The sequence below is a fragment of the Helianthus annuus genome, chromosome 13 (assembly GCF_002127325.2).
Source record: "Helianthus annuus cultivar XRQ/B chromosome 13, HanXRQr2.0-SUNRISE, whole genome shotgun sequence".
Classification (NCBI taxonomy): Eukaryota; Viridiplantae; Streptophyta; class Magnoliopsida; order Asterales; family Asteraceae; genus Helianthus; species Helianthus annuus.
Genome location: NC_035445.2, coordinates 36,104,488 through 36,248,666, shown reverse-complemented (window position 1 = coordinate 36,248,666; position 144,179 = coordinate 36,104,488). Strand labels below are relative to the sequence as shown.

The 144,179-nt window shown below is 39.9% G+C and overlaps 1 protein-coding gene and 1 pseudogene across 2 annotated transcripts; both read right to left on the bottom strand.

Annotated features, from left to right (window-relative positions):
- Nucleotides 1-18,858: 18,858 nt before the first annotated feature.
- LOC110940558 (BTB/POZ domain and ankyrin repeat-containing protein NOOT1) lies at nt 18,859-21,482 on the bottom strand. Of its 2 annotated transcripts, none has more exons than XM_022182105.2 (2): nt 20,775-21,482; nt 18,859-20,048 (listed from the first exon to the last, which is right to left on the bottom strand). In XM_022182105.2, exons 1-2 carry the CDS (start codon nt 21,261-21,263, stop codon nt 19,035-19,037), a joined length of 1,503 nt encoding a protein of 500 aa, XP_022037797.1. In that variant the 5' UTR covers nt 21,264-21,482; the 3' UTR covers nt 18,859-19,034. The 2 variants fall into 2 exon arrangements, with proteins under 2 accessions (XP_022037797.1, XP_022037796.1); XM_022182104.2 differs by having other exon boundaries at nt 18,881-20,051; nt 20,775-21,481.
- A 36,910-nt stretch (nt 21,483-58,392) lies between these two features.
- LOC118485737 lies at nt 58,393-140,895 on the bottom strand (annotated as a pseudogene).
- Nucleotides 140,896-144,179: the final 3,284 nt, after the last annotated feature.

Genomic DNA, 144,179 nt, shown 5'->3' with positions numbered 1-144,179 from the left:
AAACCAATATAAAATAAAAAAATACCTTTCTAGTTCAATTACATTTTAAAGCCACTCAAAAATCAAAGCCGATGAACCAAACCTATATCATACAATTTTACTTTAAAGAAGATTAGAACAAAAGTAGAAGATGCAATAATGTAACAATTACGATTTAACCTAAAACCAACCAAATATTACCGTAGTTCAGAACTTTGGCGTAGGAATTCTGTTGCTGTATGGATCAATTCAAGAAAAGCTTTGGACGATTTTGGTTAGGAGTATGAAACGGCAATTGATGTCTTTATGGTATCATCTAAATAGTGTTAGATTGCAACACATGAAAGAACCATGTACAAGGATATGAAACTTGTATTGAAATGTTATATTATGATCTCTAAAAACTTACGATATTTCTCATTTAAAACTTGTACATTATCAAATGTTATTTTTCCTTTTTTTCCAACTACACGTGTCCAATTTCCTACTATGTTATTTTTCCTTTTTTTTTCCAACTACACGTGTCCAATTTCCTACTCATAAGCTTTTCATTTCCTTTATTTATAGTTTTCAAAATATAATTTCTTATAACTATCTGAATATATTGTTTTGACTTAATATTTTTATTTACGTTTCAATGTAAGTGTTATCAAAACGGAGTTGCGCATTGCATAAATCATCTAAACAATTATGTATCCGTTGTTGAAGAAGTATGCATATTTGACCTCATTTTTTTCACGATTTGATGCTCGCTGAGGCGTGAGCTTGTTTACTTAAAGGTTTTGATTTTATTTTATAAGGTTTCTCAGGACATTATTTTTTTATTTATTATTATTTTTTTTACGGTTTAGCATATCCCAACACTCAGAGGTTTAATACTCATTTTCCTACAAATGTTTCTAAGTTTTTAAGCGGGGGATAATTTCTACTTAGATTATTACATCATTAACATACTTCAAACTAATTGTTTTATATATATATGTGTTGATGCAACAAATACAAGACCAATGGTAGCAGCTGGGTTGGTTAGGCAAAAGGGTTGAAGGGTTTAATTTTGCCTAACGCAGGTCGTGGGGTCCCCCCCCCCACGTTTGCAAGACGTGGAAGGAGGTTTACTAGTTTATTGTTGTTATTTGCTGAAGATCCTTCTCTGAAATGTACTCAGATTCGGAAGTGGTAGCAAATGGAATGTGTGTGGTGGATGTGAAAAGGAGTGACTTGTATGTAAGCAAGTACTCCACATGAATGACCAGAGATTAGAGAATCAGAGCTGGCTAGGAGATGTTTTCTGAAGTAAATGAAGTGTCAATTTATAAGAGAAGACATCTCCCGAAGTAGAATGTATTAGACTAGTAACCTTGCTTGTAGTGGAGGGTTTTCCCCTTTCGGGGGTTAAAGGCTTTTGACCCCTGGATAATAGCGTGCATTGTGCAGACCTGCTTTGCTTTTGCGGCTATGGGTTGGTTAAGCGATCTCCGGATGTGACTGGCCACTGTTTCCGCCTCGCTTTTCCCATCTCACAGCTTTTCAACCATTGAACCGTTTAACCATTTGAGCATTTATATATTTAGTCATTTTATTTAGTCATAGGCTACCCCCGTCATCAGCCCCCCAAGTCAGAGGTTTTTGGGTAATGAGCTCAAAGACTTCTGACTTTTATGCATGTATTTTATTGCCTGAAGGTTTCGAGGGTTCGTTGCTTGAAGGCTTGAAAGGTTGAAGGCAGTTAATATTTGAATTTGAATTTTAAATAACTGACAATTGATTTGATTGATGTATGGCAGTTGATAGGGTGGCGGTTTTACAGAAGTTACTGTTTGCCATTATTACCCCTATTGTAGGTTTACATTTATTTTATATTTGCAAATCCTATCCATTTTATTCATAATTTTTCCAAGTTTCTGCCATTTCCTTCCTTCTCTAAGGTTAGTTTCGGTTTCCTTTACACCTTGCATTCTTCATTTTCTGTTTTTCAAAAATGGGTGCTCGTAAGGACTTAGCAAAATCTTTTTCTCGGTTAACACAAGAGGAGGTAGATTTATTTTGTATGGAATATGGTATTGATAGAAAATTTAACCCAATTGCTCATGCTTGTGATGTTCCTGTTGATAAACCGATCCCCGGTTCGATTGCCCTTTACTGCCGTCATTTTCAATTTTCGAATCTTCGTTATCCCTTTTCGCTTTTTGTTTTGAACTTGTTGGAGTATTATCGGGTTTCTTTTGGGCAAGTTCATCCGAAGGGGATGGCTAAGGTTTTGCATTTTGAGGTTTTGTGTCGTGCTCTTGGATATGATCCTTCCTTGTTGCTCTTTCGGCGGTTTTTCCGTTTGGCCAAGAATGGCGACTAGTTCACCTTTGAAACATCAAAGGTTGATTCTTGCCTCATCTCGTCTATGGTTACAACACTTGGGACCTGGAAGGATCGCTTTTTCTGGGTTTCCGAGTCTATTATTCCTTTCAAGATGGTGTGGAGGCATCCGGATGCTATTCTCAATGATCCGGAGCCCTCTGAATCTGAATTGAATGATGCTTTTCTTACAGCCATCCGGGGGTGCCCTTCGGGGGTTCGTCCCTTCCCTGAACATTTGTTAGTTCTTTTAGGGGTTAGTAACATTTGGGGTAAAGCCGATCGGGATCCGGTACTAATGAGAAATGGCGTGGGTATGCATTTTCCCTTTTTGCCCTTTTTGCATTTTTTCTGACTTATGACTTATTTGCTTTTGTTTTGTTTTTTGTAGTCATGTCTGCTTTGGATTTTATCAAAAGTGATGATACTTCTGATGTTGTATTTGGGGATGCTCCGTCTGTTCCTAGCGAGAATGTTGTGGTTAGAACTGTTGAGCAAAGGTTTGAGGGCACAGGTTATGTTAGTGTTGCCAATGTCAAGGGTTTTTCTAAGTCCAACGCTCCCAAGTCTTCGACCCGCCGATCTTCTCGTCGGTTGTTGAAAGCTGGTCCTCAATCCACTTCTACTGAACCAGTGTACTTGAGTGATGATATTGAAGTTTCGGAAGATCAAGGTGGTGAAGCAGGTGCTGAGAAGGATAAAGAATTAGTTGTTCATGGTAAAAAGGTTCCAGGCAAGAAGGTTGTTGTTACCCCTGTTCAGGAATCTTCAAGCAGGGACGTTGAAGGGTTAGATCCGGAAGGGATTTATGTGCCTACTTAGTTGGTGAAGAATGATGACAGCTTCAAAGATGCTGCTGTTTGTGAGGATGCTCTTAGTCACATTGCTCCTCCTTCAGTGCACAAGACCATTGCCGGGATGGATGATGACTTGATGTTGTCTCGGATGTTTTTGAGTACTTGTAACCTTGCTGCTATGCTTCCTCAAGGTATTGCCCGTTTTCGTCAAAGGATGCAGGAATATGAAGAATTTTCCAAGAAGAAGGATAACATGAAATCCTCCATGGCCTCGATGAAAAAGGAGATAGATGGTTTTGCCGAGAAAGAAGCAGCATGGGAAAAGAAGGTTAGTGACTTGAAGAAGATGCATGAGATTGAGATGGGTGATTGGAAAAAGAGTTTTGAGGCTAACTTATTGAAGTTAAAAGCTGACCGGGAGACTTTGGCTGTTCAGCAACAGGCTTTTCGTGAGGAGAAAGAGGGGTTGAAGGCTTCAGTTGTTCGTTCTACCGCTGACAATCAGGGGTTACTTGAGCAAGGTTTCCAGCAGGTTGTTACTTATCTTTTACATTCCAAGGAGTTCAATTCTGCCCTTGGCGATGTTTATACTAAGCTTCTCAACCTGGGGAAACACCAAGGCCTCATTGCTGGTTATAAGCTTCATGAATCCGGCCATCCTTTGGAGAAGTCACCTCTATTTCGTCCTGAGGCTTCTGACGTTTTTAAAGGCTCCGTTGAGCAAATGGAGAAACTGACCTATCCTTACATCCATCAAGTTTCTGCTTGTTTTGGTAAGCCTCTTACTGTGTTGCAGGACTTGAAACCGGAGGGCCCAAATGAAAAAGTTTGTGCCGAAATCTTGGGTTCTCTTTCAAGGAAGAGATCTTATTCGGGGGATAGTGATCATACCCTTTCAGGTCAGCCAGATATTCCTAAGGATGCAAGCTTGGAGGCTTCAGCGGTGGGGGGTGATGGAAGTTTAAAGACTAAGAAGCTGAAGAAAACAAAGAAGACCAAGGGCGAAGGTTCTGGAGTTTCCAAGTCTGTTGATTCTTAATTCGTAGCTTTCTTAGCACTAAAAACAATTTATGGTTTGTAACCCTTAAACAATATTAGGTTTTCAGGGACCCTTAAGGTTCCTGTTGGTTGTGTTGAAGGCCTGTGTGGCCGTTTGAACAATGGTTAGATTTGCAAGTTACTAGGACTTGCCTTAACTTATGTTTGGAAGTCTTTTAGGGCTTTCTTTGACATGGTATGATGTCTTAACTTTCTTATTTATGTTATGTTTTTAGACTTGTGTCTGTTTTTGTTAAGACAGTCTGTTTGGCTTTAACCTTCCAAGCCTTTTGGCTGTCTGTTAGTAGGTTGAAGCCTTTAGGGTTTCGAGTTGTTCCTCGGGTGGCTTGAAGCCTTGAAGGCTTCTTAGACTTGTGGCCTGACTTGGTTTGTATCTTTGTGATTTTTGTCCAAGTGATTTTGTTCTTTTAGATTCTCTTTGTCCTTTTGTAACTTTGTCTTTGTCCAGTTTGTGCTGCCCTTATGTTTGTCACACCTAAAAGGGTTCAGTGCTGCAGACACTTAGCCTTGGTATTTTTAACAAGAAGATCTAGCACCTATCCTTTTTATTATTTCTTTGGTTTTCACTTGAATTTTTCAAGCCTTTTTGTTGATTATAATTTTAAGGCTTAGGGAACATTTGGTGTAGGCTGTTCACACCCATCTATGAGACAATTTTAGGTTTTCTTAACAAGTCTCATGGAGTTGTATTGATTTAGGAAATCACCCCTTATATAGGTTCATTCAACCCTTGAACCTATTGAGCGATGTGGCCTGGGAGCTCATCCCCTTACATGGCCCTTGCCATGGAGTTTTTTGCTAGGTTCTCAACCTGATCTTAGGATAGAAAGACAAGTTTGATAAAGCAACTTCATTCATTTCAGAAATACTTGCTTTTTACAAAAGACATTCATAATTCTGCTTGAGATACATTTTGATACAAACCAAACTTTCCTGTTTAAACATGGAACCTTTTCAGGGTTTTGCCGTTCTAATGCCTTGGAAGCCTTTTGCCTTCTGAGTCAGTCAGCTTGTAGGATCCACCTTTGTGTGCTTCAAGGATGGTGTATGGGCCTTCCCATTTTGGGCCAAGCTTTCCTTGATTTTCTTTCTTGCTGGCTTCGTTGTTTCTGAGGACCAGGTCCCTGGCTTGAAACGTTCGTTCTTGACTTTTTTGTTGTAGTAAGCTTTCATCTGTTGCTTGTATTTGGCCTCTTGAATTGCGGCTTGATCTCTTGCTTCCTCTAGGAGTTGTAAATTCAACATGATCTCTTTTTGGTTTGTTTCGGGATTCATGTTGACAATTGTTTGGGTTACAACTCCTATCTTAGCGGGGATCACAGCTTCGGATCCGAATACCAAGCTATAAGGTGTTTTCTTATGGCTTGTTTTTTCGGTTGTTCTAATTGCCCATAGGACACTAGGCAATTCTTCAAGCCAGTTGCTTTCGTATCTTCCCAATCTTGTCTTGTTGACTTCTACTATACTTCTATTTGCTCTTTCCACCTGACCGTTTGATTGCGGATAAGCCACTGAGCTAAAAACCTGATCGATTTTGTATTCCTTGCACCAAGTGCTGAAAGGCTTCTCTGCAAATTGTCTTCCGTTGTCAGTGACAAGTACTCCCGGCAATCCATAACGGCAAATGATGTTTTCCCAAACAAAGTCAATGACCGGTTTTCCCGTGATTCTGGCAAGTGGTTTGACTTCGGGCCATTTGGTGAAATAATCTACTGCCACCAGTAAGAATTTTACTCCCCCTTTGCTTGGGGGAAATGGGCCAACAATGTCCATCCCCCATTTGTGGAATGACCATGCCGAGGTTATTGGGACTAAGTCATGCTTGGGACTTCTTGGAATTGGTGCATGAATTTGACAAGCATCACATTTCCTCAATTCTTCGGTTGTATCGCGGTGCATTGATGGCCAGAAATATCCAAGGTTCATGAGCTTTGCAACCACCGACCTAGCTCCAAAGTGAGCTCCGCACACACCTTCATGAATTTCTTTGATCAAGTACTTGCTTTGCTCCGGACCGACACATCTTAACAAGGGAGCAAGGTAACTCTTTTTGTAAAGGATTTCTCCTTGTAGTACGTATTGCCTTGCCTTGATCTCAACCCTTTTAGCTTCTACTTGATCATTTGGCAATTCACCATTTTTAAGGAACTTTTTGATGGGAGTCATCCAGTTTGGATCTTCTTCGGTAACTACATCTTGAATTTCCAATTCATCGATTGATGAGGCCTTCAACACTTCTACCAGCACCTTCTTGGTAAGGTGGGCGAAAGTGAGAGATGCAAGCTTACTTAGGGCATCAGCCTTTTTGTTTTGAGATCTGGGGATCTGTTTGATGTTGCATGCCTGGAAGGTACTCATCAGTTCCTTAGATTTTTCTCTGTATTTTTTCATGTTGGGTTCCTTAGCTATGTAGCTATCATTCACTTGGCTTGAGACCAGCAACGAATCTGTGAACACTTCAAGCTTTTCGATCTTCATCTCTTTAGCTAGCCTTAGGCCAGCTATTAGTGCCTCGTATTCAGCTTCGTTATTGGTGGTCTGAAAATTAAAACGGAGAGCATATGTGAATTCCAGCCCTTCTAGGTTGATCAAAATTAGCCCAGCCCCTGACCCTTCAACGCTTGAAGCCCCGTTGGTAAAAAGCTTCTAGGCTTCAGGGTTGGAGGGTTCAGTAGTGGTAGCGTTTACTTCAGTGATTGCCTGGTTTGGGACTTCCACAATGAAATCGGCCAAGACTTGTGCCTTGATAGCTTTTCTTGGGACATAGGTGATGTTATGCTCACCCAGTTCTATGGCCCATTTGGCTAATCGCCCCGAGTTTTCAGGTTTTTCAAACACACTCTTAATAGGTTGGTCGGTGACCACTTGTATGGGGTGTGCTTGGAAATACCTTCGAAGCCTTCTAGCTGTTTGAACTAGGGCTAGGGCAAGTTTTTCAAGGGGAGGGTATTTTATTTCAGCTAATTTTAAAGTTTTGCTGAAAAAATAAACGGGTACCTGGGCCTTGTCTCGCTCAATGGTGAGGACTACACTGATGGCCTCGTCAGCAATTGAGAGGTACACCGATATTAACTCCCCAGTTTTTGGTGCCGCGATATCTGGTAGGGAAGCTAAATGTTGCTTCATCTGGTTGAAAGCTTCTTCAGCTTCTTTAGTCCATTTGTAATCCTTCTTGTCTGAGCAGTTCTTGAGCGTTTTGTAGAAGGGCAGAGATCTTTCGGCCAACTTTGAGGTAAAACGCTTCAAGGCTGCAAGCTTCCCGTTTAAGCTTTCAACCTCCTTCTTCGTTTTTGGTGGTTTGGCTTTGAGGACGGCTTTCACTTTGTTAGGGTTGGCTTTGATGCTTTGCTTTCCAACAATGTGACCCAAGAATTTTCCCTCCTCGAATCCAAATGAGCATTTTTCCAGATTAAGCTTCATGTTAACCTTTCTGAGGTTCTTGAAAGTCTCTTGAATATCGTCAAGCATTTGATATTCCATCTTGCTTTTAATCACCAAGTCGTCAACATACGCCTCCATGTTTTTGCCAATTTGGCTTTCGAAGGTTTTGTCAACGAGTCGTTGATAGGTAGCTCCTGCATTTTTGAGGCCGAAAGGCATCTTTTGATAACAAAAGATCCCTTTGTCCGTGTGAAAGGCTGTTTTTTCCTCATCCTCTTTCTTCATGAGGATTTGGTGATAACCTTTGTATGCATCAAGAAAGCATTTGAACGAGTAACCTGTGAGGGAGTCAACCTTGAGATCAATTTCCGGTAGTGGGTAGCAATCTTTAGGACAAGCCTTGTTAAGATCCTTGAAATCTATGCACATCCTCCAAGAGTTGTCAGGTTTCTTGACCATAACCGGGTTTGCAACCCATGATTGGTACTTGACTTCTCGGAGAATACCGGCCGACACAAGCTTTTCAACCTCTTGGCAGGCTGCCAGACTTCTCTCGGGTGCCAGGCTTCTTTTCTTTTGGACCACCGGCTTCACATCCGGTGGTATTCGTAATTCATGCTCGGCAATGTTCCGAGGGATCCCGGTCATATCTTCTGGACACCAAGCGAATACATCACTGTAATGTGTTAGCAATTTTTCAAGGTACGAAAGGGTCTCTTGAGAAAGGTTTGGATTGACCCTTATTCGTTGTTCAGGGTACCTAGGGTTTATGACCAATCTTTGCCTGTCTTCTTCGCTATTTGAGTTTTCACCTTCAATCATGTAAGCTTCCTGAGAGGGTTGAAGGGTTGCTATGCCCCTCTCGGTAGGAAATTTAACCGTGCCATGGCCAACAGACCCTGCCATGTAAAATGCACACTGTCCTGGTCTTCCGATGATCACGTCATAGCTTGAGGGGATGTTGATAACCACAAAGGTTAATGGTTGGGTTCTTTCTTTTAAACCTTCGCTGAAACGAACATTAAGGGTCGCTGTCCTAAGGGCTTGAGGGGTATGTCAGCGATACCTTTTATAGAGGTTCCAGAAGGTTGAAGCCTTGAACGTTCTTCATTACTCAAACGGTTGAAGAATTTTTCGAACATGATCTCAGTGGCTGCCCCAGTATCTATGTATGCCTTACATGTTTGCAGCGTTCCCACGGTAGCTTCTACCACAAGAGGGCTAGAAAGAGGGTCTTTCTCCGTAGGGGGGAAGCAGACACACTGAAGCTCCCAAGCTTCCAACCGCTGTCTTTTATGAGGAACTTTTCCATCGAAATTCACCATATTGACGTCCTTACCCTTTCCTTGAGCCATTTTGTCCCGGACTCCCTTTACCAAATGAGCGAGTTCTCCGGACTTGACAGCCTCTTCTATTCTTTTCTTGAGTTGGAAGCAATCATTGGTGTGGTGACCTTTTTCTTCGTGGAACTCACAGTATTGGGTGGAGTTCTCGTTTTTCCTGCTTTTGGGGAGAGGCCTAGGAGGCCGAAAGTTTTGTTTAACTTCTTCTGTTGCAAGGATTTCTTGAGGGGTCTTTGTGAGGGGTGTGAAACTTATGCCTTTTTCCCTACTTGAAGGGTTCCGGCCTTCAGACCTTCGAGGGTCTGAACCCTTTGGCCGCCTGTCATAGGAGTTGAAGTTCCCCCCTTTTCTAGCTGGGCTATTGCTTCGCCAGCCGGATCCTCTTTTCCTTTGTTCTTTAATGTCTACAGCCTCCTCTCCCCGGATGTGAGCTTCGGCCCTTTCAAGAGCCTCTTCCAGGGTCTTGGGCAGGGATTTGTTGAAATCTCTTGTGAGATATTTAGAGGTGATGGCATTCATGAAACCAGCCACTCTCATTTTCTCGTCCGCCCCTACATAAGTCAGACCTTCCTTTTTGTATCGTTCAATGAACGCACGAAGACTTTCATCATCACGTTGTTTTATCTGGAAGATCACTGTTGCGTCTTTGACATATCACCTTTGTTGGGAGAAATTGGCCAGAAAACCCTTGCTTAGGTCGTCAAAGCTTCGAATGCTTTGAGCAGGTAGGTCGTTGAACCAGATTCTTGCGGATCCAACAAGAGTTTGCATGAACATCAGGCAACATTCAGCGTTTGACCATTTCTCTATCCGGGCTGCACCAGTGAAGATCTGAAGATGGTCCTCAGGATCTTCAGTCCCGTCGTACGTTCTGATGTGGGACTGCATCTTAATCTTTGATTGGAAATCATAATCGGCTATCTGCCTTGAAAAGCATGAAAGGTTACTTGGCTTGTAAGGTTTAGCCAAGTCTTCTTCAGCCCTTGCATCCACATTATTGCCATTGCCGTAATTCCCCTGAGTGGCTAGCACCTGATTAATGAAGTGTTGCCATGGGAAGTTGGCCATCATCTGGGTCATCATATTGGGCATGAGGTTGAAGCCTTGAAGGCTTCCTGGACCAACCGAGCAGTTTATTCCGAGAGGGGTGTTCATAACAGCGCTTCATGCTAAAGGGAGCATGGACAGAGCTTGCTCCCACATGGTTGTTACAGATGCTGGATAACTTGTTACTGGGGACTGTAGGAGCTGGTCAAGTGTTAGCTCATGTCCCAAAGGAGCACCACTAGTAATCGGATGGGAAGAGAAGATAGGATGCACCGAAGGATTTGTCATAGAGGACAGATAAGGGTGAGGGTTTGAAGGATTACTGGGACCAGCCTCACTTCTTGTAGTAAAAGGAGGTAGAGGTGGTCCGGGAGACAGTGTTGGTTCAGGTTCATCATAGTCTAAACGAATCCTCACTCCTTTTTCTCTTTCTTTACTCACATGCTGGTTGAGAAGTGACCTTAATTCGAGGAAATTGTTTGCAACCCCCTCGGGGGTAAGTTCAACACGTGCTGGGGTGCCAGAGACACCGATATTGGGAGATGGGACCCCGGATCTGGACGGAGTTGGTGTGTTGAAGGTGAGGAACTCGGGTGTGCTCCCCGGAGTTGAGAAAGATGTTGGTATAGCCACGTGAGCTTGGCTACTACCCGGAGTAGAAGTGTTTGGAATCTGATTTACTTCTCCCGGAGATCCACTTTCTGACATGGTAATTTTAAGTGAAGAGAGCTACACTATTAGGTCTTTTTTGAGAAGAAATAGCGGCGTAGCCCCACGGTGGGCGCCAACTTGTTGATGCAACAAATACAAGACCAACGGTAGTAGCTGGGTTGGTTAGGCAAAAGGGTTGAAGGGTTCAACTTTGCCTAACGCAGGTCGTGGGGTCCCCCCACGTTTGCAAGACGTGGAAGGAGGTTTACTAGTTTATTGTTGTTATTTGCTGAAGATCCTTCTCTGAAAGGTACTCAGATTCGGAAGTGGTAGCAAATAGAATGTGTGTGATGGACGTGAAAAGGAGTGACTTGTATGTAAGCAAGTACTCCACATGAATGACCAGAGATTAGAGAATTAGAACTGGCCAGGAGATGTTTTCTGAAGTAAATGAAGTGTCAATTTATAAGAGAAGACATCTTCCGAAGTAGAATGTATTAGACTAGTAACCTTGCTTGAAGTGGAGGGTTTCCCCTTTCGGGGGTTAAAGGCTTTTGAACCCTGGATAATAGCGTGCATTGTGCAGACCTGCTTTGCTTTTGCGGCTATGGGTTGGTGAAGCGATCTCCGGATGTGACTGGCCACTGTTTCCGCCTCGCTTTTCCTATCTCACAGCTTTTCAACCATTGAACCGTTTAACCATTTGAGCATTTACATATTTAGTCATTTTATTTAGTCTTGGACTACCCCCGTCATCAATATGCTTTAAGTATTTTCTCTTATTATAAAATGATATATGTTTAAAAGTACACAAAACTAAGTTAAGTGGTGTATAAATCAATAACAATTTTAAGTATAAAAATCATAATCATATACATATATAATATTTATTGATGTAGTAACAGACTCATGGCGTCTCTGAACTAGTTCTGCACACATTGATAACTCATACCACACAAAGAAGCACTTTTAATTGTGGCTGTCTTTTTTTCATCTTGAGTCACATCTATGCGTGCGTGTGTTGAGATGGGTCTATTGTACTATCAGTTTTGACTGACTTAAATTTCACACTGAAAATTACATATCATCATAAAAGCAAAAAACTGTAAAGTTTAAACTATAAAGAAATATTGATGTTGAAAGGATGAAATAACAAGAGAAAAGTGATGTGATAGACATACACGTTACACATTGTGTAATTATACTTGTTTCAGTCTCGTTTTTACACATTGTTTTATAATTAAAGATTCAAACAATTGGAATCTATGAACCTGCACAGATTTGTGCTTGAAAAACTGAAGAATTTGCATCACTCATAAACCCACAAATTATTTTTCAAGATTTAAGTCGTCAACATCTAGTTCGGCTTGTTGCGTATCTTGTGATGATAAGAAAGAACCAAGGCCAAGCGTTTAGTTTACATATACCTTATGTTGTAATGAAGATGTACTACAACGAATCGATATTCTACACACCTTTTAGGTCATAATCACACACTTAATTATCGATATGAACCATGACAAATTGCTTGTAAGCATATATATTAGTAAATGTGGATAATCCAGTTAAATGTGACATAAAGTTATTACTATATATGAATTTGAAAGTGTGAGCAAAATGTACTTTTTATAGTGAGAACTTTTAACTAATTAGGTTAAGACCAAGTGTATATGTATCTCTCTCAACTAACTTATAAAATTAAGACACTTTAGGTATTATAATATGTATTTACTGGATCTCAACCACCCCCCCCCCCCCCCCCCCCCCCCAATTAACCCACATTCTCTTCCTCCTAATATGAAAAACCCTACATATACTTATAAATTCTAGGAGCCCATCATAGATTTAAAATTGTACATAAAAAATGTGTATGATACAGTTAAAAACAAGATAAATAATTATACTTAGTTTCGTAATTTAGTAAATAATTTATAATTATGTTACTTGGATCAGTTGCAAAAGAGTTAAAAGGAAACAGTTAGAAGTGAAAGCACTTACTTTTACTGCAGAAAGCTGTTATAATTATGGCGATTTAACTGAGTTATAGACCATGAGACAAGACACTCTTTTTATCAGCGGCTTCGTACATACAAAACCTTAAACTAAGTTAAACCTGTTTACATAGGAAGCATACAACTGAAAGTGAACACTTAAAGAAGCCACTGTATATCAATCAAACCTTGTTATAGGAATTCTTGCATCAGCAACTTGTAACATATGCATCTCATATGGTACCTTATAGTGCTATTGCTGAAAAGAAAACCTTAGACAGATATCGACAAAGGAGTCTTATGGGAAATGAAATAGTAGATTGATGGAAAAAACATAGAGAATTAGTGATTGCGTATAAAAATATTTTTAAAATATTTTTTTTTGTTGTAGCATAGTATAGTTTTCACAAAAACATACACTAAAGTTTGTTAGGATGACAAATTTTATTAAATGAATATTTATATACAAATTTTAAAAACATAAATCACTATTTCTATTTAAAGTCTCAATTGGTGGCAATTCATGATACAACATGAAAACCCGGCAAAAAAATAGGTTGGCTTGGAGCAAAACAAGGATATATCATAGACAAGCGAACACTCTAAACCGTTTAATGAATGAGACCACTTCTCAAACCCCTTCCCAATGTTTTTATAAACTGTTTACAACCTCTTATCCGTCACCAACCCATTTAACTTGTCATCTCATTGGTCGTGTTTGGTTACAATATACTAGTTAGAGTTTTACCTTTTCAACAATGATTAAGAAATCAGTTTTTTTTTTTTTTTTTTTTTTTTTTTTTGTTATTGGATTTTAATAATTCTAAGTTTTATTTGTTGGTCGATAATAATCTCATCTCTAAAAATTCCCTCCAACGATCCTAATTTATAAAAAATTGGCCCCTATTGACCTTTTTAAACTGCAGGTGCAGTTAATTCAATTAGGGAGACTGCAGGTGCACTTTAATCTATTGAGAATGCCAAATTCTTACAAGTTGGGATTGTTGGAAAGAATTTTTAAAGTTGAGATTATTATCGGCTATCAGGTGAAATTTAGAATTATTAAAATGTAATAACCCTTTTTTTTCAATTATACGAACCTGCAACAAATTACCACATATATTATTTGGAGCAAGTTATTATTTTCTTGAATCTGATTTTATTTGTTATGTATTTGGAATCTTCTAAAATAAAAATACAACGTTTAACATATTAATATAAAAATACAATGTTTAATATATTAATCTAATTGCAAAAACATGACATTTACTCCATTTCTTGTACGTTTGAATGTTGGTAACTTGGTATCATGTGCATTTGGAACTCTAGGAATTCTAAGATTTTTTCCTAACAGTAGAGGTGTTTGGGTTGATATCTTTGAAGAGGTCAAGTCTTTATGTTTCTTTTGGTTAAAGAATAGATCCTTGTATAGGGACTTAGATTGAAAAGAATGGTGTAAGTATCCGATGTATACGTTGTAGTTGTTCCGTGGTGCGGTCCTGTTTTTTGCCAGACCGGCCGTTTAATGAAGTATACCTTTCAAAAAAAATGTACGATTGAATAAATCTTTAGGTTATACACTTTCTGAAGGCATAAAGAAACTACGCATTCTATCAGCAATGAGAGAGAAACCACAAACCAATTAAAGTCTTTGTAAGCCAGATACTAATAAAGACTAGACCTACGAGTAAATAGTTATCAAATTATTATTGAGATGTATGAATTTATTCACTAATAAAATATAATGAAAATCCATAGATCAAACTAATTAACACTACTAATATTTTTATATTAACACTAATGAACTTTTAGAATCAAGTAAACCGATACAACATAAAACCTCTTCAGTATAAGAGCATCCTTCTTTCTGTCCCAAAACAATTATCTTAATTAATTAGCATATAATTAAACACATGCATATGAGTTTACAGATTATCAAGGGTTTAAGCTTTATGAAAGATGATGTAGTACTGCAATAAAGGAGGCACAGAAGGGACATGAGACAAGATTATATGGAGGGAATCCAGATATTAGATATCGCACAAATTAAATATTAACCCTGCTGTGTTGTCACACTCACTTGTTTTCATTCATGCAAGACAACCAATCAATCTATCCATTCAGCTATTTACCCATTTCATGTCCTTTTTTTCTATAAATATTTATTTTATGATTTCCTACTTTTTATCATGTCATAACAAAATTAAAACCCAATATACAACACAAACATCAATTTCCTCATTAAAAATAAACCTGAATATAATAATAATAATCCCATTTGAATATTATAGTCCAATTTCATGTCCTTTCTCCTATATACATTTATTAACTGAAAATGTTCTTGCTGCATATCAAGTTGACAATTATTTTTTAAACAATGATTAATGAAAAGTATAATCAATGATCATGATTCAGTGTATTGGTGAATCAAATATTTATTAATTTTCCATTGCTTGCCAAAACGTGTATCGTACAAAATGACTTAACGTACGAAGTTTACGCTATGACAAGTTTGCATGTTATAACCACAGAAAGCAAATCTCGCATGTTGAAAAAAAACTAAAGACGGCATGATAAAAAAAAATTCGCAAGTTAAAAAAAATCGTATGTTGATACTGCATCTCGTACGCAGCGTACGTTAAGTCAATTTGTATAATAACCGGCCTCTGTGTATATATATCTGGAGTGTTTAGCATATTGTTTTCTCAATGTTAAGATTGATAGAATTTATTTAGGCCGGAGGGTGTGGAGGCACCACCCAGGCCATGTCACCATCTATAGCGCCCCTAGGCGGTATACCTCCACACCAACCAAGTTAAGAAGAGGTTAGCCAGGGCTCCATGGTGGGAGGAAATTGAGGGGATCGAGGTGTGTTGGTCAAATTTAGCCGTTGCCAAACGTTCTATTAAAAAAAAAAACACACACACCAATCACAACTCAAACACACACCAATCACCACTAAAAATGTCATCCGATTCTTCGAGCTCTTCATCCGACGGTGTTCTTGACGATATGGTTATCGCAATTACGCAGCAGGCGATTAATTATATGCGAGAAAAAGCCAATCCTCTACATCGCGTACCTGACAACCGGCCCTTGAACGAGATCGGTTAGGTGCTCATGAACGTCTAGTACAAGATTATTGTTGTGAAAATCCGTTGTACGATGATGGTCAGTTTAAGCGTAGGATTCGTATGAGTCGTCGTCTTTTCGTGAAAATTTCTAATGATCTAGCGGGCGAATTCCCTTTTTTCACGCAAAGATAAAGGGCAAGTTACAAAGTTGGTTTCTCTGGAATACAAAAGTGTACAGCAGCAATTAGGCAACTAGCGTACAACACAACGAGTGATGCGTGTGATGAATATTTAAGGATGTCGTCAAGAATGTGTCATGATTTTCTTAAAAATTTATGTGAAGGTAATTTTTATTAACACTATTCTTTATTCTTATTGTTATTGTTATTATTTTTATTTACATTGTTACTATTTTTTATTAACACTATTCTTTATTGTTATTGTTATTATTTTTATTTACATTGTTATTATTTTTTTATTAACACTATTTTATTAGGTGTTATCTCTCTGTACGGGAGACGATATTTGAGGATGCCAAACGTCGCCGACGTTCCACTTCTATACGAGGCCCATCAGCGCATACACGGGTTTCCTGGGATGTTGGGTAGTCTTGATTGCACGCACTGGGATTGGGCGGCATATCCAACCGCTTGGAAAGGGCAACATCATCGTGGTGACCACGATGGTCCTACCGTAATATTACAAGCGGTCGCTTCTCAAGATTTATGGATTTGGTATGCGTACTTTGGCATGGCCGGTGCGAACAATGACAATGCAGTTTTAATGCCCTCGAATATTTTCGACGATGTCATAGACGGTGTTGCACCTGATACTTCATTCTATGCAAACGACGTGGAGTATAACTATGGGTACTATCTCACAGATGATATTTATCCCGAGTGGGCGACGTTGGTAAAATCTCTTTCGTGTCCAGATGACGGAAAAAGATTGTATTTCAAGAAAAAAAGAGTCAACAAGAAAAGATATCGAGCGGGCTTTCGGTGTGTTAAAAAAGATGGTCTATCATAGCCTAGCCGTCGAGGATACTTGAAAAAAGTAAAATGAGAAACATCATGTATACGTGCATCATTTCGCATAACATGATATTGGAGGACTCGGGTAAAGCGTTTTGTGGAGAAAGTTATGTTGAAAGTAACCAACCGACGAACCCAATACTAACATACGCTGAAAAATAAGCTATCCGATCGAAGGTACGAGCCAGGAACACAAACCATAACCTTCGAGCCGATCTGACCGAGCACCTATATTTTATCGTGAACAAGGAGGAGTCGACGAAGACGACAAGTGACTTTATATTTTTTTTATTTTAATTATGACATTGTATTTATATTATTTAAATTATGGCATTTTATTTATATTTAAATTATGAGTTATAAATTAATATATGAAAATTAAATAATTCTTAAATTTAAAAAAAATAGGTAATGATGATGGGACTCGATCCCACACTCTGCAAGTTAAAGGTGAGCATGATAAAGCCCCTTGGCTGACGTGAATCCTAGATGACGCTGATGTGTCCTGATAAAGCCTCTAGAGGCTCTATCCCACACCCTCCAACCTGATGACCGATGACCAGAATACAAAAGTAATCTGGTACATTTTTCAAGTTGTATATTTGTTAAATATTACAGTTTAACTTTAAAGAAAAGTGAAAATCAACTACCAGAGTTAATTTCAATCTAAAGTAGTTGTTAGTGAAAACAATTTTTCTTTTTCATATCAAATATATCTTTTATTTAGCCACACTATAAAGATAATAAATAAAAGTTATTTACCCATTGAAAAACTGAGCCTTTAAAGGAGGACAAAATTGCAACTTTTTTTGGTTGGATTCAGTATATATAATTATAAAAACTGCAAGTAGCTGGGACCTATCCATCTTAAATTAACTATATAGTATAATATTTATATCAGGTAAAGTAGATGATGCTTCTGGTTGAGGAGCAAGAAGATAATAATTGGCCAAAAAGTTATAAATACGATCACTATTAAAATCCAAGAACAAAACAAAAATATATTTAAAGAGTTGACCGATAGTTTTATAGAAAGATTGATCACCATCTCTCCACACAAAAGAAGAGAGCAAAAACTTTGATATCAAGATTCTCCATGTCCCATCCATCTCATGAGTGATCTTTAAAAAAACCCACCTTCGATGGTCTCACCACTGCCAATTATCATCATAAAACCAACAATGATCAAGAATCCGCACCATAAGCCTTTTTTTAACCCAACAACATATATCTAACAAAAAGTTATCTTAATTTTTATGGGTGTTTACACTTTAGGTAAATTTAATCGTTTTTACAAAAAGTTATCATAAATGTTAGGGGTGTTTAAACTTTAGGTAAATTTATCTTAAATTTTAGGGGTGTTTACACTTACGGTAAAATTAATTGTTTTTACAAAAAGTTATCATAAATGTTAGGGGTGTTTACACTTTACGGTAGATTTAATCGTTTTTACAAAAAGTTATCATAAATGTTAGGGGTGTTTAAACTTTAGTGTTTATCATTTTTTAGGTTAAACCATGAGCCATAACATTTAATGGTTTTTGACCCTTATAAACCAAAATCAAACGTTCAAAATTACATCCAAACATCTACTACTAACGGTTTGGCTTCTGTTTCGTTTCACCGTGAAGGCTTCTTGGACCTCTTATAATAAATAAACACAAAATTACGATATTATAAAATGAAGCAACAAGATATTAGATATTGTTAAACAAAGCACAATAATGTGTATAGTTAAGCTTAAAATAATTAAAGGATGACACAAAATGTAAAAAGTTAGTCCAAAGTCATAGAGTCTGGGCTCTGGTTATTCCAACCGGTTCGAATCATAAACCAAATTGTTCGCTATGGTTATTCCAACTGTTTTTTTGCATGATTCCACAGTTTAAAATCAAAATATATATGAAGTTTCAATCTTTTCACTAAAGATAGTTTCATATCGATTATTACAATAAACAACTCAAAGGGACAAGCGTCAGTTTCACTTTGACAACACAGTTTAAAATAAGTGATTTAAGAACTAAAAAGATAAACAATTTCATTAATAAGTGTGATGTTGAACTTCCTAAGTTTAATTGGATAAAAAAATACCCATCAAACATCATCAAGAACCAATAAGAAACTAAGATTAATTAGAGAACACACAAAAGAGGAGATGAAAAAGGTGACCAAATATAGAGCAAAAATTATACCAATACGTACCAATAAATAGGTTCTTTTGGCTGAAATATTTGTGCTTAATCAAATCCCACTTCATGGGTGAATATATATAGTGATTAATTCTAGATAAAGGAAAAGAAAGAGAGATAAACATATAAAGATAGTTGACCTAATACTCATGATGAGGATGGTGGTACATTGATGTGTCACAACCACCTTGTGAATTAGAACCATGTCTTTGATGGTGTTGATGATGATCTTCTCTTCCTCCACTTACATCCATCTTGTTGCATCCCATTTGTGCTGCTCCAAGATTCAGATAAACTAATCTTGAATCAAGATTCAAGTTCCCAATATTCCCACTACTATTTGAACTGCTGCTATGAGTATGTGTTTGATCATCATTCATTTGTGGATAATTTTGGGTTGAATTTGAAGCTGCATTGGCTGCAGCATTGCCTTCTTCTCTGGAGATCACCAACGCAGCTGATTGAACAAGCTCTAGGCAAAGCCTGAGCTTGTTTGGTTCGATATGGGTTAATCCCGGAACCGCCCCTTTGAATAGGAAATCTGAGGTTAAGGTTCTAAGGATATCAAGTGGTGTGATTCCTTCAATGGTTCTAACATTAGGGTCCGCATGATGGTCTAGTAACACCGCAACCATGTCGGGGGACACCATCTCTGAGGCGATATGAAGCGGTGTTTTCCCAACTGGTCCCGCCGGATAATTCACATCGGCAGCACCTAATTCAAGCAACGCTTTCACCACTTCACGGCTGCAATTCTCAACTGCATAATGTAATGCTAATGCCTCATCAAGATTTAGTCCTTCTCCCATGACCATAAGCTTAACAAGCTCCACATCTGATGAATCAAGTGCGCGCCTCATTCGTCGAATTTTTTGGTCCTCGAGGTCCGCTGCGACCGAAAGGTCATGGTGGTGGTTCGGGTGGTGGTGTGGCATGATCGAGCGGCGAGCGAGGGATGATTTGAGTCGAAGTTCTTCGATTTTCGCCACGATATCAATCGGAAGATGTTTTGCTAAGACTTCTGGTGGGAGACCAGATTTTGCTACCAAGTGAGAACAAGTTGTCCATAATTGATGCATGTCTTGTTTTCTTGAAGCTAAAAGAACCTTCATCACATCTTCAATTGAGGCTTTTTCCACCATGATAGCTAATTGCTTCTACAAATTAAAATAATTGAAAAGATCAGGATTATAATAAATAATAGTGTTCATACTTTACCAAAAAAGATTATATATTTTAATCATAAAGATTAGTTGCATTATTTGTGTTAGAGGAGGAAGATTTTGCTGATGATGTATGGCATTAAATATTTCTTTTTGTGCATTATTAATGGGACTGTGTCTCTACAACCAAACAAAACCACAAATGAGGAAAGTAAAGGGTTAGGGGGGAAAATGATGGGTGTGTAATAACTGCTGAAGACAAGACTAGAGAAGGATAAAAAAACATCTAAATTTAGAAAGCTGGTAGTGTGGAACATAAAGAAAGAAGAACCCAATTCAAGAAATGAACAATGTTCATGAAATCAATATAACACATTTAAGTTCTAACACTTCACTTTCATAAAGTCATTTTTGGAAATATTCTGTCCATTTTTAACAAAAGATTATTGCAATTCATCATCTCTTTGTTTAACCTTCCTATATGAAAAGTTTTTAATATTATTCAGGTGCCTACTTGGCTACTTAGACCAAACACTGCACAAAAAGAAAATAAACGAAAAAGGAACAAGAAACAAGAAAAAGAATCATCAAGATTAGTTTTTTTCATGAAAAGATTCATACCCACAAAAATTTAGAAACAACCCAGAAAGATCTTACTAACCATTTTGGTTATTTTTCTTCACAAATGATACAAGTTTAGAGAGAGAAACAAGAGACCTGAGTAAGCAAAACAAGCTGCTCAACCCCAAATGATCTAGCGGCTGCAAGTGTATCAAGAGCAAGATCAACGGCAGATGTGCAATGTGTATGCCAACACCCTCTCTCACCACAATTAGGTCTGGGTTCATGTTTTTGAGGTACAATAGAGACCTGACCACTGTACAAGAACTGCAACATAAGCAAGAACACCTCGTACCCTACAGAATTCACAGGTATAACCACTTGTGAACAACTTGTTGAGTTTCTTGGAGAAGCGGGTCCCATCCTGGACCCTAACGGGTCGGATCCAAACCCGGTTGGAGAGTCAGTGCCACCGGAGCAAAAGAACTTCCGGAAGAACAAACTTCTAGCTGCCAAGATGCAACGGTGAGCATGAACAATTCTACCCTCTACACTGAAAGTTACATCACTGAAAGCTTGACCGTTGATCAGTAGGTTTAGATAGTCTAGTGAAAGAGATCTTAATGAATCCTCTAGAGATGACATAGTTGTATGTGACAAGACAAAGTTGCTTGATTTTGGTATGCTTTTTGTATGTTTTTTGAGAGGATTTGGAGTTAGAAGTTGTGGAAGTGAAGAGGGTTGGGTTGTGTGTTGTTCTTCAACTTCATGCTTCTGTAGTTTCTTCCTGAATATGATGAGAGAGAGAAGAGAGAGATTACTGTGATTTCTTGTGGGAGATATTTTTTTTAGAAAGAGAAGAGAAATTAGGTGGCTGGACGGCTGGGGCTATTTAAAAGGGTGAAAAATTGAAAATGTATTAATATTGAAAAACAGCGACACTTTTGATAATATAATATTAATCTCTTTCTAACAAAAATACCACCTTTGAATTGGCCAATTATATGAAAGATTTGGGACATAAACAAATAAAAGAATTCTAACTACTATTAATATATACAACAAATTGCTTTAGACTAAAAGGCATGTAAAGACATGGCATGTTTTACCGTGTCTAATATTGTAATGTATATCTTATTAGCTATTTTGATTTTGTTTTATCTTCATGTGCTTGGTTTGTTTTTTCTATTACATTCAAATAGAAGATTATAAGACTTAAGGGTGTGGAAGATTTGAAACGGAAAAGGGTCGTGGTGCGGAGGTGGAGATCCCTCAGACGGAGAACACCCCTCCTCATCACGGTTGCATCTTCGATACTTATGGGAAAAATCTCTCATTGTTCCTGATGATTTGTTGTGTGTTGTTATGATGATTTGGAGTGTGATAATTGCAGGGCAAGGGAAAGGGGGACAACCCCCCCCCCCCTAAGGGATGAAGAAGATGGTGTGAGGTGGACATGGTGTGGCGAAGGGGGGTGGTCAGGGAGGAGGAGAACCACACCCCACATCCTAATAACTGATATTCTTCTTTGTCATGTCGATGTTTTCTTTAATTTCTAGTCCCATACTTTCTAATTAGTTAAATTATGAAGAAATTAGTTTTCGGGAAATTATATATATGTCAAATATGATAAGTTTACCAATGTTTATAGTAAAACAAGTGAATATCAACATCAATAAAAAAAAAAAATACATGTTTAAATGTGAAATATTTCAAAATTGATATCTGTTACTTGAAAAATAATATTTATTTATTTTTTAATATGATAGCCATAAGAATTATGTTATATTTTTTTAAGTCAAATTCGGCCTGAGTTGACCAACTAGATCCAATTCTAGCTAAGGTTACTCATGTTAATCAATTTCGAGTAATTAGACGGAGTTGAATAAAATCGTCTGGACAACCTACCTTGTGTTGTTATGATGATTTGGAGTGTTATGATTGGAGGGGAAGGGGAATATCACCCCCTCCCTTTTGAAGGGATGGAGAAGGTGGTGTGAGGTGGAGGTGATGTGGCGGAGGGGTTGGTAGGGGAGGAGGACAACCGCACCCCACATCCTAATAACTGATATTTTTCTTTGTCCTGTTAAAGGGGTGGGGGTGCTCCACTAGCCATCACTCACCACACGCAATCATCAAACGCCACGTCATCGAGCTTGGTTCCATCACTAGTGATGGATTTTAGTGGGGGTGCACATCACTAGTGATGATTTTTTTTATTTTTTTAAATAATAAATTAACAATAATAATTTCATTTAAATAAAAAACAATATTTCTAGACATATTTGTGGTTACATCTTATAAAAATATAAAAATAAAAAGATACATAAAGAAAGCCTACTACTCGTCCGATTCCGGAAATCCAAACCTAAAGAACCTACAAGTTCAATTAAATCATATCTCAACCGAAAGTGAAATATTCATTGCGCAAGTCTTGTTGGACATTTTCGGGAAGAGGAGTTTGTGTGGGAGGATCTGGCACCCAATCTGAACATATTGAACATATTGCACGCCCATCTTCTTTTATTAGCATATTGTGCAATATGATACATGCATATACTATGCTATGGATTGTTTTTTATTCATTGCACGAACTGGTCGGCTTAGTATGCCCCATCTACCCTTTAAAACACCAAAAGCCCTCTCAACATCTTTTCTTGCCGATTTTTGCAACTTCTTGAACGCCTTTTCTTTAACCTTGACAGGAAATGAAAGAGCTTTCACCAAAAACAGACCATGATAGGTAAATACCTTCCACAAGAAGATAGCCTCGTCTGTAATATCTTCCGTTAACCATAAATGGACAGAAGGGTGAGGTACCATCTGTTATGCTTTGAAACAACGACGATGTGTACAAAACATTGATGTCGTTGTAACGTTCTTGAAACCATTCTTCGCTTGCTTCGATGTCTCCTACAATCGTTAAAAATAAATCTTTTGGTAAATGAAACCGATTCCTAAACGTGTCGGCATTGTAGACCGGATTCTCCACAAAATAATCATTCATTAACACTTCGTTGGCATGTAGACGATCACGATCCACCATTTCTTCTTTGGTCAGCTCAAACCTTCAAGTTTGTTATATGCCATCACGAAAAATTCAAGTGTGTCATTGTCGGAAGATGAAGAGCTATCAGTGTCTAGCGGAAACGAACCGTTTGGAAATTCCATTTATGTAGAGTATAGAGATGGTATTTTTTTTGTGGGGTTAAATGGTTAAAATATATAGTTTATATATAGTGTTTAAGTTCTTTTTTTTAATTTTAAAATGCAACGGTCCCTCACCCCAACGGTCACATTCCCAACGGTAACCTCTATTCTTCACGCGTGATCCGAACGATGCGTTTTGGCCACCACGCGTGGTCACCGGCCACAACGGTCCACCATGGAGCGCCCCACTCCCATAATGCTTTCTTCAATTTCTTGTCCCATAATTTCTTATTAGTTAAATTATAAATAAATTATTTTCCAGAAAATTATATATATGTCAAATATGATAAGTTTATTAATATTTATAACAAAATACATGTTCAAATGGTAAAATATTTCAAAACTGATATTCATTCCTTGAAAAATAATATTTATCTCTTTAATATGATAATTGTAAGAATTATGTTTTATTTTTAAGTCAAACTCGGGCTGGATTGACCAACTAGATCCGATTCTAGTCGAGGTTAACCACGTTTGATCAATTTCAAGTACTTAGGTGGAGTTGAAGAAAATCTTCACGGCAACCTACCTTGTACAGATTACCCTTCGACTACTCGACCTTGTAGACCTTGTTTTACAACATTGGTTATGGTAGCTAAAAATGTAATACTGTTGTTATGGGTGAAATTCTGAGCCATATCCTGGAAAATATCTTGATATATATCTTGTTTATATTATATCTGTTTACATCCGGGATGCTAGTTCAGGATATTGGTAACATCATGAATGGTATCCTCGGGATTACTAATGGATTATGTGCAGGCACGTGGGTTAAAAGCTAGCAACGTTAACAAGACTTATTCCACGGAAGACTCGGTCCAAGTCGTTCAAGTGAAGACGTTGAAGCCGTATTACTTGGTCCATAACGTTCATAATGGAATATTCGGAGTAGCCCATATTTGTAGGGATTATTGTTTATAACTCATTACTATAAATAGGTGGGTATATCAGATCAACTAGGACATCACAATCACTTCCGCTACACTCTAACACTTGCTCTCTAGCAATTTTCACTTTCACACAAATTCGTTGTAACACTTAGCGATCTGATCTATATCCTGCACTGTATCCTGAAGTTTAAAGCAATAAGAAGAACAAGGCAGCTGCGATTGTCAGCTCCCGAGGTTTTGTGCCGGCGATCTAGATTGATCAAGGGCTTTCCTCGTACATCTCGTGTCATTTATTTTACTTTCTTGCTCATTGTTTGATCGTAGATACAACTCAATATCCTGGGCCGTATCCTGAACACTGTTTTTCCAAACAACATAACCAGCATATTTTCAACACGTTTTTTAGCACACTACCTCACTTAACTAATTTGATCACTTAATTGCTTCGGTAATTTTTGACCAAAACACTTTGGCGCCCACCGTGGGGCAAGTGGTGCTCTCTTTACTAAAAATCTTTGTGAAATTGTTAATCGGTTTTCTGTTTTCAAAACTTTTTGCCACATTTTTTACAATGGCCTCAAGATCAAACATGAGCTCTTCTACTGTGTCTGCTACAACTTCTGCAACAGTTGGTTCGGTGCTTCCACCACATCCTCCAAGGATGCCGGCCTCTACACAATCTCAAGATGTCATCCCTACTCGGAGTGTCCAGGGATCTGCTCCTGTTTTAGCTTCTAACGATGAAATTCTAACCTTATTTGGAAGTGTGCAGGAACAAATGAGGCAGCAACAGCAAATGCTTTTAAGGGAAATACAACTCCTGAAGTCTGGCTCGAGCAGATCTGCTGAGGATAATGTCACTCCATTACACCCCAGAGCGTTGAACTTTAGTTCAGCTGTGTATACTGAGGATAACAGGGGGAATATTGTGCCCAGCCTTCCTCATAACTATACTCCTGAAATACCCTCTTCAGTCAGGATATCAACCATGAGGAGCTCAGGATATGCTTCAGGATATGGGCAAAATCCTCTAACGGGTAACGTATCAAATAATAATAATAATGCTATTACCACTAACAGTGTTGGATCTTTGCAGGATACAACTGTAACGTCAGAATTATCCAGGGAGCTTCAGAAATTAAAGGATATGATATCCAGTGTACCTGGGGTGGTGCAGCCAATTCCTGAAGTATCCCAGGATAGCCACAGGATATCTCGGTTCGTGCATCCTATATGTGATGCTGAAATCCCAAAAAGATTTCAGACTCCGAACATGAAGCTTTACGACGGAACCACGGATCCTGAAGAGCATATTGCCCAGTATAGGGAAAGGATGGAGATCAACCCTATCCCTCCAGATCTCAAGGAAGCGTGCTTGTGCAAGGGTTTTGGTTCAACCTTGACAGGATCGGCTTTGAAATGGCTCCTGAATGTTCCTCCACATTCGATTACATCTTTTGCTCACTTAGTAAATTTATTTAATAGTCAGTTTTCTTGTAGTAGAAGCTTTGAAAAATTAACAAGTGATCTCTACAGGATAACACAAGGGCCTCAGGAATCCCTTAGGGATTATGTGAACAAGTTCAGCCGGGAATCACTAGACATTCCCCATCTTGATGTGGCAACAGCTGTGCAAGCTTTCAAGATGGGGCTGCAAAAGGATTCTCAATTTTATCAAGACCTTGTAATGAACCCATGCAGGAACCTAGATGAAGCCCGGAACAGGGCCCTAAGATATATTCGGTTGGAGGATGACAGAAAGATGCAAGAAAGAATGAACTCATCCAACACTTATGAGTCAACTAACAGGAAGTCAGAATCCTCATTCAAGTCATATCGGCCTAAGCCATATGGCAGAAATGAGTGCAAGAGAGTGAATGCTGTCGAAGATGAGGATCCTGAAGAGTATCCTGAATTATCTGAATATTGCTTTTCTGTTAACATTCCTGAATTGATGTATGCCATGCAGGGTTATCTGAATATTGCTTTTCTGTTAACATTCCTGAATTGATGTATGCCATGCAGGGTCTAGGGGACAAGGCAAGATGGCCTCGAAAGAATCAACAAAAAGCAGATTGGAAAGACAAATCGAAATGGTGTGCTTTCCATGAAGATTTTGGACATATGACTGAGGATTGCATCGCTTTGAGGAAAGAAATAAGCTATCTTCTAAGCAAGGGATATTTGAAAGATCTCTTAGGAAGAAAGAAGAATAAGGGTCAGGATACTGAGAAGGAGGATCCGACATTTGTGGAACTTCGTATTCAGCAGCAAAGAGACATGCAAAGGAAGCTAAGGCCGAAAGGGGAGACAAACCTGTCAGGATGACTACCCTCACAACTGACAAAGTGATCACTTTTGATGCAGATGACATGGATACTGTCCAGGATCCTCACCATGATGCTCTGGTAATAACGTTATATGTGGCTAACCATTTTGTACGCAGGATACTGGTTGATAATGGCAGCTCCGTCAACATAATACAACTGGAGACTCTAAAGAGAATGAATGTGTCTCCGATGGATATCACTTCGAAGTCCACTGTGCTCGTTGGTTTCAGTGGAGAAGCTAGGAACACAGTGGGAGAGATAAAGCTGCCCGTATATGTCGAAGGAGTCAGCAAGATGCAACGTTTCTGTGTGCTGGATTCTCTATCCTGCTATAACATCATCCTAGGAAGACCATGGATCCACGATATGAAGGCCGTACCATCGACATATCACCAATGCATCAAGATCCCTACCCCTTGGGGGGTTGTCAAGATCGACAGTGATCAGCAAGAGGCAAAAGAATGTTATTCATCCTCAATGAAATCCTCGACCAAACCGAGTGCAGCATAGCAATTAAAGATGCGGGCCCAGGATATCGTGGAGAATCCGGAGCAGGATGTGAAGAAAGTTATCCTGGATCAGGATAATCCTGATATCTCGGTGCTCGTAGGGACCAATATCCCTCAGGATATTGAAGAGCAATTAACTAACTTTCTGAAATGCAGGATGTCAACATTCGCATGGAAGCATGAGGACATAACAGGTATATCTAAAGACATTATTACTCACAAGCTTGGAATTGACAGGTCATTCAAGCCTATACAACAAAAGAGAAGGAAATTCGCCCCTGAGCGGAATGCAATTGTCCAAGAGGAAGTTGAAAGATTATTGAAGTCCAGGATGATCAGAGAAGTCAAATTCCCTAGATGGCTAGCAAATGTGGTAGTGGTTCAAAAGAAGAATGGGAAGTGGAGAGTCTGTGTAGACTACACAGACCTAAACAAAGCTTGTCCAAAAGACCCATTCCCTCTGCCTCATATAGACTCGATGGTGGATGCCACTGCCGGCCATGAAATGTTGACCTTCATGGATGCATCCTCAAGATTCCAGCAGATTCAAATGGAACCTTCGGGCCAGGAGGATACTGCTTTCATGACACCAACATGTATTTACTGTTATACTGCTATGCCTTTCGGTTTGAAAAATGCAGGTGCAACGTACCAGAGATTGGTGAACATGATGTTTAAAGACAAACTGGGGGACACCATGGAGGTGTACATTGACGATATGGTGGTCAAATCCAAGAAAGCTGAGGATCATCTTCAGGATATTAAAGGAGCATTCGATATCCTGGACCAGTATAATATGAAACTTAATCCTGCAAAGTGCCATTTTGGAGTGGGGGCAGGAAAGTTTTTAGGATACATGGTAACAAAAAGAGGGATAGAGGCAAGCCCGGAGCAGATCAAAGCTATCTTGGATATAAAGTCACCCTCGAATATGAAGGATGTTCAACGGTTAACAGGGCGAGTGGCAGCCTTGAATAGGTTTATTTCAAGATCCTCGGAAAAGTGTAAAGAATTCTATGATATCCTGAAAAAGAATAAGAAATTTGAATGGGGCGAGAAGCATGAAGCAGCCCTGCAGGATTTGAAGCAGTATCTCTCAACCGCGCCTCTATTGATGAAGCCTGAGGATGGTGAACCATTATCCCTGTATCTGGCAGTATCAGGGAATGCAGTAAGTGCAGTACTCGTAAAGGATCACGAAGGTTAGCAGTATCCTGTTTATTATGTTAGCAAAAGTTTGTTAAATGCTGAAACTAGATATTCTCACCTAGAAAAACTAATACTGGCTCTAGTAATGGCATCAACAAAGCTTAGACATTATTTTGAAACACATAGGATTCATGTTAAAACTAATTATCCTGTTAAGAATGTGCTTAGAAAACCGGAGATGTCGGGTAGAATGGCAAAGTGGTCAGTAAAATTAAGTGCCTATGATTTAGTATATAAACCTAGAAATGCAATAAAGTCACAGGCTCTAGCAGACTTTGTGGCTGATTTCAGTAGTGATATTCAAAATGAAGTAGACCTAGAAGTACAACAATTAGGAGAAAACTTAGAATCCTGGATATTATATACTGATGGTGCATCTAATGTAAGGGGTGTAGGTTTAGGTATACTACTAAAATCGCCACAGGGGGACATAATACCCCAGGCTGTTAGATGTGAATTCCCTGCTACTAATAATGAGGCAGAATACGAAGCTTTAATCACAGGATTAGAATTGGCTAAGAATATGAATATCAAGAATTTGCAAGTATATGTTGATTCCTTGTTAATTACTAATCATTTTAATGGATCTTATGCAGTCAAGGGTGAGAAACTAATTGAATACCTCGGTATTCTTAAAAAAATTAGCAGGATATTTCGATGTTTTTACACTTGAACAGGTACCAAGAGAGGATAACGCTGAAGCAGACGCATTGGCAAATTTGGGATCATCAATCAGGATATCAGAAGGAATCCCAATACTGATATTACATATCCTGTATCCTGCAACGGATCCTCAGCATAAGGAAGTAGCAAGTATTCAAGATCCTGAAGTGGTGTATCCTGAAGAGGATCCTAAATCCTGGACAACTCCAATTATGAGATATCTCAAGGAAGGACATATCCCCGAAGACGAAAATCCTAAGGCATTTAGGATGAAGGTATCACGATTCACTATTATAAATAATATTTTATACAAGAAATCTTTTGCAGGACCATACTTGAGATGCTTGGAGGATCCTGAAGCCAAAGAAGTACTTCAGGATATACATGAAGGGGATTGTGGTAACCATACTGGGGGCAGGTCACTATTTTCAAAAGTGCTAAGGACAGGTTATTATTGGCCAACAATGAGAAAAGATGCTGCAGAATATGCTCGAAGATGTGATGCATGTCAGAGGCATAGTAACATATTGCATCAACCAGCTGAACCACTATATCCTGTAGCATCCCCTTGGCCGTTCATGAAATGGGGGATGGATATAGTAGGGAAGTTGCCAAAAGCTCCGGGAGGAAAAGTCTTTATGCTGGCAATGACGGATTATTTCTCTAAGTGGGTTGAAGCTGAAGCATTTGTTCAAGTTAGAGACCAAGAAGTAGTATCCTTCATAAAGAGGAATATCCTGACCAGGTTTGGAGTACCAGCTGAAATCATTTGTGATAATGGGTCCCAGTTTATAAGCAGAAGGACTACCGACTTTTGCAAGAGTTGGGGAATCAAAATGATAACGTCTACTCCGGTACATCCTCAAGCGAATGGACAAGCTGAATCTTCAAACAAGATAATAGTGAATAACTTAAGGAAGAGACTTGGAGCCAAAAAAGGAAGATGGGCAGAGGAATTACCCTTTGTGTTATGGGCTGACAGGACAACGGTAAAAAATGCAACCGGCCAAACCCCATTCTCCTTAGTATTCGGAGCAGAAGCAGTAATTCCAACGGAAATGGCGATACCTACCGCAAGATCTATCCTACAGAATCCTGAGCAGAATCCTGAAACCTTATGTCAAGACTTGGATACCATAAACGAAAAAAGAGACGCAGCAAGGCTAAGGATGGCAGCATATCAACAAAGAATATCCAGAGCATATAACAAGAACATAAGGACTAGGAGATTTCAAGTTGGTGATTGGGTGCTAAGAAAGGCTTTTCAGAATACTACTAATCCTGCTGATGGCAAGTTAGCTCCAAAATGGGAAGGACCATATGAAGTTGAATCAGAAGCAGGGAAAGGAGCATACAGACTCAAGAATATGGAAGGGGATATGCTACCAAGGTCTTGGAATGCTATACACTTAAAGCTCTATTTCAAGTAAGAATAGAAATTAATTTCTATCCCAGAATGGTATGTATTCTACCTCTTTTAAATATATTTGTTTATTATCTTGAACCCAATACTGACTTAGGCATCGGAGGGGTGTTAGCCAAGCTAACACCCACCTTAGTTTACAATTGTTTTGCAGCATATGCTCCAGGATATAGCTCCAGGATGTGTACTCAGGATAGCTCGAGAGATTAGAGGATTGGCCCCCTCTCTCACGTTTAAGGGATACTGATCCCTTCACAGGTTTAAAGGTATTCACCTTTCTTCCGAATTGGGTTTAAACACCTCGCCTGGAGCGCAAGTTATTCAGGGATAGTTCAAGGTGGCGGGACCAGTCCATGTAAAAGTGGCTGACAATTTCGTTACTATTGGCTATATCCTGAATCCTAAAGGTATATGAGGATTGATCACCCTCTCTCACGAAAGGGTATTTTCATACTCTCTAAGGTTTAAAGGTTATCACCCTTCTAAGGTTTTGAGTTTATACACTCTCGCCTGCAGCGCATGAAACTTAGGGTTTATCCCCAGGATATTAAGGGTTTATCCCCAGTATACTAAGGGTTCATTTCAGGATATTAAGGGTTTTGCCCTGGGGTATTTGGAATTCATTCGAGTCAAAATATGAATACATTTGTGTTTCTGTGTCAAGCACAGGGGACATACATTACAAGGATGGATCCAAGTTTATAAGTATGCACTGGGGACAAGCTTATAATGAAGAATCGAAAATGATTCTCTAAGAATCTCTGGTATAATCTTTCCTTTTTATCTAGACAACTAATAGGTTGTATTTTATCCTTATCAATATCTTTCAGGATATTTACCGGGATACGTTTACAATATATTCTCAAAAATGTTCAAACAAAACAATTTTCACAAGTGAAATTTATTATCAACAGCAACAATAATAAAGTCAAAAGAGGAGTTATATTATTAATATACCAAAAGATGTGCTCTTAGTTTCACCTAAAAACAAGGCCCATCCACTAAGAGCACTAATAGTCCATTACCATATTTACCCAACAGTTGAAGGCTTCATCTCAAACCGAGACCCATCCACCTCCAACTGTTGTATTGTTCAAAAACCATGCAGGAAATGTAAATTGTTCAGGTGCAGAAAAGTAAAGTGCAGAAAAGTAAATTGTTTAGGGATTACAGACCAACACCAAATCTAAAAAAAGTGGGCTCCGGCCTAAGCATCAACATCCATCATCGCCCACTCGGATGCCCTCGCACAACGGCATCCTCTCCAGCCTTCCCTGGCTTCTCAGCACCAGCATCCTCACCAGCATCCTGCCCAGCATCCTCACCAGCATCCGCTCCAGCATCCTTCTTGTCTCCAGCCTGATCCACCACCTCTGCTGACTTAGAAGACTCACCGGCTTCAGCTGGAAATGGCACAGCTTTGCCTCCGAGCTCCTTCAACTTGGCCACCCAGGATTCAATTGGCCAAGAAGGACAAACAAGACCCGTCTCCTTGGCCTCGTAGGCCATCTTGATGCGTGCTTGTAACAGGGAGACGATAGCAGAAGTCTTGATTCCCTCCCGGAAATTGATCATGGCTTGATCATGATCCATTTGAACGTTGGCAAGTTTGACCTCAGCTTCTTGGGTGACCTTCTTCAGCAGACTTTCGTAGTGCCGGCTCTTCGCTTCAGCAATGGCACCTTGGTCAGCAACGGTGCTTTCAAGCTGTTTGATCCTGGCTTCATGGAGTGCAACAGTACCACATGCATCATTATACAAGTGGAGCAAATGCTAGAGGCCCTGCACATCAATAACAGGTACAAGTTAGAATATATATATAATGACTAAGATATCCTATCAGGATATCCTGTTAGGATATACATGCAGGATATATGTGCAGGATATACACGAAGGATATGCGTCAGGATATTACCTTGTTAAGGAAGGATGTCATTGGCTCTAAGGAATCAGTGAAGCTGAGTTCGTCATAGGAGAACCCTTCTGAGCTTGGAGCACTGACTTCAAGACCCTTTCTCTTTTTTGCTGTGGAAGCGCGGGTCCTTGGGTTGGCCTTGGGAGCTGGGAGTGGCTTGGAGCTAGTAGCAGCAGGAGCCTCCTTCTTGACTATGGTTAGAGTTGGGTAACTGTCAAGTTCATCGAGATCTAGATAGACTGGAACTTTGCTGGAATCTGCACACAGGGAGTAAAATTCTAAACCTCTCCTAAAAATATCAAATAAAAACATGTGTGTACAGGATATCTTACAGGATCCTTACCAGACATGTTTGCGCTTGAAAGAGGGCTTGGAGTTGGTGGAGATGGGTTGAAACTTCTCTCTGCCTCTGGAAGGAGTCTGATGGCGTCTATTCTTTTTTAAGAATCAACAAGGGGAGGTGCAATTTTTCTGAAATCAGCTGCATACACAACAGAGGAAGTTGGTCAGTTCAGGATATAAAGTAGGATAACAGGCAGGATCATCTTTAAACCCTAAATCCTACCCTTCTTCAACCATCTCATCGGATAATCCGTTCCACCAGGGATTGAATCCCTTTTTACAAAGAAATATTTGGATTGCCAACCATCCTCGTTCCTGGTGGCACGAAGTATTAATGGGTCACCAAAAGTAGAATAAAACAGAAACCTGCATGATCCGTGACATCTAAGTTTGTAAGCTAGGAGCAGATCATGGATAGAAAGGTCAGGAATGTGGTTTCTCTTGATTTGGTCAAGAACAGATAAAACACGCCAGAGCATTGGCATGGTTTGACTGAAAGAGATTTTGGTGATATTAAAGAATTCGGAGATGAAATCCGGAAAGGGGAATTGTAGCCCTAGGGTAAAAGGGAAAGCATTAAAGCATATCCACTCGCTGGAGACCATATCCGACCGGATTTCCCGGTCAAATGGTCTGAACACGGTCCCTTCCGGGAAGATGCCGGAGGATTTCAAGGCTGACAGGTGAGCACTATCGAAGGTACATGCTTCCTTCTCCGGTTCTCGGAGAAGGTTCTGTTGGATGAATGTGGGAGCTGAGTCACCTGAACTGGACCTTGTTTGCCTGGGCATTTGGTCGCCTGAATTGTCGCCGGAGAAAGATGATAAAGATGAATATGAAAATGAGGGAGAGAATATTACCTTTTCCTTGACGATTGTAGTTAAAAAAGAGATGGGGATGAGAAGATATAGGGCATGATGAGTAAATATAGGTCGGGTGGTTGAAAGCTGTCACATCAATAGTCTTATCTCTTAATTGCCTCGGCCACTGTGAAAAAATGTAACCGTTAGGATATCAAACGGTAACATTTTTGGGGACAATTGTTATGGGTGAAATTCTGAGCCCATATCCTGGAAAATATCTTGATATATATCTTGTTTATATTATATCTGTTTACATCCGGGATGCTAATTCAGGATATTGGTAACATCCTGAATGGTATCCTCGGGATTACTAATGGATTATGTGCAGGCACGTGGGTTAAAAGCTAGCAACGTTAACAAGACTTATTCCACGGAAGACTCGGTCCAAGTCGTTCAAGTGAAGACGTTGAAGCCGTATTACTTGGTCCATAACGTTCATAATGGAATATTCGGAGTAGCCCATATTTGTAGGGATTATTGTTTATAATTCATTACTATAAATAGGTGGGTATATCAGATCAACTAGGACATCACAATCACTTCCGCTACACTCTAACACTTGCTCTCTAGCAATTTTCACTTTCACACAAATTCGTTGTAACACTTAGCGATCTGATCTATATCCTGCACTGTATCCTGAAGTTTAAAGCAATAAGAAGAACAAGGCAGCTGCGATTGTCAGCTCCCGAGGTTTTGTGCCGGCGATCTAGATTGATCAAGGGCTTTCCTCGTACATCTCGTGTCATTTACTTTACTTTCTTGCTCATTGTTTGATCGTAGATACAGCTCAATATCCTGGGCCGTATCCTGAACACTATTTTTCCAAACAACATAACCAGCATATTTTCAACACATTTTTCAGCACACTACCTCACTTAACTAATTTGATCACTTATTTGCTTCGGTAATTTTTGACCAAAACAACTGTCACACCCCGAATTTCCACACAAATCCCGGTGGGCCCGAGTGGGGAGTATCGTGATGTAAGATTGGTATCATCATAGTCAAATAATCACAGATAGCACAGTGGAAGTCTTGGAGTTAAAATATTATTAAAAACCAAAATGTCCAAATGTTCAAATAATATACAAATGGCTCGTAATAATAAGGATCCACAGGCGGATCATAAACTGTATAAAAGGGAGAACATCAGACTACTAGGCTTCATGCAAAGGAGTTGCAAATTCCTCTTCTAGCATTACCGAGCCACTTCCAGCCTATTTATGTATTTGCACCTGTCACATAGTATTTTCAAATTACGTCAGTTTACACTCGTAAATACAATCAATCGACACATTTTGAAAACATTTTCAAAATTGATTTAAGTGCACAAGGCACATGTTTTTATAAATAACTTGGGACAATTCAAAATGATCTTGTATACAGTTTTACATGTCTGTCAATACATATGAGGCCCAGTACTAAACACCGAGACATGATTAACCGACACGCCACTTAAACCCACGGAGGGGTATCCCCACGTAGTGGGTAAGAAAACGTTTTTATATTAGCATTAAGCCTCTGCCAGGTTTATGCCTACACCCCGAGCTTGGTCATGGTCATTAGTAACTTAAATGAGCCGAGGATATCCAGGACATGGTCGCGTTAACCCCCAATGTTTTAGTTATCAGACAAAAAATATTAAAACGGATTATGAAGATTTGTAGCCACAATCCGGCATATGATCCCACACCCGACCAAGCGGTAATAATTTACTGTATCCCAAGCCCGTATAGGAAAAATAGGTTAAGAGTATTTACCTGAGCTAATACTCGTCTTATAATGCAAGATTTATAAATAACTCAGCCGTATTCAATTAAGTAAGTGTAGGTAGCAATTTACTGGAAGCCTCTAGTCTGGAATGATGGTATAAATAACCAATTAGAATGCTAGCAGGTCCTATTTAAGTCATAGACTTGGACCGGTTACCTTATAATATTGAAAACGATACGATACGCTTGATTAAGCTATGACCGGAATGTCGTTTAAACCCAACAAGTACTATGACTTGTATAACATGGGAAAAAAATAACATTCGGGAATTTGAAGTAAAAATGATAAGGTTAAACATGTTTTGGTAAACTTATGTAAACTAGTTACATAAGCCTAATCGTACGCGTATAAGCGATAACAGGTAACCGGATGAGTCATGGACAAGTTCTATATGCCAATATAATTTAAACAAGTTATAATATTAGTAGGATATCAACTTTTATGCCTGTTAAGGTTTTAAAATTAAACTATGCCCCAAAAGGGCGTTTTAGTCATTTAACGACATATAAAAAGAACTTGCTTATAAACTGATGTTATAAACATAATCATTCTTCAAAAAGTAGGATATCAAACATGTGTGAGTTTTATGGTTTAAGACCAAACTATGCACCGTAGGGGTATTTTGGTTATTTCACATATAGTTTGAGAACTTAATTGGGAATTTGAGTTATGAACATATACCTACTGTAAAAACATTTTAAATAGGTTATAAAATCAGCAGGTAACAAGTCTTGATTGATAGTTATGGTTAAAAACCATACTGTTATGGGCCATTTTCTGAGCCTATATATCCTGACTAATATCTTGCTTTTGACTGTTTGCTTGTGATCAGGATACTGGATCGGGATATTGGTAACATCCCGGGCGATATCCTGGTGTTAACTTAATAAATCACGTGCAGCTAAGAGGCTGCAAGTCATTAATGGTCAGATGGACTTCTTCTCCTAGAGACTCGGGCAAATCAGTTGTTTAAGAGACGTTGAACCTGAAAGACCAGGTCTACAACGTTCAAGTGGGGAATATCCGCCGGATCCCGGTTTAATAGGATAGTTTGTTCAATTTCTTTTACTATAAATAGATGGGGCGGATCAGATTAGGGCACATAATTTTTACACTCACACTCTTTCGTACACTTTAGCTCTCTAGCTTCTAGCAAACACTTGTACTCAAATTACATTGTAACACCTAGTTGATCCGCACTACATCCTGCACTGTATCCTGACGTTTGAAGTAATAGAAGAACAAGGCAGCTGCGATTGTCAGCTCCCGAGGTTTTGTGCCGGCGATCTAGATTGATCAAGGGCTTTCCTCGTACATCACGTGTCAACCTTTACTTTTTTGCTCATTGTTTGATCACAGATACAGCTCTATATCCTGAGTCGTACCCTGAAACTGTTTTTGCAAACAACTTAATTAACATATTTTTGAACATATTCTCTTAGCACACTACCTCACTTAACTAATTTGATCACTAAATTGCTTAGGTAATTTTTGACCAAAACAATTTGGCGCCCACCGTGGGGAAGTGGTGCTATTTTTGCTAAAAACTTTAGTAAAATCATTACTCGGTTTTCTATTGTCAAAACTTTTTGCTACTCTGTTTTCAATGGCCTCGAGATCAAACATGAGCTCTTCCACCATGTCTGCTACAACCTCTGCAACAGTTGGTTCAGTGCTCCCACCTCCTCCTCCAAGAATGCAAGCTTCTTCACACGGAACTGAGAGTCATGTGGCTCGAGATGTTATCCCCGCTCCCAGTACCCAGGGATCTGGTCCTGTTTTGGCTTCTAATGATGAAATTCTGAACTTGTTTGGTAGTGTACAGGAACAGATGAGGCACCAGCAGGAAACTAATCGGATGCTGATGAGAGAGATACAACTCTTGAAGTATGGCCCAAGTAGACCTGCTGAAGAGACTGCCACTCCTTTGCAGCCTAGAGCTTTGAACTTCAGTTCCGCAGTTTTCTTACAGCCGGAGTTTTGAGAAACTAACTAGTGATCTTTACAGGATAACTTAAGGACCTCAGGAATCCTTGAGGGATTACGTGAATAAGTTTAGTCGGGAATCCTTGGATATCCAACATCTTGATGTTGCAACAGCTGTGCAGGCTTTTAAGATGGGATTACAAAAGGACTCTCAGTTTTATCAGGATCTTGTAATGAATCCCTGCATGAATCTTGACGAAGCTCGTCACAGGGCCCTGAGATACATTCTCTTGGAAGATGACAAAAAGATGCAAGAGAGAATGAATTCTACCTCAACCTATGAATCGACCAACAGGAAATCAGAATCCTCGTATAAACCATATCGCTCTAAGCCATATGGCAGGAATGACAACAAGAAAGTGAATGCTGTTGAAGACGAGGATCTTGAAGAATATCCTGAATTATCTGAATATTGCTTTTTTGTTAACATACCTGAGTTAATGTATGCTATGCAGGGTTTAGGAAACAAAGCTAGGTGGCCTCGGAAGAATCAACAAAAAGCTTATTGGAAGGATAAATCCAAATGGTGTGCCTTCCATGAAGATTTCGGACATGTGACCGAGGATTGCATTTCTCTAAGGAAAGAAATAAGCTACCTATTGAGCAAGGGGTATCTGAAGGTTTTGCTGGGAAGAAAGAAGAATAAAGGGCAGGATCCTGAGAATGAGCAACATCAACACCAGCAGATGCCAAAATAATTAACTTTATTTCAGGAGGATCTAACATTTGTGGGACTTCATATTCTGCGGCCAAGAGACATGCAAAGGAGGCTAAGACTGAAAGGGGAGACAAACCAGCCAGGATGACTACCCTTACGACTGACAAAGTGATCACTTTCGACAGTGATGACAGGGATACTGTGCAGGATCCTCACCATGATGCTCTCGTAATAACATTATATGTTGCTAACCATTTTTATACGCAGGATATTAGTGGATAATGGCAGCTCTATCAACATAATTCAGCTGGAAACATTGAAGAGGATGAATGTATCTCCGATGGACATTACTTCGAAATCCACTGTGCTCATTGGCTTCAGTGGGGAAGCTAGGAATACCGTAGGGGAGATAAAGTTGCTAGTATATGTTGAAGGGGTCAACTCGATAAAACGTTTCTGTGTGATGGACTCCCTATCCTGCTATAACATCATACTAGGCAGGCCATGGATCCATGATATGAAGGCTGTGCCATCGACTTATCATCAGTGTATCAAGATCCCTACCCCGTGGGGATTGTCAAGGTTGATAGTGATCAGCAGGAGGCGAAGGAATGCTACTCATCCTCAATGAAATCCTCAACCAAACCTAATGCAACATAGCAATTAAAGATGCAGACCCAGGATATCGTGGAAGCTTCGGAGCAGGATGTAAAGAAAATAATCCTGCATTAGGATAATCCGGATATCTCGGTGCTCGTAGGAACCAATATCCCTCAGGATATTGAAAATCAACTAACTAATTTTTTGAAAAGCAGGATGTCGACGTTCGCGTGGAAGCACGAGGATATGACAGGTATTTCCAAGGATATTATAACACATAAGCTTGGTATTGACATGTCATTCAAGCCTGTCCAACAAAAGAGAAGGAAATTTGCTCCGGAACGAAATGTGATCATCCAAGAGGAAGTTGAAAGGCTTCTAAAGAGCAAGATGATTAGGGAAGTGAAGTTTACCAAATGGCTGGCTAATGTGGTTGCGGTGCAAAAAAAGAACGGGAAATGGAGAGTATGTGTGGATTACACCGACTTGAATAAAGCTTGTCCCAAAGACCCGTTTCCTCTACCTCATATTGATTCAATGGTGGATGCTACCGCTGCCCACGAGATGTTGACCTTCATGGATGCATCCTCAAGATTTCAACAAATCCAAATGGAACCCTCTGATCAGGAGGATACTGCTTTCATGACACCCACGGGTATTTATTGTTATACTGCTATGCCCTTTGGTTTGAAAAATGTAGGTGCAACATATCAGAGGTTGGTAAACATGATGTTTAAAGACAAACTGGGGGACACCATGGAGGTGTATATCGACGATATGGTGGTAAAGTCCAAAAAGGCTGAGGATCATCTTCAGGATATTAAGGGAGCGTTTGACATCCTGGATCAATATAACATGAAACTAAATCCTACTAAGTGCCATTTCAGAGTGGGGGCAGGAAAATTTCTAGGATATATGGTGACCAAAAGAGGAATAGAGGCAAGCCCGGAGCAGATCAAAGCTATTCTGGATATAAAATCACCTTCAAATATGAAAGATGTTCAACGATTAACAGGTCGAGTAGCAGCGTTAAACAGATTTATTTCAAGATCTTCGGAAAAATGCAAGGAATTTTACGATATCCTCAAGAAGAATAAGAAGTTCGAATGGGGAGCAAAGCATGAAGCAGCCTTGCAGGATTTGAAGCAGCATCTCTTAACCGCGCCGCTACTAATGAAACCTGAGGATGGTGAACCATTATCACTGTATCTTGCAGTATCAGGGAATGCAGTAAGTGCTGTCCTTGTAAAGGATCATGAAGGTCAGCAGTATCCTGTCCATTATGTTAGCAAAAATTTATTAGATGCTGAGACTAGATACTCTCATTTAGAAAAATTAATATTAGCCTTAGTTATGGCATCAACAAAGCTTAGACATTACTTTGAAACACATAGGATTCATGTTAAAACAAATTATCCTGTTAAAAATGTGCTTAGGAACCCGAGATGTCAGGTAGAATGGCTAAGTGGTCAGTGAAATTAAGTGCTTATGACTTAGTGTATGAACCTAGAAATGCCATAAAGTCTCAGACTTTAGCTGACTTTGTGGCTGATTTCAGTAGTGACATTCAAAATGAAGTAGACTTAGAAGTTCAACAGCTAGGAGAATCCTTAGAATGCTGGACATTGTATACTAATGGTGCATCTAATGTAAGAAGTGTCAGTCTAGGTATACTACTAAAATCGCCACAGGGGGACATATTACCCCAGGCTATTAGGTGTGAATTTCCTGCTACTAATAATGAGGCAGAATATGAAGCTTTGATTGCAGGATTAGAATTGGCTAAACGTATGAGTATCAAGAATTTGCAGGTATATGTTGACTCTTTGTTAATCACTAATAATTTTAATGGAACCTATGCAGTTAAAGGAGAGAAGTTAATCGAGTACCTCGATATTCTCAAAAAATTAGCAGGATATTTCGATATTTTTACACTTGAACAGGTACCAAGAGAGGAAAATGCTGAAGCTGATGCCTTGGCAAATCTGTGATCATTGGTGAGGATACCGGAAGGAACCCGAATACCTGTATTACATATCCTGTATCCTGCGATGAATCCTCAAGATAAGGAAGTGATTAGTATTCAGGATCCTGATGATGGGTATCCCGAGCAGGATTATAAGTCCTGGACGGCACCAATCATGAGATATCTCAAGGAAGGACACATCCCAAAGAGTGAGAATCCTAAGGCCTTTAGAATGAAGGTATCACGATTCACTATTATAAACGACGTTTTGTATAAGAAATCTCTTGCAGGACCATATCTGAGGTGCTTAGAGGATCCCGAAACCAAAGAAGTGCTTCAGGATATACACGAAGGGGATTGTGGTAATCATACTGGGGGCAGGTCATTATTTTCAAAAGTATTAAGGACATGATATTATTGGCCGACGGTGAGAAAAGATGCCAAAGAATATGCTTGAAGATGTGACGCGTGTCAAAGACATAGTAACATATTACATCAGCCTGCTGAACCGCTGTATCCTATTGTTTCCCCTTGGCCATTCATGAAATAGGGTATGGACATAGTGGGAAAGCTTCCAAAGGCTCCAGGAGGAAAGGTTTTCATGTTGGCAATGACGGATTATTTCTCCAAATGGGTTGAAGCAGAAGCATTTGTCCAGGTTAGAGATCAAGAAATGGTATCTTTCATAAAAAGGAATATCCTGACTAGGTTTGGAGTACCAGCTGAGATAATTTATGACAATGGATCTCAATTTATAAGTAAAAGGACTACTGACTTTTGCAAGAGTTGGGGAATCAAGATGATCACATCTACACCAGTACATCCTCAAGCAAATGGACAAGCAGAATCCTCGAACAAAATAATTGTCAACAACTTAAAAAAGAGACTAGGGGCTAAGAAAGGAAGATGGGCAGAAGAATTACCCTTTGTTTTGTGGGCTGATAGGACAACGGTGAAGAGTGCAACTGGCCAAACCCCGTTTTCCTTGGTGTTTGGAGCAGAAGCGGTGATCCCGACAAAAATGGTGATACCTACAGCAAGATCCAACCTCAGGGATCCTGAGCAGAATGCTGAAGTCCTATGCCAGGAACTGGATACTATTGATGAGACAAGAGACGTGATGCGTGTGTAGTGTAATATATTTTTGATGTATAATTTAAGCCCTTTTTACACTTTTAGCCAAGTTTTAAATTTATAAAACATGATATTTACTAACACTAAACACACATATGGGCAAGTGCACCCATCGTGGACGTAGCATAGTGTTGGTAAGATACCGAGGTCGTCCAAGGACACAAGAGCTTTTAGTACCGGTTTATCCTCAACGTCTAATGAAATCAAAAAGTTAGAAAAGATTTTTAAACTAAGAAAATGAAAACTAACTAAATGCTGAAAAAAATAAAATAAAAATAAAAACAGATAGACAAGATGAATCACTTGGATCCGACTCGTGTATTAGTATAACCTTTGATTATTTTCGCACTTTTGCACTTGTTTAAGAGATTATCTTAGTTATTGTAGTAGGCCCCTCTTTTGAAGGCGACGTTACCCTCAACCCAGTAGTTTGAGTCAGCAAGGATACAATCCTAAAGGGTTGGATTATTGGAAGATAATGAATTAAGTTATTAGTGCAAATTATGGTAGGCCCCGCTTTTGGCGGTGACGTTTCCCTCGACTAAGTAGTTTGAGTCAGCAGGGATACAGTCCTAAATAGCCGGGTTATAGTATTAATAGTAGTTAACTTATGAGGGGGTTAAAGAGTTTGGATCCCCGCCATCGAATACCTATGGGCATTGAAGGAGATCCTACTAAATTTGACCCAGGTCCCTTGCAGGACCTCTAAACGCTGAACAAGGGCAAGACCCTTACCAAACCGTTCCCTTAACCCCCGACCAGGTAGCCAACATACCTCCATATAGACCATGGAGATATGAATGGTGAAAATCTTTTATTTTATATAGACAGTAAAATAATGCCAAGACACCACGGACAAACGATAAGGAAAGATCACCTTCAACATAAGCAACTAGTTATTAAAGTCATTAATACAAAACCAAATAAAAAGTGCAAAAGATTAAAAATAAAAAGTATTATACTAAACACTTGTCTTCACCAAGTGATGTAAGAGACTTAGGCAAACATGGCCTTGATTGTCAAGAACTCTTACGATCAATCTTGGATCCCGAGACGACTCACACACTCTATGATGGACAATGGATGATGGTGGTGGATGATGGTGTTATGGTGGTGGTGGGTGGTGGATGAAGTGTGAGAGAGGTGGTGTGCCAAGGGATGAGTTGCAATGAAACCAAGCACTCCTATTTATAGGCTGAACAGAAGGCTGGGCACGGTCCCGTGTCCGCTGGGCACGACCTCATGCCTGTCTGACACTCTCTCTCTTCATTAATTGTAATTCACAATTACAATTAACGCGCCTGCTGTACTTTCGCCACGCCCCCGTGTCCGCTGGATACGGCCCCGTGGTGGGCAATAGAAGCTTCTATAGGTTTGTCTTTTCTGCTGCTTCTTGGGCACGGCCCCGTGCTGGCTGAGCACGGGGCGTGTTCAGTCTTCTGCCTTCTCTATTTTGCTTGGGAGGATGCTGTTGAGAGGTCGGGCAATCCACTTATGTTCCTTTTCTTGTATTTATGTTAGATTTAGCTGTCTTTTTGCTTCTTTTGTGAATTTGAGCTCATTTAATCCTGAAAATACAAAAGGAAGACAAAAACACTCTTTTTCCAACATTAGTACTTAAAAAGGGTTAGTTTTATGCGTCATTTGATGTAATTTATATGTTGCATTTTACACACATCAAGACGCTGCAAGGCTAAGGATGGCAGCATATCAACAGAGGATATCTAGAGCATATAACAAGAATATAAGGACTAGAAGATTTCAAGTTGGAGATTGGGTCTTGAGAAAGGCTTTTCAGAATACTACTAATCCTGCTGATGGAAAGTTGGCTCCAAAATGGGAAGGACCCTATGAGGTTGAATCAGAATCAGGAAAAGGGGCATACCGGCTCAAGAATATGGAGGGGGATATGCTACCAAGATCCTGGAATGCTATACATCTAAAACTATATTTCAAGTGAGTATGAATTTAAATTCTAACTCGGGATGGTATGGATTCTCTCTTTTATTAAATTTTGATATTATTTATTGTTTTAAACCCATTATTAACTTAAGCATCGGAGGGGTGTTAGCCAGGCTAACACCCACCTTAGTTTACTGATGTTTTGCAGTATATGCTTTGGGATATAGCTCCAGGATATACATTCAGGATACTTCGAAAGATTAGAGGATTGGCCCCCTCTCTCACGTTTAAGGGATCCTGATCCCTTCACAGGTTTAAAGGTATTCACCTTTCTTCCGAATTGGTTTTAAACACCCCGCCTGGAGCGCAAGTTATTCGGGGATAGTTCAAGGTAGCGGGACCAGTTCATGTAAAAGTGGCTGACAATTTCGTTACTATTGGCTATACCCTGAATCCTAAAGGTATATGAGGATTGATAACCCTCTCTCACGAAAGGGTATTTTCATACTCTCTAAGGTTTAAAGGTTTTCACCTTTCTAAGTCTTGGAGTTTATACGCTCCCGCCTGTAGCGAATGAAAATTTGGGATTTTCCCCAGAATACTAAGGATTTATCTCCAATGTATTTTTGGGTTTTACCCTTGTAACTCAAGAATCGTCTATACAGTTGGAACTAATGTTCAATAATTTTCCAAGTATTCGAGGACATTATGGACATGGGACATTCCTTCTAAAGCAATTGTGTGAAGTTCAAAAGATCAAAAGAAGGGCTAAGTGTCTCGGAATGGGGACATCTTGGAAGGAGAAGTTGCAAAAGGGGTTGGTGTTTAATACTAGGGTTACACTCAATTCCTGGTATGATCTTTCCTTTGTGAATCTTACATGAATCGTTTAACTCTTATTGAGACTCAAGATATCCTGATAAGGATATATCCTTAAGATATGTCTTTAGAATGTGTTTTTGGGATACGTTTTGGGATATTTGATTGGAGTATTTGGGAAATGATACTTGGTTTGAAAATAAATACTCTGATCAAACAAATGTTATCAAAACAGATTTTGGAAAATAGACTATCTTTAGAAATTTTCTGGAATTCTATTTGATAAAAATCTTCATAAAATATCACCAAGTATATTGATCAGGATATTTTGAAAAGATAGCTGCACAAATTTTGCAAAACTAAAACCTAAGCTAAAAGATGCATGACAGAAATTAAAGAGCAATAACAGATAAGTCAAAAGATGGTTATATTATTAACGGGTCAAAAGTTGTGCTTTTGGTTTCACCTCAAACCGAGACCCATCCGCCAAAAGCACAGTTAGTTTTTATCATATTTACGCAACGGTTGAAGGTTTCATCTCAAAACGAGACCCATCCACCTCCAACCGTTGCATCTTTCAAAATAAATTATACTAACTGATGACCAAGGGCTTCGTCTTTAAACCCAGGCCACATCCACCTTTGGTCATCATATTTTTATAGTGCAGGAAATATAAATTGTTCGAAGACAGGAAATGTAAATTGTTTAAACAAGCCACAACCATGAAATTTAAAAAAAAAAGTGGGCTCCGGCCTCGGCAACAATATCCATCATTGCCCACTTCGCTGCTTTCAAGGAGCAGCACCTTCTTCACCAGCAGCATCTCCTCCAGTATCACCGCCAGCATTCCTCTCAGCATGATCAGCAGCATCCTCTCCACCAGCATTCCCTCCAGCATCACCGCCAGCATCCTTTGGAGCACTAGCGTCAGGCACCTTAGCAGGTTCTTCCACAGTAGATTTGGCAGGAGGCTCCACAGGATTTCCCCCAAGATCTCTCAGCTTCGCCTCCCAAGCCTTGATGTCCCAAGAGGGGCATTGAAAGTCCAAGGCCATAGCCTCATAAGCCATTTTCAGTCTAGCCCGGAGAAGGGAAATGACAACAGAGTTCTTGAGACTCTCCCGGTATGAAGCCATAGCTTGTTCATACTGGACTTGGGTGGCGTCAATCCTGGCTTGAGCTTCTTGGGTGACCTTTTGGATGGTGGACTGCTGCTCTTGGGCCATGGCCTTGTATTTAGCCTCGTAATGCTCTAATTTGGCGGTGGCAATCGCTGCCTGGTCTGCGATAGTGGCTTTGGCCTTTTTTAGTTGACTTTTAAGTATGACGTTCGAACCACATGCATCCTCGTAAAGGAAAACCAAACGTTCGAGACCCTGCAAAATAAAGAGACAGGTACTAACTTTAATTTAAATTAGTAACCAGCATGAGTTGCAGGATATGGAACAGGATATTTACCTGGTTGAGGAAGCCGGTCATAAATTTGCTAGACTCCGCAAACCCATGATTTTCAAATGGGAATAGATTGGAGGTGGCAGGAGGCTCTGCTTCTTTTCTCTTTCGGGAGCTAGAGGCCCGGGTCCTGGATGCTGGAGGAGCTTTGGGAGCAGTAATGGTCTTTGAACTGGTAGGCTTCAGTGTGACAGATGATTTCGGGTTGGATTCTTGCTTGACGGGTGCGAGGCTTGAGTAGTTGTCCAACTCATCGAGTTAGAAGCCTTCGAGATTGATAACTGGCACTGTATAAGGGAAGATGCGATTGATCTTGTTACACTTTTGAAATATAATCAGTTTGATAGATAAGTGTACTTGCCAGACATGCTGGAACTTGATCTTTGACTTGAACTTGTAGATAGCAGGGTGAAGGTCCTCTCACTTTCTGGAAGCTTGTAGATCTCCTTTATCCTTTCTACCGACTCAGCGCTGGGAGGAGCTAGTTCCTTGAAATTTGCTGCAAAAGATAAACATATCAGGATATCAGTTTAGGATATAGTTTCGGGATATGATTGGGGATATTCCTAAAGCCCTAAATCCTACCAAAAGTTAGCCATCTCTTAGGAAGGTCAAAACCCCTATCGATGGAGTCCCTTTTTACGAAGAAGAAATTTCTTGTCCATTTATCCTCATTCTTAGTAGCTTTAAGAATGAGGGGATTTTTGGAGATAGAGAATAAAAGGAACCGGCTAGATCCGTGGGATCTTAAACGATAGGCCATCGGAAGGTCTTCGATGCATAGGTCCGGCATGTGACGAGCCTTAATCTGCTCTAGGGTAGATAGGACGCGCGCCAAACCATGGGCATGGTTTGGGCGAAGCTAAGGCCGGTCAACTCGAAGAATTGAGAGATGAAGGGTGAAAACGGATATTGAAGACCAATGGAGAAGGGATAAGCAAAGAAGCACACCCACTTGTCAGAACAGAAATCCGATCGGACCTCTCGGTCAAATGGACGGAAGACTGTGCCGGCGGGAAAGGCACTAGAAGCTCATAAAGCCGCGATATCAGCATTATCGAATGAGCATACTTCTCTTGAAGGTTCCTTGAGCAGGTTTTGTCTATCGAAGAGGGAGACTGAATCTGCCGATTGTGATCTAGTGCGGGTAGCCATGAAAGGTTATAACAGAGCTAAACGAAGTAAACAGGGAGGATAGAGAGGGAGAGTACCTGAAATTCGCTTGAAGATAGAGATAATGAAGAATCCCTTGATTAATATAGGCTGAATACAGGGGGGTAAAGAGTAAATAGTGCATTGGAAGTTGCACATTGTCACTTTAAGGGTCCCGTCATATTAATTGCCTTGATTTACGAGATAGAATTTTTAAAATATATACGTTAGATTGGTATACCAACAGATATACTTGGGGACAATTGTTATGGGCCATTTTCTGAGCCTATATATCCTGACTAATATCTTGCTTTTGACTGTTTGCTTGTGATCAGGATACTGGATCGGGATATGGTAACATCCCGGGCGATATCCTGGTGTTAACTTAATAATTCACGTGCAGGTAAGAGGCTGCAAGTCACTAACGGTCAGATGGACTTCATCTCCTAGAGACTCGGGCAAATCAGTTGTTTGAGAGACGTTGGACTCGAAAGACCAGGTCTACAACGTTTAAGTGGGGAATATCCACCGGATCCCGGTTTAATAGGATAGTTTGTTCAATTTCCTTTACTATAAATAGATGGGGCGGATCAGATTAAGGCACACAATTTTTACACTCACACTCTGTTGTACACTTTAGCTCTCTACCTTCTAGCAAACACTTGTACTCAAATTACATTGTAACACCTAGTTGATCCGCACTACATCCTGCACTGTATCCTGACGTTTGAAGTAATAGAAGAACAAGGCAGCTGTGATTGTCAGCTCCAGAGGTTTTGTGCCGGCGATCTAGATTGATCAAGGGCTTTCCTCGTACATCACGTGTCAACCTTTACTTTTTTGCTCATTGTTTGATCACAGATACAACTCTATATCCTGAGCCGTATCCTGAAGCTATTTTTGCAAACAACTTAATTAACATATTTTTGAACACATTCTCTTAGCACACTACCTCACTTAACTAATTTGATCACTAAATTGCTTAGGTAATTTTTGACCAAAACACATACTATGCGCTAAAAGGGCGTTTTATCGTTATATGACGTAATTTGCGATCTTATATTAAAACAGAAGTTATGATCAGGTTCAGACTGTTAAAATATATTATTTAATATATCATAACAGTAAGTAATTGGTTTTGTATAAAAATTATAGTTTAAGACCATGTTATGTGTCAAAAGGGCATTTACGTCATATTAGGACATAATTCAAGAACTTGTACATAAACTCAGGTTATAAACTGATTTGATATCCCAAAGTATTTTAAATATGACATTATATTAGTAGGTAATGAGTTTGATAAGAGAAATATTCTAAGTGCCAAAAGGGCAATTTGGTCATTTTAAAACATTACGATCTTATACGAAAACTCGGTTTATGATCAGTTTAATAACATCAACATATGTTCATTACATTAACATATCAATGGGTAAACCATTTGCAAGTTCGTTATCCATTAAAACCTTATTATGATAAAAGGGCATTTTAGTCAAATTATGGCATATTAACGAAACTTGAATAAAAACTCAGAATATGATTATGATCGTGTAGTATAACCTCAGAGTGTTATGCTACATTAAATTACGATCATAATGGAACCTTAGATCAGTAGCAAACTAATCTAAATTGGGTCAGAATCAAAAGTCAAAGTAGAAGTCAACCTTTACGACTTTCGGTTGTGAACTGACCCTTAAACTGGAATTGACGAGCCGAACATGTTTACACACATTCTAATAATTATTACCAAGTTGTTTGAGTGTTAAGACATATTTTAGAACCTATATAAACTCAGATTATAATATTTACAAAATCTGAGCCATTAACTTTTTTAAACAATAAACTTTGACCCGTCAATTGACTAAGCAATCGCAATTTTCAGGAGGTGCCCTTTTGAGGGATTAACACCTACCTAATTCCGATCACGTAGCCATGTTCGTCTCGAACAATGGCTGGACCATTAAGGTCTAAACCAAAAGTCAAAGCATTTATCGAAAATGTTTCACTTTTGGCTTTAAAAGCCTAATAAATGAAATGCAAGATGAAAGGATCACTTACCAGTGAACCTTGCACGAAATATGACTAAAATGGAAACTCCCTTCAGTTGGGAATCTCCAGAAGTGAGTGGAAGTGATAAAACAAGAAGAGGTGCAAGTTTGCAAATGAAACAAGGCCTCTATTTATAGTTGTGGAGGATTGACGTAACACCCCAACCTGAACAGGCTGACGTGTCACTCATACAGATATCAAAACTAAAACCAATCCACAACATTAAATGAAAGATCCTAATTACATTTTCTTACTTTACTAAAATGAAACAAAACTTGATCTTCAAAGCACTCCTCACTTATTTCCCCAACTTTCCCACATTACCTGTCAACCAAATAAGACAAACACAAAAAGAAAAATACGGCTGAGCCAAAAAGTTGCTTAGTAACGGAGAAATCAACAGTACATGTAAAGACGAACAAATGGGAACGAAACACCACATAACGGAAGCTGAACCGAGACTGACATTGAACCACATTTGAAACTAAAACAATTTCTCTTCTTTCAAATAGTTTTGCTCGTAATATAACATTGTTTAAAAAATCTCAATTCCTTTAAAACAAGAAAAATATCGAAATTACTATATTATGAACAAACATTTAGGTTTAGATCAAAATCCAATGATAACTCGAATTTCTTAGCAAAACATTATCTAATCAAAACAACTATATTTCTAAATTGAAAGTATATATATTTAATCAACAAAATAGTTTATATAACCTGAGTTTTGAAAACATAGTAATCTAATACTTGTAAAGATTATGCAACCCAACACTTGAACAAACAGTTTTAAAACAAATACTGAGGAGAACACTGGACAAATGCTGAAAACAGAGACTGAAATCCAGGCACTAAAACAAATACTTTTATAACTTGAATCTCAAACCTTATAATGAACAGATAACATATACTGAACATAATCTGATGCATATAAACATATCCAACATATCATAACAGAGACAAGACATACGTGACAACATATAAAAGTAAAACAAGTCACGTAATATAGAAGCACCCACGAGCCTAAACAGAGGCATGCATGGCTATAGTCCATGCGCCGAGATGGTGCATGTAGGCGTACACACATTATTCCATCTCAACAGGAGTCAGGAGTCAGGAGTCAGGAGTCAGAGCTAAGATTGATCTATTCGCCTCTAGGGGCCAGGTGCTACACAAGCACAAGCTAGAGACGCCGTGAACTTTAGTTACGTACCGTCACGATGAGTGCCATGTCGTTGACGCCCCAACGACAAGTAACTTATAATTGCTCGGGTGACAGAGTACTAAGCCGTATAAAAATAAAAGTATCTTGACATTAGTCTAAAGGGAACATGCAATAATGAGCACAAGGTATAAGGTCTATTGCATGCTACAATATATATACTAATTAGGAAACGGAAACAACTAGCGAAAACATCCGTACTACAAAGTAACGGACTTGAATAATAATACTATGATGAAAAGAAAACAGAATCCATACCAACGAGTGACGAAAATAAAATTATACTATGATGTAAAAGAAACAGAATCCGTACCAACGAGTGACGAAAATAAAATTATACTATGATGTAAAAGAAACAGAATCCGTACCTTAATTTAGCAACCAAGCAACACAAAAATCACGCCGTTCCGAAAAGTACGCAAACCTATATTTTCATTATTAAATTACCAATATTACTTCAACTGTATGATTCGTTGGTTCATCAATTGTTTGGCGACGGAGACCTTTAAGACTCATGACTAGTTACCATACTAGATTAAATAGGTTCATCGTTTTGTTAAATTACCTATTCATTCTAAAAGAAGTGTGGGAATGTTGAATTAATTAAGAAAATATCATTCAAAAACTATAAAATATGTAAGCCATGCATAATCTTTTCAATTACTAATTAATGTGAAAACATATCAATATGGACATCAAAATTGATACTGTGTACACCAAATTATTATTTCGATAATTATTTAAAACTAACTATCTAATTTAATGGTATTTATATAACTATAAAACTTCATTAAATCAATCATATAAATACATAAAAGCTTAAAAGCTTATGAGGTGAACTTTTCTTCTTTGAATAGAAATCACTGACATAGAAAATGGGTTTTCTAATTCATTAAGGCTACCCACTGTATAAAAACAATATTACAGTACTATAAAATTCTTTAATTTGATTGGGAAGTTAAAGTTACAAGGTTCCATATGGTGGTGGCTTCTACATTAATCACGTGTGTGCACATAAGTTCCTGATTGTCAAGCAAAACAGAAGGGACCAACATGTATTATTCTATACTAACCAAATTTGTGATTATTAAGGTCTTGGTCGCCGAAACAAAATCGAACTCTAAGAGTTACCTTCTAACAGAAGGTACGCGCACACACGAAACACATAAATATCAAAAGAGGAGCAAAAGTTTGTCACCTCAGAAGTCGAGCAGATGCGAGGGAACGAGAGCGGCAGATGTATGACGGTATAACGGCTGATCGTGGGCATAGAACTAATGGCGACGACCATGAAACTACAACGAAGTAGCAAAGTAGCGGTGTGATGACAGATGATTGCGGTGGCACAACTGATTCGTGGCGGCCGATGGTGGTGCTACGGAGGCGAACAACTCTTGGCGGTAAGGTTGTGCGGCGATGCGGTCACGGCGTAGTGTTATAGAGGTGTCGCGGCGGTTGCAGTGCGGATGTTTGTGGCAGCGAGTGGTTCACACAGAAGCAAGATGAAGGTACGGTGACGGCGATTCTATTGGAAGCATTGAAGGTGATTAGAAGGGTTTAAATTAAACGATGATTCAACTATCGAAACCTACAACTTCGGCCGCTTCGTTGAAAAGGAAAAGTGATAAGAACTATTGCCGCAAATTATGGAAGTTGGAAACAAGATTTGAAAATGCTTTCCCTTTTCTTTTGTTTTTTTCTTTTCCTTCACGTAACCAAAAAGATCAAAAAAAACATGCACATAAATAGATATAATAATAATAGACATAAATTAAAGATTTTTATCTAATATTACTATTATTAATCGATTTATATAGTTATGTATATTACAATTCTACTCTCCTAAAAAAAATTTTGTCCTCAAAATTGCTAAATACGGATCCGAACAATATCACACATAACGGACATGGAATAGACTTTACACATAGCAAACCTTTAGACATCATACAAACTAAGGTACGAAGTTTCTGAGACGACAAATAAACGGATACCAAATCAAATCAAAACAAGTATCCCTAAAAGGAGCAGATACAACTAGAGGATAGTCTAAAGCAGCGGACAAGATCGTCAAATACTTAGCAAATAAAAATGATAAAACATACATACACACTTAGTTATCACAAGTTTAGACAAATAATCTAAGAACTGATCATCAAATTCTATATAGAATTTTTATTCGTTTTATTATAAAAAAAATATAACATTAATTTTCGAATATTACAATTTTACCCATAAAAAAAAATTCGTCCTCAAATTGTTAAAGTATGGATGATGAGCAAATTTAGATATAACAGTTACGAAATGAATTTTAAACATCGTATACTTATACATGAAACATACTAAAGTGTGGAGTTCTGAGATGGTCAATAGACGCATACTAAAAAAATTCAAATTCAAAAATAACAAAACAAGTGAGATTTAGAATGGTAAGACATAACAAATTCGGGTACATAGTAATCTACACAATAGGAGTCCAAAAGTACACATATGTACCTGTAATTCACGATTATGTTCGCGACCATAATTGTTAATTACCTTACATAAGTGTCCTAACGGTCCTCTTATCATGCATCTCAATAACCTATTAAAATTGTAAAGAAAGCTAGTGTGGCTATAAACAAATCATAGTTAGCAATAGTTCTAAGAACAAATACTAAAGCGAACACCAGAACAAATGTTGAAAGACAACAAACTAACTCGTACGAAAATTGATTAGAAGTTGAAATCCTAACCCAATGTCTACCCAAAACCTAACAGGTTTAGTTTTTAAGGTTTAAGTTTTCTACAGGAAAGAGCCTTTGCTCTAATACCATAATTGTAACACCCCAACCTGAACAGGCTGACGTGTCACTCATACAGATATCAAAACTAAAACCAATCCATAACATTAAATGAAAGATCCTAATTACATTTTCTTACTTTACTGAAATGAAACAAAACTCGATCTTCAAAGCACTCCTCACTTATTTCCCCAACTTTCCCACATTACCTGTCAACCAAATAAGACAAACACAAAAAGAAAAATACGGCTAAGCCAAAAAGTTGCTCAGTAACGGAGAAATCAACAGTACATGTAAAGACGAACAAATGGGAACGAAACACCACATAACGGAAGCTGAACCGAGACTGACATTGAACCACATTTGAAACTAAAACAATTTCTCTTCTTTCAAATAGTTTTGCTCGTAATATAACATTGTTTAAAAAATCTCAATTCCTTTAAAACAAGAAAAATATCGAAATTACTATATTATGAACAAACATTTAGGTTTAGATCAAAATCCAATGATAACTCGAATTTCTTAGCAAAACATTATCTAATCAAAACAACTATATTTCTAAATTGAAAGTATATATATTTAATCAACAAAATAGTTTATATAACCTGAGTTCTGAAAACATAGTAATCTAATACTTGTAAAGATTATGCAACCCAACACTTGAACAAACAGTTTTAAAACAAATACTGAGGAGAACACTAGACAAATGCTGAAAACAGAGACTGAAATCCAGGCACTGAAACAAATACTTTTATAACTTGAATCCCAAACCTTATACTGAACAGATAACATATACTGAACATAATCTGATGCATATAAACATATCCAACATATCATAACAGAGACAAGACATACGTGACAACATATAACAGTAAAACAAGTCACGTAATATAGAAGCACCCACGAGCCTAAACAGAGGCATGCATGGCTATAGTCCATGCGCCGAGATGGTGCATGTAGGCGTACACACATTATTCCATCTCAACATGAGTCAGGAGTCAGGAGTCAGGAGTCAGAGCTAAGATCGATCTATTCGCCTCTAGGGGCCAGGTGCTACACAAGCACAAGCTAGAGACTCCGTGAACTTTAGTTACACACCGTCACGTTGAGTGCCATGTCGTTGACGCCCCAACGACATGTAAATTATAATTGCTCGGGTGACAGAGTACAAAGCCGTATAAAAATAAAAGTATCTTGGCATTAGTCTAAAGGGAACACGCAATAATGAGCACAAGGTATAAGGTCTATTGCATGCTACAATATATATACTAATTAGAAAACAGAAACAACTAGCGAAAACATCCGTACTACAAAGTAACGGACTTGAATAATAATACTATGATGAAAGAAAACAGAATCCGTACCAACCAGTGACGAAAATAAAATTATACTATGATGTAAAAGAAACAGAATCCGTACCAACGAGTGACGAAAATAAAATTATACTATGATGTAAAAGAAACAGAATCCGTACCTTAATTTAGCAACCAAGCAACACAAAAATCACGCCGTTCCGAAAATTACGCAATTGTTTGGCGACGGAGACCTTTAAGACTCATGACTAGTTACCATACTAGATTAAATAGGTTCATCGTTTTGTTAAATTACCTATTCATTCTAAAAGAAGTGTAGGAATGTTGAATTAATTAAGAAAATATCATTCAAAAACTATAAAATATGTTAGCCATGCATAATCTTTTCAATTACTAATACATGTGAAAACATATCAATATGGACATCAAAGTTGATACTGTGTACACCAAGTTATTATTTCGATTATTATTTAAAACTAACTATCTAATTTAATGGTATTTATATAACTATAAAACTTCATTAAATCAATCATATAAATACATAAAAGCTTAAAAGCTTATGACGTGAACTTTTCTTCTTTGAATAGAAATCAATGACATAGAAAATGGGTTTTCTAATTCATTAAGGCTACCCACTGTATAAAAACAATATTACAGTACTATAAAATTCTTTAATTTGATTGGGAAGTTAAAGTTACAAGGTTCCATATGGTGGTGGCTTCTACATTAATCACGTGTGTGCACATAAGTTCCTGATTGTCAAGCAAAACAGAAGGGACCAACATGTATTATTCTATACTAACCAAATTCGTGATTATTAAGGTCTTGGTCGCCGAAACAAAATCGAACTCTAAGAGTTACCTTCTAACAGAAGATATGAGCACACACGAAATACATAAATATCAAAAGAGGAGCAAAAGTTTGGCACCTCAAAAGTCGAGCAGATGCGAGGGAACGAGAGCGGCAGATGTATGACGGTATAGCGGCTGATCGTGAGCACAGAACTAATGGCGACGACCATGAAACTACAACGAAGTAGCAAAGTAGCGGTGTGATGACAGATGATTGCGGTGGCACAACTGATTCGCGGCGGCCGATGGTGGTGCTACGGAGGCGAACAACTCTTGGCGGTAAGGTTGTGCGGCGATGCGGTCACGGCGGAGTGTTACAGAGGTGTCGCGGCGGTTGCAGTGCGGATGTTTGTGGCAGCGAGTGGTTCACACAGAAGCAAGATGAAGGTACGGTGACGGGGATTCTATTGGAAGTATTGAAGGTGAATAGAAGGGTTTAAATTAAACAATGATTCAACTATCGAAACCTACAACTTCGGCCGCTTCGTTGAAAAGGAAAAGTGATAAGAACTATTGACGCAAATTATGGAAGTTGGAAACAAGATTTGAAAATGCTTTCCCTTTTCTTTTGTTTTTTTCTTTTCCTTCACGTAACCAAAAAGATCAAAGAAAACATGCACATAAATAAATATAATAATAATAGACATAAATTAAAGATTTTTATCTAATATTACTATTATTAATCGATTTATATAGTTATGTATATTACAATTGAGGAGGAGGTTATAGGTGTTATGGGGGCTTAGGGGGAGAGTACAAGTGTCCTTGTACGTGGCATAGCAGCTAGGAAAGCCCATGGGTTCGAATATGGGGTTTTGGCAGTTTGTATCGGCTGCAAGCCAATTTTTTCGCCGCTGTGCATGCTTTGGCGGCCCGTGATGGCCTGGCCCAACCTTTACGCGGCCCGCGGCGTCCCACTAACTAACTTTGAAACTTGTCAAATTTAACCCCTCAACCTCCAAACTCTTATATGTTATCAATAATAGCATACATAGCCCTTCATGGCCAATGTTTGGCACACCCGAGAGTATGACCGAACATCATCAAGCTCCCGGTTCGTTAAAGAGTCACTCAGAGGTATAAATTAACATGTTGACGCCTTCATCCTCCAAATATCAAACTTCCATATAAATTCACAAATGGTCCCTCTCATCCAACAAGTGGATCATTTGACAGTACAAACATCGTAAAAGGTCACTAAGAGGCATAGTTTCACCATGTTGACACTTTTAGTCCTTCCACATTCATACTTTCATCAATTGGCAAAATTAGTCCCTCCTAGCCAACATTAGGCATAATTAGGAATAGGGACACGTGTCAATACATTACTAGAGACGATTTTACGAGGTGTTATAAATATGGTTGTATATTTAAACACCATCTTTTTTAACCTTAAATTACAAAAACCATTTTGGTGAACTGGGATGGATAAGAGCTCACGTGACAACCATAGTTACATGGTTCGCTGGTGTATGTACGATTTTCATTTTGGATCACACGTACCAAAACACGGTGTTGGATCTGAGAGTGTGTGTAGTGTGTGTTTTTCTAAAAAATCAATTAATCATATTAATATAATCAAACGGTAAAAAACAAACACATCAATCTAACTCAACTGGATTTGGGTATGATTTCAAAATGATTTCATTGAATTAATATGATACAATAGAATCACAAGATACAATATGTACTCCCCCTCACCAGGTGAACACCCTCTCACATAGTTCTTATGCACTCAGAATCTAAGTGTTAACGATTACAATGTACAAGAAGACCTATATATAGCAGGGGTGAACTTCTTGCTACGTCACCATGAAAGCGACCCTTTACAGCTCATTAAATGATGTAACTACCAGTAGTTAGCAAAACTGTTGGATAGTTACACTGTTGCATTGAACTGTTGCTTCTGATGTAAGATGGAATGAACTGCTTGTTGAGAACCAGCACTTCTGGAAATCTAGAACTTCTGTCTTTGACTTGTTGACTTGGTCTTCTAGTCTTCAATCTTTAACTTTGGTTAACTTGACTATTGACTTGTTGACCAACACTTTTACAATCTAACACTTTGTTCTTCTATACCGTAGTCTTTGAAGGCACTAGTTTAATGTAGTAGTAGTTTGGGCGGCTGTTTTGGGAAGCCTTCAAGGGGGGATAAACTGCTGGATTTGTGACTGTATTTTAACTTAATTTTTTCAGGAAGGGATGATGGTTCCTTTGGGTTTTAGCTTTCATCATCTGCAGATCTTACATAACCCAACAAGGTAGATCTTTATGTTCTTCATGATCTTTGGATTGTAGAAGAAGATTTCTTGGGGGTTTGAATGGAACAACAACAAACTCCTTTTTTCAGCAAGGTAGATCTCTTAGTTCTCCCAGTTTGGCCTTGGTGGGAATTTTTCAGGACTTTTTTTTTTCGTGCATCAAGATAATTCATGAATTCTTTTGGCACACTTGTATCTTTCCACCTTATTATTGAACTTCTTGCAGCCCATTCAACTTGTATTAATTCTTGCGTCCTCTTAATGATTTTTGCTACCTCTTTAGGTTTTAGGTGTCTTTTACTGCCAAGCTTTCAATTTGAAGGGGTGATCTTCATGGTTGGGTCTTCTAACATCTTCTTTACCCTGGCCACCTCTCCTAGTTCTTCACATGAAAAGGGGCATTCTTCTTGAGCCACTCAATATTTTCTTGTTTTGAAACATTGGATACAGACTTATGCTTGAATGGTGGAATCTTGGAGAGCTTCAGTGATTCTTGAAACATGTGTTATTCATAGTTTCTGATATCGCTTATCCTCCTATCCACAGTGTATTGAGCTTTTCTGTAGGTTATCTTCCCTTGAACCTCTCTAAACTCCTTGACAACTTCCTCTTCCATATTCTTTATGTTTTCTTCATAGTTTAATGTTTCATCAATTTTAGTAGTGGTAGCTTTTGAAGTGAAGCAATTAATCTTGGGGAAGGAGGAGACTATTCAGAAAATAGCCATGTGAAAACTATTGTAGTCACAGGATCAATTGTTGTTGCTAGTTCATCTTCTGGGTCATGTTGCAAGACTAACTTCCTTTTCTTTGAAGGTTGGGCAGTTGTTTCTTTAGGAACTTTTGGTTTACTAGTAACTACTGCTTTTGGTAAAACTGCTTGCTTTTTACCAGGTAATTTAAAAGTAGTTTTGACAATAGCTGGTTTAGCGACTGGGCATTTGATGTTGATCTGGTAGTTGGTGGAGTAGAAAGTGATTCAAAATGAACAATTTTGCTTGGTCCAGTTGTTTGAGTCTGCACTCTAGCTGTTTGAGCTGGACCAGATGTTTGTCCTTTGGGACTAGCTGTTTGTCCTTTAGCAACTACTGGTTGAACTTGGGGAGCTTGTCTTCTTTTGGCTTCTAGCTTTTCAATAGTTTTAGCCTTTTGGATCACAGTTATTTGAACTTCTTGATTCTTTCTTCATGATATGCATCTCCAACATCAAGTGCTTTATGTTTTTCAATCATACCTCTTTCTTTAGCTTCATCAGCTCGTTTCTTTGCTCTTATCTCACCTGCTTCAATCATGTCAGCTTCAACATCAGCAGTTTCCTGCGTTTACATGAAATGATGTAACCAGGGTCTGGGGGTAGAAGTTCCAAAAAATTTGGCATCAAAGGTGTTCAAATACACCTTGAATATCGGTTCTAGGATGTCTTTAAAGGCATTTTTGAGCCCCATTGCTCGCGATAATGAGGTGGCTAAAACCTCACCAGAAGTTTAGCTTTATGTAGCTGGTGGCTGTTGAGGAAGAGAGTTCAGTATTTGGGTGAGCTCCTTATGTGAGGAGGCCAACTTTTTGGTGTATTCTAATTTAAGATGGACTTTAGCATGGGGCATTTTAGTGACCAACTCCATGAGTTTGGAAACTGCAACACCCAATTGTTCCGTCAATTCATAAATTGATGGTTTTTGGGCATTATCCAAATTAATAGACTCATTTTCTCCCCCACTAGAGGTGGTTATATCAGTAGGTGTTTGTCGCTTTTCAGTCACAAAAAGACTTCCTCATGTCCATTTTTCTCGGTACTGGGGACTTCCAATAGTTTAGTCATCCAACACTTTAGCAGTATGGAGGAACTCAGTTGTTGTTGCATGCAGGGTGGTCTTTGCTATGTTTCCATTTTATTCTCAAAAACCAGTGAAAACTAGCCAAAAGTTTTGAAGATCCAAGCATTCATCAAGGGGGAGTATGTTAATGCACTAAATTGAAGAAGTTTTTTTTTTTTTTTTTTTTTTTTTTTTTTTTTTTGTATTTGACAACTCTTGAATTTATAATGGTCTAAAATATAATTTTGATCTTATTTGTGTTTTGTGTAAATTTGACTAACTATTGGATGTGTCCGGGTTTTTTTGTGTAACTTGGAATAAGTGTGTTTTAGGTTAATGCTTTCCGGGTTATTGTAAGTTTAGTGGTTTGTTCCCCTGTAATTGTTCCATTGTATAAGGTTAGAAGTCGGGAACTTATGGACGTCCTGGACTATAGCTTTTGTCCTATATATATATATGGACTTGGTAAAATATTTTGTAAGACATTAGAGATTTAGGAGAACTTGTAAACTGTGAACTATGTGTTTAAAGAGTGTTTAATACAAGTCCAGTTTTGGTAAATTCTATGTGTTTCTACTCCATTCTGCTTATTGTCTACAGTGTGTTCATGCTTCATGATGGATTTTGCACATCATGATGTATCTTGTTGTTGATTCGATCTGTGTATTTTAGTTGAGTGTTTGGTGACCTTACACTTAGCTATGTTTCCATTGTCTTCTTGAAAACCAGTAGGTTTATTAAGAATAATAGAAGCCACCACTACAATCACCTCATTAAGATTTACTTATGAGGAATGAATATCTACCTCATGTGGGTAAGGAATAGATTCCATATGTACCAGGGTTTATTCTATAGCTCCATCTCTGTGATTTATGGTTGAGATGTGCCCTTTTGTTGGTACATAAGAAGATCTGACTTCATGAGCTTTTTCCTAAAAGTGTTGGTTGGGCTGGTTTAGCTAGTTGGGGGCACTAGAGACCGTAGTGAAGAAGTAACTACAGTATCTAGCTGAGTTTGTGTTTTAGCTAGACTCTCAGGACCTCAACTTCCTGAGTAGTCTTTGTTTTGTTTTTTTTGAGGGGGTGGCAGAAGACTTCTTCCTCTTTTTGGTGTTTGTTGTTGCGGGTTCCTTAGGGATGTGTTGTTGTTTTTGGTCAGCAAGAAAGCAGTGGGCTCAAATGGTTGTTGTGACTCAACTACTGGTTGTGCAGGGTCATTACCTTGCACAGACTCAGCCTCTTCATCAATTAATTTAGACTTGTTTTTAACTTTTCCCATCCTTGTAAATGTTTGAGCCAAAAATGATTTGATAGAAAGGATCACACCCGTTGTAGATCTTATCAGAAAATTCTATTTCTAGTATTGCCATAATAAGTCTAGGGTGTATAAAATTTTTTGAGGTTGAGTTAACGTTAGAAACTAGTTCTTTAAAATTTTGATTACCTTGGCTGTGGTCCAAAAGTCATTTAAGGTGGTTTTTGTAGATGGTTGGTTTCATTGTGAGTGCATGATGGAATGGAGATTTCTCAATGAGGTCTATTATGTGGTGGTCTTCAGGGTGGTCCTTCTCCTTAGTTGGATAAGGAAGAAGGTTTTGACTCGGTCGAAGAGGAAGGCTTGCCATGATCAAGATGATGAGAATTTTAGGTAAGTGAAGAAATTGAAGCTTAGGGTTTACAATTGATCATTAGATATGTGTGACATAGCAAAAAGTATCCCAATATGATCTAGAAGCTTATTTATAGGGAATTGATAATGGTCAAAAGAAACGACTAAATTTTTAGCAAACTGCTGGGTTGAGCTAGCAGTTTTGTGAAATATGTACAAAAATTGATGAAAACCAGTAGTTTTTTATCTCAAGGAACTCATCATTGATAGGTCTTTGGAACCCATGCCTTGTGACTTGGTAGCCTGGTACATTAGAACTTAATTGGTCACTTTGACCACTATTTTAACCCATTGAAAGATTTTGTACCATTCTAATCAACTCATTTTGGTTCTCTTCCTGTGCTTTTAGTTCAACACTTTGATCAAGCCTCATTTGCTTATACTGATTAGAGGTAGAATGGGAATTCTTTTGTTTTGGCTAGATGTTTGCAGGAGGTGCATCAGTAACTTGTACTGGGCAGGTGAATTTTCTATTATTCAGGGCCAGTATGTCAGGCGTTTCAAAAATTTTAAAGATCTCAAAAGAACTAGTGGATTCACAATAGCTGGAATCACCACATGGATATAATATTGGCTTTTCATGAAAGTTTTCCAAATTAGGAATCTTGCTTTTCTCATTATTTAAGACCATGCAACAATCCTTGGTATAGTGGTTGATTTTCTCATATACTGTGCAAAATAATGTACCTCTAGTGCTCTTACCCGGACTTTAATTTGGTTTTGAAGTTTTGACTAGGGCCAGTAGTTTTGGATGAAACTGCCGGAGGATTTGCAAATGGTGTTATATCATAAGTCACAAAGGTCATCGGTTTAAAATTCTTGTCAACACATGTTTCATCATACCATTGAGTGTTGTGTTAATCAAGAAATTTGTGAGAAGAACCACAATTAGTGTTTATGGCATCCTTTCGAATTGAGGAATTGGATTCAGTGTCATAGACTTGAATTTAGTGTAATCACTTGGTCCTTGTGTGTTAGAGTACCCTAGACCAAAATTTCACTTTGCTTTTAGATTGTCGATTGAACAACATTTCAAAACCTTTGCATGACTCAACCCATTTTTGACAATGTACTTATGTTGATTCAAGTTGTTCCTGACATGATTGATATTTTGAAAGAAGCGAGTCTAATAATGCCGAATGATTTGAGGCTTCATGCTTAAAATCAGAAATGATTTGGTCTTTTTCTTTAAGCACTTGTTTATTAGTCTAATAGTTTGTGCCAGAAGTTTCTTAGAATTTTCAGATTTTTCAAAAAACATGATATAATTTTTCAGAAAAAAGTTCTGATAGAATTTCTAGGGATATATCAACATGCTAAGATGGTACAACATTTGTGTATCCAACTAGTGGAATAATGCACAAACCAGTCGTTTCACTAGTGCTATAATATGATGTATCACTTAATGATTCTAGAGCAACTTGTGCAATATTTTGGTGACCATGATTAAGTGCAAGCATTCTAAAGTATTTATCATTCAAATCCTCAGGAAGACTACTCCAATCTACAAACCTTTGAGTGAAAATGCTTTGTTGAGTAGTTTATGGTACAGGGGAACCAATAATCTTTCAAACTACTGGTAAATGAACCTAGGATTAAGTTTGTGCATGTGAAGGTGTTTGAACATGTTCTTGTGACATATTAGCATGTGGTTTTTTATACTGAGAAGGACCATTCACAGATGGGTATGAGTTTTGAGCTGGTCCATATGCAAAATATGATGTAGACTGAGTGTTAGGACCATGGGTATTTTAGGAAAAATTTTGATGTGTTTTTTAAAAAACTTGAGTACTGCCTAGTAGTTGTTTGATTCATTTGATTAGAACAAGTCACACTTGGTACTGAGGTTTGTGCAAGATTTATGCACTCCCTTACAAAGTGTCCTAACCTATGACACTAATAACCCTCGACCCTGAATTTATCCTTCTTAAATTTACTTCTACCCTCCATTCCACGAAATTTCCTACTAGTTTTGTTATAAAAATTGATTTGACTTAATACTCAATAATGCAAGTTGGTAAAGGAGGGCAAACTCTTCCTGGTCAACAAGGTCCATTGGTTTATAATCATGCATCATTAAAGCGTAATTATGGTTTCCAACATGTGATGTGTCATATTGAGAATTAAAACTAGTAGTTATATCAACAAACTAATCATAACTCTGTTCATTTACTTTATTGGATGATGACGACTCATCTTGACTCATCAGGGCTGTGTTACCATATGTGTAATCGTCAGTAGTTTTACCTGATGACATCAGCTTTTGTTTCTAGTCATGCTCTCTCTCATAAGTGAGGAGTTTGCCATGAAGTTGTGTCAGAGTCGTCTCTATAAAACCAATACAGTTTTTCAATACATAAGTTGTTGTATCAGGAAGAGATATCAGGAATCTGTTACTCAAAGCATAATTTGTATAAAATTAATATCCAAGCCTTAGTTAACTGATTAGGCAATTAAAACGCTCAAACTGTTGAGTCAGAGATCCTCCCTTGATATGGGCAAATGTTTCATAATGTTGATTTAGGTTCTTTATATTATTCTCTTGAACCTCATCTCTACCATTGAATTGTTCGTTCAAAGCATCCCACAACTCCTTGGCATTCTTACAATGGAGCAATCCATCATATATTTCCTAGGGTTAGGCCATGGCTAGTATCCCGAATGCCTGAGCGTTCAGCTCCAACTTTTGGAAATCCTGCTCATAGTAATAAGTGGTTTTCTTAGGAACCACAACATCTGTGTTTCGATACTCAAAACAGATGGAATATCAGGGTCATATACCATTGATCTTCAGCAACGAGTGTTCTGCTGTGACAAGTGGTAACCATTCTTTGTTGCTATATCTTGAATTAATGGCAAACGAGCATCGGAGGCTTGTTTGTCGATAGTGTATTGTGAGGATCATGAATGATTGAAATATCTTTGGGTTCTATTGAACTTAATTCGAAAAACAGAGTATCAGAAACAATTTAATGATCGGATTGGTCTAATTCTTCTCAATGTCCTTTAATCACTCAATCAATTATCAACTGGTAATCAATGGTGAAGTCAGTTCAGTGAAACCCTCTCTAATACTAATTATTGAGTCTGAGAGTTTATGTAATTTGTGTTTTTCTAATAAAACAGTTAATCAAATTAGAAATTCAATAAAACAGTAATAAACAAACACAACAATTTGTACTCCCCCTCACCAGGTGAACACTCTCTCACTTAGTTCTTATGCACTCAGAATATATGTGTTAACGATTACAATATATAAGAACTATATATAGGAAGAGTGATGTGACAACTATCACTTTTTCGTACATTTCGTACACTAAATGAACAGTAATCTGTGCTTTAATAACTGTGCATGATCTAGTTTACAAGACAAATGAATTTCTGATTACTGTTATATACATACAATAGAATTTGATGTTACAAGACTTTATTCATTGCTACATGCAACACGATATAGTTCTAATAATGCGCAGAATAGAATTGGCACCATTACCAGACAAACTAAAAATGCTGACGAAGTTCAGTACATAGACAAACAGTGTTTTGTGGCCCAGTATGAGCCAGAGACCAAGTGATACATTAGTATAGTGTGTAGGAAAGTAAGGATTACCAAACTGCTTATCTAAGTGATAGATAAAGTGCCAGAAAGTGCCTAAAACTCACATAAAGTGCAAAATTCTGCATATTTCAGCAAAATTCAGCTTTTTAACAAGCTAGTAATGTGCAAAAATATGACAAACTGGTCCTGTATGCTTTCCTAAGTGTCGGGAATTAAAAGTGTTACAAAAGGGTACTTAAAGAACACTAAACGGAATAACTTGACACTTTAACGGACCGGTATCTAACCGAACAACTGGACATTACCCGGAACACCAAAATATTGCTAGAAGCATTGTTTTACTTTTTCTGAGCTAGTTATTGTTCCCGAACACTTTAACATACTACATAATGCAAGTTACACATAAAACACTAGCTTTTACACTTAACCTCCAATTAATTACCTACTTACCATCTAAAGTTACACATAACCCCCCCCCCATATATGAGTGGACGGTCACCATGGCCCCACCAAGATCACCACAATCTTCCTTTGATTTCCCTAAATCACATTGGATCTTTCCTTGGGATTTAGTGAGATTATGTGTGTACTTAGGGGACATGAAACCCAATGGACAATAAGATTAGTGGATATAAGAACCATCTTCATCAACAATTCACAAACACCACAACTCTCTAACCCTCTCCCTCCCTCACGGCCAAAGGTAACCATCACCACCACCCTTACTTTCATTTCAAGTCCAACCATTTCAAGGTTATCTCTAGGTGTCCAATGGTGATTGACGAAGCTAGGAGCTTGCGGCCAAAGGTCCCAAACTCCCCACCCCTAGTCCGAATTTTGTAGAGGAAGCCCTCCAAGGTCCGACTTTTATGATATAGTCCCCACCTTGGTCCGAGTTTCATGGCTAGGATGTTTTGTCCGACCTTTAAAATGTTAAGCAAAGGTCCAACCTTTTTACTTGTGATATAGTGTCCGAACTCTCATGTCTTGATGCTTTGTTTAAGTGTTATTCTTTGATGATAATTAGAATTGCATATGTTATGTACAATCAGAGCCTTACAAAGTGATGTATGAAGCAAGTTACTTGTAAACACCAGTATAGAGCCTATTGTATGTTACGTATGTTCTGTACATTACAGCATGCCACCGTATGTTACCGTATATGATTATGTGATACTATAGATAGGAACAACCTTTATCATATCATCCTGTACACAGTGAACACACATAACGCAGTTGCTAGAGTATCAAAGACTAGCAAACCCTAATTGAATTTATATACTTACGTCAAGTATGTGCAATGTATCCTAGGTCGTGTGTAACGGACTTAGACAGTCAATTAACCCTAGAAGCAATAACATACCGAGCAAACCAAGGTGAGTTCACACTCTTACTAAGGCATGGGATTCCCAGGGCTTGGGAATGGGATTGAAGAAATAAGGTTGAATAGATTCGTACTGACACTAATACTAGACTACCATACCATTGTCCTCGGTTGTGCAGGACACATACTTATGCTACTCACTGTCCTCGGTTGTACAGGACACATACTTATGCTACTCACTGTCCTCGGTTGTGCAGGACACATACTTATGCTACTCACTGTCCTCGGTTGTGCAGGACACATACTTATGCTACTCACTGTCCTCGGTTGTGCAGGACACATACTTATGATATACGTATACTTATACTTACTACTATTCTCAGTTGTGAAGGATACTTACGTAATACCTACGTAAAACTTGTACGTACTACTGTTCCCGGTTGTGAAGAACACTTATGGTTATGAACAGTCTAGTGGATATACAACATGGGAAGCCCCCACCAATAGAACATACTATCGGCCCAGTAGAGCCACATGTTACAAACGAACTTAGTATTACACATTTACTTTCTGTGAACTCGCTCAACTAGTTGTTGATCCTCTGTTACATGCCTTGCAGGTCGTTAGATACATGGAGCTTGCACAGGGAGGAGCTGGTCGTTGTGGGCTTGGATCATGATCGTTTGTGAAACACTTTGTGACATTTGATACTTTATTATGACGGGTTTTATTTATACGCTTCCGCTAAACAGTGATAACTTACTGATGTTTTGGAAAACCTTTCATATGGATTTGGTTTGGTTTAATGGCAATTACTTTTACTATATATATTGTTCTATATGATTGGTGGCTTGATCCTGGTCAGTCACGCTCCCAAGCGGTGATACTCCGCAGGTGGATTTTGGGGGTGTGACAGATTGGTATCAGAGCCATTGGTTATAGAGAACTTGGTTTTAATATGGGAAAACGTTTTTATTAAAACCAGACTATAACCAGAACAGTGCTCTCAACGGTCCACAACGACGCTTCGCTCCACGTGCAAGACTCAACATCCTAGGTAATAAGGTTTATGTTTATTGCCTACATGCTAGATATGCATCGAACTTTGCTCGTAGTATGCTTAGATTACACTGCTCATTACTTGTTATTGCTTGAGAACACCCATGTGCTTACACTCTTCTGTCATCGCACTATTCGCGAACCTTTCTCACTTATGCTGCCTTTGATGTGAAGATCAATGGCCGGACAAATTAACATGACACAAGCCCAGTTGACGGCTCTCATTAACGAACGAATTGCTGCGGCACTTGCAGCCATACAAGCAGGAGGTCAACACGCCCAGTCACCTGTTTACACCTTAAAAAATCTCAAGGATTGCCAACCTAGTACCTTCAGTGGAACTGAGGGAGTTGAAGGCCTCCTCCAATGGTTCGAGAGGCTCGAAACCGATTTTGAGGTGCATGATTGCCCTGAGTCCTGTAGAGTGAAGTTTGCTACTGGAACACTTGAAGGTGCTGCATTAACCTGGTGGGAAGCACAGGTTCAGATGTTAGGGCTAGCAGCTGCTAATGCCACCCCCTGGAACGAGTTCAAGGACCTAATTAAGGAAGAGTTTTGCAGTCGTGAAGACATCCACAAACTAGAGGTAGAGTTCCTCAACCTACAGATGGTGGGGTCGGAAATTGAAGCTTATACAAAGAGATCGAATGAATTAGCCACATTTTGTCCCACTATGGTATACCCTTCCACCAAACGCATCGAACTGTATCTCAAGGGTCTGGTGCCCGAAATTCAGAGTCATGTAACCGCAGCTAATCTTGGCACTATCCAGCAAGTCACTCGACTTGCTCATCGTCTCACAGACCAGGCTGAAGAACAAAACAAACTACCGAAACGTGTTAAAACTGATACTGCATGTGCTTCTAGTGATAACAAACGCAAGTGGGATGAAAACCTGAGCAAGGGATTAATTTTGGTCCAGCCTCTGACACAGCAGCAAGAGATAGATGACTACCAGAGCCCCAGACAGCAGTTTTCTAGTAGTCATGGGCAGAAAAGATATCGAGGAATTCACCCATGGTGCAACAATTGTAACAGGCACCACGGTGGCCAGTGCAACAAGGGTTGTTGCCAGCAGTGTCCCAAGATTGGTCATGAAGCTAAGGATTGTCGAAACTCACGTCCTGTAACTCAAGAACAACAACGACCGCCTCAACCTCTGCAGAATCAGCAGCAATGACAGAGTTTTAAAGGATGTTTTCAGTGTGATGCTAAAGATCACTACAAGAGACATTGTCCGCATATAAACCAGGACCAGACTCAGAACCACGACCATGGAAACAGGGACGACAATGGGGATAACGTTGGGGGAAACAATGGAAACAATGACGCCGAGGCCACATGTACGTGATTGGTCAGGGTGACGCAAGGAACGATCCAAACGTAATAATGGGTAAGTTTCTTCTCGACGACTTTTATGTTACTGTCTTGTTTGATTTGGGTGTAGATACCAGTTATATGTTCTTGAAAGATAGCCAAATGTTAAAACATGCACCAACTCCCCTAAATACCAAACCTGTCGTAGGGTTAGCTTATGGTACAAGTCTAGGGGCCACACATAGTTCAGGGTTGTAATCTTATCCTCGTTGGGCAGACGTTCCCTATCGACTTCATTCCTATAGTTCTGGACAGCACCTATAGCTCACGCACTATATCGCTTAGCTCTATCAGAATTGGAAGAACTATCGACGCAGCTACAAGAACTCTTGGATGAGGGATTCATCCGGCCCATCTTTTCGCCTTGGGGAGCTCCAGTACTATTCGTGAAGAAGAAGGATGGCACTTTCAGAATGTGCATCGATTACCGCGAACTGAACAAGGTCACAGTGAAGAACCGCTATCCTCTTCCACGCATTGATGACTTATTCGACCAGTTGCAAGGGTCGAGTTACTACTCCAAGATTGATCTAAGGTCCGGTTACCATCAGCTGAGAGTCCGGGATGAGGATGTCTCCAAAACAGCATTCAGAACTCGCTACGGCCATTACGAGTTTCTAGTCATGCCATTCGGGCTAACGAACGCGCCTGCCGTTTTCATGGATCTTATGAACAGGGTGTGCAAACCCTATCTTGATAAGTTCGTCATTGTATTCATCGACGACATTCTGATCTACTCCAAGAGTCAGGAGGAACACGAGCAGCACCTGCGTCTTATCTTGGAACTTCTTCGAAAGGAACAACTGTACGTCAAGTTTTCAAATGCGACTTCTGGCTTCGTGAAGTCCACTTTCTAGGACATGTGGTGAACAGGGATGGGATTCATGTCGATCCATCCAAGGTAGATTCGATACGGAACTTGCCTGCACCGCGTACACCAACGGAAATACGCCAATTCTTGGTTTGGCGGGGTATTACAGACGATTCATTAAAGACTTTTTGAAGATCGCACAGCCGCTTAAAGGATAGGCTTTGCAGCGCACCTATTCTCTCACTGCCAGAGGGCACAGATGATTTTGTGGTCTATTGTGACGCATCGATACAGGGGCATGGTTGTGTATTGATGCAGCGGGATAAAATTATTGCCTACGCTTCGCGGCAACTCAAAGTTCATGAACGGAATTACACGACGCACGATTTAGAGCTGGGAGCTGTTGCTTTCGCGCTTAAGATATGGCGACACTACCTGTACGGTACCAAGTGCACTATTTACACCGATCACAGGAGTCTCGAGCATGTCTTCAAGCTGAAGGATTAAACATGCGTCAACGACGATGGGTCGAGTTACTTAATAATTACGAATGCGCCATCAAGTACCATCCAGGCAAAGTCAATGATGTGGCTGACGCTCTCAGTCGGAAAGACACTCTACCTAGGCGTGTACGAGCTCTGCAGCTCACTATTCAGTCAGATCTTCCTGCACAGATACGAAATGCTCAGGTTGAAGCATTGAAACCAGAAAACGTCAGGGCTGAAGCCTTACGCGGCTCAAGGCAACGATTAGAGCAGAAGGAAGACGACGCCTACTATGTAACAGGGCATATTTGGGTACCACTATACGACGGTTTACGAGAACTTGTGATGAATGAAGCTCATAAGTCTCGCTACTCGGTACATCCAGGTTCGGATAAAATGTACCACGATCTTAGAACTACATACTGGTGGCCCAGCATGAAGGCCCACATTGCAACTTACGTCGGCAAATGTTTGACTTGTGCGAGAGTCAAGACAGAGTACCAGAAACCCTCAAGCCTACTTCAGCAACCCAGGATACCACAGTGGAAATGGGAAGAAATTTCCATGGATTTTGTTACAGGCCTGCCTAGATCCCAACGTGGGAATGATACTATTTGGGTGAATGTTGATCGACTCACGAAGTCTGCTCATTTCTTGGCTATTAAAGAAACGGATAAGTTCTCTACATTAGCAGACATCTACTTGAAAGAAGTTGTCTCGTGGCACGGGGTGCCCACCTCTATTATTTCGGAGCACGATGCACGATTCACATCAGAACTATGGCAAGCAATGCACAAAGCGTTTGGCTCTCGTTTAGACATGAGCACAGCATATCACCCTCAGACGGATGGGCCGTCTGAGCGCACGATTCAAACTCTAGAAGACATGCTTCGGGCGTGTGTTATCGATTTCGGCAATAGCTGGGAAAAGCACCTCCCTTTAGTGGAGTTTTCGTACAATAACAGTTACCACACCAGCATACAAGTCGCTCCATTCGAGGCATTGTACGGACGTAAATGCAGGTCACCTCTCTGTTGGGCAGAGGTGGGGGATAGTCAGATTACAGGTCCAGAAATGGTAGTTGACACTACTGAACGAATAGCACAGACACGACAACGCATGGCGGCAGCTCGTGATCGCCAGAAAAGCTACGCTGATTTACGCAGAAAACCGCTCGAGTTCCAAGTTGGGGATCAAGTGCTACTCAAAGTCTCACCTTGGAAGGGTGTGGTTCGATTTGGTAAACGAGGCAAGCTCAATCCACGGTATCTTGGACCATTTGAAATCACTGAAAAAATAGGCAAAGTGGCCTACAAGCTAAACCTACCAGCTGAACTCGGTGCAGTTCACAATGTATTTCACGTGTCAAATCTGAAGAAGTGCCTGTCAGATGAGACCCTCATAGTTCCTTTTAAGGAACTCACTATCGACGAGCGGTTGCAGTTCGTCGAGGAGCCAGTTGAAATCACGGACCGGGATGTTAAGGTCCTCAAAAACAAGAGAATCCCTCTTGTTCGAGTTCGTTGGAACTCCAAATGTGGCCCAGAGTACATCTGGGAACGCGAAGACCAGATGACAGAAAAGTACCCCCAGTTATTCGGAACCAATGCAACCACTACTGAGACTGAAGCTACTACAGCGGAATTTCGGGACGAAATTCCAAATCAACGGGGGGATGATGTTGTGACACTTCGGGTTTTCCCGGGCAACCTTCTTGATTTAACATTGCGTGTACGTATATTATTAAATGTAAACTATGGATTATCTGTTATTATGTGTTGTATGTATGTATATTATATATATGTGTGTGTTACAAGTGAGCCGATCTCGAGTGAACAGTAACAAGCGGGCCGGTTGGGCCATGCAACCGAGAAGCCCATTCGGAAGCCCTAACCCACTCGAGACGGGTATAAAACCCTTGAGGGTGACCAACCTTTGCAACTTTTACCATTTTTGCAAACACTCTCCCTCACTCACTCTCTCTCTCTCTCACTAAAACCCTAAACCCTAACAATATCATCCCCTCCCCCTACTCGGAACCAACCGGTGACAACACTAGGACCTCGGCTCAAGCTTGGAATCATCCTGAAGTTCACTCATCGACCCTCTATACCTTCACATTTAGAGTATCTCTCCGGTTAGTGACTCTTTTGGCTCCTATGGTCTAGTTACATGGTAAATTGTGGTTTATTGATGATGAAAGCGATTGTTTGATAAAGAAAATGGTCACTTGTTACTAGATGATGCTTATGTGATGAATAAGGTTTTGATGCATGAGATGTTGATGGTTATCATACTAGCTTGACTTGTAAATGTAGAAATGTGTGACAACTTGTATTTCCAAGATTCTTATTTCGCATTTATTGCACGTTTATGTGTTGTCCAGTTGTTTAATTCAATATAACGTTTTGATACAATGAATTGTGTTGTGTGATTGTGCATGGTTGTTTGTTAATTGTGATAGACTTGTCAAGTATGTGAACTTGGTGGTGAAACTGTGAAATTGATTGAGATGGTGTACCTTTGTAAAATAGAATAATTGAGGGTGTGAAGAGTTATTAGTGAAAACTTAAACTATACTTAACCCTAAATCATTCACTAAACTTCTCACAAGAATCCAAGCACGTACTTTCATTTCTTTGGCTCTCTAACAATCATCACCATCATCATTGACAAGCTAATCATCACTTTTGATTCCACATTTCTCTAGAATCATCACAAGGTAAATGATTATTGTTTGTTGATTATTTGATTGTTATAAATTCTTGATCCTTGTAATCCTTATAAACCCTAGTTCTTCATATGATGTTTTGTGCTATTGATTTGATTCTGAGTATTGAGATAATGATGTTGATTAGTTGTATAATCAATTGCCTGATGATTTAGATGCATGATATGCTAGAAATATTGATTGTTGATTTGATCGGCGCAATGCAAATGTATGTAGTTAGGGTTTCCTGATCGTGTTAGCGTAAGTATGTAACTGTTCCAATGATTCTGTGAATTAGCTTTTGAAATCACGTATGTTAAAGTTCGGGGTTAGTAATCAGAGTTTTGTGAAGTCACAAAAGTCTGGGTATGATGTCTGAGTTTGTAACGTGTATAATAGTCTGAGTTTTTGAAATGATGAATTGGTCCGAGTATATTCATGAGTCCGAGTTTCTTGAAGCTAGCATGTCTGAGTTTCATGAAACCCTTGCCTGATCCGAGTTTAACATGGCAACCCCACTATGTCCGAGTTTATTATAAAATGTCACCTAGTCCGACTTTGTGATCTTTGCTTGGTCCGAGTTTCATCATCCCATGTGTTGTCCGAGTTTAGTGAATAAAAGGGGGGGGGGGGTGGTCCGAATTATTAAGGGGGGGGGGGTCCGAGTTTCAATCCCCACACCCATGTCCGACCATATTTTCCTTTTCCTTTGTCCGAGTTTTTGATCACCTTGATGTTGTCCGAGGTTTACAAGAGGACTCAAGGTCCGAGTTTGGTGGTCTTGAGTTTGTCCGAGTTTTATAGGAGAATGGGGGATCCGATCTTCTAAAGCCTCCATGGTCCGAGTTTCTTTAAGTGATGTTATCCGAATTCATATATCACATACTTGGTCCGACTTTTATATGAAAACATGTGGCCCGACCTTTTATTAGATACACTTGTAATTGGAGCTTTGTTAATAATTATACAGTCCGAGTATGTTTACTTGTTATCAGAATCAAGCAATCTGTTGAATGAAAAACACCTATTCTGCCACCACTACATGTATGTTACTGTAGGTGTAGGTTATTGCATGATGCTGTTTGTTACTGAATACTGTATGTATGAACATTCTACCTGATATTATCATGTACACAATTAGCCCACAAAACACAGTTGATTGGATATCGAAGACTTGTAAACCCTAATTGGATGCAAACACTTATATCGTATCATGTGCAATATATCCTAGGTCGTGTGTAACGGACTTAGACGATTAATAAACCCTAGAAGCAATAACATACCGAGCAAACCAAGGTGAGTTCACACCCTTACTAAGGCATGGGATTCCCAGGGCACGGGAATTGGGACTGAAGGATTGAGATTGAATAGAACTGTACTTACACTATTACTAGACTACCATACCATCGTCCTCGGTTGTGCAGGACACATACGTGCAAACTACGTACACATATACTTACTACTATCCTCGGTTGTGAAGGATACTTATACAAATTACTATCCTCGGTTGTGAAGGATACCTATACATATTACTATCCTCGGTTGTGAAGGATACTTATACTTAATTACTATCCTCGGATGTGAAGGATACTCACGTAAGACCTACGTGAACTTATACTTACTACTGTTCTCGGATTGTGAAGAACACATATGGTTACGAATAGTCTAGTGGTTATACAACATGGGAAGCCCCCACCAATTGAACGTACTAACAGCCCAGTAGAGCCACCTGTTACAAACGAACTTACTATTACGCATTTACTTTCTGTGAACTCGCTCAACTAGTTGTTGATCCTCTGTTACATGCCTTGCAGGTCGTTAGGTATATGGAGCTTGCACATGGAGGAGCGGGTCGTTGTGGGCTTGGATCGCGATTGTTTCTTAAACACTTATGACATTACATACTTATTTATGTTGGGTTTTATCTATACGCTTCCGCTAAACAGTGATTAACTACTTATGTTTTGGAACACCTTTCATATTGGTGATTGAATGGCAATTTACTTTTATTTATTAATTACATGTTCAATATGATTGGTGGCTTGATCCTGGTCAGTCACGCTCCCAAGCGGTGATACTCCGCAGGTGGATTTTGGGGGTGTGACAGATTGGTATCAGAGCCATTGGTTATAGAGAACTTGGTTTTAATATGGGAAAACGTTTTTATTAAAACTAGACTATAACCAGAACAGTGTTCTCAACGATCCACAACGACGCTTCGCTCCACGTGCAAGACTCAACATCCTAGGTAATAAGGTTTATGTTTATTGCCTACATGCTAGAACTGCATAGAACTTTGCTCGTAGTATGCTTACACTACTTTGCTCACTACTTGTTATTGCTTGAGAACACTTACGTGCTTACACTCTTCTGTCATCGCACTATTCGCGAACCTTTCTCACTTATGTTGCCTTTGATGTGAAGATCAATGGCCGGACGAATCAACATGACTCAAGCCCAGCTAGAGGCTCTCGTTCAAGCTCAAGTTGCTGCGGCAGTTGCAGCTGCTCAAGCAGGTAGTATACCCTGCAGTATAGACACACACTAGGATCTTTAGGTCCTACATTAATTCTCGTATTTAACTTTGTCCTATTCGTACACAATAGGTCAACACGCGCAGCAGCCTGTCTGCACTTTCAAGAATTTCATGGATTGTCGCCCTAGCACGTTCAGTGGCACTGAAGGAGCAGTTGGACTCCTCCACTGGTTTGAAAAGCTCGAGTCTGTGTTCGAGATGTGTGAATGCCCTGAGGCTCGCAGGGTCAAGTATGCCACTGGTACTTTGGAAGGGATCGCGTTGACTTGGTGGAACGCGCAGGTGCAGATCCTAGGGTTGGCAGCTGCTAACGCCACCCCTTGGAATGACTTCAAGGAACTGATTAAACGTGAGTACTGTACTCGGGAAGACATCCACAAGCTGGAGGATGAGTTTTATCATTTGAAGATGACTGGGTCAGAAATCGAGGCTTATACCAAGAGGTCGAACGAGTTGGCTGTGCTGTGTCCAACTATGGTGGACCCTCCATACAAGCGTATTGAGTTGTATCTCAAGGGTTTGGCGCCAGAAATTCAGAGCCACGTAACATCGGCTAATCTTGACAACATTCAGGCTATTCAACGCCTCGCTCACCGCATCACCGATCAGGCAGTGGATCAGAACAGACTGCCAAAGCGTATCAGCGCTACTGCTACCGCTACTGCTTCTACTCCCAGTGAAAGCAAGAGAAAATGGGATGGGGATTCTAGCAAGGGATCAGCTTCAGTGTAGTCACAAGCTCAGCAACGAAAGACAGACAGTTATCAGAGTCCCAGTCAGCACTCCTCAGGCAGCCACAGACAGGGAGGATATCGAGGAAACCTCCCGAAGTGTAACACCTGCAACAAGCACCACAGTGGCCAGTGTAATAAGGGTCGCTGTCAAAGATGCCTCAAGATGGGTCATGAGGCCAAAGATTGTAGAAGCCCTCGACCTGCAAACCAGAATCAGCAGCAGCCCCAAGCACAGCAGAATCAGCAGCAGGGCAACAAAGGGTGTTTTCATTATGGTGCAGAGGGTCACTTCAAAAGGCACTGTCCTCAGCTGAACAGGAACCAGAACAACAACAACCATAACAACAATCAGGGAAATGGCAACAACAACAACAACAACGGAGGGAACAACAATGGCAATGAAGCAAGGGGCCGTGTGTTTGTGTTGGGGCAGGGTGATGCCAGAAATGATCCCAACGTCGTTATGGGTAAGTTTCTTCTCGACGACATTTATGTTACCGTTTTATTTGATTCGGGTGCGGATACGAGTTATATGTCTTTGAAAATGAGTAAATTGTTAAAACGTGCACCTACACCCCTAAACACCCAACATGTCGTAGAACTAGCAAACGGTAAAAGTGTAGAAGCCACACAGATAGTTAAGGGTTGTAACATCGTTTTAGCTGGTCAGACTTTCTCCATCGACCTTATTCCTATAGTTCTGGGTAGTTTCGACATCGTCATCGGCATGGATTGGTTATCCAAGCAGCAGGCAGAGATTCTATGTAAGGAGAAGATCATTCGTATTCCTCGTTCGGGAAAGGAACCTCTCGAAGTTCAAGGCGACAAGAGTGGTGCAGTGGTTGGCATCATCTCTTTCCTGAAGGCTCAGAAATGTTTACGAAAGGGTCATACCGCTGTCTTAGCACTGGTTACTGATGCAGCTTCGAAAGAGAAAAGAATAGAGGATATTCCAGTTGTACGAGAATTTCCTCAAGTGTTTCCAGAAGACTTACCTGGTCTACCGCCTCATCGCCAGGTCGAGTTTCAAGTTGAACTAGCTCCAGGAGCAGCACCTATAGCTCGCGCACCGTATCGTTTAGCTCCAACCGAACTGGAAGAACTGTCAAAGCAACTACAAGAGCTCTTGGATAAAGGCTTCATTCGTCCAAGCTCTTCGCCTTGGGGAGCTCCAGTACTATTCGTGAAAAAGAAGGATGGTACTTTCAGAATGTGCATTGATTATCGCGAACTGAACAAGGTTACGGTGAAGAACCGCTATCCTCTTCCTCGTATTGACGACTTATTCGACCAGTTGCAAGGGTCGAGTTACTACTCCAAGATAGACTTGAGGTCAGGGTATCATCAGCTGAGAGTCCGGGATGAGGACGTCTCCAAAACCGCTTTCAGAACTCGCTACGGTCACTACGAGTTTCTCGTCATGCCGTTTGGATTAACGAACGCGCCTGCAGTCTTCATGGATCTTATGAACAGGGTGTGCAAACCTTATCTTGACAAGTTCGTCATTGTCTTCATCGACGACATTCTGATCTACTCCAAGAGTCAGGAGGAGCACGAGCAGCACTTACGTCTTATCTTGGAACTTCTTCGAAAGGAGCAACTGTACGCAAAGTTTTCTAAATGCGACTTCTGGCTTCATGAAGTCCACTTCTTAGGCCATGTGGTGAACAGGGATGGAATTCATGTCGATCCATCCAAGGTAGATTCGATCAGGAATTGGCCAGCACCGCGTACACCAACAGAAATACGCCAATTCTTGGGTTTGGCGGGATACTACAGGCGGTTTATCAAAGACTTCTCCAAGATCGCGCAGCCGCTTACTATGCTAACACAGAAAGGTGTCGTTTACAGATGGGGTAATACGCAGGAAACTGCTTTTCAGTACCTGAAGGATAGACTATGCAGCGCACCTATCCTCTCACTGCCCGAGGGCACGGATGACTTCGTGGTTTACTGTGACGCATCGATACAGGGGCTTGGTTGTGTATTGATGCAGCGGGATAAAGTTATTGCCTACGCCTCTCGTCAACTCAAGGTTCATGAACGGAACTACACGACGCACGATTTAGAGCTGGGAGCTGTTGTTTTTGCGCTTAAGATATGGCGACACTACCTGTACGGTACCAAGTGCACTATTTACACCGATCACAGGAGTCTCGAGCATATCTTTAAGCAGAAGGAATTGAATATGCGTCAACGACGATGGGTCGAACTGCTTAATGATTACGAATGCGCTATCAAATATCATCCAGGCAAGGCCAACGTTGTGGCCGACGCTCTTAGTCGGAAAGACACCTTACCTAAGCGCGTGCGAGCGCTACAGCTTACTATTCAGTCCAGTCTTCCTACACAGATACGAGCTGCTCAGTTAGAAGCTTTAAAACCGAGAATGTCATGGCTGAAGCCTTATGCGGTTCAAGGCAACGCATGGAACAAAAGGAAGACGGCGCCTACTATGTAACGGGGCGTATTTGGGTCCCACTTTATGGCGGTCTACGAGAGCTTGTGATGGACGAAGCGCACAAGTCTCGCTACTCAGTACACCCAGGGGCGGATAAAATGTACCACGATATCAAAACAACATACTGGTGGCCAAGTATGAAAGCCCACATCGCCACCTATGTTGGCAAGTGCTTGACCTGTGCGAGAGTCAAGGTTGAATATCAGAAACCCGCAGGTCTACTTCAGCAACCCAGGATACCACAGTGGAAATGGGAAGAGATTTCCATGGATTTTGTTACGGGCTTACCTAGATCCCAGCGTGGGAATGATACCATATGGGTGATCGTGGATCGACTCACCAAGTCTGCACACTTCCTGGCTATTAAGGAAACAGATAAGTTCTCCACCCTCGCAGACATCTATCTTAAAGAAGTTGTTTCGAGGCACGGTGTGCCCACCTCCATCATCTCGGATCGGGATGCACGATTCACGTCAGAGCTATGGCAAGCGATGCACCAAGCGTTTGGCTCTCGTTTAGACATGAGCACAGCATATCACCCTCAGACGGATGGGCAGTCTGAGCGCACGATTCAAACTCTAGAAGACATGCTTCGAGCGTGTGTTATCGATTTCGGCAACGGCTGGGAAAAGCACCTCCCTTTAGTGGAGTTTTCATACAATAACAGTTACCACACCAGCATTCAAGCCGCTCTATTTGAGGCATTGTACGGACGTAAATGCCGGTCACCTCTTTGTTGGGCAGAGGTGGGGGATAGTCAGATTACGGGTCCAGAGATTGTAGTGGACGCCACAGAAAAGATTGCACAGATACGACAACGCATGGCGGCAGCACGCGACCGTCAGAAAGCCTACGCGGATAAGCGTAAGAGGCCATTGGAATTTCAGGTCGGGGACCGGGTTTTACTTAAAGTCTCACCCTGGAAGGGTGTGGTTCGATTTGGTAAACGAGGCAAACTCAATCCACGGTATGTTGGACCGTTCGAGATCATAGAAAGAATAGGCCCAGTAGCCTACAGATTGAACCTACCAGCTGAACTCGGTGCAGTTCACAATGTATTTCACGTGTCGAATCTGAAGAAGTGCCTGTCAGATGAGACCCTCATAGTTCCTTTTAAGGAACTCACTATCGACGAGCGGTTGCAGTTCGTCGAGGAGCCAGTTGAAATCACGGACCGGGATGTTAAGGTCCTCAAACACAAGAGAATCCCTCTTGTTCGAGTTCGTTGGAACTCCCGACGTGGCCCAGAGTACACCTGGGAACGCGAAGATCAAATGAAAGAAAAGTACCCCCAGTTATTCGGAACCAATGCATCCACTACTGAGACTGAAGCTACTACTGCGGAATTTCGGGACGAAATTCCAAATCAACGGGGGGATGGTGTGACACCCCAGGAAAACCAGTGAACAATACAGCTTACCTAGCTTCCTCAGTGAGTGCGTACCAAATTTCGGGACGAAATTTCTTTTAAGTTGGGGATAATGTGACAACTTGAATTTCCAAGATTCTTATTTCGCATTTATTGCACGTTTATGTGTTGTCCAGTTGTTTAATTCAATATAACATTTTGATACAATGAATTGTGTTGTGTGATTGTGCATGGTTGTTTGTTAATTGTGATAGACTTGTCAAGTATGTGAACTTGGTGGTGAAACTGTGAAATTGATTGAGATGGTGTACCTTTGTAAAATAGAATAATTGAGGGTGTGAAGAGTTATTAGTGAAAACTTAAACTATACTTAACCCTAAATCATTCACTAAACCTCTCACAAGAATCCAAGCACGTACTTTCATTTCTTTGGCTCTCTAGCAATCATCACCATCATCATTGACAAGCTAATCATCACTTTTGATTCCACATTTCTCTAGAATCATCACAAGGTAAATGATTATTGTTTGTTGATTATTTGATTGTTATAAATTCTTGATCCTTGTAATCCTTATAAACCCTAGTTCTTCATATGATGTTTTGTGCTATTGATTTGATTCTGAGTATTGAGATAATGATGTTGATTAGTTGTATAATCAATTGCCTGATGATTTAGATGCATGATATGCTAGAAATATTGATTGTTGATTTGATCGGCGCAATGCAAATGTATGTAGTTAGGGTTTCCTGATCGTGTTAGCGTAAGTATGTAACTGTTCCAATGATTCTGTGAATTAGCTTTTGAAATCACGTATGTTAAAGTTCGGGGTTAGTAATCAGAGTTTTGTGAAGTCACAAAAGTCTGGGTATGATGTCTGAGTTTGTAACGTGTATAATAGTCTGAGTTTTTGAAATGATGAATTGGTCCGAGTATATTCATGAGTCCGAGTTTCTTGAAGCTAGCATGTCTGAGTTTCATGAAACCCTTGCCTGATCCGAGTTTAACATGGCAACCCCACTATGTCCGAGTTTATTATAAAATGTCACCTAGTCCGACTTTGTGATCTTTGCTTGGTCCGAGTTTCATCATCCCATGTGTTGTCCGAGTTTAGTGAATAAAGGGGGGGGGTGGTCCGAATTATTAAGGGGGGGTCCGAGTTTCAATCCCCACACCCATGTCCGACCATATTTTCCTTTTCCTTTGTCCGAGTTTTTTATCACCTTGATGTTGTCCGAGGTTTACAAGAGGACTCAAGGTCCGAGTTTGGTGGTCTTGAGTTTGTCCGAGTTTTATAGGAGAATGGGGGATCCGATCTTCTAAAGCCTCCATGGTCCGAGTTTCTTTAAGTGATGTTATCCGAATTCATATATCACATACTTGGTCCGACTTTTATATGAAAACATGTGGCCCGACCTTTTATTAGATACACTTGTAATTGGAGCTTTGTTAATAATTATACAGTCCGAGTATGTTTACTTGTTATCAGAATCAAGCAATCTGTTGAATGAAAAACACCTATTCTGCCACCACTACATGTATGTTACTGTAGGTGTAGGTTATTGCATGATGCTGTTTGTTACTGAATACTGTATGTATGAACATTCTACCTGATATTATCATGTACACAATTAGCACACAGAACACAGTTGATTGGATATCGAAGACTTGTAAACCCTAATTGGATGCAAACACTTATATCGTATCATGTGCAATATATCCTAGGTCGTGTGTAACGGACTTAGACGATTAATAAACCCTAGAAGCAATAACATACCGAGCAAACCAAGGTGAGTTCACACCCTTACTAAGGCATGGGATTCCCAGGGCACGGGAATTGGGACTGAAGGATTGAGATTGAATAGAACTGTACTTACACTATTACTAGACTACCATATCATCGTCCTCGGTTGTGCAGGACACATACGTGCAAACTACGTACACATATACTTACTACTATCCTCGGTTGTGAAGGATACTTATACAAATTACTATCCTCGGTTGTGAAGGATACATATACATATTACTATCCTCGGTTGTGAAGGATACTTATACTTAATTACTATCCTCGGATGTGAAGGATACTCACGTAAGACCTACGTGAACTTATACTTACTATTGTTCTCGGATTGTGAAGAACACATATGGTTACGAATAGTCTAGTTGTTATACAACATGGGAAGCCCCCACCAATTGAACGTACTAACGGCCCAGTAGAGCCACCTGTTACAAACGAACTTACTATTACACATTTACTTTCTGTGAACTCGCTCAACTAGTTGTTGATCCTCTGTTACATGCCTTGCAGGTCGTTAGGTATATGGAGCTTGCACATGGAGGAGCGGGTCGTTGTGGGCTTGGATCGTGATTGTTTCTTAAACACTTATGACATTACATACTTATTTATGTTGGGTTTTATCTATACGCTTCCGCTAAACAGTGATTAACTACTTATGTTTTGGAACACCTTTCATATTGGTGATTGAATGGTAATTTACTTTTATTTATTAATTACATGTTCAATATGATTGGTGGCTTGATCCTGGTCAGTCACGCTCCCAAGCGGTGATACTCCGCAGGTGGATTTTGGGGGTGTGACAAAATGAATAAATGCCTTGCAATATATATGAGTTAGAATGAATATGTGATTCAAAATACGTGATTTTGAATGCATTTCCGCTTGGTGATCACTGTTTTAATAATTCGATGCAACATAGGAGGTTTTGTTAAAGGTTGAAAACCCTAAAATGATGAACTAGATAAATGTGATATGAACATTCAAAGATGCTTGTTTTGATCCGTTTTGCTTGGAAATTAGACAACAAAACATGTTTGTGAATTTCTATTGGATAGTACACCAAATCACGATTACACAATTCTATTGGTTAGTACATATGACAGGTTCTAGAAGGATTATGTGCATGTAACTGAGGTTGCGAGTCGAGACCTTTGGTTGCGACTCGAGACCACTTCATGACAACTCGAGACGGACTTTAGGGACTCGAGACTGGTAAGATCTCGGCTTGAGACTTCATGATCTCGACTCGAGATTGGACTCGAGACCCCTGAGGTTGCTACTCCTGACCAGCACCACTCGAGACCAAAACGTGATCACTCGAGATCTCTTGGTTGCGACTCGAGACCGTGTGTTCTCGAGTCGAGACCGCCTTGTCTCGACTGGGCTGCCTGTTTTGGTTATTGGGCCACAGTGTGTTATGTTTGGGCTACCTGTTTGACTGGAATACGTGCTGCTGAATTCTGTATGACTGTGCAAATATTAGAGCTGGCCCAATAACCCAACTGATAACTGCATGTATTCTGTGTGTTTATTTCGTGTATCAATACGTGATCACTTGTTCCCCAACTTGACCTATACTTGGTAACCATGCGAGGACGTGGTGACCAACGTGATTGACCGGGTAATTAATCTACCGAGCAACCCAAGGTGAGTTCACAACTTAAAGCATGCGTTCCCGGTGGTTTGGGAAACGGAACTAAAGACAACACTATCCCCTTGTGAGGGATACAACTTACTTATCTTCCCTTGTTATTGGGAACCTTTAGTTGATTACTGTTTATACGGAATGCAACAGGCAGCACTAAACGAAACTCTATCACATAAGTCCCTACTACATTATACCGATTAGTCGCCGGGGTCTGGCGAACGGGTTATTAGTTGATAGCGCTATTTAGGTCTAACCAGCCTCACACCGACCCTTGTTACTGGGAACGGGCGTGAACTAATAGACTCCGACAACCGTCAATGATGATAGAACATTGACAAACGGGGCACAGCGGAAACGCGGGGTTAACTTAGTATTCGGTATTGGAAAAACAGTTTAGTCGCTTACTTTTGGGGTAGCTCCCCATGGCATGTATAAACGGATAAATTAACTGGTGAAACAAGTTTTTGGTAATTAAAACTGGACAACTAGTGAACTTGCTCAACATTATTGTTGACACCTTACTGCATGCTTTGCAGGTAACCAGTGACTGAGGAGCTTGCTGCTTGGGGATGTGTAGTGTTCGTCTACCCCTGCATGGGGTGCTAAATAAACATGAACCATGAACCTTGTTTAAAACTGTTTTATTTATGCTTCCGCTACTTACTACTATTTGAACTTAAAACTTTAAACTCTGAACATGATATTTACTAATCGTATGGTTGGTAAGTATTACTATGGTTATTAATTCAATTATTCAGTATAATTGGTGGTTGGATCCAGGTCAGTCACGCCCTCAAGCGGATGGTACTCCGCAGGTGGAATTTGGGGGTGTGACAGATTGGTATCAGAGCCATTGGTTATAGTGAACTTGGTTTTAAAAAGGGGGAAAAATCTTTTTGAGAAAAACCAGACTATAACCCGTGACTCGTAACGATACTACACTCCAAGCAAGACTCGACTTATCTGACCTCATAGCTCGGACCCATGTTTACTTGCTTGTTTGTCTTATGCTTTCTGCTCTACTATACGTACTAGTTTGCCTGATTAGATAGATATGCCTCCCCTCTTCTATCTCATTCTCGCTATATTACGACATCACACTCATACTATGTTTTCTGGCTGTGAAGACAATGAGTGGACGCGGACGAGGAAACGTCAACATGACTCAGGCTCAGTTCACTAACCTGATCAACACGGTGGCTGCAGCTTTCGCAGCTCACCCTGGAGGTAAGCTCGTTGTTTCAGGATGTTTAGATCCTACCGCCACATCGTCTTTTCACCTCTGAACCCATTTCGCTTCACTCCTCACAACAGGTCAGCATGCGCCTGTGCAACCACGTGTTTGTACTTTCAAGACCTTCATGGATTGCAAACCTCTTCCTTTCAATGGCACTGAGGGTGCCATAGGGCTACTGCACTGGATCGAGAAGGTGGAAGCTGTCTTTGCTGTCTGCGAATGTCCCCCAGCTAATTGGGTAAAGTTTGCTACTGGTACCCTTGAGGGAAGCGCGCTTTCGTGGTGGAAAGCGCAAATTCAAATGCTTGGTTTGGAGACTGCTAATGCTACTGCATGGGAAGATTTCAAAGATATGATCAAGGAAGAGTATTGTCACAGGGATGACATTCACAAACTCGAGGACGAGTACTATGGTCTCAAGATGGTTGGGTCAGAGATTGAGACCTACACCAAGCTGTCCAACGACTACGCTGCACGTTGCCCAAACATGTCCCGACCTATGTATCGAAGGATCGAATTGTACATCAAAGGCTTGATCCCAGAAATCCGGAGCCATGTGACCTCGGCCAACCTCACTACTATACAGCCCGTGGTTCGTCTTGCCCACAAACTTACCAACCAGGCTGTGGAGGAGGGCAAGTTGCCCAAGAGGATCAGTGCTACTAATGGAACTCCTGGTGATAACAAACGCAAGTGGGAAGGAAACCCAAGCAAAGATGCTAACCCCACTCAGGCCCCAACCCAGCAAAGGAAAACCGAAAACAACAAAGGCCCACAGCAACAGGGTGGCTATCGAGGGAACCACCCCAAATGCAACAAGTGTAACCGGCACCACAATGGGGCTTGTACCAAAGGACAGTGCCAGCGATGCAACAAAACGGGGCATGAAGCCAAAGACTACAGGAGCCAGTTTCCGGCTAGACAGAACCAACAACAGCAACAGCCAGGAAACAATCGTGTATGCTATATGTGTAGAGCAACGGGGCACATGCGAAGGGATTGCCCTGAACTGAACCAGAACCGTAACAACAACCAGGGAGCTGGGAACAATGATCAAAACAACAACAATGCGGGGAATGGTGCAAGAGGAAGAGCTTTTGTGATTGGAGCTGGAGAGGCAAGGAATGACCCCAACGTCGTGGCGGGTAAGTTCCTACTTGACAATCGTTATGTTTCTGTGTTATTTGATTCTGGAGCCGATGCTAGTTATGTATCCCTATGTGTTAGTAAGAAGCTTAAGCACCCACCTGCATTATTAAGTTCTAAGCACATCGTCGAGATAGCCAATGGTAGAAACATCGAAGCCTCGCACGTGATCTGCGACTGCAAGCTAGAATTGTCTGGTCAGACGTTTAGTATCAATCTTTTCCCTATCAAACTTGGAAGCTTCGACGTTGTTATTGGCATGGATTGGTTATCCAAACATCGCGCTGAGATCCTCTGTCAAGAGAAAGCGGTTCGTATTCCTTGCCGTTCTGGCAAACCTCTCATCGTTCAAGGTAACAAAGGTGGAGAAGTCACAGGCATTATCTCGCTTCTAAAAGCCCAGAAGTGTTTACAAAAAGGCACACCGCTATCTTAGCACTCGTCACAGACACACAAGAGATGGAAAAGAGGATTGAAGATTTTCCAGTAGTACGTGACTACCCCGAGGTATTTCCTGAGAAACTACCTGGACTCCCTCCCCACCGTCAGGTCGAATTCCAAATCGAGCTATCCCCCGGAGCAGCGCCCATAGCTCGTGCGCCTTATCGACTAGCCCCTGCAGAACTGAAGGAACTCTCTACGCAATTACAAGAACTATTGGATAAAGGATTTATCCGTCCTAGTTCATCACCCTGGGGAGCACCAGTGCTCTTCGTGAAGAAGAAGGATGGCACATTCCGAATGTGCATCGACTATCGTGAGCTGAACAAGGTTACCATCAAGAACCGTTACCCTCTCCCGCGCATCGACGACCTGTTCGATCAGTTGCAAGGATCGAGCTACTATTCTAAGATTGACCTGCGATCAGGCTGTGACAACTCGAACTTTAGACTTGCTTTGATGTAACGATACGTGTTTATGAAAACATTATTGATTGAATGAATACTTGATATGTGATGTTATGTGCCTTATGTGTATGTATGTTATGTGAATGTTACACGAACCCGAACCGCACAACACTACATTCGAGTGCACAAGCCCTTTGGGCCACACCTTGTTTACGGATCCTTTAGGCAACCGAGTGGGCTCGGCCCACTCCCCACTCGCAAGCACCAAAACCTTTTGGTAAGGGTTTGATTCTCATTATTGTTACAAACACATAACACACACAACCCTAGAAGTTCTTGCTCTCTCTCTCTCGTTTTACTTGGAACCCGACGGCACGGCACAAGATCCACACTACTCGGATCATCCTTACTACTCGTAATCCGGTTAGTGTTTGCTAGTAAATTGCTTGTTACATGATGCTTTGATTATGGATTATCGGATTGTTTGTATGATGTTAGTATGTTTGATTGTGTTATGTATGATCCGGGTGATATTATTGATTGTATGTTAGTGATTGTATGTGATGATGTTATGATCCTAACTAGAACCGAATGTACATGTTCTCGGCTGGGATGATTTAGACTAGATGATTTGTACCGAATAGATGTTAATCGGCTAATATGCTTCTGTCACTTGAATTAGATATGATGTTTGATTGTTGTGATGTTTTAAACCGGCTTCATGTTGTTAAATCAGGATAATTATTCAAGGTTTTGATATGTTGTTCATGTGGTTGTGAGTTAGGGTTCATACGGATTTAGTGTTAAAAACCCTGTTTGATCGATGATTTGCTTGTATGGTAAACTGTTAGTTGTTAATTGATTTTTGGAAACTGACAACGATAATTGAATTGCATAAATGTTGTAACTGAATTGCATGAAATCAGGAAAACTGTTACACGCTTGGTTGCGACTCAGATTGCGAGTCGGGAACCCACAATCACGACTCGAGATCACAACAGCACAAGCCGAGACCATGGTTGCGAGTCCCGTTGCGACTCGTAACCGGACCATGATAAGCCGAAATCACCATTGCGACTCGCAACCTCCTGTTGCGACTTGTAATCAGCTGTTGTGACTTGTAATCCCGGTTGCGACTCGAGATCGCCGGTTGCGACTCGAGACTAGCTGCTCGTACACTGTTTTGGGCCTACCTTGTCACGGGCCCAATTCGATTGACTGCTAATTGGACTGCTTATCTGTTTGGGCCGATACGTTATTTGGGCTGATATGTTATTTGGGCGGATTACCTTTCGGGCTTAGACATTGGATCGCACATGAATGTTAATGCTATGCTCCTACCTGTTCACATGCATACGTGATAGTAACGTGTTAACATATGTGATGCACACGTGTATTACCTTAGTCAAGACCTGACTTGTATAATAACCATGATAGGACGTGGTTGACCATTTACTTTCTACCTGCACTCTTTGTGTATCTGCCGAGCAAACCAAGGTGAGTTCACACAGCCAAGGCATGGGATTCCCGGGTTGGGAATTGGGTTGGATATGTTGAATTTGGAATGATTACTCGTACTTACGCATTCTCTAGACTATAGACCATCGTCCTCAGGTTAGTCAGGACACGTTACGTAAAGCCTACGTAACCCAGTATGTTTGCCATTTGTCTCCCGGGTCGGGAGGACACGTTACGTAAAGCCTACGTAACCCAATACCATCTACTGGCTTCCGGGTCGGAAGGCCACGCTGCATAAAGCCTACGTAGCCCCCACGCGTACCATGTCCTCGGGGAAGGGCACGTCACGTAAAGCCTACGTGACCCTGTACGTTTTCCTGTTCTCGGTAAAGAAGAACACATGGTCGGAAGTTAGTCTAGTAAGTACCGTTAATGAGAAGCCCTCATTAGCCAGGATAAACATGGGAAGCCCCCACCTTTAGTACACACTAGTATGGGAAGCCCCCACTAGCTATACTTATGCACTATGTTATGAACTTACTTTCTGTGAACTCGCTCAACTAGTTTGTTGATTATTTGCTGCATGCCTTGCAGGACCTTAGGTACATTATGGAGCTTGCACAGGGAGGAGCAGGTCGTTGTGGGATACGGATCATGAACTTTATCTGAACCTATAACTATTTTGAGATTACATACTATGCTTCCGCTATTTAAACGATGTTTGGTTTTGGAACATCAATCATGTCATGATGATTTACATTGATTACTTTTATTATTAAATGCTATGTTTGATATGATTGATGGCTTGATCCTGGTCAGTCACGCTCCCAAGCGGTGGTACTCCGCGGGTGGATTTTGGGGGTGTGACACAGGCTATCATCAGCTGAGAGTTCGTAATGAAGACATCTCCAAAACGGCGTTCAGGACTCGTTATGGCCATTACGAGTTTCTCGTCATGCCTTTTGGAATGACTAACGCACCTGCGGTCTTCATGGATCTCATGAACCGAGTGTGCAAGCCTTACCTCGACAAATTCGTGATTGTGTTTATCGACGACATCCTGATCTACTTGAAAAGTCAAAAAGAGCATGAACGACACCCACGCCTTATCCTTGAACTCTTACGCAATGAGCAATTGTACGCCAAATTCTCGAAGTGTGACTTTTGGCTTCGAGAGGTCCATTTCCTCGGGCACGTGGTCAATAAGGACGGAATTCACGTCGACCCCGCTAAGATCGACTCGATAAAGAATTGGCCTACGCCCAAGACGCCAACCGAAGTTCGCCAGTTCTTGGGATTAGCAGGATACTACCGCAGATTCATCAAAGGATTCTCGAAGATTGCTTAACCCCTCACGACTCTCACACAGAAAGGCATTGCTTACAAGTGGAATGAAGCTCAGGAGTCGGCCTTTCAAAGGCTAAAGGATAACCTCTGTAGTGCTCCTATTCTCTCGTTGCCTGAAGACACTGACGACTTTGTGGTTTACTGCGATGCGTCTATCCATGGGCTCGGTTGCGTGTTGATGCAACGCGAGAAAGTTATTGCCTACGCTTCTCGACAACTTAAGACGCATGAAAGAAACTACACTACGCATGACTTGGAACTGGGAGCAGTGATTTTTGCTCTTAAGATATGGAGACACTACCTGTACGGTACCAAGTGCACTATTTACACCGATCACAGGAGTCTCGAGCATATCTTTAGGCAAAAGGAATTGAATATGCGACAGCGTCGATGGGTCGAACTCTTGAATGATTACGAATGCGCCATCAAGTACCATCCAGGCAAGGCCAATGTCGTGGCAGACGCCCTCAGCCGAATAGACACTACACCAAAGCGCGTTCGAGCGCTACAACTTACCATCCAGTCTAACCTCCCTACTCAGATTCGAAAGGCTCAAGTTGAAGCACTGAAACCGGAAAACATCAGGGCTGAGTCCCTGCGAGGATCGAGACAGCGACTAGAACAGAAAGAAGATGGCGCTTACTATGTAACAGGGCGCATTTGGGTTCCACTCTATGGAGATTTACGTGAACTCGTGATGGACGAAGCCCACAAGTCCTGTTACTCAGTACATCCTGGCTCGGATAAGATGTACCATGACTTAAGGACTACATATTGGTGGCCTGGTATGAAAGCCCACATAGCAACATATGTCAGCAAATGTTTGACTTGCGCAAGAGTCAAGACAGAGTACCAGAAACCGGCATGCCTACTCCAACAACCAGAAATCCCGAAATGGAAATGGGAGCAAATTTCCATGGATTTTGTTACAGGGCTACCTAGGTCTCAACGTGGAAATGACACTATTTGGGTGATAGTAGATCGATTGACCAAGTCCGCACACTTTTTGGCTATTAAGGAGACAGACAAGTTTTCTACCTTGGCAGAGGTTTACTTAAAGGAAGTAGTTTCGAGGCATGGGGTGCCAACCTCAATTATTTCCGACCGAGACGCTCGTTTTACTTCGGAATTGTGGCAAGCTATGCACAAATCCTTTGGCTCACGTTTGGACATGAGCACCGCTTACCACCCGCAAACGGATGGACAGTCCGAACGCACCATCCAAACCCTAGAAGACATGCTTAGAGCATGTGTGATCGATTTTGGCAAGAATTGGGAGAAGCACCTACCGCTAGTGGAATTCTTCTACAATAACAGCTACCACACTAGCATTCAGGCAGCACCTTTTGAGGCTTTGTACGGTCGTAAATGCCGATCACCTCTCTGCTGGGCGGAAATCGGTGATAGTCAAATCACGGGCCCAGAGATGGTGGTAGATACAACGGAAAAGATTGCCCAGATCAGACAACGCATGGCGGCAGCTCGTGACCGTCAGAAAGACTACGCTGATAAGCGCAGGAAACCACTAGAATTCCAGGTCGGTGACCGGGTTCTACTTAAAGTCTCACCCTGGAAGGGTGTGGTACGCTTTGGTAAACGGGGCAAGCTTAATCCGCGATATATTGGACCATTCGAAATTACCGAGAAAATCGGTAAGGTTGCTTATAGATTGAACCTGCCTGAAGAACTGAGTGCGGTACACAACGTTTTTCACGTATCAAATCTGAAGAAGTTTCTGTCAGATGAAACACTTGTAATTCCTTTCAAGGAACTCACTATTGACGAACGGATACACTTTACTGAGGAACCGATTGAGATCACGGATCGAGAGATCAAAACCCTCAAACGTAGCCAGATACCTCTCGTGCGAGTCCGTTGGAACTCGCAACGTGGCCCAGAGTTTACCTGGGAGCGGGAAGACCAAATGAAGCATAGGTATCCCCAGTTGTTCCCAAACGAAACCCCCAGCACTGAAGCTACAACCGAATTTTGGGAGGAAATTCCAAACTAACGGGGGGATGATGTGACACCCCGTTGAAACGTTCTCACTTATACTAGCTTGACAGTGACTGCCTTAACTTTCGGGACGAAAGTTCTTAAAACTTGGGGATAATGTGACACTTCGGGTTTTCCCGGGCAACCTTCTTGATTTAACATTGCGTGTACGTATATTATTAAATGAAAACTATGGATTATCTGTTATTATGTGTTGTATGTATGTATATTATATATGTGTGTGTTACAAGTGAGCCGAGACCCCAAGGATCCGACTCGAGACCACTTCCGGTCTCGAGTGAACAGTAACAAGCGGGCCGGTTGGGCCATGCAACCGAGAAGCCCATTCGGAAGCCCTAACCCACTCGAGACGGGTATAAAACCCTTGAGGGTGACCAACCTTTGCAACTTTTACCATTTTTGCAAACACTCTCCCTCACTCACTCTCTCTCTCTCACTAAAACCCTAAACCCTAACAATATCATCCCCTCCCCCTACTCGGAACCAACCGGTGACAACACTAGGACCTCGGCTCAAGCTTGGAATCATCCGGAAGTTCACTCATCGACCCTCTATACCTTCACATTTAGAGTATCTCTCCGGTTAGTGACTCTTTTGGCTCCTATGGTCTAGTTACATGGTAAATTGTGGTTTATTGATGATGAAAGCGATTGTTTGATAAAGAAAATGGTCACTTGTTACTAGATGATGCTTATGTGATGAATAAGGTTTTGATGCATGAGATGTTGATGGTTATCATACTAGCTTGACTTGTAAATGTAGAAATGAATAAATGCCTTGCAATATATATGAGTTAGAATGAATATGTGATTCAAAATACGTGATTTTGAATGCATTTCCGGTTGGTGATCACTGTTTTAATAATTCGATGCAACATAGGAGGTTTTGTTAAAGGTTGAAAACCCTAAAATGATGAACTAGATAAATGTGATATGAACATTCAAAGATGCTTGTTTTGATCCGTTTTGCTTGGAAATTAGACAACAAAACATGTTTGTGAATTTCTATTGGATAGTACACCAAATCACGATACACAATTCTATTGGTTAGTACATATGATAGGTTCTAGAAGGATTATGTGCACGTAACTGAGGTTGCGAGTCGAGACCTTTGGTTGCGACTCGAGACCACTTCATGACAACTCGAGACGGACTTCAGGGACTCGAGACCGGTAAGATCTCGGCTTGAGACTTCATGATTTCGACTCGAGATTGGACTCGAGACCCCTGAGGTTGCTACTCCTGACCAGCACCACTCGAGACCAAAACGTGATCACTCGAGATCTCTTGGTTGCGACTCGAGACCGTGTGTTCTCGAGTCGAGACCGCCTTGTCTCGACTGGGCTGCCTGTTTTGGTTATTGGGCCACAGTGTGTTATGTTTGGGCTACCTGTTTGACTGGAATACGTGCTGCTGAATTCTGTATGACTGTGCAAATATTAGAGCCGGCCCAATAACCCAACTGATAACTGCATGTATTCTGTGTGTTTATTTCGTGTATCAATACGTGATTACTTGTACCCCAACTTGACCTATACTTGGTAACCATGCTAGGACGTGCTGACCAACGTGATTGACCGGGAAATTAATCTACCGAGCAACCCAAGGTGAGTTCACAACTTAAATTATGCGTTCCCGGTGGTTTGGGAAACGGAACTAAAGACAACACTATCCCCTTGTGAGGGATACAACTTACTTTTCTTCCCTTGTTATTGGGAACCTTTAGTTGATTACTGTTTATACGGAATGCAACAGGCAGCACTAAACGAAACTCTATCACATAAGTCCCTACTACATTATACCGATTAGTCGCCGGGGTCTGGCGAACGGGTTATTAGTTGATAGCGCTATTTAGGTCTAACCAGCCTCACACCGACCCTTGTTACTGGGAACAGGCGTGAACTAATAGACTCCGACAACCGTCAATGATGATAGAACATTGACAAACGGGGCACAGCGGAAACGCGGGGTTAACTTAGTATTCGGTATTGGAAAAACAGTTTAGTCGCTTACTTTTGGGGTAGCTCCCCATGGCATGTATAAACGGATAAATTAACTGGTGAAACAAGTTTTTGGTAATTAAAACTGGACAACTAGTGAACTCGCTCAACATTATTGTTGACACCTTACTGCATGCTTTGCAGGTAACCAGTGACTGAGGAGCTTGCTGCTTGGGGATGGGTAGTGTTCGTCTACCCCTGCGTGGGGTGCTAAATAAAGATGAACCATCAACCTTGTTTAAAACTGTTTTATTTATGCTTCCGCTACTTACTACTATTTGAACTTAAAACTTTAAACTCTGAACATGATATTTACTAATCGTATGGTTGGTAAGTATTACTATGGTTATTAATTCAATTATTCAGTATAATTGGTGGCTGGATCCTGGTCAGTCACGCCCTCAAGCGGATGGTACTCCGCACGTGGAATTTGGGGGTGTGACAGATGTGACACCCCAGGAAAACCAGTGAACAATACAGCTTACCTAACTTCCTCAGTGAGTGCGTACCAAATTTCAGGACGAAATTTCTTTTAAGTTGGGGATAATGTGACAACTCGAATTTCCAAGATTTCTATTTCGCATTTATTGCACGTTCGTTTATTAGTTAGTTGTTTACTTGCACAACTGATTTCTATAGAATTGTATACGTTTCGATTCAATGAAGTGTATTGTGTGATTGTGCATGGTTATGTGTTAATTGTGATAGATTTGTTAAATGCATCAACTTGGTGGTGAAACTGTGAAACTGTTTGAGATGGTGTGCTATTGTAAAATATAATAGTTAAGGGTGTATAGAGTTATTAGTGAAACTTAAACTATAATTAACCCTAATCCCTCTTTCACTAATCATTCTCACAAAAATCCAAGCACGTACTTTCACTTTCTCTGGCAATCATCATCACCAAGATATTCATCACTCTTGATTCCTCTCCTTCTCTAGAATCATTCAAGGTAATTGTGTAATCATTGTTTATTGATTGTTTGATGGTTAGCAATGTTTGATTCTTGTAATAGTTGTAAACCCTAGCCTTGATTTGATGGTTTTGTGCTTTGAATTGATTCTGATTATTGTAATGTGATGGTGATTAGTGGTGTAATGGTTTGTTTGTTGTCAAGATACATGTTATGCTACAATTGTGATTGATAATTGGATTTAAATGGTTGCCAGTGTATGAAAATAGGGTTATTAGAACGATGAATGAAACTGTTGAACATAAAACGTAACTGCTGCAATCACAATGAACGCATGATTATTTGTTAGTCAGAGTTTTATTGAATGTTAGTTGTCTGAGTTTGTCCATGATTTGATTATCTGAGTTTCGATAACATAGAATGGTTCGAATTATATACATAAGACATGTTGTCCGACGTTTAATCAAGCACAAGGGGTCCGAGTTTTATGAGATATAAAGGTCCGACTTCTTTAAGTTATTACATGTCTGAACTTTATGGTTGTTAATAGAAAGCTTTGTCCAATCTTTGTGAAGTGTATGAAGTCCGACCTTTACAATTAAGAAGCAAGATCCGAGTTTTGGTATTGATCACTTGGGTCCGAGTTTCATTCTAAGAGCCTAGTCCGACTTATATGCATGCCACATTCAGTCCGAGTTTCTTTGGCATCTTGCTGGTCCGAGTTTTAAAGGACAAGGGTTGTCCGAGTTGTGAAGGGAGCCCCTTGTCCGACCTTGTGACCCTCCTCATGTTCTGTCCGAGTTCTATGGTCCCAAACTTCCCACCCCTAGTCTGAATTTTGTAGAGGAAGCCCTCCAAGGTCCGACTTTTATGATATAGTCCCCACCTTGGTCCGAGTTTCATGGCTAGGATCTTTTGTCCGACCTTTAAAATGTTAAGCAAAGGTCCGACCTTTTTACTTGTGATATAGTGTCCGAACTCTCATGTCTTGATGCTTTGTTTAAGTGTTATGCTTTAAAGATAGTTAGAATTGCATATGTTATGTACAATCAGAGCCTTACAAAGTGATGTATGAAGCAAGTTACTTGTAAACACCAGTATAGAGCCTATTGTATGTTACGTATGTTCTGTACATTACAGCATGCCACCGTATGTTACCGTATATGATTATGTGATACTATAGATAGGAACAACCTTTATCATATCATCCTGTACATAGTGAACACACATAACGCAGTTGCTAGAGTATCAAAGACTAGCAAACCCTAATTGAATTTATATACTTACGTCAAGTATGTGCAATGTATCCTAGGTCGTGTGTAACGGACTTAGACAGTCAATTAACCCTAGAAGCAATAACATACCGAGCAAACCAAGGTGAGTTCACACTCTTACTAAGGCATGGGATTCCCAGGGCTTGGGAATTGGATTGAAGGAATAAGGTTGAATAGATTCGTACTGACACTAATACTAGACTACCATACCATTGTCCTCGGTTGTGCAGGACACATACTTATGCTACTCACTGTCCTCGGTTGTGCAGGACACATACTTATGCTACTCACTGTCCTCGGTTGTGCAGGACACATACTTATGCTACTCACTGTCCTCGGTTGTGCAGGACACATACTTATGCTACTCACTGTCCTCGATTGTGCAGGACACATACTTATGCTACTCACTGTCCTCGGTTGTGCAGGACACATACTTATGATATACGTATACTTATACTTACTACTATCCTCGGTTGTGAAGGATACTTACGTAATACCTACGTAAAACTTGTACGTACTACTGTTCTCGGTTGTGAAGAACACTTATGGTTACGAATAGTCTAGTGGATATACAACATAGGAAGCCCCCACCAACAGAACATACTATCGGCCCAGTAGAGCCACATGTTACAAACGAACTTACTATTACACATTTACTTTCTGTGAACTCGCTCAACTAGTTGTTGATCCTCTGTTACATGCCTTGCAGGTCGTTAGATACATGGAGCTTGCACAGGGAGGAGCTGGTCGTTGTGGGCTTGGATCATGATCGTTTGTGAAACACTTTATGACATTTGATACTTTATTATGACGGGTTTTATTTATACGCTTCTGCTAAACAGTGATAACTTACTGATGTTTTGGAAAACCTTTCATATGGATTTGGTTTGGTTTAATGGCAATTACTTTTACTATATATATTGTTCTATATGATTGGTGGCTTGATCCTGGTCAGTCACACTCCCAAGCGGTGATACTCCGCAGGTGGATTTTGGGGGTGTGACAGTAATGGACACAGTCAAGGGAAATTGACACAGTCGAGGTAAATCGACACAGTCGAGGTAAATCGACAAGGGCATATGTCAACTCATTACGAGTGCTCCCTATGTCCTCACATGCCTTAAAGACTTTGTAAGACATTTATGTTCATACACGCTTTTCATACATGTTTACAAAGGAGTCTCTCAAAGATTTACAAGATTACAATACTCATACAAAACGCATGAACACGCTCAACTTTTGTTGATGTTTTCCAAAATTACATGTATTTCAGGTAACAGGATGGATCTTGGGCGCGGGTGTCGTAACTAGAAGTAGACTTCAAGTTTAGATGTCATCCACTTTTGTTGGTTTGTAACCTAGTCGAAGGTTGTGTTTTAAAAACTTGAATAACTAATGTTTGTAACACTCAAATTTTATGAATGGATGAACATCGTTTTGGTCATGTAGTTGTTTATTACGATTGGATGCAATGATATTAAACCAGTCAAACATCATACGATTCCGCAAAAGTCAGGGTGTGACAAGTGAGCTACTGGTGACGTCACCATGGATGCTAGAAATATGGCAAATGAAGATGACTGTTGTTTTGTTTCTATTTATTTTAACCTAAATCCCTTTTTATTAAGTTACACGTTTCTTCCTTAGTGTTTTGGTTTTTATCAATTATAACCTAAACTTTTTTATTAAGTTACACACTTCATCCCCGTTGTTTTTTTTTTCAGTTTTAACCTAAAATTTTGTTTATTTGTTATTAAGAGTTGTGCTTCTTTATAATTTATATAGTTTTTTATGTTGTAATTAGACGATATTTATAGTTTAATAGGTATACTGTGCCACATTATATGGTACATCATACTAGAGCTTCAAAATGAGCCTACCCCCTTAAACCGTATTTTAGAGACCTAGTGAATTGTGATCGTGTTCCACGTTTGTGCACTAAAGCGTACCGCAAATAGTGTGACTATACTCACAACTACCACATATCGCCGCCGGCAGGGCGACTTTTCGCCACCTACACTTTGCCCACGCCCATTTTCCCCAAAACCTTGTCATTTATTGCTTTAGTTAAAATTTCAATTATTCTTTCAATAAAAATACCATATTCAAAGACCTCTTTCTTCACCTTCACAACAACAACCCCTAACTACAAACACCATCTCTCTTTTTTTCCCGCTTCAACCACCGGTCACCACCACAAAACCCTAATATTCATCCCCGTCACCCGAAGAAAAAAACTTAATGTTCGTCGCTGCAACTAATGTTCCTCCCTAGATCTAGGATTAGCATAAACAAACTGCTCTTGTGTAACACTACTCGTCACAACCGCTACTATACAATAGTGACTTCTTTTCCCATTTGAAATCAAGGATCTCGCATGGGGGTGAAGAAAGAACATGGTAACAAAAACCTGGTTAAAGATCACAATGGTTGTTGGTCAGAACCTTTGGAAGTATAGGACATTTTACTTGCCCGAAAGATTTCACGTTTGGTCGATACATATTGTCGCAATCGACGAAAATGATGTGGTAACAAGATTTCATGTTTGGAAGATTACGTTCATGAGTCTTAATTGACTTCATTGGTTATAATATTAGAAATAGGGATGTTGTTTGGTTAGTGGAGTTTCGTTATGGTTGTTTCTTTTCGGTGTAGTGTTGCGGAACTAGAAAGTTGAAAGTCATTAAAGTAGTTTTTCTCATGGCCTAAGGAAGGCAGGCCAAACACACAAAAGCAATAGCTTGTCTTAGTATTGCTTGATAACTTTGAGCATGGATTTAGTTTTGTTTTTATTATATTTCCACATTTCAATCTAATTCCTCTAGCATTTAGATTGCTTAGGAGTATAAGACAAGTTATGATAGTAAAAGGATTCAAAGTGTAATATGATGGTATATATAAACCCAATCTCATGTAACCCTAAATTACAATAATCTAATACAACAAACATTTTGGTGAACTACTAAAACCAATAAATACAGGCATGCTTGCGATCCATACCAGAATATAGAGTTTTCTGAAAAAAAAAACTGCTAGTGGAGGAAGACCTCATGGGATAAGAGAAGTAGGGCTAAATAGGGAGTTAAAAAAGGATCCTTCGTGTATAATCCTGCATAATCTCAAATGTTCTCAGTTACGGTACGTATACAAGTAAGACAATGCAAGCAAAATGTCACACCCCTACCACGTAAAACAACAAAACGTGGCGGAAACGTCGGGGAGTGTTGTAACAGAATCATTGTTTCACAACCATGGATTAAATAATTTTGTTTTATTGAATCATTGAAGTCTTTTTTCTACTACAAATCAGATAAATACACATATTATCTTTTCAAGTTTTAAAGTCGCTATAGCACGAGTCCACCCCAAGTGAGATACATAGGTTTTATTGTAATTAGGATTCATGACTTATAAGTTTAAGGAAAAATGTTTAAGAAAAGTAGTCATGATCCTTGAAAAAGGTTTTCTTATATAAATCATACTAAAATTTATAAGAAATCAGATGATATGAAATATAATACATAGGAAAATAAATAATTAAGTAAAATGAGTTTGTATAAAATATATTGTTTGAAAAACAATATTTTGATAAAAAGGTTTATAGTATATATAAAAATATACTTTGGTTTTAAGAAAGTTGAATAAGTAATATATTAAAATATATTTCTGTGACAACCCTCACTAAATCAGGTATCCGTACGACTTAATTAATAATTAATTACTGCTTAATTACTGTGCTTACCTGAACTTATGGATAAACTGCTACTTGAATGCTGATACATGTACATACTTGCATCATACTCTATTTACAGTCACTACATTATTTACATGCTGAACTCTAGTGACAATCTTGATGCACAAAAGCACAGTAGCACTATGAACGGATAACCTATCAAAACATGCTGATAAAGCCAGCATCAGGCAGACACTGCCTCTAAGGCCTGTATGAGCCCGAGATAGTTTACTACACTAATAGTGAGTGTAGAGATACAAGGGTTGTAGAACTGCATCTCTAGGAATAAGTTACAGTGACACAGGATGTGCCTAAAACGTACCCTAAGTACAAAATTCAGCACTTTAACGAAAAATTTAGCACTTGGTTAACTAATGAAGTGCCAAAACATGAGGAAAATAGTACTAGACACTTTCCAAGTGTCGGGAATAAGTTGTGTCACTAAGAATAATAATAACGACACTTTAAAGCTTTGTTAAACGCTTTAACAGATTACTATCCAACCGAACAACCGGAATATACCCGGAACATGAAAATATTGCCAATAACATTGATTATCTTTTTCTGAGCCAGTTAGGGTCCCTGAATACCCTAACACCCGCTATAACGCATGACACACTAGTAACCGGGTTAATCCCTAAACTAACTTAACTAACCTAACTATATACTAACTAAATGGTTGAAATGGAACCGGTTTACCCCCCCCTAACCAAACCGTCCCCAAGGGGGGACACCCCTTGTCCTATGTTGATTAAAATAATCTAATATGTCTAATATCTATTAGACATTGAACCCAATGGATAATGATCATATGTAATGTCTATAAGAACAAGGCTTAGCACACTAACACTTTCACTTAACAAACTCACCAACACACATATCCTCCCTCTCCCAAAGGCTCTCGGCCGAACACCCCTCTTTCAACCATCCATCATTCGATCTTGATCTTGCTATTCCAAGTGACTACAAGTGCTAAGGATCACATACGAGGAGGCTTGGTGCATTCGGAAGGCGAAGGACCTCATCTCATTGCTTTTATCCACTCATTTTGCGTCTAGAATCTTCCCTAGCCTCGAGCTAGTAGTAAGTTACTATAATCACACTCTCGATCTATTTTAAAGTGGTTAAAACGATATGTGACGGTTAAAACTCGTGAACATACAAAATGATGCGTAAAAGTCTACTAAAAATGCTAAAAATGATGGTTAAAAGCTAGATTGTTGTGTAAATCATGTAGGATTTGTTTTGTGTTATTATTTGGGCCCGATCTATGTTGTGGTAGCTCGGATCATCGTTTAACCCGGGTTGGTCATGATCATGGATCATGACATAGGGTTTGTTTAAATATAACAAGGGAAAAATGATGAAACTCTACCACACATGAAACTTGAACTTGTGTAAAAGCGACTTTACTTATGAATAGTGCTTAAAACTAGTAGATCTACGGATCTACAAGCGGTATTTTCAAAGGACCAAGTGTCCAAGAAATCATAGTTTTCTAAAGCCGGATCTTACATGATCAAGAATGATTTTTTAACACACAAGTGTGTAAACACTTGTGTAACACTAAGTTTCAACAAAGAACTAGTTTTGTCAAATTTTACAATAAGTTGTAAAGATGGAATTTCTTTAAAAACGAGGCTTTTTACGAAACCGGATTATTTTGTGAAATATACAAATATTATTTTTAGGGTAAAAATAATATTATCATGTTAACGACTCCAAAATAATACGAACGCCTTCGCAATAATTATTTAAGTTACACCGGTAATTATTGTTACCACTCGATCTTTAAAACGTAACTTACGCATTTAAGTAAATATTTATGAACGCGTATTTTTGTCAAGGTATTATTTTGGGAAAATCACATGTATTAAAATATAATATTTTTGGGAAGAATATTTATATTTTGGAATAAGAAGTAAAATATATATTAAGTGAGACTTAATAATATATTCCGAAGCTATACGAACGCACATGTATTAAATCCCCCATCCTTGGGAAGGAAAATAATTACCAAGTATATACAGAATGTAAACACGAAATAGTTGTCTAACTATTTCCCAAAAACTTAAACCATAAAGCTAAGGCACGACCGTCCGTCTAATAGAATTAGTACGTGTAGGTCGCCGCACAGCTGCTTGATCAGGAGGTATACTTGGTAGAGACGCACCACTGTGAGTTCATGTCCCCCTTTTTTCTTAACTGTTTTCATTTTTCTAAACTGCGGGGGTGAAATACATGTTACAATGTTTACGATTACTTTATACATGGTATGGTTAGCGTAAGGAGGTTTACTACTTAGATCATGTGAGTGGGTAGGCGGAAACTTGAGGCCATTAATTCTCAGGGTAGGACCGAGGGACAGGAGCGGTAGATCTATCTGGGTGTAGCGAGCCCAGCCCCAGGCCCAACAGTACGGACCTCGGTGTGACTTTGTGCCCAACGCATAAATCCGCTAGGTTTGAGTCTCCCTACTTGCACTTCACACATATCAATGGCCTTGCAAACCATTGGTGATCTTTTTTTCCTTATTTGCTTCATACCAGGGTTTTTATACATACAAAGGTTTCTTTACTCACTTACACATGAACTCGCTCAACATTATTGTTGATTTTTCCAACTTACATGTATTTAAGGGAATTAAAGGATCTGGCGCGGTATGTTGTGTTTTCCCGCTGCATATGGGTTCCGAAGTCATCCCGATTTAGGAAATGTGACTTTTTCCTGGACGAGTCACAAATCTTAGACTGCGTTTTATTCATGTTGATGTTTATGTCTTTCAAACAATATTTTATGTGATGTTGCTGTAGTTTCCAAGACAATGTTATGTTACGTTTGTTTTAAAACTGAATCCTATGGATGATCTTGCATGGTTTTTATTTCATATAGCTTTGTTATGATTAAGCTATGGTATTAAGAAGTCACACCAAAATTAACCACGCTTCCGCAAAGCCAGGGTGTGACAGCTTGGTATCAGAGCTCTGATCATAGCGAACTAAGATTCCTTCTCGAGTCTAGACTATGATCACTAGGGCTCTCACGAAAACATTTTTACACTGCATTCCATTTAAGTCCAGATCCAAAACGTTTTTCTAAGCAAATGTTGAGCACATTTTATTTATTATTTATAGGCTTAGTCTGGGAGGCTGAGGCTCGGTCTGGGAGGGCGAGGCTCGGTCTAAGAGATCGAGGTAGTTGTCTAGTGGGACTAGGAAGAGCAGTCTGAGAGGCTGGGAGAATTTGGCTAGTGGGACTAGGAAGAGCAGTCTGAGAGGCTGGGAGAATTTGGCTAGTGGGACTAGGAAGAGCAGTCTGGGAGGCTGGGAAGCTAGTGGGACTAGGAGAATTATTTGATTGCTTAATAGGTGACTAATGTGTTTACCTGATTGTATGTCTGATTATTTGTGCATATTTGTGTTTATGTTACAGACACACGGACTCGTCCGACACTGGTGATTCAGACACCACAGGCCCTAGACCTATAGTATTAGACGACTTAGAGTCTTCAGAGCGCGAGGTTCACACATCCGACGTTACTAGCACAGACGAGGATGACTTTCAGCCCTTTGCGTTACCTGACGAGGCTGTTGAGCTCGCTGATGGCCCTTTGGCCGGGGATCTACCGCTTGTAGAGATCCCTGCTCCCATACCACTTGCTTCATATCCTGCGTATGATATGCTTCTCGACGCTGACGCTGATGGCGACGTCGATCTGTTTGATGATGAGCCCCTAGAGGATGAGGTTCAGGGCGAGGCCCTTCTAGCTGCTGGAGATCTTTTGTTGATCTCAGATGCTCCCGCTGAGGAGTCACCTGCTCACTCTCCGGTCCCAGACTCTTTCGAGTCTGTGGCCTCCGCACCTTCACACACTCAGAGTGCGCAGCACTTTTCTCACGGTTCAAACCCAGATAGAGCATCCTCTGTAGCCCCTGCTCCGAGCTTTGCTTTCGACCACGATGTTGAGGAGGATTCCGATCTTGTCTTTCCCCCAGGATTCGACCCAGACCATGAGATAGAGTTCATCCACTTGGATCAGCCTATGGTTGACCCAGTAGACCCAGTTGACCCTGCATTCGCTGACGATGCAGATTTTGATATGGAGTTCGTTGACCCCGAGCCTGCCGTGGTCCTTGAGCCGGTAGTCGCTCCTGACCCAGTTCTTGAGCATAACCCTGTTCATGCTGGCATACCCATCGATCCTGTGATTGCTGACCCACCCATTGATGATCACCCTGTCGATGCTCCGTTGTTAGAGGGTGACCATGTTGTTGCTGCTGACCCTGTCGATGCCCCTCTCATCGATGCACCCGTTGACCCTGTTGTTGCTCCCCTACCTGATCCGGTTCCCCTGGAGCCCGAGCATGCACTATTCGCGACCCACATTGATCCCAGGTATGCGCACACCCAGCATGGGTGGATTCCTGCTGATGATGAGATTCCACCTATTCCCCCTCCTGCCACCGATACACGTCACGTTGATACCTCTTTTACATTCCCTCAGTTCACACCTCCAGCTCGACCTGGAGAGGGTTCTTCGGCTCATCCTTTTGGACATGTACCGGTATCTATCCCAGTTATACCACCGTCTTCTACTACTATTCCCCCTGTTCCACCATTCTCTGTGCCACCTTTCGATCCAGCCAGTGAGCCATTCCTTTGGTCGTCACCACCTGTTATGCCACCGACCGACCCCTACCATCCTTTCCATATGGGATATTCCATTGAGGATGTTTTGATGTCATTTGTTGTCCAGCACGAGGCACACACACGGCGCATTCAGGAGCTTGAGAGAGCTCAGCCACCGCCGTGCAAGTGTCAGGGTCAGACCCACCCTACTTCTTCGCAGCACCCTCGACCTTTACCACCGGACTATGCTGCATGCCTTTCGTCACTTGAGCAGCAGGTTGCTTCTTGGTTGCGTACCCAGAGAGCCATGGAGGAGGACTGGCTCCATTTGCGTCGTTTGTTCTACACCCATTTTCCCCCTCCTCCACCGCCATGAGTGTAGAGCTCTTCAGTACCGTATGGGTAGACGTTGGTGAGAAGACGGCGATTCCTTTGACCGCACAGCATTTTTGGAGACTACATTCTGATTCTGACTTTTGTTGATCATGTATATGGGATGTATTGACACTGATTTGATATAGTTTTGGACTAGGGTGATGTCGCCCTTAGTCATTGATGTTGTATGACACTATTATGTACCTGTACACTTACTATGTGGTCTCGATATATGGCAATCGCAGTATTCTCATCATATTTGATGTTTGATTGGTAATTTATATTTTTATGACATGGGATGTTGTGTGATTGATGTATTTATAACATGGGATGTTATGTGATTGGCCTATTTATAACATGAGATGTTATGTACTATTACTATCATTATATACGTACGCTTTACTATGGCCTGTCCAACGTGAAGACATCTTTAGAAGATGCCGAGACGTCAAATGCCGATGCCTACCAATGAGGCAGAACTCCAGCAAGTCATCGCTGCTGCCATCGCGCAATACGCCGCCTCTCAAGGAGGGACTAGTGGAAGTAACTCTGGCAATACTGGCAACAACAATCCACCTCATGGTAATACTAAGTCATTAAGACATACCATGACCTAATTGGATATCTATAGCAAAGATGCTAATGCCATTCATATGTTGTAACGTATGTGCAGGGTGCACCTACAAGCAGTTTCTAGACTGCAAGCCTGTCAACTTTGATGGCACTGGAGGTGCTGTCGCCTTTGTTCGTTGGGCTGAGAAAACTGAATCTGTTCTTCGCATGAGCAAATGTGCACCAGACCAGCAAGTCACCTATATTTCTGGGCTATTCTTGGATGGAGCCCTATCTTGGTGGAATTTGCAAGTGCAGACTCTTGGAGAAGCTGCTGCCTACGCACTAACATGGACCGAACTGAAGGAACTTATGCGCAAAAAGTGCTGCTCTCGCGCAGAAATCCAAAGATTGGAAACTGAGTTCTGGCATTTGAAAATGGAAGGTCCAAAGATCGCGGAATATGTTCAGAGGTTCCATGACTTATCGCATGTGGTACCTTATATGGTCACTCCAGAATTTAATCGGATTGAACGCTTCATTTGGGGTTTAGCTCCCCAAATCATAAGCATGGTGACCTCCTCCTAGCCTGTAACAATTACTGAGGCGATTGATCTGAGCGTGGCTCTCACTGAGGAGGCTATCCACCTGAACAAGTTTGATGAGATTGAGGCAAGGAAGAAAGAGACTAACGTCGAGTCGTCCGGAGGTAACAAGCGGAAGTTCTCGAACATCAAGCAAGGCACCAGTGGGGTTGTTAAGAAAGGAGAGACAAGCGCGCCAGCTCAGGTTACAGCTGGTAGTGGGAAGAAAGGAAAGGCGTATATGGGCACTCAGCCCAAGTGTAATACCTGCCAGCGACACCATTCGGGCCGTTGTAGTTTGAAAGTATGTGAAGCATGTGGGAAACCTGGCCACTTGAAGGATTCTTGTTGGGCCACTGTTGGCCAGGGAGGCCAGGGAGGATTTGGAAACAGAAACAATAACCGGGGTGGAATCGGAAATCGCACACAAAGAAACATTGGAGGAAATGGGAATCGAGGCAACAATGCGAATCAAGCGGGTGCAGTGAATCGTAACCAGAGGAATAATCAAGCTGGTGGAAACGGGCAAAGACCTGGATGCTTTAACTGTGGTGATGCTGGGCACTACAAGAGGAACTGCCCAGAGTTAAACCAAGCCCGTGGAAGAGTTTTCAATATTGAAGCGAGGTAAGCGCGCCAAGTTCCCAATGTCGTTACTGGTACGTTCCCTGTCAACCAACGCTATGCATCCGTTTTATTTGATACCGGTGCCAATTATAGCTTCGTATCATTAGAGTTTAAGAATATGCTTGGGTTAGCCGCTAGTAAGTTAGATATTCCCTACTTAATCGAATTGGCCAATGGAAAGTTAGTAGAAGTCAATGAAGTTGTCAGAGGCTGTGTGATCGAATTGGGAGAGTGTGAGTTTGCTCTGGATCTACTACCCGTCCAATTGGGAAGCTTCGACGTAGTGGTAGGAATGGATAGGTTATCAGGCAACAAGGCTGAGATAGTTTGTCACGAAAAGGTTGTTCGTATCCCAACCGAAGATGGTGAAACAATTGTGGTTCACGGAGAGAAGCGTGATACGCCGTTAAGAATTATCAGCTGCCTCAAAGCGCTAAAGTGTTTGCAGAAGGGATGTGCTGGCTTTCTGGCACACATTGTAGACAAGAAAGCTACAGAACCAAAGATCGAAGATATCCCTGTCGTGAGGGAATATCCAGAAGTCTTCCCAGAGGACTTGCCTGGATTGCCGCCTCAGAGGCAAGTAGAGTTTCGCATCGATTTAGTCCTAGGCGCTGCACCTGTGGCTAAGGCACCTTATAGACTTGCCCCGTCTGAGATGGAAGAATTGTCGACACAACTTCAAGAGTTGTTAGACAAAGGATTTATCCGACCAAGCTTCTCGCCTTGGGGAGCTCCGGTCCTGTTTGTCAAAAAGAAGGACAGTAGTTTCCGTATGTGCATTGACTACCGGGAGTTGAACAAGCTGACGATCAAAAATAGATACCCTCTGCCAAGGATCGATGATCTATTCGACCAACTGCAAGGTTCAAGCTTTTACTCTAAGATCGATCTTCGATCTGGATACCATCAGTTAAGGATACAGGAGGAAAGTATCCAGACGACAGCCTTCAGAACTCGATAAGGACACTACGAGTTTCTAGTCATGCCGTTTGGGTTGACAAACGCACCTGCAGTGTTCATGGATTTGAAGAATCGAGTTTGTAAGCCGTACTTGGATAAGTTCGTGATTGTGTTTATCGACGACATTTTGATTTATTCGAAGACAAAGGCTGAGCACGAACAGCATTTAAGAGCCATTTTGGAATTGCTGAAGAAGGAACAGCTGTATGCCAAATTCTCTAAGTGCGAGTTTTGGCTGCGAGAAGTCCAGTTCCTTGGACACATGGTGAATGGAGATGGAATCCACATGGATCCCACCAAGATCGAAGCGATCAAGAATTGGGAGACGCCAAAGACGCCAACCGAGATTCGGCAATTCTTGGGTTTGGCTGGCTACTATCAGAGATTCATTGAGGATTTTTCAAAAATCGCTCAACCATTGACACTCCTCATGCAGAAAGATAAGAAGTTTGATTGGGGAATCAAATAGGAAGAAGCGTTCCAGATATTGAAGGATAAGCTCTGCAATGCGCCAATCTTAGCACTACCGGAAGGTATAGATGATTTTGTGGTATACTGCGACGCCTCACGTCAAGGATTGGGTTGCGTGTTGATGCAACGCCAAAAGGTTATTGCTTACGCATCGCGTCAATTGAAAGTGCACGAAAAGAACTATACCACACATGATTTGGAACTTGGCGCAGTGGTTTTTGCATTAAAGATCTGGAGACACTCCCTTTATGGTACGAAATGTACGATCTTCACGGATCACAAGAGCCCGCAACACATATTCAACCAGAAGGAGTTGAATATGAGACAAAGACGATGGGTTGAGTTGCTGAATGATTACGACTGCGAGATAAAGTACCACCCGGGGAAGGCGAATGTGGTCGCCGATGCCCTAAGTCGAAAAGAAAGGATCAAGCCCATAAGGGTTAGGGCTTTGGAGATGATTATTCAAACCGATCTTTCCTTGCGCATTCGTGCCGCGCAGAAAGAAGCTCTCAAGGAAGGGAACCTTGAAGAAGAATATCTCCGTGGGATAGAGAAGCTATTGGTACCAAACGAGGAAGGAACGTTATGTTTTGAGAAAAGGATTTGGGTTCCTCTGCTTGGAGGTTTGAGGAAAGTTATTTTTGATGAAGCTCACAAATCGCGGTACTCTATACATCCAGGAGCGGATAAGATGTACCAAGACCTTAAAGATTACTATTGGTGGCCTAAGAGGAAAGGCGATGTTGCTGTTTATGTGAGCAAGTGTTTAACATGTGTTAAGGTTAAAGCGGAATACCAGAAGCCTTCAGGACTTCTGCAACAACCAGAGATTCCCAAGTGGAAATGGGAACAAATCTCCATGGATTTTATTACAAAGTTGCCAAGAACGCCAAGAGGCCATGACACTATTTGGGTAATAGTGGACCAATTAACGAAATCTGCACATTTCTTACCTATCAGGGAGAAGGATAATACGAGCAAGTTGGCTGAAATTTACATGAGAGAAATCGTTACGCGCCATGGAGTACCTCTCTCAATCATCTCTGATAGAGACGGAAGGTTCGTATCAAGGATTTGGCAATCCTTCCAAGAAGCTTTTGGCTCGCAATTGAATCTGAGCACCGCATTTCACCCGCAGACCGATGGGCAAAGCGAACGGACGATACAGTCTTTGGAAGACATGCTGAGAGCGTGTGTTATGGATTTGGGAGGTAGCTGGGATAAGCATTTGCCACTAGATGAATTTTCATACAACAACAGCTACCACACCAGTATTGGTGCCGCGCCATTCGAAGCTCTTTACGGCCGCAAGTGCAGATCACCGCTTTGTTGGTCTGACGCAGGTGATAGACAATTGGTTGGTCCTGATATGGTCCAGGAAACCACGGATAAGATCGCACAGATCCGAGAGCGCATCAAGGTTGCTCGTGATCGTCATAAATGTTATGCGGACCGAAGGAGGAAACCTCTAGAGTTTGAGGTAGGTGATATGATTTTGTTGAAGGTATCATCCTGGAAGGGTGTGGCACGCTTCGGGAAGCGTGGAAAGTTAAATCCGCGGTATATTGGTCCGTCCAGAATTTTGGAAAGAATTGGGCTAGTAGCATACAAGCTGGACTTACCTGCTGAACTGAATGGAGTTCACGATACATTTCATGTATCCAATTTGAAGAAAAGTCCAACTCAAGATACCGTTGTCATCCCCACCGACGAAATTCATGTTGACGACACGCTCCACTTCGTTGAAGAACCTGTTGAGGTTACGGATTGGAAAGTGAACAAGACCCGCCGGAGTAGTGTCAAGCTCGTCAAAGTTCGTTGGAATGCCAGACATGGTCCTGAATACACCTGGGAGCGTGAGGACCGGATGAAAGAGAAATACCCCCACTTATTTCCCAAGAACCCTGCAACTAGAAGCAGAACTTAAAATTTCGGGACGAAATTTTTCTAACGGGGGGAGAATGTGACAACCCTCACTAAATCAGGTATCCGTACGACTTAATTAATAATTAATTACTGCTTAATTACTGTGCTTACCTGAACTTATGGATAAACTGCTACTTGAATGCTGATACATGTACATACTTGCATCATACTCTATTTACAGTCACTACATTATTTACATGCTGAACTCTAGTGACAATCTTGATGCACAAAAGCACAGTAGCACTATGAACGGATAACCTATCAAAACATGCTGATAAAGCCAGCATCAGGCAGACACTGCCTCTAAGGCCTGTATGAGCCCGAGATAGTTTACTACACTAATAGTGAGTGTAGAGATACAAGGGTTGTAGAACTGCGTCTCTACGAATAAGTTACAGTGACATGATGTGCCTAAAACGTACCCTAAGTACAAAATTCAGCACTTTAACCAATAATTCAGCACTTGGTTAACTAATGAAGTGCCAAAACATGAGGAAAATATTACTAGACACTTTCCAAAGTGTCGGGAATAAGTTGTGTCACTAAAAATAATAATAACGACACTTTAAAGCTTTGTTAAACGCTTTAACGGATTACTATCCAACCGAACAACCGGAATATACCCGGAACATGAAAATATTGCCAATAACATTGATTATCTTTTTCTGAGCCAGTTAGGGTCCCTGAATACCCTAACACCCGCTATAACGCATGACACACTAGTAACCGGGTTAATCCCTAAACTAACTTAACTAACCTAACTATATACTAACTAAATGGTTGAAATGGAACCGGTTTAACCCCCCCCCCCAACCAAACCGTCCCCAAGGGGGGACACCCCTTGTCCTATGTTGATTAAAATAATCTAATATGTCTAATATCTATTAGACATGGAACCCAATGGATAATGATCATATGTAATGTCTATAAGAACAAGGCTTAGCAAACTAACACTTTCACTTAACAAACTCACCAACACACACACCCTCCCTCTCCCAAAGGCTCTCGGCCGAACACCCCTCTTTCAACCATCCATCATTCGATCTTGATCTTGCTATTCCAAGTGACTACAAGTGCTAAGGATCACATACGAGGAGGCTTGGTGCATTCGGATGGCAAAGGACCTCATCTCATTGCTTTTATCCACTCATTTTGCGTCTAGAATCTTCCCTAGCCTCGAGCTAGTAGTAAGTTACTATAATCACACTCTCGATCTATTTTAAAGTGGTTAAAACGATATGTGACGGTTAAAACTCGTGAACATACAAAATGATGCGTAAAAGTCTACTAAAAATGCTAAAAATGATGGTTAAAAGCTAGATTGTTGTGTAAATCATGTAGGATTTGTTTTGTGTTATTATTTGGGCCCGATCTATGTTGTGGTAGCTCGGATCATCGTTTAACCCGGGTTGGTCATGATCATGGATCATGACATAGGGTTTGTTTAAGTATAACAAGGGTTAAATGATGAAACTCTACCACACACGAATCTTGAAGTTGTGTAAAAACGACTTTACTTATGAATAGTGCTTAAAACTAGTAGATCTACGGATCTACAAGCGGTATTTTCAAAGGACCAAGTGTCCAAGAAATCATAGTTTTATAAAGCCGGATCTTACATGATCAAGAATGATTTTTAAACACACAAGTGTGTAAACACTTGTGTAACACTAAGTTTCGACAAAGAACTAGTTTTGTCAAATTTTACAATAAGTTGTAAAGATGGAATTTCTTTAAAAACGAGGCTTTTTACGAAACCGGATTGATATATATAAAGATCCACTAAAAGTAATGTGATTCTTGCGATTTACATATTTATTGACTAGTTTGTTGCTTTGAACGTTGTTTTGATTGAATGAGAAAATTGTTGGTTTGATTTATAAAAGAAAATGATAAGCTTGAAAGCGTGGCCACCTCCAGTTACAGGGGAAACTCTGGCGAAATTTTTCCAAAAACCTAACACTTAGAAATATTTTCACTACAAGTGTTAGAAATACATTTTGACTTGTTTTCAAATTATAGATTTCGCCATGACTTTATTTAAAAAATATCGGAGGTGTGATTTCACAAAAAAAAAAACTTGGTAAATATATATTTAGTATATATTTTTCATAACGTCATTTGTTATGTGTTTATGATTTTTTTGTGAAATATACAAATATTATTTTTAGGGTAAAAATAATATTATCATGTTAACGACTCCAAAATAATACGAACGCCTTCGCAATAATTATTTAAGTTACACAGGTAATTATTATTACCACTCGATCTTTAAATTATGAACGCGTATTTTTGTCAAGGTATTATTTTGGGAAAATCACATGTATTAAAATATAATATTTTTGGGAAGAATATTTATATTTTGGAATAAGAAGTAAAATATATATTAAGTGAGACTTAATAATATATTCCGAAGCTATACGAACGCACATGTATTAAATCCCCCATCCTTGGGAAGGAAAATAATTACCAAGTATATACAGAATGTAAACACGAAATAGTTGTCTAACTATTTCCCAAAAACTTAAACCATAAAGCTAAGGCATGGCCGTCCGTCTAATAGAATTAGTACGTGTAGGTCGTCGCACAGCTGCTTGATCAGGAGGTATACTTGGTAGAGACGCACCACTGTGAGTTCATGTCCCCCTTTTCTCTTAACTGTTTTCAGTTTTCTAAACTGCGGGGGTGAAATACATGTTACAATGTTTACGATTACTTTATACATGGTATGGTTAGCGTAAGGAGGTTTACTACTTAGATCATGTGAGTGGGTAGGCGGAAACTTGAGGCCATTAATCCTCAGGGTAGGACCGAGGGACAGGAGTGGTAGATCTATCTGGGTGTAGCGAGCCCAGCCCCAGGCCCAACAGTACGGACCTCGGGGTGACTTTGTGCCCAACGCATAAATCCGCTAGGTTTGAGTCTCCGTACTTGCACTTCACACATATCAATGGCCTTGCAAACCATTGGTGATCTTTTTTTCCTTATTTGCTACATACTAGGGTTTTTATACATACAAAGGTTTATTTACTCACTTACACATGAACTCGCTCAACATTATTGTTGATTTTTCCAACTTACATGTATTTCAGGGAATTAGAGGATCTGGCGCGGTATGTTGTGTTTTCCCGCTGCATATGGGTTCCGAGGTCATCCCGGTTTAGGAAATGTGACTTTTTCCTTGGACAAGTCACAAATCTTTGACTGCGTTTTATTCATGTTGATGTTTATGTCTTTCAAACAATATTTTATGTGATGTTGCTATAGTTTCCTAGACAATGTTATGTTACGTTTGTTTTAAAACTTAATCCTATGGATGGTCTTGCATGGTTTTTATTTCATATAGCTTTGTTATGATTAAGCTATGGTATTAAAAAGTCACACCAAAATTAACCACGCTTCCGCAAAGCCATGGTGTGACAATTTCAGTTCCAAAATCGTTAACCCAAGTGTACTAAATAACGCCACGGTATGTAATGTGATGAAAACACTTATATATAGGAAGTACCAGCGGCGTATCTACCATGTTTTCATCACATTACACCTGTCCCGTTATCTAAACACTAACCCAAAACCCAATTGTTAAACGAATAGTATGTTAATATACTTTAGTTGTTAAAAATAACAATTTTCAGTAGTATATCAAAAGTATACTTTGGATTTATAAATAACATATTAAACTATGCTTTGGTTATGAAAATAACATATTAAACTATGCTTTGGTTATGAAAATAACATATTAAACTATGCTTTAGTTTTGAAAATAACATATCAAACTATGTTTTAATGATTAACAAAATATATGTTGGTTTTGTACAATATCACATATGAGAGCATATTAAACTATAATTTTGGGAGTATAACTAAATATACAAAAATAATGTGATTTAAGAATTCATTCAGACCTAGTGCATCAAAATACACCTTTGAGACTATAGCGATACCACAAAGGCAATCCCTATTTGGATGGAGAAACAAATTGGTTTCAGACATTCCATGACAACAGGAATGGGGTGTTGTTGGTGCATTCATCTGTCGTCTTCGTCTTATGTCGAGTCTGGGTTGCGTTGCGGATCTGATCAAGCATGATGTCATCATGTTGAATGATGACATCATCATAATATGACAATCATCATTGCAACAGTAAACGACAAGGACAATTTCATTTGAATTTGACTTTTGAAAGATTAGTTTGAAAGGTCCAATTAGATAAGTCCATTTGAAGGTCCAATCTTTTGAAGGGAGTCTGATTGAATAGTTGTGACCGTTTGAATATATGTTGACCATTTGAGTAGTGGCCGTTTGAAATAAGGTTGTGTGTGTTTGAAGGGTTTCAAACGATAGGGCTTGTAGTATAAATAGCTTTCATACGATGTCATTTGTAACGGACAGGCCAAGTGATACCGAAGTGCTGCCGGTATTTCCTCTGATTGTAAACATTGTTATTTCAATATACAAGAGGTTTAAAGTGTATTTCAAGTTGTTTTCACATCCGTTTCTTTGTTTCCGCCTCTGAAACGGACTAGAGCTCTTTCGAACGACTCATTAAGGTCGAAATCGATCCTACAAGTGGTATCAGAGCTCAGGAGGAGGAGTTCTTGCCATATTCAGCTTGAAAATCTATTTTCTACACCTTCTTTCAGAAAATTACAAGTTTTCACGGTTAAAATCGGCTGAAACTTTCACAATGTGTGCGTAATTGTGTTTTGACAAACCCTTGAGAATATTAGTTCAAAATTCGAAGTAAAAGTGGCAAAAATTGACTGAAAACAGGTGTTCGTTTGAACGAAGCCTAGCTTTCCGTTTGAAATCTGCAACCTATCGTTTGAAACTGGACTGTCTCGTTTGAAATTGATCCATCCCGTTTGAAAACATGCATTTCGTTTGATCTATCGTTTGAAGTTTTCATTCCGTTTGAACTGTCGTTTGAAAAAAAGGCATACCGTTTGAAAGTCTAGTTTGAAGTAAGCATATCGTTTGAAAAATGTACCGTTTGTAACATTGGGTTATGTCCGTTGTAGAAAGCATTCCGTTTGAGGGTTACATTGTGTTGTGTGAAACATAAAAAATGTGTCAATCATTGATAGTTGGGAAAAAGAGATTATGTGAATTAAATCAGATCACATGTGTTGTTGATAGCTTTATTGTGTCAATTGGTCATCGGTCAAAGGAACATTGTGTCTTGTGTCAGTTTGCATATGATGAGTCAGTACATTAATTAAGAATTTGCATGTGATTTAGTGGTTCAAGGGCTGCGTGTGATGATAAATGAATTCAGTTTACATGAGAGTTCCATATTCAGCGGCCCAATGAGAAATTACAATCATTCTTGTCAGTTAGTGGTTTACTAAATCGAGCGGCGCAATCAGATCCTTTGAACCGACCCATTCAAAACAATCGGCCCAATTATCATTTGTTACAATATTTGGCAGTCAAAAGTAATCATTAATCCGATCCACTATAGACCAAGCGGCCCAATCATTGTTGTGGGTGTGTTTGCATATGAGTGACTTTATCAAAGTTAATGGAATTAAAGGTCCAATGGGAGTTGAGGCCCAATCATCATGAAATATTAAAAATTGTTGTCCGACATATTTTTGTCAGGTCCAATCAAAGTTGATTAATATTGTCGACATAGATTTATGGGAAACATCATTTCTGTCATACTTATTGAATCGGCCCAGTGAAGTTAATTTGTGATTGTTGATTGTTGGCCATATATCATGTGATGCCATTCATAGATCAGTGTGATTGTGATAATGAGATTTGCATGTGAGTGTGTCAGCCTATTTGATTGAGATAATTGTCCATTTTTGAGGTCCAATCATAGTCTAAGTCCAAGACTTTTAGTGGTGACATTAATTCAGTATATTTTGTTGTATGTTTGAGAGATTTAAAAAAGTCATGGCTGTCGAGTTAGTGAAATTTGAGGTGTAATTCGAGGTGTTTATACCGAGGTGTTTCACGAGGTGAACCAGTTTGCATCAAGTTAGTTCGTTTGTAATTACCAGTTCACTTGAGATTTGATTCCAGTTCAGTTTGTTTGAAGTTTGAAGTATTCATCAGGTCATTTGAAAGTCAGTCAGTTTGCACGAAAAAGGATTAAGTCATTCGTATTTGATCCAGGTCATAGGAGTTCGCACAGTGTGTCGCACAGTTTGTCAACCCTCAATCTGCACAGAATAATCACCAGTTCGAGTACCATTTCGTTTCTATTAATTGATAAATCTTTAAACTGATTGTGTTTTGTTTGTGTGTTGTCAGGTATTTCCCGAAGTATCATCTGATTATTGAAACATGGCTGAAGAGTTCTACAATCTGTAACCGCAGCTGAAGCGTTGTATAATGAGAATGAGACGGGAACTCATCAGAAACCACCGAAACTCATGTACATTGAAGATTTTCAGGGCTGGAAAACCCGATTCGAGAACTGTGTTCAAGCTTACAGATTCGATGCATGGTGTTCATTGCTAAAAGATTATGACAAACCAAAGAATGAACGTGGATTAGAGAAGGGTTTTAATGATTTTACAGAAGCTGACAAGTTAAAATACACAAGTGAAAAGATGATGATCAGCATCCTTCAGCAAGCAGTTAAAGAAGATATCTTTGTCTTACTTCAACATAATGGTACAGCTAGATCAATCTGGGAGGCTTTGATTCAGAAATTCAGAGGGAGTGCTGATATGATCAAAAACAAGAAGGCATTATTGAAGAAATCAATTTATATGTTTACAGCTTTCGATCATGAAACTACGAAACAAACCATTGATAGGTATTGTTATCTGGTATTGGAAATGGGTAGATTGGACATCAAGAAAGAGGACGATGAGTGGGTCGATAAACTAGCTGAGGCGTTACCACAGCATAAGTGGGGAACATATTTGATGGTTGTGAAACTTATGAGAAAGTCCGAGAGCATGAATTTGGCTCAGTTTATTCAAAAAATCGAAGAGCAGGAGCTGGATATTCAAAAGACAGCTATCATGACAAATCCAAATGCAAAGCAAGATGTCAGTCTGTACTATCGAGGGAACAAGTTTGATGCCACTCCCAGTCAAAGTCAAAAGATTAGTACTGCATTCAGTGCTGATGGTTCTGCAAGTCCAAATGCAAGTACTACAACTCAAAGTGGTGGATCTACTTCATCATTCTCAAGCTTTGATCCAAACTGCAACACACCTAGCCCTCAGAAGCAAAATTCTACAAATCTGCAGTGTAATGTGACATTGAACATTCAGAATGGTCAACATCTATCTCCTGAAGTGGCTAAGCAACACATGGCATCTCTTGCCGCTATGTTAGAGTCGTATGAAAGTTTGATTGCTGGAAGAATTGGTAATCCGATGCTCACGAAAGAAGATTACGACCAAATCGATGCAGAAGAGCTTGAACTGATGGATGTAAAGTGATGCTTAGCTAGTGCCTGCAGGAGAGCTGAAAAATTTCAACAGATTACTGGCAGAGACGAGTTTCGAGGAATGGCTACCTCTCTACATGGTTTTGACAAGTCAAAGGTTACCTGTTTCCGATGTAAAGGAAAAGGTCACTTTAAACGGGAATGTAAAAATCAAGAATCAACTGGAAGTCAAGAAAAGAGAAATTATTATCAGAAATCAATCTTTCATCAAATCGATCAACAACCTAAACAAAAGGAACCGCAAACTGCTCATGGGAAAATGATTGAAGAAGCTAATAGGAAAGCTTATTATGGGATAATAGACCAAAGTGATGAGGTTGTTGCACAGGGGTTTAGCTGGGATAAGTATATACCTAGTGGAACTAAACCAGATGTGGCATTAGTTACCAGGATTCTGGATCAAAATGAGGATTGTCAGAAAATGATTCCAATATTTCTAGATCTTGGAAGTGATGTTGATACGGATGATGAGGAAGAATATCTTAACAAATGTCGAAAAAGCATTGATCCTGACAGTTTTAATTTTTTATATGCAGATAAAGTTGAGATGCTGAATCAGAAAAAGATTGCTCGATTGCAAAGAGAGCTAGAAGCAGCAAAGCTACTCGCTAATGAAAAGGCGAAGACTGAAGATGTAGAAACAAAAGATGAAGCAATTGCTGAGATTGCACCAGAAAAGATTGTTGAAATAGAGAAAGTGGTCGAGAAAATTGTCGAAGTCGAGAAACTCGTGGAAGTTGAGAAAATAGTGAAGTCGAAAAGATTGTCAAAAAGATTGTTGAGGTCGAGAAACTTGTTGAAGTTGAAAAGACTGTCGAAGTCGAAAAGATTGTCGAAAAGATTGTTGAGATCGAGAAACTTGTTGAAGTTGAAAAGACTGTCGAAGTCGAAAAGATAGTTGAAAAGGTGGTTAAAGTCACAAAGTCTTGTGAGAAATGTTTAGAAGCTTGCAAAGTTTGTGAAGAAAAAGACAAAAAGATTGCTGAGTTAGAGAAAATTAAGGAAGATCTACTGTTCGATGTGAAGTATGTGAAAGAGTCATACGACGTATTGAACAGGACAGTTGACAGTCTGAAAAGGAGAAATGCAGAAATCGAAAAAGCAAATGACAAGATGAGTGCAACTTTAATGACAAAGCAAAGTGTCATCAATGACTATATTGAAGACTGTGCTAACTTGAAAAAGTAGTTGGAACTTGAGAGAATTGAGAGTGAAAGGATTAACCGATTACTTTTGAGTTATACTACTTGTGATTATTTGATTGATCGTGTTTATCCTACTGTTGCAGGTCTTGAAGCTTTCAAGAAGAAAGAAAAAGAAGAGGATACTGATAAGAAACCAAGTGTCAAGTATAACAGATGTCCACCTCCTATCTTTGAGAGTTATTCCCCCAGGAAACCAAATGAGGAACAAGTATACAAGGCTCTAAACATCAAATTAAAGTCTGAAATCACTGATGAATTACCAAACAATATTGATGTTACATTCACAGCGTTTGACAATGATCATGAGTCTGAGTTAGTCAAAAGAGTTGTCGATCAGGTGTTGGATATGGATGAAGAGTCAAAATCGGAGTCTAAGTCAGATAGTTCGAGTTCGTCTGAGAAGAGTCCGAGTCCACTGGTTAAGAGGGTTTACAATAAAGAATTTCTGTTATCAAAATCTAATTTGAATGACGGATCAGTCAAAGTAGCATATACGTTGAATGACTCAAACAAATTATATTCTGATGAGGAATTCCCAATAAGAAGTGTTAAAACTGAAATGATCAAAAAGGTTTTCAAATTAACATAAATTAATATTTCTGAAATAAAAGATTTAAATCTTTCTACAAAACCTAAACCTTACACTTCAAGGATTCAACAAAGAGTAAACAAGAAAATGGGTTATGGTTGTGGTTATAGTTTCCAAAAGAAACCAAACCATAATGGTAATCTCAAAAAGAAAGGTCTTGGTTTTATTTCACAAGAAAATTATAAAAATCAGAAAACTTATAAACCAAAAACTAAATTTGTTTCAGGTGGGAGTTCTGAAGATGAGCAGAAGAAACCTTTCTGGAAACAGTCGAATCAAGAGTTTCTTGCTGAAGTGAAGAAGAATGTGAGAAAATCTGCTCAAAGAGTTGACAGAAGAACCTGTTTCAAATGCCAGGAAGTTGGACACATAGCTTGGAATTGCCCCAAGACCAACAACCAAAAATAGGGAGTTTCTTCTAACTATGTTTTGAGAAAAACTTGTGTTGATAAGAAAGAACAATCTGTAAAAATTGTTAAAAAGTTTGAAAATTCTACTTCTGAGGAAGGGGAAAGTTCAAAAAGTTTTTACAAAAGAAGAGGTGATTTAAGTAAACAAAAATGGGTTGTTAAATCTGAGAGTAATTCTGACAATGAATCTGATTCCATAAAATCAGAGGAGTCATTGGTTGATAAAAAGATTGTGAATTCCGTTCCAGTGGTGAACGATGAGAATTTTCCGTCATTGTCAAAGGAAAATTTGATGAAGAAAGTTGGAAAGGTTGAGATCTCAAATCAATTCTTCGCTGATAAAGGAGAATTTGATGTTGAGAAGGCTTTCAACGGGAAAGTCAAACACATTTTTGGGAAGATGGTTGATAAGAAGGTAAAGGGTGCTAAAGAATTTAATAAATCAAAATGTTGGTGGGACAGATGTGTTCCAAAGTCACCCAAGGCTGGTGAGGCTTGGGTGGACATTATGTTTGAGTAAAACACCGGACTTGCCGGAGATCCCAAGTTGGTAATCGTGGATCAGGAATCGGCATCTTTCATGTTTAATTAGGATGATTTGAAAGTGTTTGAAATTGTTAAAATTTTACAGGGTGAAGGACTGTGCCGGAGCTTCCAGGTTGGTAAGTGAGGAGCAGGTATCGGCATCTTTCTTCAGGAATTCACTACGGTAATGTCAATCATGCAAACGGTAAAAAAGGTTTGTTTGTGTTTGTTTACAAGTGGTTAGAAGATTTGATTGTGCATAACTTGTGCATATGGTAAATCAAGGACATTAATTTGTACTTGCATTTTCCTACAAGTGATTGAGAGACAAGATGATGAACCACATCCCCGAACTTAGTATTGCCATACCTACATGTGGTAAAATCAACCAAACTTATTTTCTGGAAAAATCATTTTGATTAAAACAAACTTAAGTGTTTTGAAATCTAAATGAGAAAATATTTTGTTGATAGGGGGAGTTCTGATTGTTTATGCCAATTGAATGGCGAATTGATGCGATTTGATATCGGTTGTCATGTTTCTGTACAGTTTATTTTAAATTTTCGTTAATGTGTTTGCATTTTAGGGGGAGTAGAAAATTTTCAGAAAATCCAAAAACATTAGAAAATTTGAAAAAGACAAAAACATGATAAAAACCAAAAATGAGTTTGTTGTGAAAAAGAGGAAATGATAGTACATCAGCGGACTATCACAACATGCTAAAGAATTGGAAAGTTTAAAAGTGATAAACAATCTTACTGTGGATGTGTCAGTAGATTTTTGCAAATTTAATAAACTGTGACGAGATATAAACCTAAATTTCAAACTTGCTTAATACGTGGGTAACATTTCTCAGATATATGGGTTACCCCCGAAATCTTGTTTGAAAGGTCCCTTATTCTGAGATACTAGGTCTGTATGCTCAGTGATATCTGGGGTATTATCCCGGGACTTCTGCTGTATGGAAGTACTGACCTAGTCCCCGGATAATACTTTCTGCAAATGCTTGAAAAAGCGCCGCCCTCATCAAATCGATGAAACAATAAAATTGATAGTCATTGCTGTTGTAAAAAAGATCCTCTAAAGGGGACCCACCAAAAGTTGAGCCGCCATCTCTCTGCTGAACGAAAGTTCTGACCTGAGCTCTCACGGTTTCGCACCTAACCCCTTACAGATATCATCTGTGGTATATTCACCTGTAAGACTGAATATTGGGATCTGGATATGGGAGTATATTCAAGTAGTGGGACACACGGATAAGTTTTAGTTTCTAAGACATTAATATCGTATCTCGGATCAGTTGAACGTTGTGTGAAAATTTAAGTGGACTAGTATACTGACAATCTAGGTAAATTGTTTAGAACTTAAAATGAAATCAAGCTTAACGGTGTTGGTGATTTGTCTCATAAACTGATATGATCCTCTTACACAAACTCACAAAAATAATGTTTGTAAATATTTCTTTACTGCATTTTATTTCTCTTATGTCAAAACTCCAAAAAGATTTTTAGTGTGTTTTAGTATAAATTTTTGAAAAATTCAAAAAGATTTTCGACAACTGGTGTTGGAGAGCTAATTTTCAAAATTCCGAGTGCTAAACATGATGAACAGATGGTTTGGGAGAGTGTGTTGTTTTGAAAATAAAAATGATATATCTTCAAGTGGTTTTTCAAAGATTAACATTGTAAAATCATTCTTTGAATGTATAATGTCTGCAAGTGACTCATTAGATTTTTACAAGTTATTATCAGAAAATTTATTGTGAGGTAGAGGATGTGCAGGTTTCTAAGAGATAGAGTGCCAGGTTCAGATACCTGGAGACTTTGTGATTACAACATGCCAGACTGCGATCCCAGCATATCGAAAGGGGGAGTCTGAAGACATCTAAGTAGAGATTGTTTGTGGGAAGTCTGTTGATGATGATAAAAAGAAAAGAGAAAGATTTGAGGATGCTTACACTGTGAGATATTTCGGAGAGCATTCAGACTGATAAAGACCGAAGACGTTGAAGACTCGACACTTAAGACTCGTCAACATCTGAGGGGGAGTCTATTGGTGCATTCATCTGTCGTCTTCGTCTTATATCGAGTCTGGGTTGCGTTGCGAATCTGATCAAGCATGATGTCATCATTCAACATGATGACATCATAATTGATGACATCATCATAATATGACAATCATCATTGCAACAGTAAACGACAAGGACAATTTCATTTGAATTTGACTTTTGAAAGATTAGTTTGAAAGGTCCAATTAGATAAGTCTATTTGAAGGTCCAGTCGTTTGAAGGGAGTCTGATTGAATAGTTGTGCCCGTTTGAATATATGTTGACCATTTGAGTAGTGGCCGTTTGAAATAAGGTTGTGTCCGTTTGAAGGGTTTCAAACGATAGGGCTTGTAGTATAAATAGCTTTCATACGATGTCATTTGTAACGGACAGGCCAAGTGATACCGAAGTGCTGCCGGTATTTCCTCTGATTGTAAACATTGTCATTTCAATATACAAGAGGTTTAAAGTGTATTTCAAGTTGTTTTCACCTCCGTTTCTTAGTTTACGCCTCTGAAACGGACTGGAGCTCTTCCGAACGACTCATTCAGGTCGAAATCGATCCTACAGGTGTCAAATCGTGTAGCGCTATATCAAACTACCAACTGGCTTGGTGAACCAAATAAGTACTATTCCAAACATTAATTTTATAATCTTTAAGAAAAACTAGAGTTTAAACCATAAATAATCATTCAGTTTGTAAAAAGATAAGTACTAGTATGTATAATCAATTATACTTTTGAAAACAAGAACATAACAAATAGGTACACATGTTTCACTCCAAAACAGTTGAAAACAGTAAAAGAGGGGACTATGTACTCACTTGAGAGTGCTTAGAAGTCTTGAACAACTACCAAGCAAGCTAGAGGGAGCACAGAGATCAAACGGCACCTAATATAGGTAACTACATAAATAAACCGGACCTTAAACGGGAGATCGGATAGTATGAGGTCTCGTGAACCAAATGAGCGTGGGAACTCATATGATATGGTTTAACAAGGCCTACATACTAAAAGGAAACCTATCCTAAGTGCATACGACCCATTACGACCCGTTTAGGTAGCTTACGCTACTTTAATGTGTCGTTCGTGTAAAACGCGTTCAGACCGCCGAACTAGTCCTATGACAAGTATTATATGCCTAAACGTGTTTAATTATGTTGCATAATTAGTTAAGTGACAAAAGTTTGGGTTACATATGCTTAATATCAATTATGCATGAAAAGAGTATTTTGGTAATTTTCCTAAGGCATATAGATTACCTATCAAACGACTAACTAAACGAAGTGACCATAAGGTATAACCTTGGAAGGTTATTCCCTATACAACTACGGTCACCTAAAGTTTTTGGTCGGATCCTAAAGATCGACCAAACAGGTCTAGTGCGTAAGTCTAAGAAGTTGTTTAGACTACTTGACTTACGATTCTACATAAGCACTAATCTAAAAGTGACGAGCTAAACATGTTTAGTTAAGTTAGAAAACAGGCTTGGTATCAAAACAAACGGTTTTGATACCTAAAAGTAGTTTGGTTACAAAATACGCGAGAATACGCATTTTGACCGAAACTACGACTAGTCACTAACCTAGATAACGTGGTAATCAGTAGGTATAGTCACTAGGGACTAAAACCATCGTGATTACGCTCACGTTATGAAGTTCAAACGAACTTCATGTTGACCATAAACTGGTCAATGCAGAAAGTCAAACAAAGTTTGACTTTTTAACGAAAAATGCATAAAAGAACGAAGGAATACTTACAAAGGGTCCCCGCAAGTTTGATTTCCCAAGTATTCTCAGGTATGAAGTGGTTAGCACTCCAACTTAGAGAAATCTCAGGAAATCAAGTGGGTTTTGAACAATGGGGGGGGGGGGTGGGGTATTTATAGCATTTCTAGAACCGTTAGGAACGTCCATAAAAAATCATGCTTCGATCTAGGCCGTACCCATGCACCCCCTGTTTTAGAATAACTTGGGCACCTAAAACAAGCCCATAGATTGCCCAAAACCACCTGCAAACCCAGGAAACAGCTGGAACAAGCTGTTCTCAACTTTCTGCTGATCTGGGCTGTCCACGCGCCCCGCGTAAGGAGACCATAAGGTCTCACGCGGCCCGCCTGGCCCTACTATTCAGAAATGACAGAATGGTCCCTAAACTAGAGAAACATGCATTTTGAGGTGTTTTTGACATGTTTAAGCCCCGTTAACCTCATTTCAAGGCTCTAAAATGATGTTAAAGTATAGGGAACTCAAAACAGGCTCAAAAATATCTCGGATGTCGCTTCGTTTGGCCGTACGGTTGCGTTGTTCGGTTAATTACGACGGAAGTCGTAACGAACGCAAAAACGATCCAAATTAAGCGACGAATGAAATTTTATTATGCCAAACACTAAAATTAAATATTTTTATGCTTACATAAATTTTTCGATGTCCGGATATATTCAGAACATAAGATATGCGCGAAAATGCAAACTTGTGCACTTTTTGACGCTTTTAGTCCCTATTGATCAATAAAGTTTATTTTAGCATACCGAACCCCTCAAAGCCTATATCTAAACTATGTAAAGGATATTTAGGGTATGTTTAACTTATGATCAAGTTCCGGAATGTTTGTTAGTATACAAATCGGTATAGTTTCGCAGTTTGACACAATTAGTCCCTACGATCGAACAAACTTGATTTCAACACACCAAACCATCCAAAACTTATTTCTAAGTTATGTGGAGGTTATTTAAGTTATGTTAAGCCTATTTCACTATTCCGGAGTGTTTGTTGCATTAAACTGGTTATATTTACAGATCATTGTGCGTATAACCTTCCAGGAAGCGATTTAAAGCTTGAAATCGAACAAGATTTGATATGTGCAAATGATACACATATTTTTACAAATCCCAAGTATGAAATACAATATTTCATTGGTTTGGTATTTGTTTGATGGTTGAAGTGACATAGGTGTCACAGTCTCCCCTACTTTAGGAAATTTCGTCCCGAAATTTAATTTTAGGGGAAACTTGTGAAGAAAACTGTGATGGTTTCGCTTTCGAACGAATCCTTCGAACCCTAAGTAAAACTCTGGGCCATGTTAGGATTCTTAGAGAAATTGTCAACTATCAAACTGAAGTCCTTGTAGTAACAAAATATGGAGTTTCAAACTACGGATAGAAGAACATTTCTTATGAAGACTCATCATAGGAAACTTGGTCTGTGCTCAAAATCAGAATTGGTGAGTGTAAGATAAAATGACATCGGTCAAGGTCCAGGACTTCTCCCGTATCATTATTCTTGTCACTATAGGTCTTAACACATAACAAAACTTGTTGTGGTTTCTGTGCACTGAATTCCATAATTATATATGCATCCATAATTACGTAATTCCTTGCACAGTCCGCACAGTTCATTTCATAATGTGTAGGGGAAAAATCAATTGAATAAACATGAAGCGACTTGATTAGACCACCAAAGGATCTTTTTAACTAGATCAACGAACAATCTTTTTAATTAGATCAACACATGATCTTCTTAACAAGACCATCGTACAATCTTCTTAAATAGACCACTAAAAGGGATCTTTTCAATTATATCATCGCATGATATTCCTAACTAGATTTTCAAATCAATCTGTTTAACTAGACCACTCAAGGGGTCCAATTATAGAATAGTACTTCATAACCCAAGGGACTTAACTACAATGTAAAAGCCCATTAAGGATTTAAGATAGTACCTTTGGATATCCTACTATGAATCCCTCATATGAGATATGGAAGATTCTATGAGGACTTGGATGGATCACATAAAAACACAAAACACATAAGAAAACACATAAGCACATAATTAAGTAACTTGATCTTTACTTTGTTATATTTGGTCACGGGTATTTAAAGCACACCAGGAATCCAATCCGTGGATTTCATTTGGCACTTTAAACATAAGAATCTAACGATGAAGATAGGAGGATCTTAATAAGAATTCGGCTTTGTCCCTATTGAATCGTAATGTACGCATTAAGGAATACAAATAATTCAATTAAGGGCTCCGATTTGAGCGATACTTATCCACAAAGATCTAATTGTGAAGATAAAAAGATCCTATTTTGGATTTTTGGAATTGTGTAACGAGAGGTGTTTCGACACCCTGTACTAGACGTGCTTAATTCGATACACAAGGTAGAAAATTTATGAGGTTGAGGTACTAGATATGCCAAGGCGACATATGAAGCAGAATTTGAAGGTTGAGCAGCAGCAGGATTTGTAACAGCTTTGCTTTGGATTTCAAAGCGGCACATGTTAATTAAATGTCTCCATCGTCCCTCGTGGGTGCATTTGAAACAGGGTATCTGATTCGGATGATGACAGTTGCATTGATTTCTCCAAGGAGCGGTTCCCTTGTACGGCTTTATCCCTGAGGCGAGTCATGATGATAGCTAAATCAACAGCCTTCTGGAGTACGACGCCTAATTGTTGGGCGATTGCAGCACCTAGTTCGGACATTGTTGTTGTGACACTCGAGGTTTTTCCGAACGATCACCTTGTAATATCTTGTGAATATAAATATTATTAAATGAAAACGTGACCTTTGTGCATGATATGTGATGTATGTATGTATTATATATATATATATGAGAGCCGAAACCACGACCCGAGACCATGACTCGCAACCGGGCGGTTGCGAGTGGGCCACTCGGTCTCGAGTGGGCCGTTGAGCCGAAACCGGTTGGGCCGAAACCCCCAAGCCCAACTCGTGACCCCTTGTATAAATCCCACCCTTTTCCCCACTTGCTTCATTTTACACACCAACACTTCTTCTAATCTCTCTCACTAGAAAACCCTCTACAAACACCACTTTCCTTCTCCTTGATCTCGGTTCAAGCTTGGAACAAATCGGACAAGACACTCGGTCAAGACCATCACTCGGACACTTCATCTTCTCTCATTTTCTTCCTTTCTTTCGGCTCATCCTCCTTCTTCACAACCGGTTAGTGTTGTTACTATGTGCATAAGATTTATGTATATTGTATGAACTAGAAGATGGTTAGTTAAAAATTGTTGCACATGATTTTTGGATAACTTGTGAAGTTGGATTATGTGTGTTAAACCTTGTGTATGAAAAAAATTGCTAAACATGTTTAAAATAACTAGAAATGCTAGTTTACTAGTGTTCATAGCCAAACATATGATGCTTTAAAGTTTCTTGCAAAAATGATGATTGTTAAACATAAGTTTCGGATATATAATGTATGATTTCTTATTTTGCATCATGATCTTGTTGTAAATATGTGATTTTTTTGGTTCGTAAATATATGACTTTGCTAAGGAGAAAACCCTAGAAACTATGAACATTTGATGAACTAGTTGAAGATGGTTTGAAGATTTAAAATGGCAATGTTTGATCCATATTTTAGTAATGGTCAATTTAGGAAAAGTGTTTGTAGAATTCTTATTGGTCATTTCCGGATTTGGGCCTGAATTTTTGGTACAATGTGGACTGTCAAACCTGCATCATCACGTGTACATGAAAGTGACAGATTACGACTCGTAACGACGGCATTACGACTCGAAACCACACGGTTGCGACTCGCAACCAAAACATGACAAGTCGAAACCTCGAGATTGCGACTCGAGACCACGCCGTTGCGACTCGCAACCAAAACGTGATGACTCGAGACCACGGTTGCGACTCGCAACCACAGCGTGACAAGCCGAAACCACCTGGTTGCGACTCGAGACCAGCTGGTTGCGAGTGGGCTGTTCATTTTAGTTATTGGGCCATTCTGTGTTGGACTATCTGTTAAATGGACTTTGTGATGTTGTGTTCTGTTTGACTGTTTACCTGTATGTATGTTACGTGCCAGTATGTGTTTTACGTGAATGTTTGTATACCGAACCTGACCTATACCGGTAACCATGTTAGGACGTGGTGACCAACGTGATTGACAAGTAACCTAAACCTACCGAGCAACCCAAGGTGAGTTCACAACTTAAAAGCATGCGTCCCGGTGGTTTGGGACACGAGACTAACAACCCTATCCCCTGGTAAAAGGGGATACTATTTACATACCTTCCCTAGTTATTGGGAACAAAACTTACTTTTTCTTCCCGGGTATTGGGAAACCTTTTGGTTAATTACTGTTTATACGGATTGCAACTAACGGCATTAAACGAAACTCTATCACTCAAGTCCCTACTACAAATACCGATTAGTCGCCGGGTTAGGCGAACGGGTTATTAGTTGATAGCGCTATTTAGGTGTTTACCAGCCTCACACCGTGCCCTGGTTTGGGATCGGTCGTGAACTAATGTACTCGGAAATCCGTCAATGATGATAGAACATTGACATCGGGGCATCCTGCGGATACGCAACGGTTACCTAGTGTTCGGTATTGAAAAAAAAAACAGTTTAGTCGCTAATTTTTGGGGTAGCTCCCCAGGGCATGTATAAACGGATAAATTAACCGGTGAAACAAAGTTTTGGTAATTAAAACTGGACAACTAGTGAACTCACTCAGCATTATTGTTGACCCCTTACTGCATGCTTTGCAGGTAACCAGTGACGAAGGAGCTTGCAGCTTGGGGACGTGTAGTGTCTGTTCACCCTTGTGTTGGGTGTTACCTTATTTTGAATCATGAACTTTGTTTTAAACTACCGTACTTATGCTTCCGCTACTTATGACTGTTTGAAACTTAAAACTTTAAACTCTGAACTTAATACTTGCTAAGCTTATGAATAGTAAGTATTACTTTTGTTATCAACTTAAGTATTCGGTATAATTGGTGGCTGGATCCTGGTCAGTCACGCCCTCGAAGCGGGTGTTATCCGCAGGTGGATTTTGGGGGTGTGACAGATTGGTATCAGAGCCATTGGTTATAGTGAACTTGGTCTTAAAAAGGGGGAAAATCTTTTTGGAGAAAACCAGACTATAACCCGTGACTCGTAACGACACTACACTCCAAGTGCAAGGCTCGGCACATTTGACCTCATAGCTCGGACCAGTGTTTACTTGTTTGCTTATGTTTCCTGTTTTGCCATACATATTAGTATGCCTAACTAGATAGATACACCTCTCTCTTCTATCTCATTCTCGCTACACTACGACATCACACTCATACTGTGTTTTCTGGTTATGAAGACAATGAGTGGACGCGGAAGAGGAAACATTAACATGACGCAGGCTCAGTTCACTAACCTGCTCAACACAGTGGCTGCGGCTTTTGCAGCTCACCCTATAGGTAAGCTCGTTGTTTTAGGATGTTTAGATCCTACCGCCACATCGACTTTTCGCCTCTAAACCTATACGCTTCGCTTCTCACGAACAGGTCAGCATGCACCTGCGCAACCACCAGTGTGTACTTTCAAAACTTTCATGGATTGCAAGCCTCTCCCTTTCAACGGCACTGAGGGTGCCATAGGTCTTCTGCATTGGATTGAGAAAATTGAAGCTGTTTTTGCTGTTTGCGAGTGTCCCCCTGCAAATTGGGTGAAATTTGCTACTGCTACACTTGAAGGAAGCGCGCTTTCTTGGTGGAAGGCGCAGATTCAGATGTTTGGTTTGGAAACTGCTAATGCTACCGCATGGGAGGATTTCAAGGATATGATTAAGGATGAGTACTGTCACCGGGATGACAGCCACAAGCTTGAAAACGAGTACTATGAGCTCAAGATGGTTGGGTCGGAAATTGAAACCTACACCAAGCTGTCTAACGACTATGCTGCTCTTTGCCCAAACATGTCACGACCAATGTACCGAAGGATCGAACTGTACATCAAGGGTTTGGCTCCAGAAATTCGAAGCCATGTCACTTCAGCCAACCACACTACCATTCAGCCGATTGTTCGACTTGCTCACAAACTCACTGATCAGGCCGTAGAGGAGGGCAGGTTGCCCAAAAGGATCGGTGCTACTGTCGGAACTTCTAGTGACAGCAAGCGTAAGTGGGAAGGAAGTCAAAGCAAGGATGTTAACCCCACTCAGGCCCCAGCACAGCAAAGGAAAACTGAAAACAACAAAGGCACCCAGCAACAGGGTGGCTACCGGGGAAGCTACCCTAAGTGCAACAAGTGTAACAAGCACCACAATGGGGCATGTAACAAGGGCCAGTGTCAGCGATGCCACAAGATGGGGCACGACGCCAAGGATTGTCGAAGTCAGTTCCCAGCTAGACAGAATCAGCAACAACCCCAACAGCAACAGCAGCAGGGAAACAACCGGGCATGTTTTAAGTGTGGAGCTGAGGGGCACTTTAAGAAGGATTGCCCTGAACTGAATCAGAACCGCAACAACAATCAGGGAGCTGGGAACAACAATCAGAACAACAATGCTGGGAATGGTGCTAGAGGAAGAGCTTTCGTGATTGGAGCTGGTGAAGCAAGGAATGACCCCAATGTCGTGGCGGGTAAGTTCCTACTCGATGATCGTTATGTTTCTGTGTTATTTGATTCCGGTTCCGATGCTAGTTATGTATCCCTACGTATTAGTAAGAAGCTTAAGCGTCCGCTTTCGTTACTAAGTTCTCCTCACCTCGTCGAGTTAGCTAATGGTAGAAACATCGAGGCCTCACACGTTGTCAAGGGTTGCAAACTAGAGTTGTCTGGTCAGACATTTAGTATCGACCTTTTCCCTGTTACTCTTGGAAGCTTCGACGTCGTTATTGGTATGGATTGGTTATCCAAGCATCGCGCTGAAATCCTCTGTCAAGAGAAAGCAGTTCGTATTCCTCGCCGTTCTGGCAAACCCCTCATTGTACAAGGTAGCAAAGGTGGAGAAATCTCCGGCGTTATCTCGTTCTTGAAAGCCCAGAAGTGTCTACGAAAAGGGCACACCGCTATCTTAGCACTTGTTACCAACACGCAGGAAAAGGAGAAGAGGATCGAGGATTTTCCGGTAGTACGCGACTATCCCGAGGTATTTCCTGAGGAATTACCTGGACTCCCTCCCCACCGTCAGGTCGAATTCCAAATCGAGCTAGCTCCCGGAGCAGCGCCTATAGCTCGTGCACCTTATCGACTAGCCCCCGCAGAATTGAAGGAACTCTCGACGCAACTACAAGAACTTTTGGATAAAGGATTTATCCGTCCTAGTTCATCACCCTGGGGAGCACCGGTACTCTTTGTTAAGAAGAAGGATGGCACGTTCCGAATGTGTATTGATTATCGTGAGTTGAACAAGGTTACCATCAAGAATCGTTACCCTCTCCCGCGAATCGACGATTTGTTTGATCAACTGCAAGGATCAAGCTACTATTCCAAGATTGACCTGCGATCAGGCTACCATCAGTTAAGGGTCCGAAATGAAGATATTTCCAAAACCGCATTCAGAACTCGTTATGGTCATTATGAATTCCTCGTCATGCCCTTTGGAATGACCAACGCCCCTGCAGTGTTCATGGATCTTATGAACCGAGTATGCAAACCCTACCTCGACAAATTTGTGATCGTGTTTATAGACGACATCTTGATCTACTCGAAAAGTCAGGAAGAGCATGAACAGCACCTACGCCTTATCCTCGAACTCCTTCGCAATGAGCAACTGTACGCCAAGTTCTCGAAATGCGACTTCTGGCTTCGGGAAGTCCATTTCCTTGGGCACGTGGTTAACAAGGACGGAATCCACGTCGACCCGGCTAAGATCGACTCTATAAAGAATTGGCCTACCCCTAAGACTCCGACTGAAGTTCGCCAATTTTTGGGATTGGCACGTTACTACCGCAGATTCATCCAGGGATTCTCAAAGATTGCACAACCCCTCACTACGCTCACTCAGAAAGGCGTCACCTACAAGTGGAATGAAGCACAGGAATCTGCTTTTCAGAGGCTTAAGGATAACCTCTGCAGTGCTCCTATTCTCTCGTTACCTGAAGGCACTGACGACTTTGTGGTCTACTGCGATGCGTCTATTCATGGGCTCGGTTGCGTGTTGATGCAACGCGAGAAAGTTATCGCTTACGCCTATCGACAACTCAAGACACACGAAAGGAATTACACTACACACGACTTAGAACTGGGAGCAGTGATATTTGCGCTTAAGATATGGAGACATTACCTGTACGGTACCAAGTGCACCATTTACACCGATCACAGGAGTCTCGAGCATATCTTTAAGCAGAAGGAATTAAACATGCGTCAACGTCGATGGGTTGAACTTCTGAATGACTATGAGTGCGCCATCAAGTATCATCCGGGCAAGGCCAATGTCGTGGCAGACGCCCTCAGCCGGAAAGACACTGTACCAAAGCGCGTGCGAGCATTGCAACTTACCATCCAGTCTAGTCTCCCTACCCAGATTCGAAAAGCTCAGGTTGAAGCTCTGAAACCGGAAAACATCAGGGCTGAGTCCCTGCGGGGATCGAGACAACAACTAGAACAGAAAGAGGACGGCGCCTACTATGTGGCAGGGCGCATTTGGGTCCCACTTTACGGAGATCTACGAGAGGTTGTGATGGACGAAGCCCATAAGTCCCGTTATTCAGTACATCCTGGTGCGGATAAGATGTACCACGACTTAAGGACCACTTACTGGTGGCCTGGCATGAAAGCCCACATAGCAGCCTACGTTGGCAAATGTTTGACCTGCGCAAGAGTCAAGATCGAGTATCAGAAACCAGCAGGCCTACTACAGCAACCCGAAATCCCGAAATGGAAATGGGAACAGATTTCCATGGATTTTGTTACAGGGCTATCTAGATCTCAACGCGGGAATGATACTATCTGGGTGATAGTAGATCGTTTGACTAAGTCTGCACACTTTCTGGCCATTAAGGAAACAGACAAGTTTTCTACCTTAGCAGAAATCTATTTAAGGGAAGTAGTCTCCAGGCACGGGGTGCCAACTTCTATTATTTCCGACCGAGACGCTCGTTTTACTTCCGAGTTGTGGCAAGCTATGCACAAATCCTTTGGCTCACGTTTGGACATGAGCACCGCTTACCACCCGCAAACGGATGGGCAGTCTGAACGCACCATCCAAACCCTGGAAGACATGCTTAGAGCATGTGTGATCGATTTTGGCAAGAACTGGGAGAAGCATCTACCGTTGGTGGAATTCTCCTACAATAACAGCTACCACACTAGTATTCAGGCGGCACCTTTTGAGGCATTGTACGGTCGTAAATGCCGATCACCTCTCTGCTGGGCGGAAGTTGGTGATAGTCAACTTACAGGCCCAGAACTGGTAGTAGATACAACGGAAAAGATTTCGCAGATCAGGCAACGCATGGCGGCAGCTCGTGACCGTCAGAAAAGCTACGCTGACAAGCGTAGGAAGCCGTTAGAATTCCAGGTCGGGGACCGGGTTCTACTAAAAGTCTCACCCTGGAAGGGTGTGGTCCGTTTCGGTAAACGGGGCAAGCTGAATCCACGGTATGTTGGACCATTCGAAATTACCGAGGAAATCGGTAAGGTTGCTTATAGATTAAACCTGCCTGCAGAGCTGAGTGCAGTGCACAACGTTTTTCACGTATCTAACCTGAAGAAGTGTTTGTCGGATGAAACACTTGTAATTCCTTTTAAGGAACTGACTATTGATGAACAGCTACACTTTACTGAGGAACCGATTGAGATCACGGATCGAGAGATCAAAACCCTCAAACGTAGCCAGATACCCCTTGTACGAGTTCGTTGGAACTCACGGCGCGGCCCAGAGTTTACCTGGGAGCGGGAGGACCAGATGAAGTCCAAGTATCCCCAGTTATTCCCAAACGAAAACCCCAGCACTGAAGCTACAACCGAATTTCGGGACGAAATTCCAAACTAACGGGGGGATGATGTGACACCCCGTTAAAACACGCTAGCTTGGCAGTGGCTGCTTCAACTTTCGGGACGAAAGTTCTTAAAACTTGGGGATAATGTGACACTCGAGGTTTTTCCGAACGATCACCTTGTAATATCTTGTGAATATAAATATTATTAAATGAAAACGTGACCTTTGTGCATGATATGTGATGTATGTATGTATTATATATATATATATGAGAGCCGAAACCACGACCCGAGACCATGACTCGCAACCGGGCGGTTGCGAGTGGGCCACTCGGTCTCGAGTGGGCCGTTGAGCCGAAACCGGTTGGGCCGAAACCCCCAAGCCCAACTCGTGACCCCTTGTATAAATCCCACCCTTTTCCCCACTTGCTTCATTTTACACACCAACACTTCTTCTAATCTCTCTCACTAGAAAACCCTCTACAAACACCACTTTCCTTCTCCTTGATCTCGGTTCAAGCTTGGAACAAATCGGACAAGACACTCGGTCAAGACCATCACTCGGACACTTCATCTTCTCTCATTTTCTTCCTTTCTTTCAGCTCATCCTCCTTCTTCACAACCGGTTAGTGTTGTTACTATGTGCATAAGATTTATGTATATTGTATGAACTAGAAGATGGTTAGTTAAAAATTGTTGCACATGATTTTTGGATAACTTGTGAAGTTGGATTATGTGTGTTAAACCTTGTGTATGAAAAAAATTGCTAAACATGTTTAAAATAACTAGAAATGCTAGTTTACTAGTGTTCATAGCCAAACATATGATGCTTTAAAGTTTCTTGCAAAAATGATGATTGTTAAACATAAGTTTCGGATATATAATGTATGATTTCTTATTTTGCATCATGATCTTGTTGTAAATATGTGATTTTTTTGGTTCATAAATATATGACTTTGCTAAGGAGAAAACCCTAGAAACTATGAACATTTGATGAACTAGTTGAAGATGGTTTGAAGATTTAAAATGGCAATGTTTGATCCATATTTTAGTAATGGTCAATTTAGGAAAAGTGTTTGTAGAATTCTTATTGGTCATTTCCGGATTTGGGCCTGAATTTTTGGTACAATGTGGACTGTCAAACCTGCATCATCACGTGTACATGAAAGTGACAGATTACGACTCGCAACGACGGCATTACGACTCGAAACCACACGGTTGCGACTCGCAACCAAAACATGACAAGTCGAAACCTCGAGATTGCGACTCGAGACCACGCCGTTGCGACTCGCAACCAAAACGTGATGACTCGAGACCACGGTTGCGACTCGCAACCACAGCGTGACAAGCCGAAACCACCTGGTTGCGACTCGAGACCAGCTGGTTGCGAGTGGGCTGTTCATTTTAGTTATTGGGCCATTCTGTGTTGGACTATCTGTTAAATGGACTTTGTGATGTTGTGTTCTGTTTGACTGTTTACCTGTATGTATGTTACGTGCCAGTATGTGTTTTACGTGAATGTTTGTATACCGAACCTGACCTATACCGGTAACCATGTTAGGACGTGGTGACCAACGTGATTGACAAGTAACCTAAACCTACCGAGCAACCCAAGGTGAGTTCACAACTTAAAAGCATGCGTCCCGGTGGTTTGGGACACGAGACTAACAACCCTATCCCCTGGTAAAAGGGGATACTATTTACATACCTTCCCTAGTTATTGGGAACAAAACTTACTTTTTCTTCCCGGGTATTGGGAAACCTTTTGGTTAATTACTGTTTATACGGATTGCAACTAACGGCATTAAACGAAACTCTATCACTCAAGTCCCTACTACAAATACCGATTAGTCGCCGGGTTAGGCGAACGGGTTATTAGTTGATAGCGCTATTTAGGTGTTTACCAGCCTCACACCGTGCCCTGGTTTGGGATCGGTCGTGAACTAATGTACTCGGAAATCCGTCAATGATGATAGAACATTGACATCGGGGCATCCTGCGGATACGCAACGGTTACCTAGTGTTCGGTATTGAAAAAAAAACAGTTTAGTCGCTAATTTTTGGGGTAGCTCCCCAGGGCATGTATAAACGGATAAATTAACCGGTGAAACAAAGTTTTGGTAATTAAAACTGGACAACTAGTGAACTCACTCAGCATTATTGTTGACCCCTTACTGCATGCTTTGCAGGTAACCAGTGACGAAGGAGCTTGCAGCTTGGGGACGTGTAGTGTCTGTTCACCCTTGTGTTGGGTGTTACCTTATTTTGAATCATGAACTTTGTTTTAAACTACCGTACTTATGCTTCCGCTACTTATGACTGTTTGAAACTTAAAACTTTAAACTCTGAACTTAATACTTGCTAAGCTTATGAATAGTAAGTATTACTTTTGTTATCAACTTAAGTATTCGGTATAATTGGTGGCTGGATCCTGGTCAGTCACGCCCTCGAAGCGGGTGTTATCCGCAGGTGGATTTTGGGGGTGTGACAGTTGTTGCGATGAAGAGGCATTATGAAGATGATGAAAGACGTGGGAGGAAACAAGGGAAATGAAAACAGAATGACAATGCATAAGATTGCGATCATTTGTTTGTTACCTAAGGCAAACAAATGAGACGATGACTAATCAAAGTAAATGGGTCAATATAATGTATCGCGAAGACATGCTCGCCTATAAGTGGACACTCACCCCAAGAGTTCCCAGGTAAGAGTGACTGGCCCGATACTGCGGATTTGTACGAACACTCTAGCCTTAGACAGAAGACCCAGGGTATAGGCACCCACCCTTCCAGTTTGCACGTGTTCACATTATTTAGACCAACCTTTGAAGGAATTTTGAAAACTTAAAGGGTTCAAAACCTTATAATAAATCATCCTAGAACAGATGATTGGTTTTCAAAATGGAAACGAAATTTGTGTTCTTATTGTGGTTGTCACCTAAAGATAGGCGACGGTATTGTTTTAAAACTAAACACAAGATAACTTGTGTTAGGGTCCTAGGAAGGTTACAGTCTAGGTCAAAGCATTACTAATAACCTAATTCCCTATAACCATTGGCTCTGATACCAACTTTTCTGTCACACCCCGACCACGTAAAACAAAAAAACGTGGCGGAAATATCGGGGAGTGTTGTAACAGAATCATTGTTTCACAACCATGGATTAAATAATTTTGTTTTATTGAATCATTGAAGTCTTTGTTCTACTACAAATCAGATAAATACAAATATTATCTTTTCAAGTTTTAAATTCGATAAGGACGAGTCCACCCTAAGTGTAGCATGTATCAACAATCATCATAAAGCAGCACTTGAAACATGTGTAAAAATAGGTACGTCAGCATAAAAATGCCTGTGAGATACATAGGTTTTATTGTAATTAAGATTCATGACTTATAAGTTTAAGGAAAAATGTTTAAGAAAAGTAGTCATGATCCTTGAAAAAGGTTTTCTTTTATAAATCATACTAAAATTTATAAGAAATCAGATGATATGAAATATAATACATAGGAAAATAAATAATTAAGTTGTAAATGAGTTTGTATAAAATATATTGTTTGAAAACCAATATTTTGATAAAAAGGTTTATAGTATATATAAAAATATACTTTGGTTTTAAGAAAGTCGAATATGTAATATATTAAAATATATTTCAGTTCCAAAATCGTTAACCAATGTGTACTAAATAACGCCACGGTATGTAATGTGATGAAAACACTTATATATAAGAAGTACCAGCGGCGTATCTACCATGTTTTCATCACATTACACCCGTCCCGTTATCTAAACATTAACCCAAAACCCAATTGTTAAACAAATAGTATGTTAATATACTTTAGTTGTTAAAAATAACAATTTTCAGTAGTATATCAAAAGTATACTTTGGATTTATAAATAACATATTAAACTATGCTTTGGTTATGAAAATAACATATTAAACTATGCTTTGGTTTTGAAAATAACATATCAAACTATGTTTAAATGATTAACAAAATATATGTTGGTTTTGTACAATATCACATATGAGAGCATATTAAACTATACTTTTGGGAGTATAACTAAATATACAAAGATAATGTGATTTAAGAATTCATTCAGACCTAGTGCATCAAAATACACCTTTGAGACTATAGGGATACCACAAAGGCAATCCCTGTTTGGATGGAGAAACAAATTGGTTTCAGACATTCCATGACAACAGGAATGGGGTGTCAAATCCTATAGCGCTATATCATACTACCAACCAGCCTCGTGAACCAAATAAGTACTATTCCAAACATTAATTTTATAATCTTTAAGAAAAACTAGAGTTTAAACCATAAATAATCATTCAGTTTATAAAAAGATAAGTACTAGTATGTATAATCAATTATACTTTTGAAAACAAGAACATAACAAATAGGTACACATGTTTCACCCCAAAACAGTTGAAAACAGTAAAAGAGGAGTCTATGTACTCACTTGAGAGTGCTTAGAAGTCTTGAACAACTACCAAGCAAGCTAGAGGGAGCACGGAGATCAAACGGCACCTAATATAGGTAACTACGTAAATAAACCGGACCTAAAACGGGAGATCGTATAGTATGAGATCTCGTGAACCAAATGAGCGTAGGAACTCATACGATATGGTTTAACAAGGCCTACGTACTAAAAGGAAACCTATCCTAAGTGCTTACGACCCATTACGACCCGTTTAGGTAGCTTACGCTACTTTAATGTGTCGTTCGCGTAAAATGCGTTCGGACCGCCTAACTAGTCCTATGACAAGTATTATATGCCTAAACATGTTTAATTATGTTGCATAATTAGTTAAGTGACAAAAGTTTGGGTTACATATGCTTAATATCAAATATACATGAAAAGGGTATTTTGGTAATTTTCCTAAGGCATATAGATTTCCTATCATACGACTAACTAAACGAAGTGACCATAAGGTATAACCTTGGAAGGTTATTCCCTATACAACTATGGTCACCTAAAGTGTTTGGTCGGATCCTAAAGATCGACCAAACGGGTCTAGTTCGTAAGTCTAAGCGGTTGATTAGACTTCTTGACTTACGACTTTACATAAGCACTAATCTAAAAGTGACGAGCTAAACATGTTTAGTTAAGTTAGAAAACAGGTTTGGTATCAAAACAAACGGTTTTGATACCTAAAAGTAGTTTGGTTACAAAATACGCGAGAATACGCATTTTGGCCGAAACTACGACTCGTCACTAACCTAGATAACGTGGTAATCAGTAGGTATAGTCACTAGGGACTAAAACCATCGTGATTACGCTCACGTTATGAAGTTCAAACGAACTTCATGTTGACCATAAACTGGTCAATGCAGAAAGTCAAACAAAGTTTGACTTTTAAACGAAAAACGCATAAAAGAACGAAGGAATACTTACAAAGGGTCCCCGCAAGTTTGATTTCCCAAGTATTCTCAGGTATGAAGTGGTTAGCACTCCAACTTAGAGAAATCTCAGGAAATCAAGTGGGTTTTGAACAATGGGGGGGGGGGGTGGGGTATTTATAGCATTTCTAGAACCGTTAGGAACGTCCATAAAAAATCATGCTTCGATCTAGGCCGTACCCATGCACCCCCTGTTTTAGAATAACTTGGGCACCTAAAACAAGCCCATAGATTGCCCAAAACCACCTGCAAACCCAGGAAACAGCTGGAACAAGCTGTTCTCAACTTTCTGCTGATCTGGGCTGTCCATGCGCCCCGCATAAGGAGACCATAAGGTCTCACGCGGCCCACCTGGCCCTACTATTCAGAAATGACAGAATGGTCCCTGAACTTGTGAAACATGCATTTTGAGGTGTTTTTGACACGTTTAAGCCCCGTTAACCTCATTTCAAGGCTCTAAAATAATGTTAAAGTACAGGGAACTCAAAACATGCTCAAAAATATCTCGGATGTCGGTTCGTTTGGCCGTACGGTTGCGTTGTTCGGTTAATTACGACGGAAGTCGTAACGAACGCAAAAACGATCCAAATTAAGAGACGAATGAAATTTTATTATGCCAAACACTAAAATAAAATATTTTAATGCTGAGATAAATTTTTGGATGTCCGGATATATTCAGAACGTAAGATATGCGCGAAAATGCATACTTGTGCACTTTTTGACGCATTTAGTCCCTATTGATCAATAAAGTTTATTTTAGCATACCGAACCCCTAAAAGCCTATTTCTAAGCTATGTAAAGGATATTTAGGGTATGTTTAACTTATGATCAAGTTCCAGAATGTTCGTTACTATACAAATCGGTATAGTTTCGCAGTTTGACACAATTAGTCCCTGCGATCGAACAAACTTGATTTCAACACACCAAACCATCCAAAACTTATTTCTAAGTTATGTGGAGGTTATTTAAGGTATGTTAAGCCTATTTCACTATTCTGAAGTGTTTGTTGCATTAAACTGGTTATATTTACACATCAGTGCGCGTATAACCTTCCAGAAGTGATTTAAAGCTTGAAATCGAACAAGAGTTGATATGTGCAATTGATACACATATTTTTACAAATCCCAAGTATGAAATACAATATTTCATTGGTTTGGTATTTGTTTGATGGTTGAAGTGACACAGGTGTCACACAAAAGTTCCTAGTTTCAGGGAGATATAGAACAACATATAAGTTATCATACTTGCATATCCATCATTTCAGTATCCAACAATTTTTCTAATAATTTTGTATCCGATTTTCCCTATAGACGACTATGCAAGCATACATTTCATGCTTGTTTGAGTAATAGCAATGAGATTCCCCAGTATCATGCTAAGATATCTGGAATTTCCAGAAGAAGATGCCATTCTTTAGAAGAGAAACAAAAAGAAATATCAAAATTCGAGTGGTTGAAGCTGAAGCAACTACTTTCAAAGTAAGAGAAAGAAAAGGCAATGAATTGAGTGGGAGAGTTAGAGTCGAAAATAGGATTCCTCGCTTCTTTCTCTCATTCAAAACCTTGCACGAGAGTTTCATCTCACACGACTCGTAAGTGGTAAAAGAAAGAAAAAAACCCTCTTCTTTCTTTTTAGATTACCTTCCTCACGTACGTATAAGACCAAATCCATTCAATTTCTAAAAAGATTACTAATCCTTACCTTTTGAGGAATCCTTCATTAGTGGTTGTGAATGAGTAATTTTTTTCAATCTTTTCGATCTTGGTTCTGTAGGAGCAAGATATAAGTAGAACCATCTAATTTAATTTGTACTCAATAGCCATGAGATGTTCATCTTAGGGTGATCCTTTTGTCGACAGATGCTCATTTTACACTCATAGTCTCTCTTAAAGATAAGAACCAACTATGTAGCATCTACACCTAGAATTCAAGTATTGTATACGTCATTAGTCTGATCCTTTATAGGAACTGCCTGTAGTAATGAACTTGCAAAACATATATGTTTATTATAAAGAGATTCATCATTCCTGGCCCTGCATCACCTTAATTGTTATTTGAACAAGTAAAGGTTCTGTATTGGTCCGAGCTGAGATAGCATTTCTCTCTTACATGTCCATGGAGTTTTTAGAAATCTAATCATCTTAGAGATAGATAAAGAGGTAGTAGTTTATCTAACGAACCCCACTCCTTCGTATACGTAAAGAGTCCATTGATGAGTAGGGTTGGGGAGAGCTTGAACCTAATTCCCACAGTGATGAATATGAGCGTAACTGAAATTCAAGGTTCTGATTCCGGAAACCCCGCATATCAGGTTTACTCATGAACATGCAGCTCTTAAACTTTAAAAGTAACCATTCGATAAGCAGAGAAAATCATAGACATTTAAAATACAATAATTATCTAAACACGAAACTAAAATAAAGCCATAATTGTTCAAACATAGATGCCATTATTCAGTCGAGCGCCCTTAAGTCCTAGAAAGCATCTATCCATTTTACAAAAATAGATAAACATTTGTACAAATCATTCTTTATATGAAATCATACATTTAGGATTAAAACAATAATCTTAACTTCATACACTATTAGGGAAAATCCTTTCACTTAACTTACCAGTTGTTACAAACTAAAAATTTGTATTCACCTCATATTTTGTTTCCGAAGAAACCACCATCTAACCATCGTCACCATACCATAGTCGTTATCATGGTAACTATCATAAAAGGTTATACAATATCATCCTTGGGCAGGCCACAAAGGCACCGCCTGACCGTCCTTATCCCCAAAGAGACCATTTCATACAGATTAATGTTTTTGTAATAACTTGTTTAAAAAGCATACCATTCCTGTTAATGTATTATTTAAAAACGTTCATCATTTGTTTAAAAGTTTCTATCAAAACTTTACTTTAACATACCCAATTTGAAAATCTTTCCTTTTTAACATACTTCTTAATGTTAACCATTCGAGTCGTCCTTTGTTAACATACTTCTCATTATTAAGCATTTGAATAGTCCATCACTAACATACTTCTCAATGTTAACCATACTTTCATTTGTTCAAAACGTACTTTCAATCATACTCTAGATTATTTCAAAAATGTTACTTATAGTAGGGTTTTTCGTAAACATTTCCTTACTTAACATTCGTTATCATGCATGCACAAAAACCCAAAAGTAGGTTGTAAACAAGGTTTAGAACTCACCAGTTTGTAGTTATTTTTGTGGCGTAAATATTTTCACACTAAACAACTGTCACCGGATATGCATGAAAGTTAACACTCGAAACTCATCACTTAACAACCTCATTCACAGGAGTATCGCCTGGTGTGTGTTGTGACAACTGGCACCAAACCGGTAATTTCCATACACTTTAATTATTTAATGACTGCAATTATGTGCTTAAATGTCAACTTTGTCTGATTACACACTATACAAGTGAATTCATGCACGTTTTATACTACAAGAATTATTTTATACAGCGTTGCGTCAAAGATACAAGTAAACTCACCGGTAAGACACACTGTGTCAACAATTCTAGGTGTAGGTCCAACGTCAAGAATACATTAAAACCCAAGAGTACATACAAGGGTTAACATATAGGCTTTCCGGAAGCTAAAATATGCACTAAAAAGCACCCGAAACGCACTTTAAGTGCAGAAATTAACTAAATTCAGCTATGAATCAGCTTTTAACACGAAAATATTATGCAGAATTCATGATTTATGATTCAGAATATTTCCCTAAGTGTCGGGAATTGAAAGTGTTAAAAAGGGGACACAAAAGACACTAAACGGTGCAATTTAGCACTTTAACGAATCGGTATTTAACCGAACAACCGGACATTACCCGGAACATAAAATATTGCTAGAAACATTGTTCATTTATTACTGGGCTAGTTATATTCCCCGAACACCTTCACCCCCCATATAACATATATTATACATGAAGCACTAACTAAAACCCTTGGAATCTAACAAGTAACTTAACTTAAACCTTAAAATTTACACATTACCACCCCCCCCATCATGTTGTGGACGGGCACTTGTGTGTGGCCCCACATCCAAGATTTACAAGATTTCTTTTGATCCACTTAATCTTTCTTGGATGCATTTAGATATAATGAAGATCTTGTCTAGTACTTGTTAGACATAATATACAATGGGTAATGGCTTAACATGGTTTAAAAGAAATCACCATCCTCATTCTTCACACCACACTCATCCATTCCAAGTCCATTTAGAGGTGCAAGAAGGTATCTAACGAAGTGTGGAGCTTGTGGAAGTTGAAGGACCTCTTCCGTGTGCTTTTATCCACTCGATCTTCATCCTTGTTCTTCACCTAGCTTTAAGCTAGTAGTAAGATCCTTGAAAACCCTTGATTACTTCAATTTTTAGTGGTTAAAAGACTTATTATGTTGAAAATCATATGAACACTAAAGAACATGAACATGAATCTTGAACATAACTCTTACACATAATGAAATAGTGATGAAACTATGTGTTTAGTGTATAAGTGATGCTTGTTTGTTGAAATGATGATGTTGATCATCACATAAAGCTTTCTAGATTGTGATTAAACACATGATCTAGCAAGTGGAAGGATGATTATGTAACAACATGAAATAATCATCTTCTTGTAAAAAAAATGAACTTGAGAAGTAAAAATGATTTCTTGAAAAGTAATATACAAAATGAACTAGTGAACTTGTAGATCCAAGATTTATAAATGATTTTCCAAGAAACCCAAGTTTTAAAAAAAATGATTTTTAGAAAATCTTGGTTTTTATTTAAACATACACTATTTTTTTAGAAAAACAGGTGTATGAACACTTATGAAACAAGAAGAGGTTACAAATAAACATTTTTGTGAAAATTGATTACAAGTTGTAAAGGACTAAATCTTTTAATAACATGATTTACAAACAAACAACCATGTTTTTAAGGGTAACTAAACCTACTAAATAACATGGTGAGTTACTACAAGTTTTTACAAGAACTTCAAGTTCATGATATAGTGTGATTTACATGATTTTGGCTTGTAGTAAGACTAGAATGAGTTGTTGATTGTTGTGATGATTTTAAAAGAAAATAAAAACATGTTTTGAAAACATGGGAAACCTCCATTTTTAGGGGAAACTCTGTCAAAATTTCTATGAGATTTTGATACTTAGAAAATATAAGTTTTTGAGAAACTTATTCCCTAAAAATGTACCTAAAAATATTTACCAAGGTTTCCCAAATTTTTGTGTTGAGAAGTGATGATTTCTTCAAGACTAAAATTGATATTAAGTATGTATATTTTTGAGAAAATATATATATTTATTGATCACCAAATTTTGTGCTAGGTTTATGTAGTATGTATTACATGTAATAGTGTATTAGGACTAGAAAATACACTAAATACACGTAAGAAGTGAAAATACAAAAATATACAAACAACATACTTAGACAAATACAAGAGAATATATTTATGAAAATATATCACTTGATAGAATAAATAACTTGGACAAGTTATAAACATGAAATGAAGTTTTGAACAAAGATACATAATTCGGGTG

What these genes read in the sequence shown, in the direction of transcription:
- LOC110940558 (XM_022182104.2), bottom strand. Translation starts at nt 21,263, where the DNA reads ATGTCATCTCTAGAGGATTCATTAAGATCTCTTTCACTAGACTATCTA. An exon ending in AGCTTGTTTTGCTTACTCAG is followed by an intron (nt 20,052 to 20,774) that starts GTCTCTTGTTTC and finishes TTTAATTTGTAG; the next exon opens with AAGCAATTAGCTATCATGGT.